This window comes from Notechis scutatus, chromosome Z (genome assembly GCF_049901735.1).
Source record: "Notechis scutatus isolate UNSWTSFEM ecotype Mainland chromosome Z, rNotScu1.2, whole genome shotgun sequence".
NCBI classification, from domain to species: Eukaryota; Metazoa; Chordata; class Lepidosauria; order Squamata; family Elapidae; genus Notechis; species Notechis scutatus.
In genome coordinates, this window is record NC_142025.1 from 37,838,450 (window position 1) to 37,982,628 (window position 144,179).

Here is a 144,179-nt window from a genome sequence, read left to right on the forward strand (position 1 = left end):
AACACCAACCATAAGAACCTCCGTTCTCACCCTGACCTAACCATACAACAATGTGCCCACTCCCATGTACTCCGCACTGAACTCAAAAAATGTCTAGACAATGGAGAGAAGGACCTGTACATTGACTACCATGCTGACTGTATCAAAAGTAAGTCACACAACCCGCAACTCAGCTTTAACCTTCAACCACAACCCTACCTCAACCAATCCACCATCACCCAAGACTATGCACACACACCCCAACTACCTCATTTCCAACTACTGCTGGCCTTAAATGCAAGCTACTCAATGCAAGAAGCCTTGTGAATAAAATACTTGAATTTCTCCTGTTACTAAATATGGCTAAATTCGACATCATATTTGTCTGTGAAACATGGCTCAACGCATCTCTCCCTGACTCCATTACCACAGTAAGAGACTATCATGTTTGCCAATCAGATCGTGAAATTCGTAGAGGAGGTGGTGTTGCTATCTTCTATAAAAAGTCCTTACATCTAAAAAACATCCAAGTTACCCAGGAGCTTGCTCTTCCTGAGACCATCATCTGTGAACTATCCTCAAATATTACAGTTCAATTCTTACTATGTTACAGAGCACCTGATTATGACATTGAACATGTAAACAAGCTAAATTCACTACTAACATGGGCAACATCCTGCCCACACGCTTTTATCTTTCTTGGTGACTTCAATCTACCTCATATTAACTGGACCCTTAACGAATGTACAACTGAACCCATACATGAAACCTTCTACAATGCTGTTACAAATCTGGGACTGGAACAACTAGTAACCAACAATACTAGACTTAACAACTGCCTCGATCTCATCTTCTGCAATAGTTTGAATTTAATTTATGGAATACAAATAAAAGAACCCTTTTCCAACAGTGACCACAACATGATTGACCTTTGTCTCAACATACGCCCACACAAAAATCATCACAACAACAAAATCCCCAATTATAACTTCAAAAAAGGCAACTATGATCTTATAGACAATGATCTCTCATCCCTTGATTGGCACTCTTTATTCACTGGATGCAATACTGTTGAAGACCATTACAACATAATTTTACTTGAAGTCAAAAGAGTCATCAAACTATATGTACCAATAACAACTCCCAAAACCAGGAAAAACAGATTACCCATAACAGTAAGGAAACTTCAATCCAAAAAGAGATAACTCTGGCGGAAAAACAAATCTGGTCAGGTTGCCAACTTCAAAAGCCGATACAAAAATTTATGCCACCAGATAAAGACTGAATGCACCAATTATCACATTAAACAAGAGGAGAACCTTCTACGCACCAATTCCACCTGCGCTTTTTACAATTTTGTAAACAACAAACTAAAAGACTCAAGGTCCATCCCATGCCTGATAGGACCTAATGGTAAAGACTGCAGTGACGACACCATTAAAGCCAACATCTTTAACACATTCTTTGGCTCAGTATTTGTAAACAGGAATGGATCATGCCCAGTATTTCCTAGCCAAACCACAGAAAACTACAATGTTCTAATACATATAGATTTTACAGAAGACAATGTTGAAAAAGCACTACGCAATCTAAAACCATCTCTATCTATTGGACCAGACAGAATATGTGCCTACTTCTTAAAAAAGCTATCCACTGCCATAGCAGAACCTCTAAGCATAATCTTTGAAAAATCTTTCAGGACCAGCTCCTTGCCTAACCTATGCTCACAAGCCATGGTCATCCCCATCTTCAAAAAGGGAGACCCCAGCCTAGTTGAAAATTACAGATTAATCTCCTTATGCTGCGTATGTATGTAAAGTCATGGAATCAATTATTCACCAATCCATTATCCTCCACTTAGAGACAAACAGCCTACTCTCTAATAAAGAATTTGGTTTCAGAAAAAAACTATACTGAAATCTGCAACTCTTACACTGCAAAAACATATGGACTACACAATTCGATCAGGGCAAAACAATAGACGCAATCTGCATAGACTTCTGTAAAGCCTTTGATTCAGTGGTACACGACAAACTACTCCTAAAACTAAAACTGCATAACTGGATAGAAGCATTCCTGTCAAACAGACAACAAATGTTCAAAATTGGGAGTGTCCTATCAAATTCTGTACCTGTCAATAGTGGTGTCCAAGGCAGTGTTCTATGTCCAATTCTTTTCATACTGTACATAAATGACCTCTGTGATCATATTAAGAGCAACTGCATTCTCTTCGCTGATGATGTAAAGCTGTTCAATACCACAGACAATACTGCTACCCTTCAAAAAGATCTTGACTATGTATCAGAATGGTCAAACAAATGGCAACTTCAAATCTCAACAAATAAATGCTCTGTCTTACATATTGGCAAAAAAAAATCAGAAAATAAAATACAAGCTGAATAGTCAAGACCTTGTTGATGATCCAAATTCTGTCAAGGATCTTGGAGTACTCATCTCTAATGATCTAAGTGCTAGAGCCCACTGTAACTACATAGCCAAAAAGGCATTAAGAGTTGTTAACCTAATCCTACGTAGCTTTTCTCTGGTAATATCACACTACTAACTAGAGCATACAAAACATTTGCTAGACCAATACTCGAATACAGCTCATCAGTCTGGAACCCACATTGCGCATCTGATATTAGCACAGTTGAGAAAGTCCAGAAATATTTCACAAGAAGAGTTCTCCACTCCTCTACTCATTGTAGAATACCTTATGCCACCAGACTTGAAATTCTAGACCTAGAAAACCTTGAATTATGCTGTCTTCGATCTGATCTAAGTATGGTATATAAAATCATACATTGCAATGACTTACTTGTCAATGAATACTTCAGCTTCAACCATAACAACACAAGAGCACACAATAGATACAAACTCAAGGTTAATCGCACCAAACTTGATTGCAGGAAATACAACTTCAGCAACAGAGTGGTCAATGTCTGGAATTCTCTACCTGACTCTGTGGTTTCTTCCCCAAACCCCAAAAACTTTAACCTTAGACTATTGACCTCACCCCTTTCCTAAGAGATCTATAGGGGGCATCCATAAGCGCACCAACCTGCCTACCATCCCTGTCCTATTGTTTCTTTTATTTTTCTTATATGTACCCATTTCATGTATTCATAACTATTATCTTGTAAGCGATTGACAAATCAAAATAAATAAAATAAATAAAATAAATATTAAAATCCACTAGAAATATCATCCTAATAAGATAAAAAAAACATTGACTAGGAATATAATTATATGACAGGTCAGCTTTTATTATAAGAAAGCATTTTTGGGGGAGAGTTTAAGAAACTTTCTTTAGAAAAGAAATGGCAATGAAACATGACTTATGATAAAATAATATATTTTGATTTTGGTGATCCTAACCTCACGTCTAGGGAGGAGTTGGAATCAGAAGGGCATTTTTGCCACTGGTTTACATATCTACAATTAAAAGAAAGTTTTAATTAGACAAAAAAAGTTATGGATTTGACTTTGTTAAAAATGAATTGGAAAGGTTATTGTGTGGTAGTAATGAACATATTATTGCTAAGGTCTATAAAATGTTATTGAATTTAAATTTGGAAAATGAACATGTAAAGCATTGTATAATTCAATGGGCATGGAGCTTTGGATATAATGTAATGTCTAAACAATGGGAGAACATATGAAAGAAAGGTTTAAAATGTATGTTAAATTACAATTTAAAAGAAAATTTCTATAAGATGATGTATCATTGGTATTTAAATTCAGGCAAGTTATCAAGAATGTATAAAGGTATTTCAAAATGAATGCTGGAAATATAAATGTAAAGAAGGAACTTTTTTATCATTTATGATGGACATGTGATAAAGCAAAGAAATATTGCAGTAGGATTCATATTCTAATGCAGAAAATTCTTTAAATGAATATAAAGACAAAACCAGAAACTTTTAGACTGGACCTAATGGAAAAGGACTTGGAATATTTTTGGGGACCTTTGATGCTTAACATGTTGATGGCAGCAAGATTATGCTCAAAAATACAAGGACACAATTCCACCCAGACAATGGGCGAACGGCTTTAAAAGTTGATGGAGTTAGCAGAAATGGATAAATTGACTGCTTTGATCAAGGAAAAAAACACAAATAATTTTGTTTCTACCTGGAATCTGCTTGTGTACTTTGTGCCTGAGGTAGAAAAAATATGAAACTTTGATTTTGGGCTTTCCAGATTAGATAGATATGATGTTACAGAAATGGCTAGTTTAAACTATAATGTGAAAATAAAAAGCTGTGGTTTGAAGTTACAACCCTATTATATTGTACCAAAGGGAGTTGGAAATCAATGCTTTTCCTTTCTTCCACCCTCCCTTCTTTTCCAACTTTTCCCTTTCCCTTCCCTATTTCTTCCTTTAGCTTTTGTATTTTTTTGTATTTTATATCATAAATTAATAAAATAGTTATAAATAAAAAAAACATCTTTTTTATAAAGTCTAATGTATTCCCTTTTGAGGATTGCAGCGTTTGTTGCAAACATCTTTCTGTGTCAGCTGGTGCTCCATTCAAAATCCAAGAAAGAAATACTTAGACTCTTTTAATAAGAGAAAAGATATCTTTTAGTGGAAGTCAAGTGGTAGCAACAAAAGAATTCTGAATCTGAGAAAATGGGCGCGTATATCACATATACAAAGTATGGCAATGTTCCCACCCCCAATAGTTCAAATGGTTCTTCCAATTAAAAGTTGTGAATATCATCATGTGGACATCTCCAGGTGGTGATGAGGCTTCTGTCCGTTGACCTTGGCATATTTTGATAAAGGTTTGCAGCTGCGCATAGCATAGAAGAGAAAGCAAGGAATAGAAACCTAAGCAAGAATGTATCCCCCGCACCCAGTTTATACAATTCAGTTTGTAACACCTCCAGCTCACTTCCCATAACCATCCCCCCTCCTCCCCCCGTTATTTATGACAGCCGAAAGATGCAAAGCAAAGGGAGAAAATCTTGAAGGCTGACATTCTGGATATTTTCATATGCATAATGTTATTTTGTCCAGTTCTACCTATGTGGGGTAGGTTGGGGTTGAGATTTCCATCTCTCTATCTCTTACTTTCTCTTTATCTCTTTGAGAGAACAACTTTTTTTTTAATGTTTTCCTTTTATTTTTTGCTGACTAGAATTAGAGAATGTGCTCAGTCATAGAAGTTTTTGGGGCACAGTTGACAGTTTCTTTTCCAAGAGGGGATCCTTCACATTTATTTATGCCTTCTTAGGGACTTCGTTATACAAACTCTTTTGACATATTCTTCAGAATGCAGGAAGACTGATCCTGAAACTGAATTCTTGATTTTGGGAAGTTATGTGCTTGGAAGGACTCTATTGTTAACCAATCTCTCGCCTTCAGAAGCACCACAAATTTCTGCCCACCCATCTGATGTCTTGCATAAATCTATGGCATTCAGTCAAGGGGCTTCCTGCAACAGCATGGAACATCTGGGAAGCAGCAGTTACACTATCCCAGCCCCCTGCACACACACAAAAAGCAGTGGATGACATTATTCTGCAGCTTGCCAGGGGAAACAACATGTTTGTTGTCTCCCCCACCAAACTTTCCATTTTCCAGTTCAGGAAGCAGAGCCGAAAATGACTAATGGGAAACAGAGCCAGGAAGCATGGCTATTTCAGTAGTGGAATTCAAAATTTTTTACTACCAGTTCTGTGGGCGTGGCTTGATGGGTGCGGCAGGGGAAGGATATTGTAAAATCTCCAATCAGAGGTGGTATTTATCGGTTCTCCAAACTTCTCAAAATTTCCACTACCAGTTCTCCAGAACTGGTCAGAACTTGCTGAATACCACTTATGGGGTACTTGTCCCACACCGTGGATTGGTCAAGAACAAGTATCCTTGGCAAATTGCTCTGAAGACATGCCAGCCACTGGTAGAAAGGATTGCTGGTAAAGGCCCAGCTGAAGATAAATGTTTGTGATGGGTCAGCTGCTGTGGACCCCTCACAATGAAGTGGACACAACCATGTGTCCATGATTAATTGTCCTAAACTTTGTTAGAGTATCATAGTCCAGGAAAGTTCACAGGAGGTGTATCCATACAAGCTGGTAGATGCAATCCCACCTACAGCTTCTACCTAATGTATAAATCCAAGACAATTCTCAAGTCATAAATCACATCTTCTTTGGGTGGAGGCAAAAATGTCTGCAGTAGCTTTGGGAAATGGTGTTTCTAGAATGTCCAAGTGTCTACTCACATACAATTAGTCTCACTAGAATTTAATCTGAATTTTTGGGGGGGAAGTACATTAAAGTACGAATTTGCTATCAAGATGCAGCTTTTTATTGTGCATGAAATTCATTCAGAAAGGTTTCTGGTTTCTTTGAGAGTGGATGCTAGAGCAGAACAGAAAACTGAGTGGGTAGAAAATAAGTCACTTTAATGCTTAAGAGATCATTCCCATTTTGTATAATTTAATATTTTGTGCAAGAATAAAAGTAAGGTTGTCTTTGTATTATTGCTAGTTATATAAATTACTTCCTTTTTATGACTTTTTATGACTTGTGCATGACCAGTTTCTTTATTCTTAATGGATAGTAGTGTATTTCAACAGAATGATAAAAAAAGATGTTAGGTGCTCTGATGATCATTGTTGTAATTGCTATTATCATCATTAAAATTGTTGGGTCTTTCATAAATACTATTTTTAGTACCAAAATTATAAATACTTTTCTTTGTTCTTTGTATCTTCCTGATTTTGAGTGGACAAAAAAAGCTTCTTGAGGAAACCTGGAAGGCAAGTGAAGAACAAACTGTGTAACTAGAAAAACCAGGACAAAGGAAAACAATAGAACAGATACACTTTTCTCCTGCCTTTCTCTTCAGGAAATTGTTTTTCGTTCATGGTTTAAAATCTTTCTTTGATTTAAGGATGGCAAAGTTTGGAGATCTCCAATAGCATGCTCTGATTCTTGCTAAAGTTCTTACGTTCCAGGAGTTAGAGTTTCACACCTACCGAATATTATTTTTCTTTAGGCCTTTAACTTTTAAAGAAACAAAGGAAATTAAATGACAAAAACAAACTAAAATAACTCTGAGATTTCTACTGTGAAATTTTCTTCCTTTCACCTAAATAATGTAATCCATATGGTATTTCACTCAACCTAGCGCCAGAATCTCAGCTTTTTTCAATGTCTGGCAATAGCCCCAGATTTGAATTTCCTTATGATATGCATTTGGATTCATTATACTGTCACTTAAAATGCACCTTTGAGTTATGCACAGATAATGAGAATAGGGCTTCCTAGTAAATTATCTTGCATTGAGAGATTCCAAAAATAGAAGCATAGAAAGAATATCTCTACTGCTGATTCTTCATGCTGTCTGTCAGCAGCTCTCCAGGAATTCACAAATACATCTTTTTTGGGTTCTACCTGAAAAACAGAGATGGAACATATATTCTTTTTTGGGTTCTACCTGAAAAACAGAGATGGAGCATATATTCTATTCTTTAACTACAGCCTTTCTCTTAGGGCATTTATTTCAGAGATGTAGAATGAATTTTCAATAGTATAGTACTACCATTGTACTGATTTTTATTTAAGTTGATAGCACCTGAAAATGAAGTGATAAATAATTGAGTAAAACTGAGATGTTTCAGAACAAAGAAAGTTTATCAGAGTTTTCTATCAGACTGGTCATACCATCACTGTATAGAAATATTATTCTGAATTTTTTTTTTTTAGAAAAAGAAAAATCTAATTCAGTTGAATGGAAAACAAATTACATTGGTTTTGTTTAGCAAAGTATAGGGGAAAAATGATGAATAAACATGGTTAGCATAATAACAAAACAGTTGAGGGATGTGTAAGTAAATGCGCAATAGATTTTTCATTTGTTGGTAGCTTAATTGGTTTCAAAACTTGAAGTTAAACATACTTGTTTAACATAGTTGTTCCTATTTTAGATCAGGAAATGGAGCAATCCAATACACTACAGAGGGGTGAAGCAATCTTTGATCAAAAAAGACAAATAAAGCCTGCGCCTCCATTGTAATTATATATTAAGCACAAAAACATTACCAAACAAAATTATAAAGAAATTATAAAGTGCACTGGGGAAGAACTGTAGAGAAATTGGAATGAAAATTTCAGCTCACTAACTTAATCCATATGCTAGTGCACTCTTAAAATATCTTGCCAATGAGACATTCAACACAATTTAACTCTCTAGCTGAAGTTAGTAGATAGAATAACAAAACTGACCTTCCTCCTTGCTTTGATTTAGAACAATGCTGATTTCCTGAATTATCCACATGACTATCAAAGAAGCAAAGGAATGCATTGGTGATCCTTCGTCCTAATAGGGCCTGTCCTCATATTCACAGCTCATCCACAGAGTCATAATGTTCATGTTCATACATTGCATACAGATTATATGTAATTCCCATATTCTTTTCACCCTAGTATGCAAAGAGTCTTGCCTATTCCTTGTTCAGATATCTAGCATTAACTCTTAATGAATAGAAATGTTGACCCAGAGCCATTAAAATTTTTCATATAGATCATTTTTTTATGGTAAGGCTTTATGAATGGGGCTTTGGAGATAATTGCTCTGGAGGTAAATCAAAATTGATATCTCTTCATTATCTAAGTCCACATTGAAAATGTTCTCATTTTCTGCTTCACTGATTAAAAAAGAGAAAATATAAATGGCAAGGTTCAGGCTTTCACATTTAGAGTAATATAGCTTTAGAATGTGTTCTTCATATATTTCCATATGGTTTATTTCTGCACAAATATACAAGCAGCATAGGCATACTTACACTTTAAAATAACTTTATAGTATTAAAAATATGGTTTCCACATGGATGAAGAAAAAAGTTGTATCATCTAAACAGCTTGCATGCCACATTTGACATAGAAGAAAATGAACTGGGAAGAGAAGTTTTGGGTGATTCAGCACCTGCTTTACATCTTTTACAAAGTCAGCAACTTTACATTTTTATTATAGAAATTCATGCCAAGAGATAATCAATATCTCCAGGACCACACATGAATTCATGAGCGCAATATTTGACATGATGTAAATATTTTACTTGTTTTCTTTTCATCAGGAAAAACCTACAAATTAAGACAATGACTTTACAAGTATCAAATAAAAAGAGAAAGGGTGGAAGTATTAAATGAATTCTTTAAAAAAAATGACAGTTCCATATAGTATGGGGCTAATAATCTAAAAACTATTTTGGAAAGTAGCTGCTGTTTGAATAGTGCATTAAAATCCTTATTTTACTAATATTCAGATATGCAGAAATATGTTTCTTTAAAAGTTTTCAGGGCTACTTATAAAAAATGTTCCTTTAATCATAACGAAATGTTGCAACTCCTTACCTTATTGCCTTGGAATTATGCCCTGCTACCATAGTATAACATTAATTTCCTGTTCTTAGCTAAGCTTTTGATATACATGTGATTACAGTAGCCACCTATAAGGAAAGAGGAAATAGCCTTGTGGAACTGGACGAAATGCTGCTACCAATGTAATAGTCAAATAAAAGAGTCTAGAGCAAGAATGTAGTGTTGAATAAATGTTTCAGTCTCCACCATGGTTCTCATGAATGTAAAGAGAACAAGATAGGAAACTGTAATGGAATTGAGAACGGCCTTGGGAAACAGAAGGTAGAGCTGCAGCCTAGCAAATGGTCTGGTAAATGAAATCTGACTCCAATTGAGGAATGGGAATAAAGAAAATATTTTAAAAGAGACCTGCCCTGGTTTTCTGGAGAGTAAAAACAGGGGAAGCGAGACGCACTTTCAAGTTTGGTCTGGACTACCTCAAAGAGCTGAAATCAATCTCTCAAGACAAAGTCTATTATCCCTTCCAGACTTCCAAAGCTCACATCTAAATCCTAGTGGATCAGAGTTATTTTCCAGCAAATTTCTTACAGTGAAAATTACACCCATACTTGCTTAACATGATCTGGATTATGTTCAAAAGAGACTCTGGATGGTAAACTGTGAATGCAGCATAAAAATACTGACTTTTTGCCACTTTTATGACTATATGTATATGTGTGTGTGTGTGTATATATATCTATCTATCTATCTATATATATCTATCTATATCTATCTATCTATCTATCTATCTATCTATCTATCTATCTATCTATCTATCTATCTATCTATCTATCTATATATATATAAATCTTGTTCAGTCTGATTTATTCTAGCTGTGCTTTAAATATATATAGTGATTCACTTTAATATATGAAGTGAACAGAACAATTCAGTGTACATAAAGCCTATCTCCCTATTTTGAGGAATCAGGAATTAGGCCATTCAGGCAGAGTTTTGTTTAAGTTGATGTTGTTCTACCTGCCCCTCCCTACACTGTCCCTAGCTGGCAATTAAAGCCTTAACAGAATTTTCCACCATAACCTCATACATTTCTCTATTATGATTATTATATTAGATTTTTCATTGTTCTGATATATCAGTTCCTTAGTTCTCTTGCAAATAAAACCCTTTCAACATACAGCCTATTCAGATACTTTCAAAATGCTGTATTGTGCCTGGAATTTCATCCTTATAGTCTTTTGTTCCAAACCATTGGTGTTTGTCTAATGATCGTCATTTTTATGTTCATCTTGCTTTGACATGGTGCTAACACAATATCCTGAAGATGGACAAAAATATCAAAGAGTGTCCAGAAATCTTTTGTTGTTTAAGTATTTGGAGCCCAATCTAAACTCATCTGATAACTGAACTCTTTCTTTTTTTGTGATTTTTGGAGCAGATAGCCTTTTTATCCAAACTATTTATCCTAATCAGCAGCTGGAAAAGAAGAATGTTAAATAAACTATTTGATTCAGATTTTTTTTTCCCCTGGATGTTTACCCAGCTGTTGACAAAAGCCAGAGTATAGTTAATGACTTGCTGGAGTTATTTGAGACGGAAGTGGGGAATCTTTCTGATATGTTTCATTTGCTGATGTTAACCGATGGAGGAAAACCAAAAAGATGACAGGTTTCCTCTTGATACTTAGTTTGATTAGCAAAATATATCATGTACCTTGTTAAAAGTTCAAATCTCCCATATTCAAATGTGTAAATATTTGTAGGAAAGCCAGATAAGAAATTTCTCTCTAGAATGCACTGGATTCTATGCCTGTACAAAGAGGGTGGGGGAATCCAACCTTAAAAGTGGAATAGTTGGCAAACCTGATGCGCTTTAACTTTTTTTTTTTTTTTTGCATTTCCAGAATCCTCTATCATCATATTTTTCTTTGCCTGTATTTGGTGAGGGGAATTATATAAACTATTCATGCATAAAGTGTAAAATATATTTAACACATTTTAACCCCACCAATAACCCTTAAAAACCCAGAAGCAAAAAATCCTGTTCTTGTCCCTGTTCTATTATATCTCTCCCATTTTACTTCTTCACCTAACTCATATTGCATATCCCAGACTGATAAACTCAACCATCTAGCATTCAAGAGTTTGTATTTCCTGTCCTAAATTTACCAATGTAAGCAGGTAGAGCATGCCCAAGACCAGTCACTTAGACTGATAATTGTTTTTCCCCAGGGAAAATTTTGGTTCCAAAATTTCAATGGCAGCCCTTCCCACCCTCTGTGATTATGTGACCACAAGATAGATGTTTGGTAATCATCTCAGATTTATAGCCATTTGCAGTGTCTCGCTGTCATGTAATCATGCTTTATAATATTTTTGCCCCAAATCATCATTTACTTTCAGTTTTTGGAAAACTGGGCCATAGAAAACAATTGGTTTGATGAACAACTGGTATTTGTATAAAGAGCACAGCATTTGCATAGTGATCATGGCATTTGTTTAATAACCACATCAAAAAATCAGTTGGGCCACCTGGGCAATCTGCTTTAGGACTGTCGAGACTTACAACCTTAGTGGGCAAGTTCTATAACAGTCGTAAGTCAAAAACCTCTAATGACAGGTAAGGATTATAATACAAGGCATAGACAAAAAGAGATGGTCAAAGGACATGAGGCATATGCAGAAGAAGATGGAGAGACAACATCAAACACAGAACAACAACATCAATTAACACTGGTTGAGGCCATCAGAAAAACAAGTGCCAAAACTTTGTCTCTCCTTCAATGTCCAAAGTGGTAAAAGCAGTAAAAGAGGAAGAAGGACTGAAGACAGATATTGGGTAAAGTAAACCTAATACATTCAAACTCTGGAATCTTCAAGGAATCTTGAACCATACTGTGTCCTCCTTCCTCTCCGAGATGCTAATAAAAACAAAACGAAATGAAATGAAACAATACTTCCGGTCAACTGTATTCTAGCGACAAAGGTAGAAAACATTACAAAAAAGAAAGTTGATCCTATGAAAAATATAAAGATATATATATATATATATATGTTTTCTTAAGTTTTCGCGGGTACTCACATGTATGGTGTTCGGCTTGGTTCGGGTATTTTCCCACGTCATTGTAGTTCTTTTAAAGTTGTAGCAACGTTTCAGCAGAATCTCATCTACCATCATCAGGCTTCTGTATTGTGTCCGTCTGTGAGTCAGACTTTTACAGTGGTTTCAGATTTAAATTTGGGGCAGCCTATTGCTGTGCCAGAATGGTTTTTTCTTCATCCTGATTGGTTGGGAGTCTTGGTCTGTGTTTATTGGTCTCGGAGTTTGCTGTGTTCTGCTTGATGGGGGTGTCTGATATCTTCTGTCTGTTTTTTGGCTCTTTTTGTATCTTGATTGGCTGGCAGCATTGTGTTACTTTAATGGATATATATAATATATATATATATATATATATTTAAGATCAATAACTTATAAAATTTATCATTTTGAGGCAGACTTTGAAAAATGGGAGGATTAAGCTTTGGAAGGTTGAAAACATTTGGAGCTTTGGAGGTCCAATATGGACTGTGCTTTTTTAGAGGTGTAATATGGATTTGCATGACTTCACTTTTATTCAGTAAGTAGATTTATAAGAACCTAAATACTGCAAAAGCTATCATTAGTCTCCAGAGAGATCTCTTTCCAGGACAAAAAAAGAAAGAAATCAAACTAAGCACTTATCCAAGGATATTTCAGCACGCTGGAAATAGGAAAAACATTACAATATTTTTATGCTTTTGCTCCTTCATCATGGCAGCATCTAGCTAAATTTGAGAATATAAGTTGAATTAAACCTGGCTAATACTTGGATGGACCTCAGCAGGAAATCCCCTAGTTATAGACTATACTGAAAATAAATTTTTAAAAATGTCCTAGAAGAAACTTCTTTCACATGTTGCCAATGCAACTTGAATATGCCCCAAAAAGCTATAGGAGATGACCTCGATTGGAAAGTTTACCTTTATTTAATAACCAAATAATATTTAAATTATATGATTTGTATTATTTATTAGATTATTTTAATGCATATGTAAACTTGTGAACGTGCACAAAACACATGGTAATATTAGAAATGCTACAAAAATCATACTGTTGTGGAGCTCATAATAGGTTATTCTTTGAACATATTCCAGCAAAACCAAGATAGAAGAACTTCCTAGCCATGGGCTGGTGTGGTTAAATAGCGGTGGAAAAATTAACACAAGCAAAATATTTTTCAGCATATAAACAGTTCTGAACATCATCCAATCCTTAGCTGTGTTCATTGGATGAGCTTACATTCATTTTTATATCTTTCTTTTAAGCAATGAAGCCTGAGATATCTGTCCATAATGACTTGAGACAAAGACAGCTTGAGACAGAGTCAGGATGCCTGCTGGACTTGTAAAAATGTTAGAAATTTATGTGTTCACATAATAATTATACAAAGTACTGTAAAGATTAAAGTTCAGCTGAAACCAAAGATTTTCTTCCTAGAATTAGTATATTGAATTAGTCAAGAACCATAAAAGATTATTTTATTATTACTACTATGTGGCTATTAGATGTGTGAAAATGAAAGGATTCACAATGGAGGAATGAATGGTGAAGATGATGAAAATAGAAAAAAAATCATAAAATTAACCTACTTTATTAGTGATTGGAAACCCCTTATGGATTTGTTGCTTTAAAAAAAGATAGAAAAATGAAATTGTGACTTATGGGATTATGGGAAGATTAGAAAAGGTAGACTATGGCATGTCTATAAAGAATAATTTTTATTCTTTAATAAGAGAGAGGGAGGGAGAGGAGAGGAGAGAGAGTGTGTCAGTCAGTCAGTCTCAGGAGAACATCATTCTTATAAATTGACAAAAGAACTGATAGACATAAAGAGGACTTTATAAAGTTCACATGTCTTGTGAGGCTTAATGCTATGCCAGCAAAAAGATGATCTAAATGAAAGGTTTCTATTAAAATCAATGTGGTCTCGTGAGAACAAAAGGATTGGGAATCAATTTCTCCAATGCTTTCAGAACTATTCTGCAGCTGCAACTGTTGCATTGAAGCCATTGCTGACTTTTGTTCTTACTCTGGTTGTGATACTTGTCTGATACTGCTAATTTCTATATAACTAATTCTTACTTAGATTGAACACCTGCCTCTTGATTGCAAAGAATAAGTTGGAATTTTCATACATTCCTTTTATGGAAATTGATGGACTGAATGCAGCTTAGTGGATGCTTTTGGGATTTAGTTCCCTGTTTAGCTAGTTTGCTGACTTCTTTACCATCCAAGTCAACAACAACATTGTATACCAAAAGTCACCCTTTTCCTCAAAGAGTTCGATCATCTCAAAAATTTGGAAACATAATCCTCTTGTTTTGTGCTTTCCTATTGAGGTAGAGGGGTCCCATGGTGCTTTCTTTATTAAATTTCCTATTACCTTGAGCAAGTGATTCCATCTTTATTGCTTGCATAAAGAAGAAAAGTCTGTCTGTCTGTCTGTCTCTGTCTCTGTCTCTGTCTCTGTCTCTGTCTCTCTCTCTCTCTCTCTCTCTCACACACACACACACACACAGTCTGCATAATTAATCTGTCCAATTTACTTAATTTGTGTTTGCAACATTAACTTTTTCAGACATGGAACCTATAGTGTTTGAACTTTTCTCATGAGCCCCATACTGACTCATACATCACTATGGGCCTTTGGGTTATGTATCTAGGCAATCTTCAATTAACTGGCTTATTGATATGGAATGGAACACTTTTGAATTTGCCTTTCTGGGTTTTGTCAGGGTTTTACTGTTTCTGTGTTCTGCTATTGTGTTTATGCTGTCAGACAGTTTGCATTATGGGAAAATGGTGGTGTTTGGGACTGGTGCTTTCTATGCTTGGGTAATGTTGATTGTGCTTGCTATGTAACAAGAAATTTACCTATAGTGAGTAAGTTGCTAGGGGTGCTGCACAAATATTTATTTGGTTTGCTGCATTGTTTCTGCAGCAGTTTTCATTGTTTCTTAACAATGTATAGAATGATACTATATTACACTTGCAACAATCCTAATAATATGACCATCCATATGAGCCTTGCCTGCCCAAGGAAGAAATGGAGACATTATCAATAAATAAGCAAAAGCAAGTTAAACAAATAAAGGGAACATATGGAAGACTAAATTGCTGGGCTTTTTAAGCACGCACTCTTTAAATTCATACAAAGGAATAAAGGGATAATTAAGGCAGCCCTGTCTTAATACAGCCTGAGAATGTATAAATGTTTAGTTTTGACATTTTTGCTAACCAAAGGCTTTGCTATTTCATAATCAACCATTAAGCATATTGGAGTAGGGATATTGGAGATACCCCTAAAATCTCACAGCTTTGCCTTTGCCAGGATGATTTGGAGTTATTATTTTATTTTATTTTTAAAATCCCCATTGCTTTTCTAGAAAATGAAATCTATTTTAATTGAAGCAGTATGCATGTGTGTGGTCTGGATTTGAACTTGCTAGAACAATGGCTTTAATAATTGTGCCAAACTCTTAAGTTTTTTGGTGGTCTGATAATATGGATTGTTTCTATTTTGTTGTTTCATAACAACTGTTTTTCTTTAGCATCTCAAACCTGGCAGTTATTACTATTTATAATTGAACTGCCCAAGAATTGAGACTGATCAACACATTTGGCACACATGATTAACCAGAATGAATTAATATTGTTAATAATGTGAGTGGAATTTATGTATTAAGGAAAAAAAAAACCTCTGTCTGACAACTATTCAATGGTCCCTAAAATTGCATGTATTTCTCAGTCATCACCACAAGCCTCAAAGTCAGCTCTGTGTCAGCCGGTTTCCCTTAAATGCTACGTTAAGCTTAATTTCATATGTCTTTCATAGATTGCCCCATTTGTGCTATGGAGCCAATTGCATTACAAAGAGCTCTTCTGAAGAAATTAATAAGATAAAGTGGCTGAGGGTAATGAAGCAAAAGGCAATACTTCTCTGCTTCCACATAATGGCTCATTTTCTAGATGTTTACCTACCCTGAATTCAAAGAAAGCAAAATGTTCCATTGGCTAACTTTCTCTTCATTTTTTTTCATTAGCTTTATAAAAAGTAAACAAAAAGAAGAATCCCTCTTTTTTCCCCAAAAACATTCCATACAGATGATACTGCATAACCAAATCTGCATCATGTGATCTGACACTGCATGATGTTTCATAAATATATTGTCATGTCAGCAAGTGGCATGGAGTAATGTTGACATTCAAAGTTGGCCTTTGATCATAAGTAAAATAGAATCAATGCTGGCATTCTGTGTATAAGGATTGCTAGTGGTGAATTAGATAGAATACATAATTTCAGGCAAATTCTGCCCATGGCCTAGGAATTCAGTCCTGACAGGCTCAAAGTTGACTCAGCCTTCCATCCTTCTGAGGTCCGTAAAATGAGAACCCAGATTGTTGGGAGGCAATATGCAGATAATGCTAACAATTGTAAACCACCATAGAGTGCTGTAAAGTGCTAAGTACATAAACCTAAATGCTATTGTTTGTAACTTCTTACACAGAATTCTCTCACACCACCATCACTCTCTACCACCAACAATATGCCAAACTGTTAATGGAGCTCAATCCAGGTTTTGCCCACTATTTAAAGTGTTCTGATTTTTTAAAAAAACTGTTTCTTCATACAGGTGTATATTAAAATATCTGCTCATCCTGTTAAATTTAAATTTTCCCCAAGATCAGTATTTTTTTTCTAAACATAGGCACAGATCAGCCTTGATGGAAATAAAACCAGTCTTTTTACTTGCCTAAGTTTATAATTTAAGGTGATACAAGAAAAATGACAAAATGTACAGAAGGCATTGTATGCCCCTGCTTTCTCATGTAAAATTTTATACAGGTAGGAGAAAACTGTTTCACCCCCCCTCCCCAAACCAGTTGCCACATTTTACTCTCTTAAATACATTAGTAGGTGCTGTCCTTAATATGAGGTCTGATGCCAGGCAAATAATATAACTGGAGTTAGGAATGCAGATCCCAGAGATATAATTTTATTGAAAGCACTAATGAAGCTGTTACAAAAGACCTCCAAAACCTGCTGTGTTCCAAATACAGGCCCCATTTACAGTGGAATTGAGGTTCATCTCTGTTTATGTTTTATTCCATCTGCTTGATGCCACAAACCTAAATCTTTTTTTTCTTTTGGTCTTACAGGAATCATTTCCAGCTGGGTTTTTTAAAACTGAATTAATCTAATTTTAGGCTGTTTACCTCTGATTTGTAATATCTAGTTCTCATGTCTGAAATGCAGCACATCTGAATTGAAGCAATTCTTTATATATTAGATCCATCTAACATCCATCTCATCCATCTTAAAAGATTGTCCTCAACACATTCCACATTCTTTAATCAATCCTATAATGAAAATAAAAATATGTACGGCAAGCACCTCTTAAGAAATGTTCTTTTCAAAATTATACAGCAATTTGTCCTATTCCAAAACTTAACTTTGCAAACTGTCAAGAATCATCTTTTATTTCAGTTTTCAGAAGAACTTTTAAAGGACTTCTTATTTGTATGTAGAAAATAGCAAGGATGTAGAGTTTTTCCCATCTATAATATTACAAGGAGGAATTTCAGAAGAACCTGCTTAAAATACGAAAGGTCCACTAATGTAATAAATATTTTTCCTCAGTTATATCTCAAAGAGATTTATGATAAAATATTAGAGGCAATCATATAAAACAATTTTTAAGAATAAAAATTGTATTTATTTTTTATATAAGTTAAACATATAATTTAAATTAAAATTACAAAAATGTATTCATTTAAAAGGTAAAGGAAAGGGAGAATGAAAGATAAATAGAAAGAAGTCATTCAGAACTTATACAGGGTAGGGCCTTATGAAATCATTGCTGATGAATAATTTACATCAGCATAGGGACCAAATTTCAGGGAAAACACTTGATGAACCACAAGTAATTGCAGAATGATACTCTGCAAATCTCAGTGCACAAAGCATAATTTCTGATGGTCTTAGCTACTTATTAAATATGTGTGGTATCCTGGTTACAAGTAAATTAAAATGTCATTTAAGACATTAGTCATTTAATCAAGACAAAAATAATTTAGAAAATTATATATGGAAAATATAATCTCGAATCTGGCTCACTAGCTAATTGTCAACCAATGAATTACATATCCATGGCCAGGTGTTGTATTCAGAAGTGTGTGTGTGTGTTATACCACTTTGCTGGTAGTTCTGGTGCAACAGTTGGCACGCCACTTACTGTAAAACAAACATTTGAAGTATGACAAAGTTGCTTTAATGTTTGGAAAGAGCTATTTACTTGCTCTTTTTTATGATTTGCATAGCTTTAGTACTAGCAAAACAATGAAGAGGGCAATTTCTACATAGACATTTCACCCCACAAAGCAGGAAAAAATAAATACATGTGTAAGCATTAATTAATCACACTACAACTTTAAAAGTTAATTTTTGAAGCATATAAAAAACAGAACTGAACAAAAGAGCAATATGTCTGATCTGAGGTAGAGAAAACCCTTATTTCAATTAATTGTTCTGTAGGTTTAGAAAGTCATGTTTTGCTAATTATTTTGTTTCATTTGAAGCAATAGGCACCCATAGGACAAAATGGAACTGTTGCAACAACTGTTGCAACTTTCCAGCTGTACATGCAAGATCATGATGTACATACAAGATCAGAGTTCACACAGGACCACTGCTGACCTGCAGGAAAAGGTTTCTCCAAAGTGATATACTGCACTTATTTAGGAAGACAATAAATCTGATGTAAGCAAGCCAATGCAGGTGGTGTTTGGAATGGAGAAGTGATTTTTAAAACTTAATTTGTAACACATGCATTCACACATACATATCATGGCACTTCTGTTTAAAGAGAGAAAAACAGTTCTGTTCTGTCTTCTAACATTTTGTAATTTAGTATTTCACAGGTATTTTCCAGAATTGAATTTCCAACTCAACTCCCTAGTTTGTATGAAGGAGAAAATGGAATTCCAATTTCTTGCACCCAATAGGTGCCAATTTATAAAAGAACTAATGAAGATCACAATTAATTGGTTTGCTGTCTGGTAATCAACAGTTAAAGACTGTTGAAATAGGAGTATTTTCTATTCTTATTCTGTTTAGTTCAATTGGAAAGTGATTCTGGCATGCTAAGTAAGTCCTAGTAATCTGGCAATGAATCTGGATTCTCCTTACTTCCTCTAATAAGAATGGTCAGCCAGGAAAATATGATCCATTTTCTTTAGAGATTCCTTTCTCTTTTCCAACAGTCATTCAGATATTGCATTTGTGTGCATTTTTAAAAATGATCTGTACTTCTTAGCTTCCTGCATAAGGGGTCCATCACCTCCTCCTCACTTTTTTTTTTTTTTTTTGACCAGAAGGTCATGAAGAGTTTGTGGACTAACACATTTGCTTCCAGTAATCTTCATACTTTCCATCTGAGGCCATTTAAACTCACATTAGATTTCTTGGAGATTAAGCACTAGTTTTTTTTTTTTATGACTTGTATATTGCCTTTTGTTCTGCATTGTTCTCCTAACAGGCACAAACTCCACATATTTTCTTTGAAACAGAAAAATTACAATATACAATGCAGTATCCTTGAAACTAAGTTAATATGGTAATGAGCTACAGGAACCTGGGTTCATATTCCTATACCACTACAACAACAAATAGTGGCTGCCAAGATGGTTGCATTATATGGCGGGGGTCCCCAACCCTCAGTCCAAGGACTAGTACCTGTCCACGGCATGCCAGAAACTGGGCTGCACAAACAAGCGAAGCCCCATCCACAGGATACAGGCAGCACATAAAACCACGCCCCCTTCGGTCTGCAGAAAAAGCTTTCTCCATGGAGCCAGTCCCTTGTGCCCCAAAGGTTGGGGACTGCCGTTGTGTAGCATGTGAGTTTTGGTACATTATCCCAATAATCTCCCATGTTCTTATTTATATTTTGTTAATTGCTTAATTGTTATTTTAAATTTATATTAATTGTTTAGATAGGTATATGGTAGATAGATAGAGAGATAGATAGAGAGATAGAGATAGATAGATAGATAGATAGATAGATAGATAGATAGATAGATAGATAGATAGATAGATAGATAGATAGAGAGAGAGAGAGAGAGAGAGAGAGAGAGAGAGAGAGAGAGAGAGAGAATAGATAGACAGATCAGTTGATTCTGGCCTTAGCCAGATTAAGGACAGAAGTATAATTAGGTAAATATTGTTTTTCCAAAGGTTTGTTCCTTTCAAAAGAGAGTCATGCCTGCAATCCATTACATGTTTTACCCATTATTTAGAATTCTGGTCAATTGTCCTACCTGAGGTGTTCTTTAATACTTAGACTGCAAAAAATGAATAGGTTATACGACAGAAAAGAAATATAAAAATCCCTCTTGCTAATGCTGTGTATTATTACAACCCATATAGTCACATTCTTCCTTTGAGATTTAATAATGCCTGGGAAACCACTGGAGATGATTATAAAAAGGGGTGGGATACTAACATACATCTCACATTCACTGTGAGTACATTAGCTCTGCACCAGATGCATGAGAATTTATCAAGTTTTTTTTTCCTTAAGACATTTTTCCTTTAAACTGAATGATATTGTTCTTTTAAAAAATTCAGCCCTTTTTTGGCAAGCTCTAAAGCACAAATGTCAAGGATGGACATTTTAGTGCCATCCTCATATGTGCAAATGCCATTCTTGATTTATGGTGAGGAAAAAGAGAAATTACAGAAATGTAGCCTCTCAGATGGCAGCATTAAATAATGTTCTTTAGAGTTTGGATTGCAAACATGAAACTGAAACAATGAAAACTGTTGTTGGCTAGTAACTGTATGAGATTATTGACATTGGATAGAGGAGACATAGAGACAGACACAGAGATGTATTGAGTCATATAAACTGAAGTGATGAGGTGTTAGGGCTTACATGGAACACATGAATGACATTTTTCTCTGGAGTTCCGTTTTGCACCTTGTGATCTCATTTCTTTGCTTTTCATTGCCTTCTGGAGAAGGTTATTGTTGGCAGGCTGCAAAGAAGTAGCTACTGTGGGGGCCCTAGATTTGGATTTCCGAAAGACCTGTGACAGAACAGAGGGGGAAAAAAGTTCTCTTCTGGCTATTACACCCATCACTGACTTCTTCAATGGGAATCAAAACTTGTACAGTTTCAACAGGTATGCTATCAATAATACTTCCAAATAATCACACGCGTTGTGTATTTCAATGAATTTATCAGATCTTGTCATATTGATCCTGTCCTTTACCTAGTAGGTAATATCAAAAGGCCACAGCTTCTGAAAGTAATAAGAATCTCATATTCCAGTTATTTTTTAAAGAAGAGAACACTCTGCAAATGCTCATGTATTATCCAAGGCACATGGCGAAATGACTTGCCATACTGCAGGGATGGTCAAAAATCAAATCAATTCTAAATCATTCTTCCACAGAATAAAAAATGGAAGAGCCATAGAAGCAGGGGTGGGATTCTACTGGTTCTAACTGATTCTATAGAACCCCTTGTTCACTTTCTAAGCAGTTCAGAGAACTGGTAGTTAGAAGAAATCTCCTTTTGTTTTTTTCCACCTTTATTACATTCTTGGTAGACAGCCTAGACTGACTGTCTCTGAAGGAGGTTTTTTTTTCTTTAAAGGGGAAGGGTTGTTTTAAGCTTTTTACACTGCTGTTGGGAGGAAATACTCCCCTGGAAATATTTCTTCTTGGCTAGCTAGAAAGATTGACATTCAAACGTGAGTTTACATACCCTTTCTGAGTTTTGGTCTAAAACTAGTTTTTGGTGAAGTTTAATTCTGTGCTTGGTGATGTTCAATTATGTGTTTATTGATGGGATAATTTTCCCTATTCAGCTTTGTTGGAAGGAAAAAGATTAATCTCTGTTCCTGAAAATAAACTGGTTTGAGAAATCTGCTAGTTTCTGTGTCTATTTGTTCTGATAATTGGTTTAACAAGCAACAGCTACTGTTGTGGTTTAATTATTTGTATTGTGTTTGAATTTTTTCCTGCTTCATGGTTTCTTTTTCTATCTGGGGAGGAGGTCTTCCTTCTCTGCTTTAGTGGTATCTGGCACTGTCCTTTGAGGTGTACTTCCAAGAGGCAGGATGCAAGCTGGGCACTGAATTTTTTACTGCCTTTCTGGAGTGCATGTGACCTTTCCTTAAATCTGGATGATTTCCTTAGGATATCTTGTGAGGTGAGTGAGACCAAATGGTATCTTTAAGTGGTGCAAATGGATCTAAGGATTGCTTCTCCTGGGTGTGCTCTTTCTGGAGAGCTTAAATGACCTCTCTGCTAAAGGGTTTCACTTTATGAGCAAGAGTTGGCTGCTGATAGTTATTGCATTTTAACTATTTTAATTCCTCAAGATGCTCTAGCACCCTGCCTGATTTGTTACTTTGGCTTGAAGGTATTTTTAATCTAATGATTGGTATTAAGGGCAGCTTTTTGCAAGCAAAGAAGCTTTTCGTATTTTTGTACAGGTAATCCTTGACCTACAACAGTTCATTTAGTGACCATTCAAAGTTACAATGGCACTGAAAAAAGTTACTTATGACCATTTTTCACACTTACGACCATTGCAGCATCCCCACTGTCATGAGACGCCAGGCGAGGAAAGCGTCCCTTGATGTAAGTGATGTCAAGTTGGCCATGCCCACCCAGTCACATGACCACCAAGCCACACCCACCAACTAAGCCAACCGGTTGTTAAAAAAATTGAATCCCACCCCTGCATAGAAGGTTTGTTCCACTATTAGTACAGTGAAGTAAAAGTATGGGCCACTGACCTACTGTCATCTACTAACATCAGTTTGCTGCTGCAGCTGCTATGGTAATTTATACAATCTTTCTCTGAAATGGACAGCTAATGCAAATGACAGCGTTTAGAGATATCTACAGAGAGAGGTAAAAAAATGTCAATTAGTAGTTATGATCAAATAATCAAATCCCTACTCTTGTTCATATGTGTTACATGCACAATGCATGTATAAATTTTAAAAAAGACAAGGCTGTAATTATGGCATTGTGGTCATCATTTTTCCTTTTTGAAACTCTCTTCCCATGATACTTCAGCAACACTGTTGTTATTAGAGAGGAAAAATATGCAAGGAAGTATACTTCCAATTTTACATAACAAATCTTCTTGGTCTATCCTTGCCTGCAGATTATGGTAAAACTCCCCCAACTGGACGTTTACAACCTTTGAATTTGCTGATTGATTTGAGGAGGGGTGGGGGTATATCCTTTTGACTGATGATAGGGTCCTCATATGTATTTCCTTCTTCTGATTCAGGTCCTTATAAGGACCAAACTGGAAAAATGTGGAAAAAAATGTCGGCTAACTTGTAGGTCAGTTCTGGGCCTCTAATATTTCTTTACCTATATATTCCAGAACCTTGAGGACTGTGTAACTTTCCTATGGGCTGAATAACCTTATGGAATAGCATAGAAGGGAGGGGAGCTGCAGGAAATTGGCAAAATTGAGGAACCCCTTTCCTCTTGGGTCAGTGGAAGAAAAGGGGACCTTTGGATCTGAGCCATTGACTTTTTGCACGGAAGCTATTTTTCTTTCTAAACTGAGATTGCAATGTAAACACTCCCCATTGAAATGCTACATTCTTGTCGGCTGGCTGCAGTAGTGATGCTTGTGGTCATCAGATGTGTTATCCTAACAGGCTTTAATTCCCAAGCTTAGCTTCTGGAAGCTGCTGCCTGAGATTTATGATGCCCTTTCCCCTGATTTCAGCAAAGATAATTGGAAAGGCACATGTACCAACTTCCACTGTGTTCTCAAAATCCCCCGAGCACCTTCAATTAGAAAACAACTTTTTGACTTAATATCCTTCAATTGTTAAAAATCTGCGTCACTGAGAGTTTGCAGTGAAACGTGGTGCTTCCAACACATTGGCATTTGATTGTGAAGGGATGTGATTGTTCCACATTTAGACTGGAAAGGGTTAGGAACTTTGCTTCCCAATGTGCTTAATGAATAAAAAGAAAATTGGACCCTTGAGCCAGAGTCAATGATCTAGTTGAGTGAAAAATGTTTGCAGGTTAACAAGGGCAACTGTTCCTTGCTATAATTCCCACTGGGGATGAATGACAAAAAAGGCTAATAAACCTCAGGCATAGTATTATTTATTAACCTGTTTTCTTCCGAGAAAATAGATGTTACACTAGATCTTGGAAGGCATAAATTTTTCAAAATGAGCTTTTTTGGCAAAGAAATGGTCATTAGAAAATAAATTTGTCCTGTTTGTGAAGCTGCCAAAATTAACACTTTGCTAGAACCAGTAGGAATATTTCAAAATAAGGGTAGTTGAAGATTTCAGCATTACTCCTTGGTTTAATTGGTATATAAATATCACTAGCAAGCAGATGAGCAAATGTCAGAGCACACAGTCCCTGAAACAAGGAAATGTACCAAAGCATAGAATGTGGGGAACACCAGAAAGCCCTCTTCTCTACAATTGGAATTAGATGAAAATAAGTATCTCCAGTGTATATTTTTGTACTACTTTTCTGTAATGTCTTGTTTCTACTCTGTACTTCATTGCTATTTTAGAATCAGGGTTTAGTGTAATTGATGCTTTAATTAAATATATTAAGAAAAAAAAACATCTAAACAGGTACAAAATACACAGCGGAAAGAATCTGAAAAATAAAACACAATACAGGTAGTCCTTGAGTTACAAATATAATGAATGCCCATTCCATTCATAACCCAAGGATTTGTGGGAGTGAATCTTGTACCTTCAATGGGATCAATACCTACTTTCATCCAGACATTCGCTAATCGCATGCGATGCTTGTTAAGTCACATGAGGTATTTCAGGGTGGAGAAGGTCATTGTGGGCCTAGTGATGGAACAGGCCACCTGCCTAAGACTACCCTCCCCAACCCACGGAATACCTCATGCCTCCCACAATTGCTTACCCCCCCCAACCTGCCATGCTCGGTCACTTACCTTGTGGAGATCTATCAAGCAGCCTCCTCTCCAGCTTCTCAGCCGCATGCGCCCCTCCAATCCTCCATTTGGGCCTCCGTGGACTTCCCCTGGCCTGTTGCAGGCCAGAATGGAGCTTCTGAATTTTGACCAAGTGATCATAGGAATGCTGCAATGGTTGAAGGTATAAAAAAATGCTCATGTCACTTTTTTCAGTGCTGTTGTAACTTTGAACAGTCACTAAATGAATTGTTGTCAGGTGAGACAACCTATAATAAAATACATGAAAAATAACAAAATAAAGCCAAATCAACTATAGTTTATGAGGCTGTTTAAAAACATGCCAACCAACTCAAATAGGACTATCAGCTGAACATTAACAAATAAAAGGATGAACAAGAAACTGAAGATAGATTTCAAGTAAATACAGATTGAAAGAAGCAAGAGGACGTCTTTATTTTAAAGTCTGATTTGCTTGTTTGTTATTTAGAGCTGGTCTAAAGCTAATATAATCGTCAATGTACTGTCAGTATCCAAAAAGCTTTCAGAACGTTTTTATTAGGTTCCAAAAATGTCCTGAGAGTGGGTGCCATCCTCACTTTGGAAGGCAAGCTGTTCAACAGGAAGGATGCTGTCATAGAATATACTCATTGTTGGGTAATGAGCCCTTCCTGCCAGCCTTCTGGTAAATGGGAATTCTCTGCTCTGTGACTCAGGAACACAGAAATTGATCTGGTAAAGATGGTATCCTCAACCTCAACAATTTTAACTTGTGTGGATTTCAAGTCGTAGAATAATAGCTGAGAGATTCTGGAAGTTGAAGTCAATAAAACTTAAAGTAGATGAAGTTGAGGAACACTGTCCTAGATACCCATGCTCTGAGCCAAAGAAGACTTTAAAGGTATCAACCAGCACCTTGAATTGCGCCTTGGAATAACCAATGCATTTTCATGCAACTGTAATGTAACATGCTATATCATGACTGACCAGGAAGCATTGTAAACTGGACTGGCTAAAATTTATAGTTCTATGGTTCAGAAGCATTGATTTCAGTGCAGGGTCAATTCATTGCAATATAATTACTTTGCTTCATTATAAATTAATAGAAGTTTGAAGAAGATAGAATTCAAGCATAGAACCTGCTACATTATTTTTATATCTTTACAGAATCAGTCTACCATGTATCAGGACTTATTCCTTCTGTAAAGTGGGAATAATATAGGAACCATAATCAATCTGCACGATTTCTCAGTAAAACAGATATGATTCTCACAAGTGATTCTTTGTCCTGAATGTCTCTTTGATGTCTATTTTTTACACAGAGAAAGTTTAAATATTGAACTGTAACATAAAGCATATTTCTTAACTAATTCTAGCTTTCTTTATAAATCAGTGCCAGAATTCCTATTATTGTGGGTTCTCATCTTGTATCATAAATTAAAGGAAGGGCTGGACCATGTCAAATTTTGGGTAGAACTCCAAGGAAAATACAGATGCTTCACAAATTAAGCAAAAAGGCCACCTACTGAGTCAGTACTGATTTGTGCTGCTGAGGTAAGATATAATAGAATAAGTGCCAGGGATATTTTTTGATTTTAAAATCAGCATTTAAATCACAGTTATTAGTAGTGATTATTATTATAGATTGTTGCATAAGTCAGCCAGATATTTCCCAAGGACTTGGGATAATCAGATATTGTTTGATTGTGTTGAAGGTATTATTACAGAATGTAAGTTATTCAAAAGAAAGCTGACTTTTGCAGTTGACTGATGGTATTTTAGCCGATGCTAAAGGTGAGCAAAAGGTGCTCCAGAGTTTTGGAATTTGTACTAAGGCATCTATCACTATTGGTATTATCTTTGCTTTTCTTAGCCACAATCATTCTACTTCAATTTAGAGGTCTTTGTGCTTTGTGATTTTCTCTATTTCTTTTTCTTCCATTCTGCTGTCAAAATCTAAAGCCAAAATATTGTGAAAAATATGCAAGCATAATTTTACATCAGTCTATTCAATGGAATTTTTCTTTGGAAAGTACATAAGGATGTCAGCATTCAAATTCAATAATCTGCCATTGTTTATTAGAGAAAATGACCATTAATCCCACCCAACATATCAGATCTGTAGTTTTAATAGGGTTGAAGTAGGATTGCAAATACCTAGTTTCAAAAGTCTACTGCTCCATAAGGTTCACTAGAAGACTTTGTGACAATCATTTGCTCAGCTCAAATAGACCCCAGGATCAGGAGACAGAACTATGAAAACTCCTATGTATGCTCATTAAAATATGTGGAATATAAATAAATAAACTTTTTCAGACTGTTGAATTAGATTAATAATGGTTCTTTTTTTCTTTTTTAAAAAATTGAGGTCTGCTAATCTTATCTTACTTTTGGTCCCTTGTTCATCTACCTACCTACCTACCTACCTACCTATCTATCTATCTGCGGCTGAGGAATGATATCTGAATTCTCTTGTGTGAAAAAAAAAATCCTCTCTTTTGAAAGAGGTGTTTTAAATTAGCCAAATAACAGGCAAACTAATTTGTTAATTTTACACTTGTGTAAAAAGGGTTCAGATATGCAATTAAGATAAGTCAGGCATTCTGAAGGATAATTTCCTTGATGGCTTGTAGGATTATTGTATTTGAATATTTTTTCTGTATTATTCCAATGAGACATTAGTATTTCAAATAATCCTAAAACATTGATCCTAGGGGTCTGCTGTATTTAAAATCAGATATTTTCCAAAAGAATATTTTCATTTTTGAAAAAATGGAATAATTAATATTGCTGTAAAATATTTTTGTTTATTACTTTTAAATAAACAGAGATGTATACTACAGATAAGAGAGTCTCTGTTCATTCTCATTGAGCTTTGCTTCTGGTGGTTTCATGGACATATTAATGCCATTTTCTTCACAACAACATGGAATTGGCTTACTGCTACCTTCTGGTTTGTTTGTTTTTTCTCTATGTAGTCTATAGCCTTGGGATTTTCTAATATCCAAGAACTAACCAAGGCAGAATCTGCCAAGCTTTCTGATATTTGTTAAGATTAGCTTGGCTACCACCTAGCCAGACATTTTAGTGTCACGTGCATTATATGTTATGTATATTATTAGATTTATACAACTATTAAACAAAAGTAGTCAGTGGAACAGGAAACCTTAAACACAAACTAAAACATTAACAATAGTGCAGAAAAATCACTGCAAAGAATAAATGTATGCATTTTATTATAGGAGGGCGAATAAAGATATCATGATTCTGCCATTACCATGGCAGATGGATTTTGTTGAATATCAGAGATGAAAAAAGGACACCATAAATTATTTATTAGGTTTTGACTGGCATAGTTCTTTTCTCTGACTGTTTGAATCTTTATACAGCATTGTAATGCTAGATCATATACAGTATTTTAATAGCAGACCACCAAAAACACTGTAATGATTTGGCATTCAGCCTTTTGGAATAAAAGCTATAGTTAATCAAGTAAATCATTCCTCATCATGATTGCACTGGAATTGTGACTGCACTGCAAATTTCAGATAAATCTGTTCTATTGTGAAAAGCAAACTACAGAAAGAAAGAAAAGGGGAACAGAAAGATAGCAATGGATGCAAAAGCAGTGGCAACATTATGAAATAATGATATTTGGGGGATTACAGCATTTCCAGGTTTAAACTACAGAATAATACATTTCTCATTGCTTACATTGAAGGTTATCTCCATGGCCTGTTTATTACACCAAACAAATTTTTTTAAAGGCATGTGGAACCTGTAGCTCACTTCTCTAATCAAGAAACAGATGGTGATGTAATATCTCTTCTCCAGTAAAAACCTCCCAAGCGTTGGATTACACCTGAGGATGTTCATATTCACTTTCATCTATTGAAGCTCATCAAGGAGTCAATCTTTCTTGCCCCAATCCACCTTATGATGTTGCAACAAAATGGAAAAGGTATATTATTACGCACATCTTCTTGTGTGTCTAGAAAAAATGGGATAGAAGTCTGGATGATGATGATGATGAGATGATGATGATGATGATGATGTCACTAACAAATAATGTTCTTTCTGCATCAATTCAGAAAGCTCAGATTGTTCAAGGATCTTCTAATACAGTTCTACAGAGGAATTACTGAATCTGTCATTTGTACCTCTGTAACTGTCTGGTTTGGCACCCAAACAGGACAGGTACATACTTCAATGGATAGTTAGTGCTGCAGAAAAACAATTGCAACCAACCTGCCTTCCATTCAGACTTGTATATTTCATGAACCAGAAAGAGTGCTGATAAAATATTTACAGACCTCTCACATCTGGACATAAACTGTTTCAACTTTTGCCTTCAAGATGCTGTTATAGAGCATTGCATGCCAAAACAACTTGACACAAAGATAGTTTCTTTCCCTATCATCACTCTGCTAAACATCTTATGCTTAAAGTTATTTATCCAAGTTGTACTGTTATTATCCTTGTCACCTTCTTATCCATCTTATCTTCTCATCTTTCTCACCGCTCATCTTTCCTATTATCTTCTCGTATTGATATATTATGATTTATCAATTATGGTATCTTATGATTTATGATTACATTTTATGATTTATGATCGATGACTTACCACTTCGTTGTTTATATGCACAACAGACAAATTCTTTATGTGTCCAATCACATTTGGCCAATAAAGAATTCAATTCTATTCTAATTGTCAATTAGAAATGTTCATGCAATACTAAAAAGTTTGGCTCAATCTTAAACTCATACATATTGGAGTGAACAATGCTAATTTTTCAACACCATACATTTTATGGTAACAACACCATAATTCTTAAATCCTTAGCTAGGTCCCAAATAACTGAAATCAAAACTACTTGATAAGGCTGTGATAATCCTTTGGACAAAAAGAAATAACTTGTTTGAATAGTATATAGATGCTTTTTATGTCTATGTGCCTGTTGGTAGCTGATTTTCCAGAGTTCCAGGCTTCCAGGAATTCTCTTGCAGTCTTGGATTTGGGCTTGCTCCATGATAGTCACAGTTTTCCCCACTGAAATCCACAGGCCAACAACCAAGAAACAAACAATATCTCAATGAAGGGACTTAAAGCAAACTAACAATTAACAAGTCTAACCAAAGAGCCACCAAGACAACTCTCCCCAAGATTGACAAAACAAGGATCCTTCATTTCAACCCTGAGTTCTCTTCCAATGATTTAACCAAATCTAATAAGAAGAGGTTATTTGAATTAGCTTTTGAACAGCTTACATCCTGAGACAATACCCGCAATATTATTAAATAACATCTGCCTACCCTAGATTCTCAGGAAGGATTAGATAGCTGAAGAAAAATGTCAAATCCAGTCTAAACATCTGGCTGACAACCATAATAGCAGTAGTGATAGTAATGGCATACAGAAGACTGCAAAGAAAATAGGATTTAAAGCTTCTCCAATATTTTTTCAGACCATGAAATAGCATTTATTTATGCTCCTTGGTCTTGCTAACAGACCATACAGTATTGTAGGTAGAGATTCATGTGCTTTGAAAAGAATGCCAAGGAAGTAAGTTAAATAGCAGGTCCTAAATTGTAATCACATATATTCTGCAGAATTATGTGTTCAGAAGATGAAAATAAACTGTGCGATGTACATAGGCCATGGGGCAGAAATACCCCACCACAATCGATAGAAGTTGAAGGCCTTTCAAGAGTTAGGAATACAGACACTTTAAATCCCAAGGATATGTGTAGAAGTCCCCTTGCTGCCATCTTGTGGTTGTTTAAATTTTTGCAGCCCAGATCAGGTAGCCAGAATGTAAAGAACAGGTTTCTTACGAAAAGACTCATGAAGATGAATTTGTTTTGGTAGGCTAAATTGACAGACATTATAGCATAGATACAAACTTGCACAATAACAAGGATACCAAGAAGAAAGTTATATTTAGTATAAGTTGGATTAGAAAAATGCTTATATTCTAAAAATATTTTGAAAAATGAGTATTTAGCAGGTAGATCTGTGATGGTGAACCTATGGCATGCGTGCTGGAAGTGGCATGCAGAGCCCCTTCTGCCAGCATGCAAGAGGTCACCCAGAAGAGCCCCACTACACATGCGCACACGCTGCCTGCCCACCAGCTGATTGTCTGGTATCTGGCACGCATGCGTGGGGACAGGGGGTGCAGGAGACGCATGGCAGACATGGGGGGATGAGCTATTGGTTTAGCTCATGAGATGCTGATACTACCAAATGAACCGATAATAGTTAGCTTTTATCTAAATACTATCTCACTTTACAGAAAACTTGATATTTTCTTTATGGAAAAGTAATATATGAATGGAAGATGGGGGAATCCTGAATAAATATGCGCACCAAAGATGTCAATGAATTAGTGTGGAAGTTTATTGTATCATATGTATGTATTTATGTATGTATTATGTTTTTAGCATGACTATGCAGACCTTTCTGGAAAAGAAATAAATGGTGAGGCACAGGTTCCATCTCTTATCCAAGTTCACCCTATAATAACTAGGAATCAAAGGTTCCTTGTTCTAATAATGGACTGTATATTTTGACCTCTCTGTTACATATTTGTAAAATCCTATTAGGACAGTTTTTAAGTTCTAAGAAAATAATCCATTCTATCCAATAATACCAAAGAAATGCTTCAAATATCTGATGCTGTTAATAGACCAATAGTTTTACCATACTATAGGAACTAAGAGACTTCTAACCCTTTAAAGATTAACAGAATTATTCCAACACATTTCTATACCAGATACATGATTTTTTGAAAATGTTCATCAAAAGAGTTTCCATTAAAATTAATATCATAATATGCAAAAGTTTTTTTAAAAAAACAAATACAGAATTATGTCTGGTTTGCCTATTTGTAACCTTCAATTTAGTGCATTGTGTAGCAACAATTTTTGACTTAAGGCATCTCTAACAGGCAAATGTAAGGAATGTGTCCAAATCTGGGATCCATTATTTCTGTGGGATTGAATTTGAGGGATCTTAGACCAGTTTTATTGGCAAAGTTATGGCTGTTGCAATGTAGCTGAATCATCCTGCAATAATGCAACACTGCTGCAGTCAGCTGCAGTGATGTGGTCATAATTTCAAGTGCTTCTTTCATGTTCAGTTTTTTCTGAGCAGTATTCAAAGGAACTAGAATTGTTGTAAATTAAAGTAAGTGAAAACAAAGTGATTTTCTGCAAAAAGAGTACAATTACATGCATGCATTGGTATTTTGATTTTAGAAAGAAACCTTTTTAAAAAAAATAACAGAAAGCTTATAAGTATTTTTACATGAGCTATGAAATTCATCCGTATTACTTATTATGTAGTGTTTCCTTTAATACAAACAGTTCCTGTTTAAAATTATTTCCTAATATTTATTTACTTATTTATTCCTTAACTTTATATGGCTACCCATGGAAAAGGAGTCTGAGCAGCATACAGCAATCTTATAAAGCAGTACAAATACAAAGCAGTCATTATCCAAAACCATTATATAATAATTATTTTAAAAAAGCATTAAAAACTATAAAAGCAGAACTAAAACAGAAAGTTTCCAATATATTATTAAAACTGGTAATACCTGTTTCTATGTATAAAAAAATGAATGGTTTGAAAATGTGAATTATCTAAAAAAAAATTATCTCATAACTTACTATGATCATTAGTGAAAGGCACAAGATGTTTATGCAGTTTCAAGGTTTATATGTAGCCCTTTCAACCAGTTAGTCCTTTCTGTTGTATCAGTGTATAGCTGAAAAGCCCTTTAGAGATTTGAATATTCCAATAATGAGTCTCCATGTAACTGTTAAAGTTGCTTGTTGCCATATTCTGTGAACTATAAATCAGTAGGTGGCAAAAATATTGTGGAATTTAAAAATTGAACTATCCTGCTTTTTTCTGTGCTAACAATGAAAAAAAAAGTGATGTACAATTTGTAAGGAATATGTATATTCCTCAATAGTTCAACTGTATATTATTCAACTAATAAAGTTTATTGGATAAAGTAGTACACTTATTATAGATACTTAATAAATATGCATTAATTCAGTAGTCATTTTATATAATAACTACAGAATAAAATTGTTTTCATGATTCTTAAATGTTCAAATGGTGGTTGGCTATTAAAATGTAATGGGTTATTAATTATTAAAATGTCTCTTAATTTAGTCAGCATATAACTTTTCTAAGTTATATATATTCCTTGAATTGGAATTATTGTTTTATTGAGATGTTTCATAGTTTAAGTGTGCATAGAATCACTGAAAGCCATGATCTGCAGTGATTAAATTGTAATTATACTCTGTAAGATTACATGTATCAAAATTATTCTTCATGTAACCATGTGCATATAGAGTAATATAAATGAATAGACTAACATCTATCCTAGCATACAGACTCAAAAAGTTCTTATAACTAAAACCTTTTTAATTTTTCCAGGCCTTCATCTTATTATGGGAGTAACTTCTGGTGAATCGGATGCACAGAACTATCTTCTGGGTAATTTCTTAATCAGAAAAAGCTACTAGAGATCTATTTTTGTAATAATCAATGTATATATTGTTTCCTAGTTTTTAATTTTTAAAGAAGAACAATGTTTCAAGATCTTTTACATTGGGCTAAAGATACAGTGGATTACCCAAAAAAGGACTGAGCCAATATTCAATCTGTTTATGTAAATTCTTTAATGATTCCCCCCCAAAATAGTTACAATTTTGATGAAATTATATCAGAACACATAAAACTACATGAACATTTATAGCTGATATACGGCAACTGAAACCTCCATCTACTGATTGAGTAATAGACTATGTAATATGTCTATGACCATAATAAATTAATGAACTGTTAAGAATTTTCCCCAAATTCAGAATTTTAAACCAACATTCAGTTAATATATGAATAGGAAATTGCTCAAAATTTATAAAAAAAATCCCCCCAAAAGGCACCAATAAACTGTATTACCACAAAGAAAATTGCATTGATGAACTTATCACAACTTAAGCTCCTTATAGGATACCTTACCTTTCAGTGTCTATGGAAGTCATTGTGAAGTGTATCTTACTTGGGAAACTCAGTCCCAGTCCAGGGATGTGAAGGACCTTTATTACTAAATAAACTCCTTTTTCCAAAGTTTTATTGTACATTTTTCATTGATGTTCATTTTGGTGTTTGGCTTCTTAGGGGAAGTGTGTACATTAAGATTACAGCATAAGGAGATAGCAAAATATTATGAACTGTTGCTTGTAAGTCAAGACACTGTGAACATGCTTGTCTCTGTAAAGCTAGTAAAATGACCATATATACTGTTATTCTGAATATATCTTTATTTTTTAAAGCAATGGTACACAAAGCCAACTGCAATTATATTTTTCAGTGCCATTTAAGTCAGCAGCTGGTGAAAATCAGATATTCTTATATTGTGTGGAACCAAAATTGTGAATAATTTAATCCTTTCCTCATCCTTCATGATTCTTCAATTTCTCAAATGTGTATTTTTAATTGGAATGAAAGAAAGAATATTACAAATGATGGCAATATCTGTATTATCAATTATAAGATTAAAATTAAATAATTGAAATAGAAAAGATTACTGAAATATTGTGTATAAGAGATGAAATATAGATTATGGATTTCCTGTCTGGCCGCTCACAGAGGATCAGATTAGGTAACCATACCTCTTCAGCCCTTATTCTTAACACTGGTACGCCACAGGGTTGTATGTTGAGTCCCTTACTCGACACTCTTTATGTGCATGACTGCATTCCCATTCACGCTAGTAATACTATTACTAAATTTGCAGATGATACAACAGTGGTGGGACTCATATCCGGGGGGAGATGAGTCTGCCTACCGAAATGGACTGGTTGCTTTCATGGTGTGGAGACAATAAGATCATCTCAACACCAATAAGACCAAGGAACTTATAGTGGACTATAGAAGGAACAGATCAGACATCCAGCCCTTGCTTAGCAATGAAAACCGAATGGAACAAGTGGCCAGTTTTAAGTTTCTGGGTATTATCATAAAAGAGGACCTGACTTGGGGTGCTCACATTGCAGCATTGGTCAAAAGAGCCCAGCAGAGATTATACTATCTGAGACTTCTCAGAAAACAACAAATGAATGAAAAACCGCTGCACCATAGAGAGTATTATCTTATTGCATCCCTGTATGGTTTGCCAATTGCACAGTAGCAAATAGGACAGCACTCCAGAGGATTAACGTCAATGCCCAGAAAATTATTGGTTGCCCTCTCCCACCTTTGGAAGAGCTTTATAGCTCCTGCTGTCTTAAGAAAGTTCAAAACATTCTCAAAGATCCATCTCATCCTGGGCACCCTTTTTTTGAACTATTACCATCTGGCAGACGGTACAGAATAATAAAAAGGACAAAAAGACTGAAAAACAGCTTCTATCTCAGAGCAGTAGCCTTGTTAAATTCTATTGTATAGTGCAGTGTTGGTGCAGTGTCAGGGGTTTTCAATTCAGTGTATATAATGTGAAGGATGTATGTTTGTGTTTATTTTCATGGTCATGATGTGCACTGAAAATGGTGTTTGATTTCGTCGTACGAGGTGCAATGAAAATAAACTAAACTAAACTAAACTAAACTAAATAGTTCATTTAAAGGAAATAGCAGGACATCAAGCATGAGTGGTTAATCCATCTTTATGGATCTTCTCAAGTTTAAATCAAAATAGCAGCCAAAGTGGCTTTTGAAAAAATGGATTGAAAGAACAGATTTTTCACAGTCTGACATCTCAAAGTTTACAGCAGTCCTTGGACATCTTATGATTAAATTAAGACATAATTATACAAGCTCTTGAGGAGACCTCATCACAAGGATCTTGTCTTATTTAAGATATCTACAGATTGCAATGTCTGCTTTTAGTCTGCTTTATTTAGGGGTATGCAAAAATGATATATTTGATTATTTAAATTACTATTCAGTTTTTCTTTACACAAAGAAATCAGAAAAGATCTTTTTAGCAATTCTTAAAGCAAAACAGATAAAGAATATGAAATTGTTCCTAAATTACTTTGAAAAGCAAAGTTTGTCTTATATGCACATTATTTGACTTATTTTTGAGACAACCCAAATATTGGTTATTTGATTTATTTATTTTTTGGTCAATTGCACTGTTTTTTCATCCTGTCATATTGGCCAATGATAACTCCAAACCACAGGAAATAACAGATATATTCTATATATACTTTCAATGTTCTTAGTAAGCCAAATAGTAGGGTGCCAATTTATAAAACCACATGTAGCATTGGGGAAAACATACCACAAGAGCAGTAACCAAATCAGTAAGCTACATTTTCTAGTGTCTGGCAGTGCAGAAAATAAAGACAGAAGCCTTTATTCTTTCTTTTCTCATTAGCATAGTGATAGAATAATACTGTAGTTGAGCCAATGTGTGGTAAGTAGAGTTGATAGAAGGAAACAGAGTTGTGAGGCTGTCAGGATTTTTAAAGTGTAACATGGCAGTAAGAAGAAAGACATTTAAGTAAATAGGAAAAGGTTGGAAGAGGAAATATCTGACTTGACTTACATTTCAAAAATCAATGAAAAATTAATAACTGGGTGTTCTCATTTCATATGTTAGGCAAACATAAAAACTTCACTTGAAATGTGAAGTTCAGAGTCAGAATTTGGTAGTATCAGATTGTTACTATCAATTAAAACAAGACTACAACATTTGTATTTGCTGCTCAAAATGAAGGCAATAGATATATATGCTCTTATTTCTTATGGAACGGCTATACAACTTGCTTGTTTTCAAGCAGAAACAGGATAATCCAGACATAGAAAATAGGAACCTGTGCTAGGCTATAAAATCACCCTAATATATGTTTGAACCAGGAAGGATCTTCTCAGAAATCTTTGAAATTACAACTCAGGGGAAGCTTATTTATTTCCTGTTCCTATATAGGTAGTCCTTGATTTACAACCACATTTGAGCCCAAAGTTTCCATTTCTAATCAAGAAAATCAGTGAGATTTGCCCTGTTTTACAGGTTTTCTTGCCACAGTTATTAAGTTAATGACTACAATTGTTGAATTAGTAACAGGGTTACATGCTTGATAAGTGCATCTGGCTTTTCCATTGACTTTGTTGACAGAATGTTCCGAAGTATGATCACATGACCTTTGGACACTGCATTTGTCATGAATACCTACCAGTTCCCAAGCATCCAAATTTTGGTCATATGACAATGGGGATGTTGCAATGGTTTCAAGGGTCATAAGTCCCTTTTAAAAATGTCATTATACTTTCAGACAATAAATAATTGTAGGTCAAACAATTACATGATAAAACTAAGGCTATCTGCAGGTTTAGTCTAAGACTAAAGAATTAATTCAGAATAAAATTTTATTTGTCCAGGTGTAATAACCAGGCCTGAGCTTCCTTCATTCTATTTGTGATGTGCTTCCTCAATATACAGCATATGCTGTGAATGGCAATGCTTCAGAATTCACACCAAAAATAAAATTAAAATGAGAAATTTATGTAAAATGGTCATGTGGGACAGAAAGAAGAAGTCCTTTGTACTTAATGATTAGTAGAACAATCCTGTTGATGGACATGTACAACATGCAATGAAAGCTTTTAAGTAAGAGTAAAGTATCATACTGAATGACAAGCATTATCTTGCTGCTTGATTTCCTTCAGCATGGAGCCTAAAAATTGAAAGACGGAATTGTAAGAGGCCTTTAAATACTTATTCTCTTCAGCAAAAGCTTACTGTCAAAAATCTCTTTGGCTGCAAAGGAAAATCCTATTTGTGTCTAAGGATTGTAGAGAAATTTCTCTCTCCCATTTCTACATTTATGTCAATATTAATGATTATCATTAATAGAAATGATGTATTTTTCTCCATAGCTATGGAATAAAATAACATGAGACCAAACCAAGAAGAAACACAATGGGGGATTTAAATCAGATCTTTTTTCTCATCTTCTTTATTCTCACTCACTTGGTGAAACTCCCCTCCCCCTGATTCTTGACCTTTTAGCTTCCCTTCCTGATGGTCTATGAAAGGATTTTGTTTCTTTCTCCTTAGGGAGAATGAAGAAGAGAGTAGGAGGCAGAAAGCTGGGAAATGATCTATTTGTAAAATTCACTGTCCTGCCTACTGCACACTATCCATACCAAGACTTTAAAATTATTGTAGAGAAAACCAAACAGCTAAGATACACGACCCAAATGAAATTCTTCTTGCAGACTAAAGCTAGACACATTCAAGCCAAATCAATGCATCCAAGATAGACCAGTAATTTGCTACTGCTTCATGGCTCTTGGTAGGCATGTCACCACCATGGATGATTGCATAATATGAATAGTTTCTACTTTCTCATAATTTCCCTAGAAAATTTGGTTAACAGATATTATTTGGATTTTTGCCTTTAGAATGACACACACACACACACACACACACACACACACACACACACACACACCCTGAGAAATGCAAATGGAATGCTAAGTGAGTTCTACAACTGAGATTAAGATCGTCATAGAAAAGTTCTTTTTTGCCCTATTTTTCTTTATGAAGTACTGTATCCCAGAATTTAAAGTAATATATGCTAAGGCTAATATCCACTGCCATTGCATTACAGTGTATCATTTCTAGATGACGGGTCCATTAAAGAGCAGCATTTTAGTAATGACAAAGAAAACCTTCTCTTTGTTTTTAGTAATATAATCGGTCAGCAAATTCTTGGGTTATCATTAGAGGGAAGCACAGAGGTACAGAAAAGTACACACTTCTACTGCCACGTTTGGTGGAAGTCTAAAGTTCTTTAGCTCATGTTTGTTATGGTTAGATTTGATCCTGTTCATTTTTAAAGAAAGAATCTAATGGACTGAGCTATTAAACAGAAGGAGCTATAAGGTTGCATAATTCTATATACAAACTATCCCAAACCAGGTAACATTTTTAAGATAAAATGTTTTAAAGCATATCTCTATTTTTTTTAATGATCCTTGGCAGAAGTTCAGGCACTTTTTTATTGTATGGAATTTGGGGGGGAAACTTTTGAAAAGCTGGAGAAACTTTAAAATATTACAGTGCAATTCAAGCAAGCCTTCAGCATGATTAGACTTTGTCTATTTATCAAGGATAGATGTTGAATATGGAACATTAACAAGTTAGGTAACCATGTAGGGCATCATTTGAGAACTTTACCTTTTTCTTCCTTCCCTTACTATCCATGACCTCAGAACAATATATTCTCTACAAAGTTTATCTGGTATAATAGTCTTATGACTCTGTCATTTCTATCTTTCTATGAGTCTATTCTGTTACTAATGTCATTGAAATACAAACATCATGCTGGACTGAGTGATGGAAGTAAAATTATTTACGATAGGCAAAGTGGATCTGAGTAGGCTCAGTTTCTTTTAAGAAGGATAGGTTTTCAAGACATGTGGTACAAAAAAGAGGTTGGAAGCATTTTCTATTCCAATCCTCCCTATTCCGGATGAGAGAGATCAAGCTAACACCCTTGTGTATTGTGGTACATGCATATAGCCGGAAGTAATGCTACATTGGAATTTATGGATGCTCAAGATTAGTTGCTAGGAGCCGTTTCCTAGTTATATACAATAAATGCCTGAAAGCATATTCCTACATCAGATGCAATATAGTTTTGTTTTGGTTTCTTTGGAATGAAGTGTTGCAAATATCAGTAAAAAACAACTATTTTTAGTATACTGTAAAACAAACAAACTATGTTTGCTTTATTTAATGAGATCTAGTTGGAAATGTTTAGCTAACTACAAACATTTTTCCCACTTCTCTGGATCGATGCCATTTCTGACATATCAGCAGTGAAATGCATCTCCTATTTTTAGACCCAAATATTCTCATCCTCAAGTCAAGGTATATTTTAAACAAAGAATCTAGTTACCACAGCTACAGAGTGATATATGATTAAAAAGGCTGATTATATATTTAGAAAGACTGCACAATGCTTGAAGTATATAAGGATGTGTGCTTTCGTTTGTGTTGTGTTTGTGGTGCGCGCCTGTGTGTATATGAAATTTGTATCTGTATAGATTCATTGAACAGTAAAGGAACAAGCAGTAAAAAAAATACAGCAGCTATAACCTATGATATTCCATGGAAGAAGAAGCAGGCTAGGAAGGGTATTGATGCTTCTGAACTTTGGTGTCAGAGAAGACTCCTGAGAATAGAAACAACCAAAAAAACAAATGAATCATCAACAAATCAAATCCAGAGTTCTCACAAGAATAATATTATCAGGATAATATTATCCTGTTTTGGAGGCTTTATGTCAAGACTAGCAATTTAGAGAAGGTCTAATGCTGAGAAATGTAGCATGAAAGACAGGGCAACTGGCATTAAGGTAGATGGACTAAGAATGACAATGGATGGTGTTATTATAAGACTTGAAAGACCTATAGTTTGTTAATCTATCTATGTGATCTCTAAGAATTAACTCTGATCTGATGACACATAATCAACAGAATTATGTGAAAGGCAATATAGGAATGAATACTGACCCAGATGTTATGGCTGAAACAGACATTTCTGAAATGCTTCTTTTTAATACCATTTGTTGAAATAAATTATTTGACCTACCTGAACAATAATCTATTCTTTTCCTAATTTTAATAAAACATTGAGACATTTTAAATCAAAATTAACAGTAATTATAATTCATCCCTTCTAACAGAGTCTTTCTGTTTAGTTCTTGTAAATGTGCTTGAAATAAATAATATGCAGGAGGCAAATGTACTTGTTATTAATTTGATTATATATATTTATTTATATTTAGATTGTAAAATTTTAGGCATATCTTTTAAAGGTTTTTTTCATGAACTAGATTGTTTGTCAAGAAATATTAAATGAATATTCTAGTTAAGGAACTATTTTACTGTTTTTGTAAAAATATTTTGAATCTATTCCAACTTCCATTAAAATCAAAAGAAAAAAATTCCAAGTAACATTGCCAAAATGAGTCTTCATTCAAAATCCATCTGGGGATTTGCTTCAGCAGGCCCCAAAGCAGACATTTGAAAATATTTAAGGTCATTTGCTTTCTGTTTAAAAGCAGTACAATAGTACTAGGAAGGAATTAGTATATTATTTTCCACATCTCTCCAAATTCACATGTCTGTAAAAATGATATTGGAGTCCAGTCATTGATGGAATTTTGATACTTGCTTTACTGTATTAATCAAAAATATATACTCTTCATTTTAAAATGAATTTAAGTTCAGAAATAGATGCCACCTTTCAGAACCCTAATAGAATTATTTTCCATCACAATAATCCAAAGAATGTATTTCAGATGCTATTTTATCCCAATCCCCATATTTAGTGTTCAAGGATAGCTCTGAAGTAGGACAATTTTTAGGCAGGGCAAGCCACCACTACCACCACCACCAACACATACACACACACATACACACACACTGTAATGTAGGACCTTGGAAGACCTTTGAAAAAGGATGAAGGGATGCTGCATAAGGAATGGTTAGATAAGAAACAGCAGAATGCAGTTGGATAGTGAGTAGGGCAAGAGGCTCAGAAAAGACCATTCCTATTTTCTTGGTCTGTAGAAGGTAAGTAAATTGTATTTTTAGATTTGCAACATTTTGTTAATGTAATTTTAGAAGGAGAATTAGTGGTCATTCCTGATAAAGGTCTATCTCGCTATTATAGACATTGTTAGAGTTATGTCAGCCACTAGCATGACTTGGCTACAAGAGTCAACCAAGTAACTATCACTCTCCCCCCTCATTTTAGACTGCTTCCAGTCTTTCATTCTCTAATTCCTTATAGTGAGCAATGAATGGAAATAAGCTTTCCTGCCTAAATTCTGAAAACATTAACATGCTTTCCACATGCTTCCCATTGCAAATAAATAAGTCCCAAGCAATGCAATTTGGGAATAGTACTTGAATATCTATCATAGATGATCAGAAAAAGAACCTGTATCTGCAACTCTGTTCTCCTTGTTGTTACAAGAAATAGTTTCTTTGCATTGCATTTCTTCCTTATTAACAGAGTTGCTGCTTCTTTTCCTCCTCCTCCTCCTCCTCCTCCTCCTCCTCCTCCTCCTCCTCCTCCTCCTCCTCCTCCTCCTCCTCCTCCTGTTCAGAGTTGGAAGGGATGTTGGAGGTCTTCTAGTCCAACACCTACTTGTCATCCAGTCCCTTCTTAAAAGCCTACAGTGTTGGAGCACAGTTCTGAAGGTGTTGTTTGACTGGTTGAGTGTTCTTGCTAATAGGAAATTTCTCCTTAGTTCTAGGTTGTTTCTCTCTTTGTTCAATTTCCATTTGTTGCTTCTTGCTTATTTTTTATTTATTTATTTATTTGATTTGTCAATCCCTTACAAGATAACAGGTATAAGTATAAACATAGTTTTGAGTACAAGAGATGGATACGTATAAGAAAAATAAAAAGAAACAATAGGACAGGGACAGCTTATGCACGCCCCCAACAGACCTCTTAGGAAAGGGGTGAGGTCAATAATAGACAGTCTAAGATTAAAGTTTTTGGGGTTTGGGGAAGAAATCACAGAGTCAGGTAGAGTATTCCAGACATTGACCACTCTGGTGCTGAAGTTGTATTTTCTGCAATCAAGTTTGGTGCGGTTTACCTTGAGTTTGTATCTATTGTATGCTCTTGTATTGTTATGGTTGAAGCTGAAGTATTCATTTGCAGGTAGGACATTGCAATGTATGATTTTATATACTATATTTAGATTGGACTGAAGGCGGCATAGTTCTAGGTTTTCTAGGTCTAGAGTTTCAAATCTGGTGGCATAAGGTATTCTGCAATGAGTAGAGGAGCGGAGAATTCTTCTTGTGAAATATTTCTGGACTTTCTTTACTGTGCTAATACGTAATGTGGGTTCCAGACTGGTGAGCTGTATTCGAGTATTGGTCTAGCAAATGTTTTGTATGCTCTAGTTAGTAGTATAATATTACCAGAGAAAAAGCTATGTAAGATTAGGCTAACAAGTCTTAATGCCTTTTTGGCTGTGTAGTTACAGTGGGCTCTAGCACTTAGATCATTAGAGATGAGTATTCCAAGATCCTTGACAGAGTTTGGATCATCAACAATGTCTTGACTATTCAGCCTGTATTTTATTTTCTGATTTTTTTTTTGCCAATATGTAAGACAGAGCATTTATGTGTTGAGATTTGAAGTTGCCATTTGTTTGACCATTCTGATACATAGTCAAGATCTTTTTGAAGGGTAGCCACATTGTCTGTGGTATTGAACAGCTTTACATCATCAGCAAAAAGAACGCAGTTGCTCTTAATATGATCACAGAGGTCATTTATGTAGAGTATGAAGAGAGTTGGTCCTAGAACACTGCCTTGGGGGACACCACTATTGACAGGTACAGAATTTGATAGGACGCTCCCAATTTTGACCATTTGTTGTCTGTTTGACAGAAATGCTTCTATCCAGTTATGCAGTTGTCCAGAGATACCATAAGATTTTATTTTTAGGAGTAGTTTGTCGTGTACCACTGAATCAAAGGCTTTACAGAAGTCTATGTAGATTGTGTCTATTGTTTTGCCCTGATCGAGTTGTGTAGTCCATATGTTTTTGCAGTGTAAGAGTTGCAGATTACAGGATAGTTTTTTCCTGAAACCAGATTGTTTATTAAAGAGTAGGTTTCTAAGTGGAGGATGATGGATTGGTTAATAATTGATTCCATGACTTTACAGGTGACGCAGCATAAGGAGATTGGTCTGTAATTTTCAACTAGGCTGGGGTCTCCCTTTTTGAAGATGGGGATGATTGTGGCTTGTGACCAGTTTTGGCAAGGAGCTGGTCCTGAAAGATTTTTCAAAGATTATGCTTAGAGGTTCGGCTATGGCAGTGGATAGCTTTTTAAAGAAGTAGGCACATATTCTGTCTGGTCCAATAGATAGAGATGGTTTTAGATTGTGCAGTGCTTTTTCAACAATGTCTTCTGTAAAATCGATATGTATTAGATCATTGTAGTTGTCTGTGGTTCGACTAGGAAGTACTGGGCTTGATCCATTGCTGTTTACAAATACTGAGCCAAAGAATGTGTTAAAGAGGTTGGCTTTGATGGTGTCATTGTTGCAGTCTTTGCCATTAGGTCCTTTCAGGGGTGGGATGGACCTTGAGTCTTTTAGTTTGTTGTTTATAAAATTGTAGAAAGTGTGGGTGGAATTGGTGCATAGAAGGTTTTCTTCTTGTTTAATGTGATAATTGGTGCATTCAGTTTTTATCTGGTGGCATAAATTTTTGTATTGCCTTTTGAAGTTGGTGACCAGATTTTTTTTTATTTTTTATTTGTCTTGCCTTCTGGTGCTTTGGAAAATAGATCAAACCCTTCTTCTTTGTGGCAACCCTTGAAATATTGGAACATTGCTTCTTCTTTTCAAAGAAAGTGAACATTTTTCTTCTTTGAGCCATTTTGAATCAGAAACTGTTTGGCTAGTTTGGGCAGCATATGAGGGACAGAAGATTCCATCAGCTGGCAATTCTTGATATTGTATGAGGAGGTTTAAGGGATTTGTTCCTTGAAAAGGAAAACAAAAACTACAGTGAAAATATAAGGAGTTGTGTTAATCACTTCTTAAAAGCATAGGTGACTTTCCTTTTCCCATTTTTCCCCCCCTTTATATGGCCTACAAGGGACAAAGTTGTTTATATTATGAAACTCCTATAAAAGAACTCATACTCTCTACTCCAGAGAATTTTTGTCCATGGATTTTGAGGAATTTGGGGTTTCTTTGGTTTATAGTGGTGTCAGTACAAACAGTTACTTATACTATTTAGTTTGTGGTGCTGAATGATAGAAATGACTGTTTAATTTCTCTTCTTCACAGATTCCATACACAATTGTGTTCCAATGTAGTACAAAACCCCAGTTTGTGGGGGGGAATAGGAGTTAGCAATTTTGTTATCAGAATAAACTTAATAATTAATTTTGGACACAAAGGATTATAGTTTAACAAAACCCTTATATGAAATAAAACTACAATCTTTCATTCTTAATGGTTTAAATATAACATGTTTATTTTAAATTAATTTGAATGATATTTTAAATAATGTCCGAAGTACTGGTTCTATTCAGCTTATTGCAGATGAAATAGATGACTTTGATATCCAACCATTGTCTCTTGTGCTGCACAATGAGAATCTGTCTTGATTGTAATTTTACAGACATGTAGCAGAAAAGAAAAATCTTGAAGCCAAAATATGAAATGAACTGCTTGGAAGTACTGCCAAATGGCACTGCTCTTGGGTGTTAGTTCTGATATTTTAATTGCAGTTGTGTTTGAACATCTGTGAATTTCTGTACCACATAACTTAGATAGTGAAATGCTTCCATATGAGCAACTAAAATAAAACAAGCAAAAGAACTTTCAATTCTCTATTGAAAATGGAATTAACATGCAACTGAACTAGTCTTGATCAAGCAAAAGAGTGTGTATCAAGCCCTAAAGCAAACTGGTAGCAAATGGCACTCACTATCTAACAAAAGGGAGTGTTTGTGACATACAAATGTTTTAGCTTCTTAAATCACCAAATGCTAACAACGTGGACAAAAGGTAAAATTGTATAATAAAATCATTTTGTTTTAATGGAAAATATTTGAACCTTCACTTTGTTTACAAATAATAGGAAATGCGTACCCCATTGTACTACTCTACAAATTAAAAAAAACCCATTCAACAAAAAATCTGGACAAAAAACATTTTATTAAAATAGATTTACATTCCATTACATAATAATTTATTTTAAAAGAATAGCATTGTAATCTGAAATTTGATGTCACTAGATATGTTATATATAATTTTAAAAGTTAAAAAACATATTCATATTTTTGGAAATATGTATACATAGCTTAGGAATTCCTTTTTAGGGTAACTTCCACAGTCAATAGAAGTTATATCATTCCATTTCATTAATAAACCACCAAGAATCAGAGACATAACTACCAACTAATTTTCAACAATAAAAAAGAATACACATACTATTTTTATGATTATACCACAAATACCACCTTATACCACAAATTTTACAATGCCCTCTACAAACATTTCCCCAAAAATATACAGATATGCACCTCCATTGCTATCTTTTTTTTTTTTTTTTGAAAAAAGGTGAAGTTTCCTAACCTGATTTAAACTGACAGAAAATAATTTATTAAATATTATAGAATATTATATTATAGAATAATATAATAGCTTTGTATGAAGATATAAAATAAAATTCATTTTAAGAAATAAATACTTTATATTTTTTAAAGTTAATTCAAAACTAAAATATATTTGACTGAACCAATATCAATATTAAAAAGTCAATCACATTATAGATTACATATTAGGAAAAGTGTACTAGTAGTAACCACATATGTTTTATACTGATAAATCCTAACTATAATGTTCATCTTCAAAGAACAAATTCTATAGTACATCATCAGAAGATATACACTATGATTATAATTTTTCCTATATAAATACCATCCATATATAGTAATTTTTTTAAACAAAACATCTTACTTATTTAAAGGGTATATAGGTTGCTTTAGACCAGTGATCCCCAACCTTTTTGACGCCGCGGTCCGGTACCAGCATCAGCTGGGCGCAGCCAGTCCCGGTACCCGGCATCAGCTGGGCGCCATCTTTTTGATGAAAACGCGATGCTTCCGGTGAGCTTTCTACCCGGAAAAGCTCACTGGAAGCACTTTTTCATGAAAAAAAGATGGCGGTGCCCAGCAAGCCAGCGGCCCGGTAGGAGTTGTTCCGCGGACCGGTGGTTGGGGACCCCTGCTTTAGACAACAACTCTGAATACTATTATACACTTTCTGTTATACATTTTCTCAGGTTCATATAAATGAAGCTGAGTATTCCATAAACGGAATGAAAAATACCCACCAATGAACAACACTTCCAATACTTGGACAGACCTTCTGAGAGAGAGGGAAGCACCAGAATATCAGGTGATATTATTCCAATTCTGTTCATTCTTCAGTGCTAGATTTGTAAGAGGATTATATCTGTTGTATAAAGGAAAAAACTAAGTCTTACACAAAATAATATCTTATGCAAGTATTGCTGAAATAAATGGCACTGTGCAAGTCATTAATAGGATGGACGTTATTTGCAAATATTTCAGGGTAATAAAAACATGTATTTTATATCTTCCAAATTTTCACTACTACACATACACTGTATGTGTATGCCAAATAACAGGCACTTATAATATAGCAGGCTCCAAATGCTGAGGGTTTCTTCATAAAGTAGGGTTATACAGTATGCCGATACTAAGATTTGGTAAGTAAAATAGTTTGGTATAATGTAGCAATAACAGCAATTACTCATATACCCTGCTTTTGTTATTTAGGGCTATCTAGATTATGAAAGTTAGCTGGGATTAAAAGCTTATTCTCTTCAAACTTTGAGTGCATTGAAATATCTGTAGATATGTCAGAGCAACTGTATGGAAAAGACATTAAATTGTTAATTTATCTGTAGATAAAAGGCTGAATGTGATGAACAGTACACCTTCTAGCAAAAAAATTCTTATAATATAATAACATAAATAATGAAACAGGAGTACAAGTGTCTGAAAGATTCTGACTGTTTATTTGAGAACAAAACTTACAATATGAACTTTTTTTTTGCCTTATTACCTGGACATCATTTAATGAGTTAAAACCTCCCTGAGTTTAATGGAACTTTTAAATAACATTTAAAAAAACATTGCAATAAGCAGTCAATTATGCTCTTCAAATTATAATTTTCAGTTTTTACTCTAATAAGGCGTAGTTATATAATTTCTAAAGAGATACATGGAATAATAAAATGAAACTGCAATCCTATATGTGCCTATTCAGAGAAAAATTCTATAGACTCCAATGAAGATTACTCCGTTATAAGGAAATACAGAGATGTAGCATGTTTACTATTAAATAGCTGATTTATTAATTTCAAAAATGACCTGTGATATTTTAAAAAGTGAAAATGCAGGACATATTTCATATAAGGTGGCTTTATTGTACAAAAATAAACAATAAAACTGATGAATTCATAGCAAGAAAACATTTTAAAAAATAAAATAATTCAGATTCATATTAGAAATTTCTTCTTGGTATTAAGAAAACTAAAAATGTAGACTCCTTAAAAACTCATAGAACAATCTTCCATCTTTCAAAGCTAAAATTTATTCTGAATCCAGATGTGAATTTGGGGTCCCCTCTGGGTAGTTTACAATACAGATATATAAGGCTATTGCTTTTGCTGATTCCATCTGGCCTTTTTCTCTTTTAATTCTTACTGCTTATGTTGCATTATAGTCATTCCATTTTTCAGAATATCTTTTCAATAATATAAGTAGCTGCCTGTAGCTGGAAATGCAGATGGAACTAGTGAACATTAGAAGACCCATTTCTCTGTACTTACCCAAGTCAAGTTCTATGGATGAGATTACAGAGCCATCAAAAGTGTTAAGCAAACAATGAAATAAACTTGCACATGCTTTTAATTAAATTTTACATATTTTTATTTATAATGCTTATTCTTTTTAATAATGTATGTTCTAAAAGTCTTTATAAATCATACCCTTTAATAAATCTATAGTTAGGAAGATGCAGAGGCATCTGTCAAGATCAGGTCTTCGGATTCAAAGAACTTTCAAGAATACAAAATTACGTGGATAATTTATACAATTAAACTTAATGAATAGTATGTTCAAAGAAAAAGTAACATGATTACATCTGTTATTTCTGTAATATTCTTTTCAATCCATATAAAAGTTCACTGAATACTAGTAAAGCTAGTATACAAATTCTGACAGGAATGTGTGATTATTTGGAATTTGGCCATGTATGGATATTTTAATTTATGGATTAAAAATAATATAGAATGGAATACAAAGGCACTACAAAAAATAGTGTAATTTTGATTGACATACCCAAACAATAAATAAAATCTCATTTATTCTAAACATATTGACATTTAGCAAAGGAAAAATAATGAAGAATAATACATATAATTAGTTAATGTGTTGTCATTTTGTATGTTGTATTGTTTTTTATTTGATTTTATCTATTTTATTGTAAGCCTCTCAAATTCATATATGTGAAATGGATAGCTATATAAATCAAGTAAGTAAGTAAATACGATTATATCAGTCAATTTCTTTTAAAGAGTTGTAATTTGTTAATGAAATAAAATTTTATTATTCTTTGGTTTGGAAGACTCACATGGAATTTTATGATAGTTTTACATACACAACAGTTTCTAGTACCTCTTAATGGGATTTTCTTGGTTAACTTTGAATGATGAGGTTTTAAATATATGTTTATGGACGTGAGACAAGACATGGGAAATAGAGTTTTGTAGATGACAAGGTGTTGTGTAACATGCAGGAAAGAATTATAAAATTGAATTATTTATTTAAAATGTGTATGTGTGTGTATATGTGCATGTCTCCCTGTGTGTATATGTATGTGTATACATGTGTGTGGGTGTGGTATGAATATTTGTCTAGTTTTAAAGGATATCTGCTGATTAAGATTGAAAGATGAGGTATTTATTATTTGCCAAAAATAAAAGGTGAGACATGAGATGAACAGAAAATTGGTTGAAATATTAGAGAATGTGTTAAACTATTGAAAAAAATTATACTTGTCTTGGTGAAGAGGGAAATGCCCATTATTTATTTCTATATTTTTTGTTTAATTTTTCATTTTATATATTTACCTTTTTTCCACCTAATTCTCTCTTTTTCCATTTTGCACTTTCTTATTTTTTCTTGTTTATATTATTTTATATCAGTGTTTTATCTTTGTAATTTTAAACAAATAAATATCATTGTATAAAATATCACACATGCACACACACTCACATACATACATGCATGCATGCATATACATACATGTATATACATACATACACACACACACACACACACACACACACACACACACACACACACACACACATTACAACATACTGTATATATTTCAGGTTTGAAAAACACAATAGTATATGAAAATGTATTTGTTAAATAGTTTGCAGATTTATAATTAGATACTTGGACTAACTCACTTGATTTGTCTATTCCTTCATAAATATCACCCAATTTTTTTTATAAATAATAAATAAATAAAAATGCATTCCAGACCGTGGTATTTTATTCTGATTAGCACTGACGTTTAACAATATTCTAAAATCTGAATACATGAATACTTTATAAATCTAGTAATTCACCTATATAATTGGACAAACTCTATGAAAGACAATATAACCAATTTTATATATTATTTTGTTTAACAAAAAATACTTTGATAATGATTTTTTGTAGTTGTACAACTTTTTTAATGGATTCACAATAAATAACCCCATCTAATTAAAATATATTTGACCCCCCTTAAAACACAGAACATTCCTTATGACAGATACGCTTATGAAAGACCTAAATGCACACAACACATTAAAAAACTATTGTTTTCATTAATTTCTTTTACTTTTGTGTATCTTTCACTGTCCATTACACAAGTACTAAAAGCTTAGTTCATTCCCATTTATTATTTTTCTTATGCATAATTCCTTTTAACTATGACAGCATCCTTTCCATCTGTAGTGCTAAAGTGCATATTTCATTTATCTTTGATCTGGAACATTAACTATTTTAAGTAACCCCTTCACTTAGTGGCTTGAAGCATTTTTATGGCTCAAACTGAATGGTCAACTTTGTTGCTTTTTTTTTTATTCCCCCCCCCCCTTCAAAGCTCCTTGTCCCACATCAAGGATGAATGATTGACAGGAACAGGTTGGGAAGAAATTTCAAGGCACATTAACCATAGAAAATAAGGGAAGAGAATTTAGCCCAAATCATGGGCACATTCCATTTAATCAGAGATTAAAGCCAATCCTATTTTTAGTTCACCTGAAACATTAGAGCGATATTTGTGTTTGAGATTTCCAGTTATTTCTCCAATCCATCTCAATGAAAGTTAAAGTAATTGTGGTAAAACTTTGTATTTTACCAAATGGCAGCGGGGGAGGGGAGAGTTGTCTCAAATTGCCAGTGCATCTTTACTCTCATCAGTTCAAAAATAAGCCTCACTTTGATGGAAGTTTGATGGAAATTTAATTGTTTATACATTTACAAGCAAATACAGCTTTAGGAGCATACCACAGCAGTATAGTAGAGGCATCTCTAAAGCTGCTACCTATTAATAGATATGAGATGGGAAAGGAGGAAAGAAGGAAGGAAGGGAGGAAGGAAGGAAGGAAGGAAGGGAGGAAGGAAGGAAGGAAGGGAGGAAGGAAGGAAGGAAGGAAGGAAGGAAGGAAGGAAGGAAGGAAGGAAGGAAGGAAGGAAGGAAGGAAGGGGTTTCCTCAGAAAGATCAGCAATACGGGAGGCTGCATTTCATTTCATCCACGTATACTGGAACTTCCAACTGAAATGATAAAACATAAGGCATAGAAAATTCAATCACAGTTGTTACATTCTTTTGGGGGGGAAAGGGGGACAGAAAACTCTGGATTTCTCAGTAGCTATAGCCATCGGTAACTTTTTCAGAAAGAAATACTAGAAAGAATAGTCACAAACAGTGATTTCAGACGATTATAAACATCATAAGAAATAGGGTCCAAAAGTGGAGAAAACTCTTACCAGCCCCAGATGATCACAATGCAGCCGGGCAACCTGAAGAGCATCTGTTTAACAAGACTTTTCTGTGTTTTTTTTCTCAGAGAAAGTCTGCAAAACTAATTTCCCACAAAATCAGACTCAATTTCCGTTTAAGCCACTGCCTCTTGCAATTCTCATAACGCGTTCCCCCCACCCTCCAATAGTAGATGAAAAGGACGCGCGGGTGCCTGTTTTCATGCAAACCACTGGAAATCTCACGGATTGGGAATAAATATCTGGAACAACAAAGAATCAAAACAAGACTTTTGGAGGTGCGTAAAGGGAGGAAAAATAACCCCGATGTCTTTAAAAGATCCTTCGTTGATCAACAGTTACTTTGTTAAACCAATATGAACTAAAGCTGCTGTGCTGCCGTTGGCTCTTTCGAAGCGCCCTCGAATTTTTCCAGAGACCTGGAACAATGCAAACGCGGCCACCAAAGGAGACAAAATAAATTTTTCGCTAAATGGGACGGTGTCGCATATAGCGAAAGCGGAGAACGTTAGGGCGGGAAACGAGGTTTTTAGGATGCCTTGCGCTTGCTTCCCCCGGGCCAAATGCAGTTTTTCAATGAGGCACGTGTTCTTGCGACGAGAGTTTTGTGGGTAAATGGAAACAGAGAGAGACGCGAGACAATTTGTATTCCTGGATGTTGCTTTCGAATCAGTCTTTGAGAGACTCCAGCGCAACTGCGGGCGCTGCAGCATCGGCTTCACCTGATTTGTCAAGGACAGTTTGTTACATGGGTATTTTCGGGGGATTTACAATAATTTTGAAACCGCCGGTGGGCCCGAGTTTTCGATTTCTGTTAGGCGTGACAAAACAGGAGGAGTCCAATCCTGCCTTTGGAACACTCCCGGCTCTGCTCAAAGTGGATCAAACTGATCTGGCGGGAAACGGTTCTAGCGCTGTTGATCCACTTCGGGGCTTCCCATAACGACCAACATATCCAAAGGTCTGCATCTTTCCCTCGAAGCTGTATCTTTCTGGATCTTCTTGCCCGCTTTTGAATTCACGCCTCAATGGCTTAATTTCCCCCCAATCCATGTGAGCCTTTCCTAGTGTGGACTTTCTAGTTTGCCCTTCAAAACGAGGTCCAGCATAATAAAAGGCTCAAAGCTGAACTTCCTTTCTGCTTAATGATACATCACCCAAATCTTTACAAAGAAGCGGTGCCTAATGTAGAATATGATTCCCCAAATCAAAGGTGTAAACAGTTTGTAAACTGGGCTCAGAAAGAATGGAATCTATTGCATCTTTTCATTAAATTTTAGCAGATTATTAGAGATTTCCAGAGACAATATGTGTGGATCCAGACCTCCTTAACAATTATTTAGTTTATACCAGGTTTCTCAATCTTGACAACTTAAAAAGGTATGCACATCAACTCTCAGACTTTCCCAACCAGCAAGCTAGTAGTTGAATTCACACCTCTGTTAGTCACCAAAATTGAGAACCAATGGCCTACACAGTTTCATCCTGAAGGAATGAATAGAACTTGGGAAGTCTCAGGATGATTTCATAGGAAGATAATTTATCTTATATCATAAATGTTATGCCATTCTATCAGATACAAAAGCAGATTCCACCAATTTACCCAGAGTTCATAAAATAATCTGTATGGACACTGTCCTGAAAAGAATGAATTGCCTGTAAACTGATACCCTCATGATCCACTAGTTGTCTATGACTTCACCCTACAGGCTTCAGAGTCTCTTTTGGGCTAATGGGCTGGAGCTTGTCCAAATTCAGATACTTGCTGTAAAATTGTAGATTAGTTCTTCTTTCACTCAGCCCAACCATCTTATAGAGTTTTCTTAAGGGGGCAAGGAATGGAGCCAGGAATATTGAGGAAAAAGAGGCTATACATCAGCAATTAAATGATGGGGTCCAACCCGATTAAAGCATTTGTATAATTTAATAGGGTTATATAACCCTATCAGAAAACATTCAGTACTATTTTTTATCACAAAAATTAGCCCAAATTACTTATCTTCTAGTGTAAAATGACACTTTATCAGAATTAGTTTATTGGTTCATTCATTGCATTTGTATCCAGAAAACTAAATGCAGTGTAAATAGGTTATATTTTTTCTAATTTAATCATTTATAGGAAGTGGCAATTTTTATAATGAATTCCTTTGAAATCTATACAGTATGATATTTTGAAAGAAAGTGAGTGTTCCTGTTTTACAATGAAGCAGATTTAATGTAATTCCATATTTGTGGCACATTCTGAGAATTACTGTTTGAACATTATGAGAAAACCCGAGAACTGTCTTATCTCATGAGAACCTCTATATTCATAATTTATACAATCTTGACAATCAGTATTAACATAAACCTAAGTATTATTGTTCCTATATTGTAAACTGTGACAAAATAAATTTTTCTTAACATCATTTTGTACTGTCAAGCCTTTTATACATTTTGACTCACACAATTCTAGATAGAAGCCCAATCCTATGCAGTTTTATTAAGATACAACACCCAGTTATGCTTACTCTACAATGGATTCCATGGAAAGTAGCTGTGACCAAGGGAAAGAGAGAAAAAGAAAATGATGCAAGAAAATATCTACTTGCTAATGAGGCCATAATCATAATTGTGATATAATACATTTTGTGAGAAATCTCTGCCTCTGTTCCAGGTGTACCATGAAATATAGCTGCTAAATCTGAATATCTTAGGAAATACATTAGCCAGTATGACCTTTTAAGAATCTCTAACATTGGAAACTAGGACATGAAACTGTTATTCAAACTTTAAACCAATCAATGGAATTTTAAAAGCTCCTTCATTTTTATCCCATAAAGTAGAATCTCAAAAGATAAATTACAGTATTGTTTTCAAAATCATTCAATTCAGAAAAAGCTTGCCACATATATGATCAAATGGCAACCTTCTAACAAAACACACCTAGGATCTCTTTAGCATCATGATATGTTGAAAACCATGATTGATCATGTTATTACATTTCTATGAATTGCTTTTAAAATGTAGTCATTGATGATTGAAAGCTGCAGTGGTCCAAACTTTTCTTCTGCTGCTTAAACAGACTGAAATAGATGGATGCTGTCAATTTGACTTCAACTTTGGCTTGGAGATTGGTTGGAAATGAATTGAGATTTTACTTCATTCTCAGCATTGTTACTTTCTGAGTGAAGATGTTATAAGTGCAAAAGCTGGGCAGAGAAATAGCAGGCAGTTTGCAGAGTCACTTGATCCTTTCACTTATACATTCTTCCTTTTTCTGGGTGACACAATCAGAACCTTAGCTCCAACGCCCCTATTTCATACCACTGTACTACTTAAAGAACAATTGCAGGTGGATGAATGAGAATTGACAAGAAAGTGATCTGTAGGTTAGTAAGAAGACATGGATTATACCAAGAAATATAAGCAAAAACAGACACTGTTTCTTGCTCACATCTGGAATAAGCCAAACTCTCTCCTTCATGCTTCTCAGAACACTTTAAGCAGTGTTCATCACAAAACTCTCTAAAAAATATGGTAGCTAAACGTTGCCCTTCCAGACTTTCCTGGTTGCACTTTCTGGAATATCCTTACTTCTAGTACATCCATCACTACCCTAAACGAGGTAATAAAGGAGGAGAAGGAAGCTTCAGATGTGACAGGTGTGCTTTTCTTACCTGCACTCTCTTTCTGCGCCACACATAAAGGCAAGATCCGAGCCTTCATGGCCCGCGCCTTATGAGGGGCGTGTTGGGCGGAGCTCGGCGCTGGAAGGGCCACGGGTGAGGGCAGGCTGGGACCCCTAAAGGTTTCTAGCCCAGAACTTATTAAGGCCCTGCAACTACATGCTTCTTGGGACTGACCCGACCCCTCGCAAGCAAGAGCGAGGCTGAACTGGGATCGGGGGCGAGGGCAGCTGCAGGTCGTTGTTGGGGTGGCTGTTGGGCTGGCGTTCGTATGTGGTCAGCGCCGCGCCGCTAAGCCAGCCCCCGGCTCACGTTACACACTCCTGTATTTATAACTTCGGCGAGGCGCTTCCCCCTCCGAGCATTAGCGCGGACCACCTCTGTTCCGCCGCCTGCGAGCCCCGAGCGGCCGCTTCTTGAAACACCCGAGCGAAGCCAAGGCCGGGATTGGTAGCCAAGCGCAGGAGATCTGGATTACACCCGAGCGACGCGGCGCGCAGCCACCGGCCTTAGAGGTGGCTGGGAGGAGAGGGGAGGACCGAGTCGCTCCTTATCCTCCGGCGGGCGTTCGCTGGCAGTGGGGTGGCCGTTCGGAGCCCTGCCGCATGCCATGGATCACACGCTTTTCGGCTGCCTGCGCAGTCCTCACCATCCCCCTGGCCAGGGCTTGCACCCATTCTCACAGTCTGCGCTTGCCCTGCACGGCCGCTCCGATCACATGTCCTACCCGGAGCTCTCCGCGTCCTCCTCCTCTTGCATCATAGCGGGATACCCCAACGAGGAGGGCATGTTCGGCAGCCAGCATCACAGGGGCCACCACCACCACCACCACCACCATCACCATCACCAGCAGCAGCAGCAGCAGCACCAGCAATCGCTACAGACAAACTGGCACATCCCGCAGATGGCTTCCCCGCCACCGCCTCCACCGCCTCCCCAGTCTGCCTCATCCAGACACAGCCTGTGCCTTCAGCCCGACTCGGCTGGACCCCCGGAGCTAGCCAGTAGTCCCCCAGGACTGTGCTCGAATTCATCAAGTTTGGGGACCGGCACCCCGACAGGAGCAGCGTGCGCTCCGGGAGATTACGGCAGGCAAGCGCTGTCCCCGGTGGAGACAGAGAAAAGAATGGGCAAGCGGAAAAGCGACAGCTCAGGTAAAGCCACCTCCCTTGCGTTTCTTCTGTCCGGGAAAGCCCCCAACGACTCTCTCTCTCTCTCCCTCTCTGAGAAAGAGAGAGGGGGAGAGAGAGAGGGGGAGAGAGAAAAGAAAAAGAAGAAGAAAATAAAACCTGGGATGGGTAATCGGGCAGCTCTGAAAAAACTGAAGTCGGTATTGGATTTTTTCTGGAAGCCTTCGGCGCATGAGCCTTGATACCTCGCGTAGTGACAGGACCCCAGTTGTAGCACGCCAGGGCTTAACCACTGGCCTACCACTACACTAACTAAAAGATTATACTTGCTACTAGATGCCTCATGATAGAGTTAGGTCACAAGTCTTAAGGACATGGATTAGGACACTTTGGAGCTAGGATCCTTGAATTCCTGCTCTAAGAGGTTGCAGAATCTGTGAAATCACAGCCTGTCTAAAGAATGCAGTTTGGAGGCATCCGATATTCAGGTCTATCCTTAAGTCAACTATATCTTTCTTTCTTATCAAGATTTTACCTAAGGAAAAAGCTGTATTCATGGTCACAAAATGTACCATTTCCCCAGTCAAGGAGTAAATTCCATTTCTTTTTAGGACTTCCCATCTAGAGAATTTCTGGGATACTGATAGAATTAAGATACAATCTACTACTGTAATTTTATTTTGGTTAGGCTTATAAAATGAAGACAGATTGCAAAAATATGGAAACTATTCTATTTTTTAAATGAAATTGTAGAAATGGATGCCTAGGCCTCAAAAAGTACATAAAAGTAATCAAATGAAAGTGTTTGTGTACAAATATGAGTATTTGTATATTCCTTCTCTAAGTATAATTATTTCATGTAACTTAAGTTAGCATACTGGCACAGTAATTTAACTATATTTATTTTATCATCCTTAGTTGGATACTTTTGGTTTATATTTGTACTATTAAATGCATGTTTAGATTTGTTTTTATATATGTGTGCATCTGTGTATACATGTGTGTATGTCTGTGTATATATGTCTGTGTTTATGCACCCATGTGTGCACATATATTACAGTATATATATTTATTTAGAAAATAATTCCACATTTTGATCAAATAAAAGTCATGGTCTACTTTGAAATTTAAAAGTGAAAAACTATCCATAGTTGTATCTGAATTTTTAGGACTGTTATATAGAAATGTACTTCCTTGACAGTTTAATGCAAAATATTTTGAGTTTTACTCATTTTGAAACTTGTTGTACTCTGTCTTGTAGTTTAGGAAGACAAACTGAAAAGCTGATTTGAATTGCATTTAAAAAACTATGTTACAAAATATACTTTTCTATAAAAATGGTTAAATGGGTAAGAAAACTTCAGGCAGTCCTGGATGAAGGATGTTTCATTATAACACTGCTAAAGGTAAGAAATAGATTTGTATACATGCACACACATCTTCACACACACACAATAGGATGGTATAAAGCTGAGTTTAGACAGAAATCTGAAGGATTTCTACTTATGAGTAAAAATAAGAAGGAAGGTAAATCTTTAATTGAAAATTCTTTTCTTTAAAAAAAAATAGGTGGCTTTTTGAATTTGTTCAATTTAGAATAGAATTCAACTATTTTCTGTGTTAATTAGATGTAGAAAACTAGAATTATACCAACTTTTTAAATTTCAGTATAATTGTTGCCTAGTAATTGACAAAATAAAGCCGCAGGCTAAAGATTTGAAAGACATATAAATTAGAATTTATTTGAATTATAATAATTATGAATCAAATAAAAGTAATAATATTCTAGAGGCATAATGTTGGTTGACTTCTAAGGATAATAATGTTATATAATGCAGTATGTAAGAAAAGTGCTATATAATAATAAAAGGAAATCTTCATAAATATTATCTAGGTATCTAAAAAGATTGTATATCTAAATAATTAAAAGTTTATTAGATTAGTTTTCTGTATGATATATTAAATTAAATATAAGAACACAATTCTATAAAACTTTGATTGATAACTAGTCGTAATTATAGTTTTATGTTCATGTTTTACAAAGAAAAATTCAGTGTGATTAACTTTCCGATATAAGTTTATAATATCAGTTGGTATTAATAGGTATATCTATCTATCTTTAATCTTTCTTATACAGGATAAAATACACTCACTGTGTACTTTAGAAAAGTATTTTCAATATATGTAACTATGGATTGAAAATATCAAATTTAAGATAATCAGACCCATATATTTTCATAGGCCAAATATTTAGATTATATTTATTTACATATTTGAATATTTTTATGGAGATGTATAATGTTTACCATATTTGTATATTATCATTTCTTATATTTACATACTATATTTAAAATAAAAGATGAAAAGCCATCAGAGATACATAAGAGTGCATTAATTAAAAAAAAACTTTTATAACATAAATCAAGAAAGAGTTTCACAAGATACTTAATAATTATTTATTTACAGTTGTTGAGAGGAAACAATAGGGAAAACATTCTTTAGTTATTTCTGCACTATAATAATCTCTGGTGTTGAATTATTTATGGAATACATACAATATAAATGGCAATGTGTTTGTGCTTTGCTAAAACAACTGGTAGGTCTGGCAACCTCACTGTTGCTTTTAGGTGCAGGATCTTAAAAAAAAATCTTATTTATTCTCCTGTAGGGTCAACATGATCCCATTCAGAAATCTAGGTAGTTGCACAGGGTGACATTGTGGTTGTGGGTGGAGCAAAAATGGAAAGAGGCTTCAGGTAAGTAATGGCAGATAGCCTCAGTATATACAGATAGTTCTCAACTTACAACAGTTAGTTTAGGGACTGTTTGAAGTTACAACGGAACTGAAAAATTGACTTAAGACTATTTTTTGCACTTATGATTGTTGCAGCATCTCCATGGTCATGTGATTTACATTCAGATGCTTGATAACTGGTTCATATTTATGACGTTGCAGTGTTCTGGGGGTCCCCTTTTGAGACTTTCTGAGAAGCAAAGTCAATGGGGAAGTCAGATTCACTTAACAACTATGTTACTAACTTATCAACTGCAATAATTCATTTCACAAATGTGGCAAGAAAAGTCGTAAAATGGGGCAAAACTGACCTAACAAATTTCTCACTTAGCAACATAAATTTTGGGCTCAGTTGTGCTCATAAGTCAAGGACTACCTGACCAAGAGTGGAGACTAGGTACCAGGAGATAATACCAAAGAGAAACAGACAATTCTCTTTGCTTTTATTTACTTGAGATTTTGGTAGCTCAGATGTGATAGCTTCAGTCTGGAGATGCCTTGAGCTGCTTCTGATGGTGTTTATTCTTTCAAGCAAGCCTTTCCCCTACGTATAGTCCTGGGCTGATGACTGATATTGAAAGCGAACATCCAAAGGTGTTACCTTAGAAGCCAGGGACCTCTAATTATACTTCTGCATCAGAAAAAAATTCACAGAAAGCTGAACAAATATAATTTTTACTCTGTCTTATACTGATGTTCCATGGACAATAATATAATAAAACATAATAGAAACCCAGTAAAGCAGAGTATGATATCACAGTAGATAATATAGTAATCAAAAGTAACAGGCCATTCCTTGTATTTTGTTGCCAAAAGCTTATTCCGACAAAATATACCCACTTTCTCTAAAATAATGCAAAATAAGCAAAAATAAACAAAAACAAAAACCCACCATCATTCATTTTAAGTGACGCATATTGCCTACAATTTCAATTTTTTATTCCAGGAAATATTGTGTAATATTTATAATAAAATCTTAAATATTACAAATGAATTTAATTCTAGTAAAACTGACAAGGGAGATGTATGGTTAAGAAATAGGAAATTAGATGAGAGAGAGAGAGAGAGAGAGAGAGAGAGAGAGAGAGAGAGAGATGTTCTCCTCTTTATTTTTCTACCATTGACTCTGTAATTAGAATTCCAAAATATTATGTAGTATATGTTCATCTTCATTATTTTCTTGGGCTGATACGTTCTTATCTTCTTTTCATGTGATGCTACAGTTTATATTAAGCCACAAAGGCAATTAAAAAGCTCTGATCCTGCAGCCCCAATTTTAATGAAAGTTTATAAGGCCAATTAAATTCAGGAGGCAAATACGTCGGTTTAACAAAATGATGATTGAAAGGTAAAAAGATTTTAGCATTTATTTTGGATTACTTGTTAAAATATTTAATGATCTGTCCATAGATCACAAAATTAAAAAGAACTAGATATATTTTTAGATATATGTTTTAATTTTTTTCAAAAAATTGATTAAATAAAGTTTCTCTAAAATTCTGAATTCTATTGTAGTATGCGTTTCTGTCCCATATTTAAACATCAGAGACAGAGTTTATGTGCTTTAACACTTTAGATAAATGGGTTATAATTTTGTAATTCTGTGTAAGTACAATTGATGTATAGTTTTTTATATTGAAGTAGCCCTAATATAGTAGTCCTATGTTACCCCAATGCATAGAGAGATTGTCCAGGAGTAATGTTTGATGGATTATTTTGTAAATATTTAGTGTACGTTCTAAGAAATGCCTTTGAAAAAATCATGTACATTCAATGATATCCATGTTGGAGAACAGGATTTGATAAATGTGTGTTAACAATATGAATTCATTGCTTTTAGTAACTTCTAATTACTCTCCAAAACATTTCAGTAAGAAAAATGAGCTATATATCTTTTCAAAAGGAGCACTGTAACTGATTCATCAAAGTTCTTAAACCTTTCAGCATACTGCTAAGTGTAAACAAGCAAATAGAATTCTTTGTGATTTTCTTTTGGAGAGAGTTAATTTGTTAACCGATACTAGGTTTCATTATCAGCATGTCTAATTATGCCTATTGGGATGTGGGGTTCCTATTTCTTAAAAAAGCAACACTCCATGCCGCATGGTGAATTGCTTTTGAACTTTTGTTAGGACATGGGAAATACTCCTCTATTGAAACAGGGAAAAATTTCCATAGGAAATGTTTTGGTCATTTAAGTTGAGCATTTGGTTCCTGGTTAATACTGGCAGTACAAGCCCTAATATATATATATATATATATATATATATATATATTATTCCATTTGTTTAAATGGTAGACAGCAGCACCAAATGCAAGCTGCTTCTGAAGTCCCTCCAAATTAAAATGCAGTTTTCCATGTGGTGCTGGGTGTTGCCTTATTAGAGTTCAAAGCTTCCTGTTCGTGGGGAAAGGGAGGAAGGGGGGAAGAAGGAGAGCGCGGGGGGCGGGGGCGGTATAGTATCATATTTTTGAATCATAATTGCTATGACAATAATGTGTAGTCTGCTTGGGCAAAATGTAATTTTATATTAATCAATTTAAAATAAAGATGATTTCAGATTTATTTTAAAGAATCCGAATAGATAAAAGTGAGTCCCTTCTGGCAGGCAGCTAATTTTAAGCTTAATGAAAAAGGAAACAAATGTTAATTATTTGTTTCACTTATTGAAAAGAAAGTTAGCTTCCTCCCAGGAACTTAGCTTTAAAATGGAAAGTTTTATTGTAAGAATCACTGGAATTTATCTCAAATATCATGGATTGAACCATGTGCACTTTAGTATTTATTGTTTCAGTTTATAATCAGCTACTCCCACTCATAAAAATTATAAGGCAATTAAAAACAGGTTGTAGTTTTTTATTATAATTATTAAATCCCAGTGAAAAAAATGTAAATGTATTATAAATATATTCCAAAAGACCTGGATAAAGGAAAGTTTCTTAACAACGTTGAAAAGGTCAAGGCCAAGTGTAGTTTTTCAATTGTATAGCTGAAATTGATAGAGGAATAGATTCTTTTAAAATATTGTAGCAATATATACAGTTTTTTTGGATTCTAAACAAGACACAATTACACTATCTCTTCTTTTGCCTTTTCTTTTCTTTCCTTTCCTTGTCTTGTCTCCTCTCCTCTCCTGTCTCTCCTTCCCTCCTCTCCCTCTCCCTCCCCTTCCTATCCCCTCTCCTTTCCTCTTCTTTGAGTCTTATGATCTTGTTAGTGTTTATTATCAAATATTCTTGAATTTTATTCAGTTCTGTGGCATTCAAAATATACAACTACCACCCTGCAAATGATTTTACTTTCATGGTATATATTTGTTTTTTAGAAGGCTATGTAAACTTTCTTGAAAATTATTTTATTGGAGCTAATTTCAGAGTTATCTTATTGTAAATAGTGTATTAACCTCTTTTATTATTTTTAATGGAATAAAGCAGAACGTAACTTTGACCATTAGGGAAGTAAACATTTATTAAGTAGATAACTTGGAAATCATTCTACAGAATCATTCTTCCTTACTCCTTTTGTTGACATACCTTTTAAATGAAGCTCTCTATTTTACATTGGAACTATAAAAACATGTGCCACAAAATTCAACTTAATAGAATATACACTAATTCAAGACACAGTTTGTTTTCTTTTTACACAAATAATTATGCATTAAAGTCAGTGGTAAGTTTTAATTACATAACCTGTGTGCCATGAAAAGTGTGAATGATTCTGTTTTACAAAAGTCAGCGCAGTAACCTAAAGTCTTTCCTCTTCTTTAGCACAGAGGAGAAAGTTATGTTGACAACCTTTTCCAAACATGATTTGGCAGAAAATTACGGATCTTCCAACCCTTGGCAATTTAACTTAACACCTTAGCCAGACTTGGCAGGAAGATCACAGCTTGACTAGATTAGAAATTTAATTTTAGACCAAGAATAAAGCCATATATTCTACACCAACACTCACTCACACATACAAGAGATGATTAACACTACCAGTCAGAAGACGTAAATGGCCTTTTTAGTCTTCAAGTTTCAGTGTAGGACTTCTGCTCCTGTCTTTCTGAAATAATGGATATGGTATGGTATGGTCTTGAAGCCAAGCAGATAACCACCACCTCTAACCTGGAATCCCTGGTTCTCATTTCAACTGTTAGTCTATTATATCTTAATATGTTCTTGTGTGGCTATATGTCAGGTCCAAGACCAGAGACAAAAACCACTGAGATCCAATTATGTTTGGTCCTTTATTTGCTTGCAACTAATAGATAGAATCTTGACAAATTAATACTGTAACCTATTAGATATATCCTGAAAGGTGCTAGGATCTGGTTACCATGAATCTCTTTCTCCCTTCCCTATTCAAATTGGGACTATGCAGCCTCTTAATCTTATTTTGAATAAAAATAATTAAATAATAAATATTTAAAATAATAGAGTTGATACCTATCCTGCATATTGCTGATGTCATCCTGTTATTTAAATGACATCCACTAAAGATTAATTTTCATATGTTTTATATGTAATTGTAAACATTATAAAAGTCTTCTCAGAAAGAAGGAGGAAGGTTTAAAAAGGCATTTTCTGCAACTGTCCATCATTCCAATGTAAAACAAAAAAAGTGGCTTAAAATTAATAACTGCTGAAAATGCAGTCTTATTATTTACAAAATATTAATTGTAAGTATTTACAATGGCAATAGAAGAGCTTTTTGATTACTTTAAAAACAAAATGAGAAAAGTCTTCCAAAGTCTTTCCAAAGGAAGAAATTAAAAACCTTTTACTTCCAAGTTTCACTATACTTTTGAGAATGTTGTCAAGATCAAAGTATAGACTGATTCTTTTCTTCACTCCTCTATTCCATGAAATTCTTTTTGTGAGGTTTCTGATCCATAATTCTTATTACTTCTTCTTCATTATTTATTTGCATTTATTCCATTAAAAAGATGACAATAGAAACACATGTCTATGCGGCTTTCTTGTGAATAATGTAGAACTAATTTACTTATACCTTCTATTACTGTCCTTTTAAACTCCAGTCACTTTTCCAACTCCACAAGCCAAAAGGTTTCCTTTCCAAATATGAGTTAGCTTATAGGATCCCCACAAGACTGGCTACAGAGACATTTAATAAAGCAAAATATAAGTAAACTGTTTAATTTTCTGAACAATAAAGTGGAAATTAATATAACACTTTCCTTTGTTGTGCTCCATGAAATCCTGGCTTTTGTTTTAAAGCCTTGATAGAAGTGGCTTACTTTCATGTGTGCCTCAGAATATATTGCATTGTAAACTCCAGTCAATTGGATTTAAGTAATGGAGACTTCCATGGTTTTAAGGTTTAGCTGAAATGAGCATATAAATTAAATATTGGCTGGTCTACTACTAATCCCAAAGGCATTTTCGGCCTCCTCCCATTTCAGAAATTCACCACACAATTTGGCAAAAAATAAAGACACAGTTCCAAAGACTTCTGTTTTAGGAATGAAATGAAGGAAAATAGGTGTCATGATTGAGTTGCATGTGCACAATTCCTTTGGAGATATTTTTACAGCTTTTTGTCCAAGCTAACCTGCCTCTAGCCATGTATAAATCACTTGATTTTTATGAATGCTAAATTAATCTTAGTTATAAAAAGCCAAATTTCATGGCACTTTTGTGAAATAAAATAATAATCTTATGAGTATCAGCCTAGGATAGTAAATCATGATATTATTCAAAGACAATAAAAGGATTTCACAGTTGTTTAAGATCTGCAGGAATCTTGTCCATATGAAAAGTACCAAGTAAAGAAAAAAAAAACCTTAAATATTACTCTATTCAAACCATATGTATTTACTACTTATTACTAATTACAATCTTATTTACCACCTTAACTTTATTTTTAAGCCATTGTTTGCTTTATGCACTTCCCTTTTTGTATTTCTTAAACTCAACTCTATAGATTGCACTGTTTCTTATTTGTTGCTGTCCCTTAATAGACTTTCAGTGGCCTTCCAGTTACATGTTGATTTTCAGTCTGTCCAGACTCCTATTTTCTTATCCCATCATTTGCCAAGTGAGACGGACATAGGCTGTTTATATTAGTCGGTGCACCTCTGAAATACTTATTTTGGAAGACTTGTAACTGCACCTATGTATGCATTAAATTTTCCTTTGGATATTAGGCAGGAAAGAATAAATGTCTAGCAATATCTGAAATACCATTCTACTGAAATATTGTTTTTTGTGATAGTGTTTGTATTCACTTCTTTATATTAAATTATTGAGAAAATTATTTTAAAAAACAAAGGAGAGTGGAATTTAAGTAATTACTTAAATATTTATAGTCTAATGAATGGAAAAGATCTCTGCCAAAATTACAAGTAGCAGCTTTGGCCATTTTTTTTGTCTTATCTTTAAGAAATCAGGCAAGCTGAAATAATACCATTTCAATTCAATATTTATGTCAGATACTTTTAGCCTGGCCCATTAAATTAATTCAGTACATTTGATAGCTTCTAGCTGCTATTGTGGTTGTCTACAGTCACAACAGTGAAGGGTTCCTAAGATTTTAAATTTCATGGTTGAATTTAGAGTAAATGACTATGATTGTTTATAGAACTGAACATCTACTTCTCACATTTAGTCTTCAAATAGAAAACCAGAAGCTAGCTGAATCCCAAAAAATGCTGTTAACAAAAGTCAAATGAAAATCAAGATCATAACTTTAGTTGATATTAGAAAGAGATTGAGAGAATCAGGGAAGCCTTAAAAAATGGGGAATTAGTCTGGAAACCCTATGTGGGAATAAGAGGATGAATTTCGATCTTCCCCCTTGAATACAGTTGAACCTTATCTAGACTTACCTAGCTGCAAATTGCCAGTCTGAGAAGATTCCTATCTATTATTCCTATTGAATAATAAAACAGATTGTTGAACTCTTCTTATATGGATCCGGTTGTTTGTATCTGACCAGTATATCTGTCACTTGCACATTTTTCTGTTATTTGGCTTGTCCTAATAAAGTAAAGTTTAATAAACGTTTTGAAAATATTCTGATTTCTGGCAGAGTTTTTTGGCCTAAAAAACAACCAAACTAGCACCCTTCATGTTCCAACTTAACTTTGCTGTTCAAGACACTTAGATTGTTTATTCTTATTGTTATCTGTCTTTAATGAATCACAAATGTGATCATGAAGAGTAATCTCTAAACAAAATCTGCAGTACTAAAATTGAAGCTTATGATATTCCTAGAAGTCAGAGAAAAGACTCACTGATGTTAAATACATTTCATGTATTCACAACTATGTATACACTTATACTTATTATCTTGTAAACAATTGGCAAATCAAATCAAATAAATAAATAAATAAAAATAAAAGTACCAGGCAAATCTTAGGCCTTTTTAAGACCAGGGGGAGAGTCAGTTTACTGCTTAAAGTGCTTTAATACTTAAAGCACTGAGCCAAGTAGGAAAACCAGAGTTCTAGGTCTGCCTTCAGCACACAATCAGCTAAGTAACCTTGGGTGGGTCCTAGGAAGAAGGCAAACCACTTCTGGAAACATAGCCTGAAAAACCGCAGGGACAGGCAGTCAGCAGGAGTAAATGTTGAGTTGAAGGAACAAGAAAAAAACTAGGCAGAAGTATATTTGAATGTTAAGTCTACTGGATTTCTATCTGTGCAATATGCTGATACTATTCAATTAATTCTGTCTATAGATATGAGTCAAGACTGGTTTTTTTTCTGATGAAAGTAACATATATTTTCCAAGTGACCAGTTTTACAGATGTTTGGCTGAGACGTTGGATTTTAAATCAAAATTAATCTGGATCAAAGATTATTTCCTGATTGGATTTCACTGCTTGCTGCAATCAAATCTTTCATATAATGAAACATATAATGGAAAATCAGCAGTTAGCCAAACTTGCTGATGCTGCTATGATTCCTTTGCCTTTTTCCAGTGATATGGCTATTAGGATAGTCATTATGCTTTCTGCTTACTGGCAGGCTGTGCTAGTTGTATAAACTCAGATTTTCTTCACTAAAAAAGGATTTGTGCTGTTTTATAATATAGCTTTATTTTATGTTTAAGAGCAGCAGCTCTTTTTTATTTTTGTAGTCTGTCTGATCATCCACAGTGTTTATTTATCTATGAATTTTCATATCATGATGAATAGATTGTTCTTTGTAACATTCTCCTTTACAATTCTGTAAGCAATAGGAATTACCGATAATATTTTAATAGATTATAAACTAAGCCTGCTCCTTGTAACTGTGAATTTTCAAATTATTTTGAGCATTTTAATTCCTAAAATGATCAGAGAGTTGCTTGTTGTTAGTTTTTAACTAAACCATGATAACTTAATATAACATTCACTGATATGTGAAATAGATCCAATTATAAAAGGATAACCTTAAAGTCTGATTTTCAGCATTTATTGTATTATGTTGCTGTAAAATTCTGAAAATTCTGAATGAGAATAAGAATTCTGAATTTAGTAATGCAAACCCCTCATCTTTTATTATGAATTTCTGCTTAGAATCTACCCCGTCCACCATGACTGTGTGTGTGAGAGAGATGTTCACATAACTAATAAATCTGTCATCGCTGACTGGCCTCAATTTCCTTTGAAATAAACAAATCACTATTTGTCTCTTTGAAGCAGAGAGCTTCCAGGAAACTCAGAAGCCACTTTGATTCAGCTATTGAGATAAAATAGTCAGAAAGTAGAAATGAGGTTCAGCTAAAAGAATCCTCCTATGCTCACACCTGTTGGACAGTGTGGAGGATTTCCACACAAAGGGAACTGAAAAAAAGCTCAATGCCCTTGGATGCTGAAAGCAAAGCTGATTAGTAAAAGACATTAATGGTAGGATTTTCAAAATGGATAAAATAAAGTCAGTCTGATATAAATACGTAAAATTTAAAATTGGAAAGAGATAAGAAAAGAAAATGCAGCTAGCTAGTCACATCTAATAAGACAACTGCCCCAACTGCCCCTAAGACAACAAAAAAAGCCCAAACAGCTATTTTGGAACAATGCATTATTAATCTCTGAATCATCGTCATCATCATGTGTATATGTAATGCACACTCTGTGTTATATAAAAAGGTGGAACAATTTAATTCCTTCCTTGAAAAGTTATTTTACGAAGCTGAATGTTTCCCTTGCCTTAATTTTCATTAGTTGTATCTCCACGAAAATTTTACATATAGGTTATTTGTTCTGAAGCTTTAATTTTTCGGTATTGCTGCCTATATGAAAATTAAATACGTTTTTGCATGCCTATATGAATCTTGAGAAAAGTAAACTGGATTGTGTTTTCTTGTCACTAAAAACTCAGGCATGTAATTGTGGAACAAAGGTCAAAATAGTGATTAACCAATTGTATTTCAGTCAGATTTCAGTCCTAAAAAGAAAAGGGAGGGAGAGCTAAGGTTTTAGTCTTAAAAGCCTTTAGCTAGAATTAAAAGTGTACAGGAAAGGCCTATGCAACATTTGGCTTATTAACGACATGAGGTCCACTAAGGAGCTTTGTATGGTCCCCTACATTTTTTGAAAAATAATCCATTGCCACCAAATGTTGCTTCCATAATAAAGAGTCTGTCACAGCAGCTTAGATTTCTGCCACTACTTCCACTTGCAAGGCCCCCACAACATCTCAAGCTTTTACTGATAGCTCCATTGCTGCTGCTGTGCTCTAGCTGCCAAATAGCTGATTGACAAGCCAGTTATTCCTTTGTGGGCCACAATTATTTTAAAGCTACCAGTCTATTCTCTTCCTTTCTACGGTCCTGGTTTAGGAGGTTGAAGTACCAAACACTATCAGAAAAATTGATGGTCAAATATGAATTTTGTAAATGTGTTGTAATTCTTTATTCTCCTACTTATGGCAGGTATACATTTGGTGAGTGAAACTGGACTCAAAAAAGCATATAAAATGTATTTAATTAACTTATTAAGGTTACAGCTTTCTTGTTGGCACAGAATTTTGATTATTGTAAAGAAAGGTTGTATAGTGTTTTTTTTTTTAAATCTAGAGAATATATAACTGTTTAAATTACTTCATTGATCTGGTAACAATCAATGGATAAAATAAAGTACAAAATATTACTGTCTTCACTCAGTATGGTGGAACTTTCAGTTCTTTGCAAAATTAAAATTGAAAAAATAATTGGAGGGTTGGTTTTTCCTTTTGATATATGTTATTGCACAAATGTGGAAGGTAAACAGCAGGAAAATTGAAAACTGCTTGTCTTTTTTTACCACAACACATGAAATGTAGTTCTTCAGTGAAATATGTATCCCATTACAAATAGGTGGACAACCCAGAATATCTCCACATTTTAACAGATGCCCTTCTAACACTCTGTAATATTTTTAAGATGTCAAAACTAAACTTTGTAAAATACGCCACACATATTACTCCTGAAATAAAAAGTCCCATGGTTAGCAATACAGTATAAGCTTTGTGCTTGGGTGATTAGAAGTAAATTAACAGATTAAAAAGTTAATGTTGTCTTATCTATATGTTTGTAAGTTTTGTCATCTTCCGTGAGATTTACTTATATTTATTTTTATGTAAAATTCTAGTCTAAGCGGTTGAGAGTTGTATGGGATAAAATGGGTGTCATCACACTGAAAAAAAATCTACTATTATTATTCATATTTTTCCCCCATTATATTAATGTCCTTGCATTTTAAAAGGAATTTGTTTTTCTATTACTTCTTAAACACAGAGTCTGAAGTTTTCTAATGTTTCATTTAATTTTTGTGTTTAGAACTTTGGGTCAAGATAGCTCCTTTAGTCTCCACTTTAAATTGCATAAACTTAAACACAATTTCCTGCCTTTCAAAATACAGGTAGTCCTCAGCTTATGACCACTATTGAGCCCAAAATTTCTGGTGTTAAGTGAGTTTTACTACATATTGATATTATTAGTAGGAAATAAATTCACATGAATTTCATATATATAAGAATATAATTAAATAATGCATCTTGCCAGGTGAATAGCAGTTTAAAATATTTATATAATTAAAGGTATTTGATATTTTAAAAAAGCATTTAATTAGAATAATATTTCAGCTGAAGTTATTAGGTGGAGAAGTCTGAAAATGCTTACTGTATAACATTGCTGAATGGTTTAGCATATGATTTCATTTCTTTGGCATTTGCTCAGGATGTTAGTGTATCTATTTTAAGTGTCTTTGTTCTTTTATATTTATTTTTATTTCTGTCAAGCATTGCTAATCTTGCTATGGGCATTTACAAATATGAATAATCATTTAGATTAATATTTTCATACCTCTTTAAACTGATTTGAAAATAAATGTAGAAACGGAAACAAAGAAATCTAAACAAGGACAGGTGTACCTCTCAGGAAGTATAAAAAAGATCTTTTAGAAGTTTTGAAGCGTGTTCTTGGCAGATTTATTTATGTAACAACTAAATCACCTTTTGCAGGAAGGAAGAAAAAAATTAAAGCCTACTTAAACACTTAGCATTATACTGTATAAACTGCATGAGAATTGGCCACTTAACTACAATAATGGAGCAGTCAGTTTTAGTTTTGTGTAAACGCAAATGTGTTCATTTTCTGTTTAGAGTTTCTTAGCAAACACTAACACTTCTATAATTTTGGATAGGATAACTGTGAAAAAATCTTGAATTGTTTAACCAAAAGTTTTCTTACCCAGGATCCTAGTGAAAGTAGTTATGGATTCCTAGAAAAATTAATATCTTAGTCTTCTTCTTCTATATTTCCAAAACTAATACTTTAGTTTTATGCTATTTGGTGTGGAAATGGAATAATTCTATAGATCTTACACTTGAATCATCTGTAATAATCAGAATAATACTAAGAACATTAGAATATTATTTTTTAAATAAAAGGCAGGGCATTTGGCATTCCATTCAACTTCATTTTAAGGGAAAATTCACATTTCCTTTTTAAAATGGAAGTTTAAGATGTATTTGCTTTATTTGATTTTTATCAATTTTGCTGTCAATTACAATCCATTAATTATGATGAACTGCACATTACTTTTGCTTTATACTTCTTTTCCATTTGTCATACTGTAACTTTAAATTCAGCGGATCATCTATTTCACTCACAAAATTATTTTTAAAAAGCATAATAAGCATTGCATATAGAGAGTTCCATGCATGCAAACATTTGGGAATTGATTCTTTGGTTGTAGTGATACAATTGCTTGTCCTTTACACATTTTATATCCTTTGGGCTACTGTAATATTTTCCTTTCAGATGCCAGTTTCTTTGTGGAGAAGAATGAGAGTGCATAGAATAATTGTAGCATAATTAGATCATCTATGGGTCATAATTTTTGAACAACATATATATAAATAATGAAAAAATATTTGAAACAAGCACTTGGAGGACATTTCTTAAGACAATTTCACCTTTAATTCCAGATACATAAAAGTTAGTTTTATTGTTTTTAATTAACTTGTTCACATTTATTTTGTTTCTATTTATGTACAACAAATTTATTCAATTTAAATAACTATTTGTGGATGTTTTAAATTTTATTTTGCTTGTTTTTAGTCTTAAATGTTTTTTCTCCTGAGCCAGTCAGGATTAAACTGCTGGCAGTTGGCAGAGTTAGCCTGCAATACTGCATTCTAACCACCACACTACTATGGAATCTATGTAAATATGTGTAAGGAGTTAATGTAGTGTTACAGGTGAATTGGATAAAGATAAGAAGATATGTATGCTTTTCTCAACCAGCAATTCAGTGATGTTAGTTGACAGTGGTTCTTGATTGTGTGATACAGTAAGAGTATGGATCAAAAAATTAATGCCTTAAAGATCAGTGTAGCTGTGATTGACAGGATAAAAGAGTGATTAATTACCAGTTATATATTATTGTAGCAAAATAGAGAAAATGGATGAATGTATGAATTTGGTACTGTTGAATTTTAATACAGATGGTAAAATAGATGGGAAGATTTTAAGAAGTGCAAATATTGATAGGAAGGTGGTGGTGAGCAGTATATAGTTTCCTGCGGGTTGAATATTTTTCAAAAGAAGTCACAATGGCTGTGTATAAGTTCTAAGAAAATATGTGTTTGATCTAAGGAGGTATTAAGGAGGCGGAAATAGATTGCAACTAGAGTGTCGAACACATATTTTTTCAGCACTGTGCAATTATCCTGTGTATTTAAGAAATGATGCAGATTGTTTAAGGAGGTCCTGACAGGTTGAGTAGGTCTGCCAGTAACTCCCCCAACACAATTTCTTCTTGGACTGAGTTGTGTCTATGTTCCTTGTATCATCTTGTATCTTTTTAAGAGCAATTTATTTTGGGGCAATCAATAAATTTTAGAAATAAGCTGTTGTTGGTGTAATAACTTCAAATGATCCTAGGTTAAGTTGTAAAGCCCTGGCTTAGCACTCCAGCACTGAAAGATGAACTGAATGAAAAACTAGGGGAAAAAACTCTAAGCAGACCTCAGACATGGTGGTGTTGCCAGGAAGACCTATGTTGTTCTTTTTATCAGCAGGAACTTTTTCAGCATCTGTGGCTTTATTTCCAGATGTGTGTTTAAAAATGAAGCCAACCTATACTAAATCTTAATTACAGATCCTGGGCACATATCCAGAGGCATGGCATGCAGTAACTTAGAAAAATTAAACATCTTTCATGCCATGTCTGGCAAATAACCTAGAGTTACCATAGAACTTTAAAATGTTTCAAGAGTTGTGTTTTGCATCAGGAATTCCACATCAAGAGGCCATTCTTTTCTCCTATTTTTACTCTTGTTTATTCTTTATCATCCCAGTGTCTGTCATCTGACAAATATGAGAATAGGGAGAGTTGTTTATTCCTTACAAAAATTAAGATCCAAAGCATCCCTACTACATCAGTATGCATATAATTCCAAGAAATTTTGATTCAACTAGCTAAAACTTTCTGTTGAGACTAGAAAAAAATTTCCAATATTTCTTCTTGTCTGAATAATGAGCTCACTGTGCCTTTCTTTTAAAGAAGCCTATTAGAGTTGCAAAGTTTCTTTTTTCATTTCTAAGATTTCTTATCATATTTGGATTAAGCATCTAAATGCCTTTATTTATCAATCAATGATATACTTTTATGTATATATCCTTCATTGCAGTGACACCAATGCTGACTCAGAAGTCATGTTTGCACCTGAAAATTCTTGTTTCAGGATGCAGTCCTTAAAATTCTTTTTTTATAGATCTTGTAATCCTTGAACTGATTGCAGCTAATGGCAGAAAGCACACAAAAATATAATGCAGGAGCTAAGCAGGCAAAAATTCTAGCTTTTCCCCAACATTGAAGAAAAATATGGGAATTAGTTAAGAAACCAAAATAGGACAAACAATTAACCAAATTGGTTAGACTTCATTAAATTTGCTTGGAATTAATTTTCTCCTTCTCCCAGCTTTTTCCAACAAGAAATTTGGTTCTTTTAAAAAGCAAATGTTAATTAATGTTCTCTTTATGTACAATAATGCCTTGTTGCAGTTTCAAGACAGATTTTGGGCTAGTCATCTCTTTCAGCCAACTCCACCTTACAGTTTTGTTGTGATGAAAAAAAGGAATATTAAGAATGTTTGTTACCTTCTATTCTATTCCACAGGTGGAATAAAAAATATCAATGAAACCAACAAATAGTCCATTAAGGTCCTTACTCCTGAGTTTTTAAAATAATATTCCTAGAGCTGGGTTGAAGAGAGACAAAACAAAACAAAACTAATGCTTTAGAGGGTTCTTGTAGCAGCCTTTATTAATTATTTTTAATCAGAGAATCCTTGAAAAGAAAATGCCACTGAATTTAAATTATTTTTCTTCCTATAAAATAAGTAAGGCATTTTTTTTTAAAGTTAACCTAATAGGTTCCTCCGCCACCCCCACCCACCCCCGTGCATTTGGGGATGTAATCTTACATTCTCTGATGAGCAAAAACTGTTCAAAGGAAAGAAATGTTGAAAATATATTAATGGGTAGGAATAGGATGTATAGGTGGCTGCAGACATCACTGCTCAAAAGAAAAGAGAGGTGTTTCTAAGGATCATCATCTCTTGGGAGTGGGGAGTGGAAGGCTCTGCCTTTTGTCTTTCTCCAAGCACTTTTATTCCTGCCTTTCCTTTTTCCCCATCGCCATCCCATTCACCTGTGAGAATAGTTTGTCTGTGTCCAAGATATAACATTTGATATATTCAGATAGAGATTAATTTATTTATAAGTGAGACTATTTATACGAAGTTAATTTTAATATATAGATTAAATTCAACCCATATTAATTATGTTTCTTCTGACCATGGTTTTTTGTGAGAATGTAGTTTCTGGCAGAAATTTATAAATATACATACATATCAAAGTCATACACTGTACACACACACACACAAAACTTTACTTTGAGAAATGGTAGTTGAAAAAAAGATAACAGACTAACTATTCAAAGTTTATTCAAATATATTTACCTTTCTCAATTGTTAATAAATTTCTGATTTAGCATTTTTTGAAGAATTTTTTCATTTAACATGAGAAGATAGGAACTGGGACCAATTATTGGTGATTACTATTAAAAACTATTTACTGTTTAATTACTGCTAAAAACATTAAAATTTCAATTGAGTCACAATTTAGTTGAAATCATTAACTGTTTGAGCATAACATAATTGGATTGAAAATAAAAAATATTGTTCTTTTCTGTATAATTTATTTCTCTATAAAAACATTGATTGATGGCTATTGTAAAAGAATTACTCTGAATTAAGATAATATATGATTATATTATTTCAATATAGAAAGATATGTTAAATTAGAAATGTAAATGAAATTAAGGCTTGGATTGGAACTGATACCCTAGATTTTTTTTTTAAAAAAAAATGAAATACATGTCATATTTCTGGATTATTTTGCACCTGATACAGCTTTAGGTTTTGTTTATTTTTAAAAAGTGGCAATTGCTAGTTAAATGAAAGGCATGCATGTTTATATTCATACATTACTTAAGACTAAAAATATTCATGTGATAGGAAAAACATATTTTTTTTTCTATCCAAGTATGATTTACTTGATGCTTTTGTATTTATTTAGTATGGCTATCTATATACTTTTATACATCTTTAATATAGTTACCTATATGTTTTCATATATATAAACAATATTGGATTAAAATATTGTTTATTGTGAGTTTTATGATTATTTGAAATTTTGCTAGTTACTTTGAAAGCTGGAGGACAGCAAAGTAAATACATATATAATTCTGATGTCTAAAATACAACTTCGATCCAGTTTGTTTAATATTTTCTTCCATAAGGAAATTGTTTCATTGATGTAGGTAGATTTATGCCAAAGAAAACACACTCCTCTTAGGTTCCAACAAATAACCCCTCCACAATTTAGAGGAAATATGGGCAAAAGCTGGTTGAAGGATTTAGTTAGAACAGTAGTGCTATTGTACCAGTGATCAGGATCTTCAGATATAAAATGATTCGTCTATTATAGAAGCCATAAGTATACCTTCTGAAAGCACCACATGCATAAATGTATCACCAGTAGTGTTTCAGCCAGAACAGAGGACAAAAATTCTTGATATATATCAGGGCATGTATTTGTTTTATTCAATGCAAAGAGAAATGTCTAGACCCTAGTTGTGTAGATCTTAAATTATATTTTTTTTCAGCAGTATTGAAGAACTTATTTCTATCAGAGATAGTTCTTGTGTAGTCTCTGCATAACATATGTTACAAGGCCTGGGCTTCTATCAACTTGTCTTGATAGCTCTATTGTTTTTTTTTATAGAGTTTTATTTGGGTTTTCACAAAACATACAAATACAAATAAAATATCTTTTTTTGAGAACAGCATGCTCTCGGGTTATCACTTCTCCATACAGACATAAACTCAATTTCATATTCATCTTATGTATTCTAATCCATATCTTATAACTATTTTCGCAGTTTTCTCAATAGTTTTTCCCTTTCCTTGCTTTCTGTAACCTTATTTTTAATTATCCCATTCCTTTCCAAGTTCAATTACATATCTTTTTCTAATTTTCAGTATCTTTCTAATCAATACTTTTATACTTTTGTCTGTCCTGTTGACAATTTCATATTTTCTTTTCTCACAAAACAAATTTTCCCCTGTAATTACTAGACTGGAGAGTAACACCTTTGTATCTATTAATTATTATCCATTCAAATCTTGTTCAAAGTTTATATTATGCCTTTACAGTTATACCATTCATTTTCTGACCTCTATTTTATAACACATAACTATTATCAACTACATTCCCTTAAGGGTACATTCCCTTAAAAATACACACTAAGTTTTTGAAAGTATATATATATATATATATATATATATATATATATATATATATATATATATATATATATATATATATATATATATATGGATCTTTGGTTATTCGGGTTTTCTCCCGCGTAAGATTGGAAGTATCTAGGCAACGTTTCGATAAAGTCTCATTCATCATCTTCAGGCTTCTGTCTTCAGAGTGAGAAGCACAGAGCTGAAGACAGAAGCCTGAAGATGATGAATGAGACTTCATCAAACGTTGCCTAGATCTCTCAATCTTACTGTGAGGCAAGTAACCAAAGATCCACATATAAATACCCGCGAGAACCTCAGAAAATATATATATATATATATATTTGTTTTCTTAAGTTTTCGCGGGTACTTACATGTATGGCCTTCAGCTTTGTTCGGGTATTTTCCCATGTCATAGTAGTGGTGCTTTTAAAGTTGTAGCAACGTTTCAGCAGAATCTCATCTGCCATCATCAGGCTTTTGTATAGCTGAAGGCCATACATACATACATACATACATACATACATACGTGTGTGTGTGTGTGTGTGTGTGTATAACAATAGCATATTGAACAATATTGATAGCAATCTTTTACATTTCTATTTAAAATATTTCCATCTTTTAACAAACATTACCTAATAATATCAGTTGTCATTCACTTTAATCACCTATATTTCATACTGTCTTTAAACAAAAAACAAAACAATAGTTATTAACAGTAGTCAATAAAATTATTATTATTATTCAAATTCATCTGTCAAGTGATATTAATTTCATTAAAAATCTTTCATGTTTCATGTTTCTTTTCAATTATATACTTTTTTGAAATCATTGAGAGCCTTATTCTCTTATCCTCTTTGTTTCATTTAATTACTAACAAATCTTCCATTACATATCAATGCCAATTTTATCTGTCACTTTAATCACCTATCATATTTTCTAACTCTTTTCTATTTCTAGTATAACAATGCTATCTCATGTACCCTTGCAGAATCCTCTCTTTAAGTTAAATTTTTCACCATTGTCTCTGTGTCTTTTAAATAGGCTTATACCTTTAATTCTTGTACATTTTTCCTGTTTCTCTATATCTTGTTTCTGTCCTTTATAGCTTCTTTTCCTTTCCATCTTCCCCCTCTTCTTCTCCCTCCCCTTTTTGTTCCCTTTTCTATCTGATTCTCCCTTCTGTGATCCTCCCTTCTGCTTCTTCCTAATGTTATAGTTACTTTTCAAATTACTCTTTTTTTTTTGGTTGTTGCTTCAAGTCTTAAGTTTTTAACTCCCTTTCCCCCCCTTTCCCTTTTTTACCCTGCTTAAAATTGCTTGGTCATTGAAGATGGCTTCTTCTTTGTCCTGCCCTTCTTGTTCTGCCAGCATTTCTTGTTGTTTTTCATAGTTCAAAATCTCCATTTCTAAAAATTGAAATACGAAGCCAAAAGATCCTCTTCCTTCTTATGCTTCTTTTTGTTCTTTAACTCTCATTTTTAGCTCTTCAAGGAGTGATGCCATTTTAAAGATTTTTAAACAACCCCCAATTGATTTTATTTTGTTTCATTAGGATCCACCATCCAAAATTCCAGGAATCATCCAATAATCCAAAGCTGTTTCTTGCTTCTTTTCTCACTTTCTCTTTCCCAGGGGCTTTGTTATCTTGTAACAAACTTTCAGCTACAATGTGTCCTTTACAAGTCTTGTTGAGATTCCACTATCAATTATTTTTACTTTCAGGTGGTGTCCTCCATTTTTCCAGATTCCACCCTCTTTTTTCTTCCTCCGCTTTCTTTCTTTTTGAAATTTTTAAATTATCCAAGAGTCTTTATCCCTTTGACACTTTATTTTCAGCTAAGAATAGCCTGTTAATATCAAAGTGGATTAACATCAATTTCTTGTTTAGATCTCTTCTTCTTAACATTCAAAGTTAATTAAATCTGTCAATGTGAAAGGAAAAAAAGCCAATTCTTTTCCCTTTCCCTTTCTCTTTCGCCGCTTTAAAAATCTTTTTTAGGAATAGCATTAGTCTTTGTAATTCAAGTTCAGGTACCTTAAATAGATGTTTTCTCCATTCAACACGGTCAGTCAAACTTTCTCCTTTAAACTTCCTCTTGCCCAATCTTGTCCGGTCGGGTTCTTCTTTGAGGTGGCCATTTCTGACCACTGCTGCAACTGCCTTTGGGAAAGGGAGTAATGGCCAGCCGAGGAGGAGAGATGTGGCTCTCCTCAACCCTGCTGGCGGTCTCTCCCTTCTTCACCACCTCTACGGGGTGGCTTCAGCCCTGAATCCAGGTGGCTCGGGGCACTCCAGCGGCAAGCATGGATCAAAACCATGCACAGTTGTGGATTTCGGTCTATCGCCGAAGAAGCCCAAACCAGAAGATAGCTCTATTGTTGAAGGACACATTTTGATTCTCTCTCCACTTATTGATGCTCCATTTATGGTTGCGTTTATTGATTTGTTTTGATTTTTGTGTTTTATGCACATATTCACTTTTTTGGTAGTTTTTGAGTTATCTATTTGTGTGTCATTCAGAATAATCTTTTGTGAGCTGGATGGATTTAGCAATTTGATAAGTAAATAAATAAAATAAACATATTACACAAATTTTCAGGTTTGGTCTGTGAGAAGGTTATGTAGAATAAGGTCTTAAATTAACTTTGGAGAAATAATTAGCTCACTGCTCTTGATCATATTTCTTTCATTTCTTCATCATTTTTTATCCCAGTTTATTAGATGAAGTATTTTCTATTGAGGTAAATTGTTACAATATTGTTTAATCTGCAATACTAACTGTCAGGGTTTTCAATTTGGATCGATTTGCCTAATAATTTTTTTTCTAAGCCCAAAACTTTTATGATTCTTCAAATTATATTTCCTATTTTTTACCCTTTTTCTGGGGAAGTAACAGACTTTCCAACAATGTTGGAGTACTTAACCATTTTTTAAAACAGCTTCTGAGAATGTACTTATCCAAGCTGACAGTTGATTTATTGCTAGAGGAATCATACACAAATTTTATCCAGCATGTGCACCTATTATTGTGGAGTTTAACTGCTGGTTACAAATGTGTGTTTTTTAGGTTGCTTTTAACATTTCAGACCCAAAATGATAGGTTTTTTTTCCTGTTGGCTCTCAGCTTGTTTCTTTCCTTTTAATTTTTGAGGGTTTTTTTCCCTGAAGTTTTGAATAGATTAATATTTATTTTTTTATCAGATATGTGGGGATCTGGGCAATGTAATGCCATTTTAAAAAGTGGAACACTAAAGTTTTGGTTTGCTTTAATATTTGTTCATAAATGATAAAGAAATGATTAACTGGACAGCTATGTTTACTTCTGCAGAAAAGGTTGCTATATATTTTAATTATTCTTGAGTGCTCTAAGTCTTATGCAAAACTTTCTAATGGTAGAAAACAAGCCACTAATATCAGCTGGCAAAACCCAGCTTCATAGATGTAATATTAAAAATCCAAGCAGAACTGTAACAAAACTTTAGAATTAAATGGAAGTAGAGTGGACAAAAAAAGGAAAAAAGAAAAAGAAATCTCAATAGGACTAACTGATATACACATACATCCAGTGAATTTATTTTAAAAATAATAACTTTTCAAAGTGAAATATATTCATAGCAGTTTACTTTTGTCTTCAAATAATTGTCTGCACTTATATTCATGTCTGACTTAAAGGATTGAAAAGAACACTTCTTTAGGGATTGTCATCCACACAACACATTGTAGTATGGCCATCCAGAAAAAAAGCTAGTAGTATAATTGGATAAGTTTAATAACTGTATAAATTTCTATGGAAATCATTTTTTATCTTTTCATGCAAAAAGTCCATGAGGGGTTTCAGTCAGCCATAAATATACTGTTATTTCTCTAATCAGAAGTGAATTCACCAACTATACATCCATTGTGCGTATTGTTGATCCTTTCCACTTTTGAGTATAGTAATCTTTCTTCATTGTCATTCATAAAAATAAAGTTCCTTGACATTTTTCCATTAGTCCCAAAAGTAAAGTCTCTCATTTCAATTGTACATTAACCTTTAAAATTTACTGAATTAACCTATATACTTGTATCCACATTTTAAAATCTATATGTCCACCATGCATGATAAAATGTCCCTTTATGTATTTCACATTTCCAGCAAAGATTCAAAGTATTTTTATACATTCTAGACAATTTCTCTGGTGAAAAATACCAACAATATATCATTTAAATATAATTTCTTTGTACACATTTAATATTGATGGATATCAGGAATGGTCACCATTTTAGTTAAGGGTATTTATTTAAATTTTTAAAAAGTTGGAATGCATGAAATTAATTTGTCTCTTTTACTATTTTTTTTCAATTTAAATTTTTAAAAAGAGCACTGTATTATTTATTGAAAAGAAATCAGACCAGTTGGAGAATATTCAGTGCTTATGCTTCTAATGATGGGGAATCTTAAACTCTTTCTGAACCCTATTCACTCAATGTATGTAATGTCTTATATTACAGGTATTGTTGATTAAGCATGTCTGTGAGTTAGTATTGCTGCAAGATTTGCTTGAGCTACCTGTGTATGTTATAATTCTTACAGACTCTATAGAGTTTGCAAAAAAAACAGCATCAGGAAATCCTACTGTTAACTCAAGTGCCTTTTGTTCAAGTAAAGGCACTTTACTTGTTGAAAAGTGATGCAACAATGTACATGTTATGGCTCCCTTGTTGAGTATTTCATATATCTGAGAATTGAGCCATATCATGCTTAGTTCTATCCTTGTTGTCATATAAGACTGATGTTAAGTACTGGTGAATTGTTAATACAAACAGTCATTGCCCTTTGTACAAGCTGCCTGTACAGTTGACTTTCCAAATACATGAGGTTTTTTATTTTCCAGCAAAGCAATACAAAATTCTGAAAATATTCAACCAGTCAATGCTTCAGTTTATAGCTAAATTTAGGAAACTTAAAGTATGGTTAAAATTGAGCCAAAATAAGAGTGAGCAACCTTATATTCCAATCACTTTGTGGCACCATTGAATTTTTAATTATCTTGGATTTTTCTGTGAACAAAAGTATTCGATGTCTTTTGTTGCCTGGGTACTGCACAAATAAAGAGTAAATGGGTCATTTCTTATACAAAAGGGGGCAGATGGGAATTGAGAATGGAATTTTAAAAAAAATAAGAAAACTGGGTGTTGGAGAAAGAAAAGAGAGAGGTAGGTAGATCCTATATGTAAAAAATAAGGAAAGAGAAACAATTATAGATCTTGTGACAATTGCTTTATACACCAGAGTTTGTATGATTTACCTCTGAATGTTAACAAGTTATAACCACAAGATCTTGCTAATTTGATCAAATGATGAAAGCAATGTGATCTCATCTGAAGCGCTGCTCCTTTGGGGTATGCATGAGACTTCACATCATACACATATTCCCAGCATTTTTCAGAAAATGAATCACTTATTTTAGGAATCAAAACAGAATGATGTATGGTGGTAAAATATCTTACATCTGTTTTCTCTGAGTATAATATTTGAAGAAAATATTTTTCCATTGAAAACCCCACTTTACTTCCACATAACTCAGATTTTCCATTTAATTATACAATAGTGCATTTCCTTGGCTTATGAGTCATACTTAACCAGTAAACTATAGATTGTGTCTAATTGTTCAGTATTATGTATTGTAAAAGTTTCAAAATCAGTGAAACTTTTCAGTATTTGCTTTAATACTGAGGTGGGTGATATATAAATTTAATAAACATTAATATTTCCTATTGTACATATAATTTTTTGTGTGCTAATTAATGAAAAATACTGGAACCAAGTGAATGTAAGGAAAGCACAATGTAGTAAGAGGTGCAAAGTATCTCATCTTCTGTTGACAAGAGCTTGTTGTAGTCTAAGTTGATGTCTACCTTGAAATTTTTTTAGTATCTTCGTCATCATAAATTTGCATTAAAAATGAGCAAGAGGAAAGAAATCTGGATTTATCTTTTTATTATATATGTCCCAAATATTTAATAAGGTGCTTAATATTGCATAGCCTCTTGCAAATTGTTTATTATTAATTGTTTATAAATATAGGCCAAGATATATCTATGCAGACTCTCTGATAGATCTCCCTTTCCCTTTAAGAAAAAAATTATAAAAAATAAAATAAAAAATGAAATCCATGTTGCTCACTGATAACAGAATTTTGGAATTGCTAGTCATTTTGGATTTTTTTTTTTAATCTTGCAATTTCTTGTATTTGAACCTTTGTCAATCATAAATAATTCATTACCTGTAGTCATTCATTAAATACTTTATTCTCTATAAAAGCTAGAATTATTTAAAAGATAAAAGTTAGTTTCTGTAGAATGTTTTATCTTTTAATTCTTTATTACCAACTGGTCCTTTGAGTAAATGGCCTTACCAGATACATTCTTAAGATATTACCTGGCGGGGGGGACTGCTAAGAGGGGATATACTGTCGGTATAAGAATTGACATTTAACATTTTGTGATTGAAATTGTAAGATTTTGAACTATGTTTGCTTTTTTCCAAATTACACTTAGAAAAATCATGCTACTTTTGAGTAAATGAATTGTGTTTTAATACATTACACCTTGGAGTTGAAGATTTTTTAGAGGCTTACCTGAAGGTGGCAGAGTTTGAGCTATTCTGCATATAAATATTTGCTGTCATTTTTTCTCATAACCATTCTGCTTTTCTAAGAGCAAACAAATTAACATAAAAATGGATTCAGAGCTGGGTTTTTTGCATGCAAAATAATAATCTGTGAGAATTATTGTTCATAAATAAGGTTGTAAATGCTTATGAGAAAGCTTACAAAAGTAAAATGAATGCTGCACAAATTTGAACTCAATTGTGGTCATAAGTCAAGAACTACCTGTACTAACTGCTACAATTAACACTTCCCTGTGTGTGTAGGGTTGCTTAACAAAACTGTATATTATATATATTGTAAAGAAAATTGAGCAAGAAATCAACAATTCAGTCCAGAACTACATATATTCTTTAATATTGAAAGAAAATTAAAGTGTGAAAAAATGAGAGTAAAGAACTTGAAGTAAAGAATATGTTAGAGAATGCTTAGCAATATGTAGAAATATATAAAGTAGTAGCAGATGGCACACAGACCCCTCTTTGTGGGCACGCATGCTGTCATCCCAGCTTGGCTCTGCTGCACATGCGTGTGCACCTCCCGCTGGCCACTTGGTCTTCAGATCTCTGCCATGCATGCACAGAGGGTGGGGCGCGTGCATGGGGGGCAGCTGCATTGCATTTTGGGTATGTGGGTGCATGCACCTATGTGCGCTTTGGGTACTCGGTGACAAAAAAGTTCACCATCACTGGCCTAGTGGTTAAGGCAGTAGACTAGAAAGTGGAATATCCTCCCATCTTAGCCATGAAAACCAACCAAGGTGGTTGTTGTGGGGAAAATAGGAAAAGAAAGGTATTTTGGATAGATAGATAGATAGATAGATAGATAGATAGATAGATAGATAGATAGATAGATAGATAGATATAGATATAGATATAGATATAGATATAGATATAGATATAGATATAGATATAAAACAGATTTAACAGATAATTAGAGTTGAAAGGGACCTTGTAGGTCATCTAGTCCAACCCCCACCCTACACCATTTCTGATAAATGGCAGTCCAATCTCTTCTTGAAAGTCTCAAGTGATGGCGCTCCCACAACTTCTGAGGGCAAGCTGTTCCATTGGTTGATTGTTCTCACTGTTGGAAAGTTTCTCCTTATTTCCAGGTTAAATCTTTCCTTGTTCAGTTTCCATCCATTATTCCTTGTCTGGCCTACAGGCGCTTTAGAAAATAGCTTGAACCCTTCCTCTCTGTGGCAGCCCCTCAAATATTGGAAGACTGCTATCATGTCTCCCCTGGTCCTTCTCTTCACTAGACTAGCCATGTCCAGTTCCTGTAACCATTCTTCATTTGTTTTAGTCTCCAGTTCCCTAATCATCCTGGTTGCTCTTCTCTGTACTTTTTCTAGAGTCTCAACATTTTTTTTATAATGTGGTGAACAAAACTGGATGCAGTACTCTAGGTGTGGTCTTACTAAGGCTTTATAGAGTGGTATTAGTACTTCCCTTGATCTTGACTGTATTCCTCTGTTAATACAATTTAGGATTGCATTAGCTTTTTTGGCTGCTGCTGCACACAGCTGGCTCATATTTAGCTGGTTGTACACTAAGACTCCAAGATCCCTCTCACAGTTACTGCTATTGAGCCTGTTTTCACCCAGTCTGTATGTGTATTTTTGGTTTTTCTTGCCTAAGTGTAGGACTTTACTTTTCTCTACATTGAATTTCATTTTGTTAGATATGGCCCAGTGTTCTAGTCTGTCAAGATCCATCTGGATCTTGAGCCTATCTTCTTGGGTTTTAGCTATTCCTGCCAGCTTAGTATCATCCGCAAATTTGGTAAGTTCCCCTTCTATTCCCTCATCTAAGTCGTTAATGAAGATATTGAAGAGTACTGGGCCTAAGACAGAACCTTGTGGCACCCCACTGCTTATTTCCCTCCATATAGACTTAGACCCATTAAGGACTACTCATTGAGTACGGTTTGCTAGCCAGTTGCGAGTCCATCTAGTCGTGGTGCTATCTATTCCACATTTTTCTAGCTTACTAAGAAGTAGGTTGTGGTCTACTTTGTCGAATGTTGATAATACATAGTATAAATATTCAGTGAAAGTTGTGATTTTTAGACCAGTACAGTCAATAGCAGACTCTCTCTCTCTCTGTGTGTGTGTGTGTATGCGCGCATTGTGACTTTGATACCAATACGATCAATGACCGACTGTGTACGTGTGTGTGAGAGAGAGGGAGGGGAGGCAGAGAGAGAGAGAGAGAGAAAGAGAGAGACTCTGAAGCTAATCTGAATCTAATTATCTGGTTTAATTCTCTCAGCTAGCATAATTATAACCATTTGTCTTACAGTTTCTCTCTGTGCCCGTTTGTCATATGTGGAAAAAAAGAGGACAGTTGAACATTTGGCTAGGTATTGAAAGGTTCAGCCCCATACTAAAAGCAGCCTTCTGTCCCTTAGCAAAAGCTTGTAGTCTCTTCTCTTGCCATAGCAGTTAAATTTAAGATCCCCCCTGAGCATTCTAGAGCCTAAAGAGGAAACAATTCTTGGAAGCAAGCTGGTATGTTTCCTGATATTTGTTGTCTGATTGAGTTAGCTTAATCACAGAGAACAAAAGTTTTGCAGAACAAAGGCTACCAACTGAACAATCACCCTGAGATTTATTTACATTTTATAAAAATATATGCAAGTTGGAACAAGGGCAGAGATACAATATATCCTTTGCATAATGTCTTCCTTTAACCTCAGGTGTTATATACCATATGTTAATACTTAAAGTGTTATATGGGGAGAGGCAGCAGATTACATGGCCCTTCCAGACTTTTCCTCTTCCATTGCTGCTGCTACACCTACCATTTGGTGTATGCTGGAGGTAGAAGAGGAAAACTGAAGGGTTTTGCTTCAATGCACCAGCTGCAAAACATATGGGAAGCTGACATGAATCTTGCCAGAACTCTCTTCTAGGTTTTTTTCAGCTATTTTCCACCAAAGGAAAAAACATTCAGGTGATACTCAATATAAATTCTGAACTCAAAAAGGAATGAAATCTTTCAATACCTGCTGCCTAGAAATGCCTAAGGATTTAAAGGGCAAATTAACATTGACCTATTTTAAAAAGTAAAACAATGAGTAGAGAGGAACACATGGAAGGATTATCCCAAGTAGTTTGCTTTTAACTGAAATTAAACATGGTACAAAATAAAAGACAAGGGAAACAAAAGTAGAGTCCTAAAATTAAGTATCACATTAAGCCTATTCTTCCAGAATTTATAAACTAAAGGGTATTTTTTACTGTTAGTTTCTCAAATCTATTGCTCCACTGGCATCTCTGAATTACATTATAATAATGTACCATGTGAGTGATTATATCAGAGTGAATTCTTAGGAATAGCTTAGGCAGTTCCTGAAGGTATAATGATTAGATCAGAAGCCTACATTATATCACAAAGATAGTGTTTTGTTTTTTAAGCAGATGAACTCCTGAAATTGTAAAATGACAATCTGTATTTCAGGGAGGTTTAATAATTTCATGTTATCATTTGAGCAGCAGCTGAAATAATCACCAGATGATACGTCTAAAGTGAGCAAATTTGTAAAAAAGGTTTACCGAAAATGAGAAAAAATTTTTTTGGGTCTAGCTGTTCCAACTATATTGGATATGATAATTTCATAATTTTGGTAATAACATTCAGGGCCATCCTATTAACTAGTATAAAAGGAAAAAAACAGGTATCTGTTGAAAGTATATCTAGAATTTAAAAGGGAGAACTAAGGATAATAGAAAAGAATATGCCCAAATCAAAATGAAAGAATGAAAAGAAAATGAAGAATGGATAAGAATAATTCTAAAAATTTTTTATCTGAAAGGAAGATTTATGGAAAGAGTATACTGTTTATTCTGCTTAATGTAGGTATTAGGATTCCCAACTCTCTGTCCCTTTTGGCATCTGTTCCATTGCAGTTTTTCCAGTATGCCTATTCTTATTGGGTTTCTGGCTCACCTGACAGAAATCACAGAATTAATAGAATCGTAAGATCTAAACACTATGATGCCAATGGGACTGTAATGGTCCCTGAATGATTTCAAGTGGTTCCTGGCTAAGGAAGATGCAGTAAAGAATGCCAATACCATGTAATATAAGCAAAAAAGAAAAATCAAGCTAGAGCTACTTGTAGAAAAGAACTTGGAGATATTATGAGGAAGGAATAGATATTTGGTGCTTTGGGCTTTTCTCTTTTAAAATACTTTTATGTTTTTTAAGTTACTTAAGATGACTTAGAGTTTTGGAATTCCAAGTAAAGCAACATTTCACAAATTTCATTTAATTAACATTCTGTCATATTTATATATGTAAATATGTCATTTAATTAAATATTATATATATTGTAACTTTTAAATTCATTTTATATCTCAAATACTTCAGTAAAGGCAAAATTCATCATGTTCAGTATATTAGAAATGGCATTCTGCATGTGGCATTATAAGCAACATTTTTGGTAAAGATTTCATGGTAATATTATAGAAACTATACAAATCAGCAAACAGATTTTCCACTTTAATTGTAAGTCAGATTTATAAAGTTCTGGCAGATCACTTTTTGTCATCCTAAGTTTCCAGTTTATATGAGATTTATACACTGCTCAAAAAAATAGAGGGAACACAAAAATAAGACATAGTAGATCTGAATGAATGAAATATTCTTCTTAAATACTCTGTTCATTACATAGTTGAATGTACTGACAACAAAATCACACAAAAATTATCAGTGGAAATCAAATTTAGCAACCCATGGTGGCCTGGATTTGGAGTTACACTCAAAATTAAAGTGGAAAAAAACACAACAGGTTGATCCAACTTTGATGTAATGTCCTGAAAACAAGTCAAAATGAGGCTCAGTAGTGTGTGTGGCCTCCACGTGCCTGTATGACCTCCCTACAATGCCTGGGCATGCTCCTGATGAGGTGGCGGATGGTCTCCTGAGGGATCTCCTCCCACACCTGGACTAAAGCATCCCCCAACTCCTGGACAGTCTGTGGTGCAACGTAGCATTGGTGGATGGAGCGAGACATGATGTCCCAGATGTGCTCAATTGGATTCAGGTCTGGGGAACGGGCGGGCCAGTCCATAGCATTGATGTAGGAACTGTTGACACACTCCAGCCACATGAGGTCTAGCATTGTCTTGCATTAGGAGGAACCCAGGGCCAACCGCACCAGCATATGGTCTCACAAAGGGTCTGAGGATCTCATCTCAGTACCTAGTGGCAGTCAGGCTACCTCTGGCGAGCACATGGAGGGCTGTGCGGCCCCCTAAAGAAATGCCACCCCACACCATTACTGACCCACTGCCAAACCGGTCATGCTGGAGGATGTTGCAGGCAGCAGAACATTCTCCACAGCGTCTCCAAACCCTGTCACGTCTGTCACATGTGCTCAGTGTGAACCTGCTTTCATCTGTGAAGAGCACAGAGTGCCAGTGGCGAATGTGCCAATCTTGGTGTTCTCTGGCAAATGCCAAACGTCCTGCACGGTGTTGGGCTGTAAGCACAACCCCCACCTGTGGACGTCGGGCCCTCATACCACCCTCATGGAGTCTGTTTCTGACCGTTTGAGCAGCCACATGCACATTTGTGGCCCACTGGAGGTCATTTTGCAGGGCTCTGGCAGTGTTCCTCCTGTCTCTCCTTGCACAAAGGCAGAGGTAGCGGTCCTGATGCTGGGTTGTTGCCCTCCTACGGCCTCCTCCACGTCTCCTAATGTACTGACCTGTTTCCTAGTAGCACCTCCATGCTCTGGACACTACGCTGACAGACACAGCAAACCTTCTTGCCACAGCTCGCATTGATGTGCCATCCTGGATGAGCTGCACTACCTGAGCCACTTGTGTGGGTTGTAGACTCCGTCTCATGCTACCACTAGAGTGAAAGCACCGCCAGCATTCAAAAGTGACCAAACCATCAGCCAGAAAGCATAGAAACTGAGAAGTGGTCTATGGTCACCACCTGCAGAATGACTCCTTTATTGGGGATGTCTTGCTAACTGCCTATGCTTTCAACCTGTTGTCTATTCCATTTGCATAACAGCATGTGAAATTGATTGTCTATCAGTGTTGCTACGTAAGTGGACAGTTTGATTTCACAGAAGTATGATTGACTTGAAGTTACATTGTGTTGTTTAAGTGTTCCCTTTATTTTTTTGAGCAGTGTATATAGAAGAATCCCTCTAGAAGTTGTTTAAGGTAAGCAGAAGTTATAGTTCAATATATCTGGAATAAATTGGAATGAAAAAGAGTATCATATCAGTTGGACTATCATATAGTTTTCTTTTTAAAAAGTGTATCATTATTTTCTAATTACAATTTCTTTTCCATTTACTTAATTAAAACAAATTATGAGAAAATAATATAAATTCCTTTATGTTGTATGGCTATAAGTGGATAGCTTTAAAAATATACTCATAGCTATTTTCACTTGATGATTATTAACTGTTCATAATGATTAAATAGTAAACAATCTTGTATACTCTTTACCACTATTCTTAATTATGATTAATTATGTATGAAATATATATTTAAATATATTTGTAAAGATTTGAATTAATGACATAAAATAAATGACTGAGAATAAAACAATCATGCAGAGATGAAAACTCTAAGATGAACAGTCATGACATTAAGACCTTGCCAAGCATTCAAGTCTATGAATATTCAAATGATACACAATGAAACTTCCAATGAAAAATTGCTACTTAGTAAAGGCAAGTAGATCTAATGAGTTAGTCTTCTCATGTTTTAGCTTCAAACAGAATCTTTCTGAATTGATATAGTGTGACCTGTTGTGCATTCATACCTAATAATTTAGTTTACAACACAAATAATTCTTTTTATTGTTGTTGTTGTTGTTGCTATTGCTATGACTCATATGGAGAAATACACCATGGCTTATTACTGGCTGATATTTAAAATGTGAAACTTTTACCATTGCTTGCCACTGGTAAAAGTACACTTCATGAATAAGTATAAAACTGTAAAACAAGTGTAAAATGTCTTTCCAGTTTGGCAATTGCTTTGTTTGGCAAGCTACTTAAGTACGGAAAAATAATCTACATCAGAAACATCTATAATTAACGCAGTTCAATATGGTGGATCCAGCTGCAGATTGAAGTCCTTCCCCTTTCTATTTGTGATGCTGTTGTATGCTCAAATGGTGAGGCTTTGATTCACAGTTGTGCCTGTCATTTTGTTCCTTTGCAGGCATGCCTGACTTACATGTTGGTTATGTAATACAAGTATAGCTAGGGTAGCTGATGAAACAGATAAAGTAGCTAAATCATGAGACAAGTTATTCAGGCTAGAAAAATAGGCCAGATTTTTATGATACAACACAAAAGCTTGAGAAGTTTCATGAGTCTGACATCCCAAGAGCATTTCCCTGAAAAGTTCAGAAATGGATCATAATGGCATTAGTCCACTCTTACTGTCTATCAGCAACTTTTTTCCTGAAAGATAAACTGTCTCTGAGCCACAAGATTCAATAAAACTTTAAACAAGTAATCACTAAAAAAATATCCTCGTGAATTTTCTTGAAAGCTATCCAGGGTTAGCTGTGGATGCTATGAATTTAATGCATGTGGCCTAAAATAGTGCTTTCCTTGGCAGCTCTGGTTTTATTAGTTTTGTGTAATGACTTGACATTCTAAATTTAAAAAGAAAAAAATCCTTTTCTGACATCATTAATTATATACTACCTCTAATTTTATCAACTTTTTTTTTAAAAAATCAATCAATTATTTTTATTTTTTACTATTATTATTGTTTTAATGCCTTTATTTGCTGGTCTGTGATTGCAATAAAGTTTGATTGATTGATTGGTTACCAACTTTGATCACATTCCCTCTTACTCACATCTTTTTTGAAGCCAAATATTATATCCTCTTCTAATCCCATGTATTTCTAATAATACAGGGAGGGGAAGTTTTCTTTGGGATGCTTGTATTGCTTTCATTATGTGAGTGTCCAAATACTGTCTATACAAATACTGTCTATAAAAGTTTAATTTGTATATATTTAATGTAGTACTTTATTATTTATTGGAGTTTATATGATTCATGCAGAAGAGAACATCTGTATCTATACAGAAGCCCAGTCAGAAATTAGAAGTTAAAACAATGGTGGCATCCATTCTACCCTTCTTGCTTGACACATAATTAGCCACAATTAACCATGGCTCCCACTGAACACTTTTATTTGTTGTTGATCTTTTAAAGTTAGCCCGTGCATTTTCTCTTCTATTGAAATTATTTAGTTTTTCCTTCCTTACTTTTTTTCATTCAACCCTTTTTCAAAATAGCTTGGAATTGCTTTTCAGTATACCTTTCTTCCTTTCCCAGGCATCAAGATTTTTTCCTACATGAGAATACTTTCATACATGAGAGGCAAACACCCTTATCTAATTTGTATGGCAATGAATTATGTAATTTTGTGTGGGTAAAAAACACTTATAAACATTGGTACACATTTACTAAATGATAAATTACAACATTTTTCTTATTTGCAATATTTCCAAGTGCTTAATTTGCATTCAGAAGGCATATTCAAATATTAGCATATTTTCTTGAACTTGAGGTTTAGCTAATCACTTGTTACTGCAGTTCTTTGAATAGTCATATGAAAATTCATATACTCTCCTTCCTATTCCACTTGATCTCAGGTGACCTTCTGATTTTTTGGAACTCTGTGCTATCAAATTGAAAGGCTATGGCAAGAACCTAGTAACATGGTACACATAGGGAATGGGATTATAGAAGATTCCTAATGGGCTTTATATAGGTACATAAGTCATGGGTGTGAATTCAGATAACCACTTTAAACTACAGTTACAGGTAAGTACACAGTTCTTTTTTAAATGTATGCTTTTAAATAAATAAATAAATGGACCTGTGGGTTTTCCATAAAATATTTTCTCAATGGCTAGTACCAATGATGATTAGATTATCACAAAAATATCTTTTGAAACTATTATTTTTTTACATTATTTCTCTAAGGAATGTTGTTTAACATGGATCCAAGTCTTTTACAGCTTAAAAGAAGTTGCGATCGTTAAACATTTTGTGGCAGAACAAGATAATCTGCAGAATGCCGATGTTGTATCCTTCACTGTCATAAAGATTCTCCTTATGAGACTGTCTTTTTTGGAAGCTGAAGCAGTTTCTATTTAAATCATCAGCCGGTGTGAATTTATCTGTGACATTTTTAAGATGGTTGATGAAGCCAAAAGTTGACCAGTGATTCTCTTGTGGAACACTAGCTAATTTTGGATTTACAGCAGATAGCATAGCCAAGATTAGAAACAAATAGCTATAAAATTAGGGGTAGGGAGGAAAGATATCTGATTACTGAATCATAGTTTGATTTAAGAACATGTCCCATCGGATGATTTCCTATATTGATCTAACTTCTATAAATTAACAATATGCACAGTCCTAAAGGGACTGTGCTTATCTTTTTCATAGAAGCAGTATCTATCAAGTAAAAAAATACAAAAAAAATATCAAAGAACAGAAGTAGGGATCAACTAATAAAAGGCACTCTTGAATTGATATGGAAAATGGATCTTATATAAAATACAATTTTACATAATAATTGAGTCAGGATGAATATTTGTTTAGTATAGAACTGTAATTACTATTTTACCATGAGATTAGCAAATTAATATAATAGATAAAAAATAACAAGTGCATTGCTCAAGGACTGTATGAAAAAAATTAATAACATTATACTTTAATTATTAAAAGCATTAAAAAGTTTTTTTCTTAAATGAACTTTCCATAAAAGCATGATAAAAAATTAATTATATTCCCTTTTGAAACTGATAACATAAACAATTATAATGAGAGGATGGCAGTTTGGTATAAATTATGAAGGTATCATTAGGTCTATATATTACTAGTTTGTGGCTTTGCTTAGATTGTTTTTTGAAGTTCTTACTACTGCATAGAAAACATTTTGTACTGAACAAATAAGTTACATCTAGATTTAATTATGTTAATAAACGGGCAATGAAATCAGTGGAGCATACTATACTGATTTTAATTGGCATGCACCAATCACTAATCCAGCCTAGGATTGCTACACTCTTAACTTTGACAATTCCATGAATTGCTGAGAAAATATCAGTTCATTCTCTGTTGCTCAAGGTTGCTGATGACCAACTTTACAAAAAATTTCAAACTGGTATTAAACTGATATCAAACTGGTATTCTGCCATTAAGAATAATAGCAGAATGTGGCCAGATGATCTTATAGTTTACATATGATTCTCTCCTTAATATTTTGACATGGAATGTGTTGTAGATTCATTTCATTTTTTTTTTATTTAAGCAACGCTCTGTGTCTCACATTTTTAATCAAACCAATAAATAAAATAATAATTAAATACCAAGACAGCGAAACAATAACTAATGTAATTTTTAGTATTGACATCAGTAATGCATTGCTAGAGTTGGTATTGTATGATAATCCAGTCCAACTTTAATAACTTTAAATAGAAACATGTTTATTACATCTATTTTATAACAAAATATTTATTATAATGTTTTAATCTATAACAATATTTTCAACATTCATATTTTCTTGCCAATAAATTGTAAAATTGTCCTGACTCCAGACCTGATTTTGTCTTTATTTTAGATTCTCAAGACGGAAATTATAAATCTGAGGTCAATAGCAAACCAAGAAAAGAAAGAACAGCTTTCACCAAAGAGCAAATCAGAGAGTTAGAAGCAGAGTTTGCCCATCATAACTACCTCACCAGGCTGCGAAGATATGAAATAGCTGTGAACCTGGATCTCACTGAAAGACAGGTATGGCTAGAGAACAAACTAAAGGTGTTCCAAGCAGGGTTGTAAGTTAACTCATGCTAGATCAAACCAAGTTAGAAATAGATATAAATATGTGCAGAATAAAATACAATTATAATGCAACATTTGTATTATGTATGTCTCTACTGGATAACAATAATTGGATAACAATAATTTTAAAAAGATACTTCCAGAATTAGTTAGCATACTTATAAAAGCATGGAGCATTAATTGTCTTAGTCTTTGCCTGACAGAGACACTGTCCACTTATTCACCCTGCCTGTTTTCTCTCAATGACAGCATGATTCCTCTTATTTCCTTTATCAAATCTTTCTATTGCAATCCTCATTCATCTATACTCACTCTTTACTTTATTCTGGCATTTAAAATAATTATGAAGAGAATTAGTGTTGAAGTTACTAATAAAAACTGAGCTAGATACTTGCTAAGTATATAAACCTTTGTTACATACATGAAGCTTACTTTCACATACTCAGGAATAAGATCTTCTGAGACAGAGCTAATTGGAGGAAGGATTAGGCTATGTTCTGTCATTTTGTTTTAATTAATGATTGATCGCTGTGATGCTACTTTAGTTTAAATAAACAGATACAGCATAAACAGAAATAGTATAAATAAACAGAAACTGTTAATCTCATACCAGGTATATAAGTTGTCTGATTTTTTTTTCTTTTTTGTACTCCTATTCTCCTGTACTCCTTTTGTACTCCTATACTCCTATAAGCTATTCATTCTTTGTTAGGAATGAATTGTATATAAGCACACTTTTCATGCAATAGTCATTAACTAAAAGCTACAGAACAATAGTATAATCATTTCTCTAAGTATCTTTCAAAAGTTCTTATTCCTGAGAATGTGAATGTTTTAAAAATCAGTTTCTAAAAGACCCACATAAGAGATTGTATGGAACTGATATTCATCAACATAAGACAGTACTGAGCTAAATGGCCCAATGTTTCACTTCAAGATTTGTTTCCAATAAATTAAAATTGCATTTAGGATTTCTGGGCTTAGGTGGAGTGTCTTGAATTAAGTTAGACTCTTGGTGATTATGGATGTATTTATATTCCTTTCTTGATTACAGTACTGAAATGATTTACCATTGTCTTCCGGAATCTTTATTTTTATATTCCATCCCACTCTAATCCATAGCCCTGACATTTTATAATTTTGTCTCACTTAGTTTCTTCAAAATTAGCCAAGGTCAGCCACCTGCTGGTAGCTTATTCAAATCACAAATCAGCCATGAAATGACGATGAAGCCATTGACCTGGAATTAATATTGTCAAGTATAAATATACTATCTAAATCTAAATCTAAATCTATGATCTCAGATAATATTGGAGCAATTCAAAAAGTGATTTTAATGGAAACTCATTTATTTATGTTAACAATAAAAATGAAGGTAACGTCTAAAACAGAAAAAAAACACCACATTAATTCTCTAAAGCAAAAAAAAAAAAAAAAAGCACCAAGGGATCTTAGAGAGAGAAAAAAATCTGCATTCAGCATAAAGAATAACATATGTATTATAGCATATCATTGATCATAGATATAACAGTTAGTCAACAAATTGAGTTTAATCCAAAATATTATTAAATCAACAAGAGAACAATGATAGAAAGGACACTGAAAGATATAATTAATACAGGTAATCCTTGCTTAACAACCTTAATTGGGAATGGAATCTTCATTATTAAGAAATGCACTGAGTAGGTGAAATATTATATGACTATACTGCTTAGTGATGGCAGTTTTGGCAGTCATTACAGCAGATCCTTCTTCTACCCCGTCTACACTTGTCTTTACTTCCCCTCATCTGTCTGTCTTCGCCCAGATCTATTCCCTACTGGCCATCCTGCATGCTGCTGCCCTGAATGTGCTGCTGCTCTGCACTGTTCCCTTCCTGCCCTGCTCGCCACCACTGTCATGGACTTTTCTGTCCAGCTTCTTCTGCCACCCCACTTTTGCCATTTGCTTCTTCCTGCTGCTGACAAGTCAGGTCTTGATTGGCCTTTTATGAGGAAACTGATAGCAATACAAGGTCTTCCAGAGGCCACATGCAGCCTTTCCAATGCCCCGGGAAGACCTCAGGTTACCTCATGAATGGGAAGGCCAGGCTTGCCATATCAGCAATGGAGGAGAAAAATGATAAAAGTCAGCTGGGGCAGTTGGGAATGGCAGGGGTTGGAGTGGAGTGGCTGGGGTAACAGCATGCAGGGAAGTCAAAGGAGCACAAATGGGAGGGAAATAGGTATGTGGAAGGAGTTGAACTCCGAATTGTTCATATGGATGGGCTCCAAAGGACCTGAATTTTGGTCCCATGAATATGTGGGTGCTGTAAGAATCATAACATCAAGGATAGGCTATAATTTATCCTCAGGCTTTTAATAGGAAAGTTATGGTCACAAACACCCAGCCACCCATTCACTCACAGAGAAAGAGATAGAGACAGGCAGGCAGGCAGGCAGAGGAGGAACAGGACAGAGGGAAAGAGGAGAGGAAGAAATAAAGCAACAAATGTATTTATTTATTTTGTCAAGCATGTATGAGAAAACAAGTATAAGTATGAACATAACATATGAACATAAAAAAGGAAGCAGCAGTGAAATGATTGTGGTGTTCCCTAAGCAATCATTTGATTTTTTTGTGTGTAATTTATAGAGAAATAATTGATTATGTTGCTGCTGCAGCATCAAAAGCATTATTTGAGATATATCAAAACTGTACAAGCTCTCTCAAGGAGTTTGTAAAAGTTGTAGCAACATTTTGGCAGAATCTCATCTGCCATCATCAGGCTTCTGTATTGAGTTCGTCTGTGAGTCAGACTTTTACAGTTGTTTTACAGTGTGACTCACAGACGAATTCAATACAGAAGCCTGATGATGGCAGATGAGTTCTGCTGTTGCTACAACTTTAAAAGCACAACTATAATGACGTGGGAAAATACCCGAACAAAGCTGAATACCATACATGTAAGCACCTGCGAAAACTTAAAAAAGCAAATATATATATATATATCTCAGAATTCTCAGATTGGAAAGTAAGGTGCAAATTATTTTTTCCTTTATCTTTTGAGGAAATAGAAGCTATTGTATCAAATTAACTGCAATTATTGATCAATACAGGTAGCCTTCAACTTACAGCCACAATGGAGCCCAAAATTGTTGTTAAGTTTGCTCCATTTTATGATCTTTCTTGCCACTTTCATGTTACGTGAATCACTGCAGTTGAGATGTTAGTAATATGGTTGTTAAGTTAATCTGGCTTCCCCATTGACTTTGCTTATCAGAATTTCTGGTCACAAAAGTTGATCACATGATTCTGTGCTCAAGCATATGAATTTTGATCATGTGACCATGGGGATGCTGCAATGGTCATAAGTATGAAAAATGGTTATGTCACATTTTTCAGTGCCATTGTAACTTTGAACCATTACTAAATGAACCGTTCTAAGTTGAGGACTACCTGTAGCTACATTTTTAGGTTTTGAATAATTTGTATTCAAATGTTACTAGATTCAGTTCCTGCCTTCTATACAAAGCAAAATGATTGCCATCTCTCTTTGTTTGAGCATCACCTATATGCATAGGAATTATCTTCCAGAATTATGAGTTCTGATGTGCTATCCTAGAAATGTTTGGATCAAATATCTGAAGAATGCAGAAGGATGGGACCTGTGAAAAAGAAATTTTGGACATTTTTCTTTTGGTTAGAGAATTTCTTTCAGTTAAATATGATAAATAAGTAATGAAGCAATGAAACCTTTGCTTTATAACATCAAATTTAAATGAGCTTTAAATAGCTTCATCCTGAAGGCATCCTATGACTCTGCATTCACAGAATTATTTGTTTTTGTTGCATTCGATAATGGAAATAATGGGATAAAATTATGTGTACATACATTATCTGCTGACACTGATCTATCTTCAGGCACTTCTCTTGGTTGGAACCCATGTAACTTTGCTATAGAAAGCTGGTATACTTTGCAAAAGAAAGCACTCCAATTGTCTTCATTTGAAAGACTACACATGGGACCCATTTTGTCAAGGTTCATTATTATTGATTTATTTTCCCCAGATCAGAAATGCAAATAATGTAAATAAACAACTGACATTCAAAACTGTGTGGAAAAATAAAGGCCACATTATCATGTCACAGAGGGGTCCATGGGAAGAGAAGCTGTAGGCTTATAATCAGCCTAAATGGCTTACTACTATTTGTAATAATTATGATTCTTGAATTACAAATATTGAGTCCCAGCTATACAGACTCTCTGGCAAGTTGTACTTGCCTTGGGGGAGTCTAACATAGCCATAATTGTTCCTAGAAGAATAAAATAAAGCAAAACAAATTAATGCCTGCAGCCCAATGTTTTCTTTGGAAGTGTGCCAGTTGCCTAGAAAAGGTTTTTTAAAAAAAGATAAGATGAGATGGTGGCCAATCCCCTAAGGAATAAAGTAACTGAATAACATCCTCAACATAGCTTCTGATAAATGGGAGTTTAGAGAATTGCAAATTTCAGAATGGGCCATTTGAAATTTTAAGCATGCCTATGAAATCCCTTCATATGTCAACCAGTAGAAATATGTTGATTGTCCTGGTTGAAGAGAAAAGTTAGATCAGTGTGAGACTTTCTGTTTCTTAGATTTCTTTTGAAATATTTTCAAGTAAATGAGATCCATTGATAACCCTGGCATAATGTTTATAATAGACTGCATAGAAGCAAGTATAATATAATATCTGGGCATGGTAAATCAGAAAATAATTTAAAAAGTGATTATACAATATAAAGGGACTCTCCAAATTTCAAAAGCCTATGATCTATGCTACAGGTAGTCAAATTACAACTGCAATTGAGCCCAAAATTTCTGTTGCTAAGAAGATAGTTGTTAATTGAGCTTTGCCCCATTTTATGATTGTTATTGACACATTTGTTAAGTGAATCACTACAATTCTTAAGTTAGTAAATGAATCTGGCTCCCCCATTGACCTTGCTTGTCAGAAGTTTGCAAAAAGTGATCACATGATCCAGGGACACTGCAGCTATCATAAATATGAATCAGTTACCAAGCACCTGAATTTTGATGTGACCATGGGGATGCTGCAGTGGTAATAAGTATGAAAAATGGTCATAGGTCACTTTTTCAGTGCTGTTGTAACTTTGAAAGGCCATTAAACAAATGATTGTAAGAGGACTGCCTATGTACCTGTCCAAGGGAAATAACAATATAAATTGAAATGAAAAAGGCTTGTTAGAATATATTTCACTACTTACAATGAACAATGAGCAAGGGATAGACCATTTCAGAATTCTGCAGCATTAAGAATCTAGAGGCAACCTTTCTAGATTAAACACATGCGATTCTAAATATATTAGAACAGATTTTCTGGATTGGGAAAAGTTGTAAAATACTAGGAAACTAAAATAGGATTTCATTACATCAATGAACTTTAAAAGTATGAATAATATCTTTGGCTGAAATATTCAGACAATAAAAAGATTGGAAAAACTCTATAATGAAGAATAGTTATATTACTGTTTATTAGCTGTATTAAAAATGTTCCTAATGGTTTATCAGAAAACCGAGGGACCTTCTATCTCTAAGAGTTTATAGGTTTATACCGATTGCACCATATCCACAAATTAGGTGCACTCTACATCCCTTCTCCCTTAAATTCTCTTAAATATTATAATTTTGTGGGACCAAAGAAGCTTTCTTTATGTGTTTCAACACTAGCCATATAGAACACCTTGTTCCAAGATATTCTGATGCTCTTACATTCCCAAAGTTGGTTAAAATAACCTTCTCTCCCCTTGATATATCCGATAGATATGCACATTTGATGGAAATTTCTTTTTGCTGCCTTGATTATTTGCTTGTGTTTTTATATAATCTTTAATCTACTTTGTTCACTTTCCAGAATTACATGTTTAAGATGAACAGCTATATAATTTTTATAATAATAATATAATGTAATATAATATAATATAATGTAATATAATATAATATAATGTAATATAATATAATATAATAATATAATATAATATAATATAATATAATATAATATAATATAATATAATATAATATAATATAATATAATATAATATAATATAATATAATATAATTAATATAATATAATATAATATAATATAATATAATATAATATAATATAATATAATATAATATAATATAATATAATATAATAATTAATATAATATAATATAATATAATATAATATAATATAATATAATATATAATATAATATAATATAATATAATATAATATAATAATATAATATAATATAATATAATATAATATAATATAATATAATATAATATAATAATATAATTCAATTCCATTTCAATAGTATTTGTCTTTAATGATTGCTTTTCAACATCAAATTCTTTATTATAGATCAATAATCCAGACTACATCATACTCACTACATAAAACTTACAACATGCAAAATAAAATAAGGAATATTATTGCTTTGGGAATTTATACTTTATTTAATATAAATATTAAAAATATATATGACTTAATTTATTGTACAGTAATAGCAACACCTCAAAATGAAAATAGTTTACTTTTTCATTAGGTTTTAACTAAGGAATATCTTTCTGTCTTTTTTTTTTTAATTGCTGGAGAATTTATTCCCAGAAGTTTTGTTTTGCATTTGTTTAACTCAGAATATTCTTACTGATTTTTTTAAAAGATGACCAAAGGCATTAATCCATTTAATAAATTTCTCTAGTTAATTATTCATTCTTACAGAAAACTCAGCTTGAAGTGTGAGCTACTTCCTGCTAGGAATAATCTACTGTATTCTTTTTTGTTTTTCAGTTTTAGTTAGGCTGAAACTGCAATAAAATTGTAAATCTTCAGAAATTAATATTGTAATGAATAACAATAGCATCCCCTCTTCCCAAACTGATAACTTTATAAGTATACAGATTTTAAGATTCTTTCCTTTCAAAAGATTGGCTACTTCACTGACTTTTTCTGTATAGAATGTTTTTATAACATGTTCAGGATCAAGTTTAAGAAGAAAATAATGAAAATTGTGGATAATCTTTTTTTAATCTTTTATTTGTGAAATCTGGTTCCTCTAGAAACATTATAGTTCTTCAGACATAATCCTTTACATTTCCAGATACTGTAGACTGTACATCCATGACATTAAAAATACTCAAATAAAGAACTGTGAAAAATTAATTTCAGGCTGATTTCACTCTTACTTTAAGAACAAAATCTCACTAAACAAATATATTTTTATAGGATTGTGGTTTCAGGTTTGTTTGTTTTGTCAGATTCACAAGCTATTTGTATAAAAATAGTTGCATTTAGAATGACTTACGCTATTAAGCTGGTTTATTCAGAAGTAGATTCCTGCCGTTGTCAATTGTGGTTATTCTCAAGTAATATCACAAATGTGTAATTTCATTTACAGTTCTAAATTACATTGGCAGAATCCAAAACAATGTTAAGTCAAAAGTTAATGCTGTTCTGTGAAAAAATAAGGCTCTTGTTTTAAAATTAACCTTTTAAATTTTAAAATTTAACCTTAGACGTTCTACTATTGACCTCACCCCTCACCCCTTTCCTAAGAGATCTGTAGGGCAGTGGTCCCCAACCTTTTTTGTACCAGGGACCGGTTTCAAGCAGAAAATTTTTGCAAGGACCGGGGAGAAGAGGAGGCTTCGGCGCTCTCGCTGCTCCACCAGCCGGAGGCTTTTCCTGTCGCCGCCAGCTATTCCAGCGCCTGCCGTTTCACCCCCACCCCCACCCGCCCGCCCCGCGCGCTTCAATCCACAGTGTCCCGTTCTGCCTGCCTGCCTGCCTGCCTTAGTTTCTGGTTGTTTGGGAGCAGCTTCCGGCTGAGAATAACTATTCGCCCACTCTTTTACTCAGCCGAAGCTGTTCGATTCAACCATTAACGAAGAGCAGGCAGGCAGGCAGAGGCAACGGAGCACTGGTAAACCCAGCGGCGCGGGGTGGGTGGGCGGACGGGGAGTGGGGGTGGGGGAGAAATGGGTGCCCGGAGCGCTGCGGCGACAGGAAAAGCCCTCCGCTTCTTTGAAGCAGTTTCTTCCTGTGCTGGTGGAGGAGCGAGAGGAGCGACTGAAGAGAGCTGACCCAGAGAGAAGGACAGGCTTGGTTGCTTCCTCCCTCCCCTTCTTTCATTTGTGTCCTTGATCCCGATCCCAGCAGCATTCACCGAAGGTGAAGAAAGCCGCCATTTTTTTAAAAAAAAAATTCTTTGCGGCCCGGTAGAGAGTGCTCCACGGCCCGGTACCGGTCCGCGGCCCGGTGGTTGGGGACCCCTGCTGTAGGGGACGTGCATAAGTGCACCAACGTGCCTACCGTCCCTGTCCTATTTTTTCTTTTATTTTTCTTATATGTATTCATTTCATGTATTCGTAACTATGTTTATCCTTATACTTATTATCTTGTAAGCGATTGACAAATCAAATAAATAAATAAAATAAATAAATAAAATAAATAAAAACACTGTTCTTTTGTCTGGACATGTTGCAAACAGATTCCAAATTCTAAATACAAATTAATTGTAGTAAAAGAGCATCTAAAACATACTGGATTTTAATTCTTTCACATGCTTCACATAATCAAATTGGCTTTGGAGAATTAAAAAATATTTTGGACTAGATTTGGGAAGCATGGGATATATAAAAAGGAGAGAAAAGTGAAAAAGGTTTATAAGCATACGTTCATCCTCATAAAGTTGACTATAACTTAAAATATTTTCCATATTGTAATTACAAATAGCTACATAACTGTCTTGATCCATAAAGCTATAAAAAATGCATAGTTGGGTTACTAGGACCAATAAAAATGGCAAAAATGTGGGTAAACATTCAGTTTCTCTATAAGTTTTCATCAGATGCATAATAAGAAAAACCTTAGGATGATATCCCAAAATCTAAACCATGTTGTCTGTACTTCTTGTTAGTTTTAAGATGGAATTTTTAGGGAAACATCTTGTTTAATGGTAAAAATGTAACCTAAACATACATATGGATATTTTAACATGATTTTAATTATTTTGTGAATTGCTTTAAAATTTTAGAAACAGAGGTTTATAAATTGTATTTAACTAATATAATTGTATATTATAAATACACAAAATTGTATTCAGTATGGTGGCCAGAATTTTATGTTGATATACTTTTGTATATTGCCCCAACTACATGATTCATGTTTTAGTTCCACTAAAATACAGATAGTCCTTGACTTACAACAGACCATTCAAAGTTACAACGGCACTGAAAATAGTGTCTCCTGGCCATCAAAATTCAGATGCTTGGCAACAGATTCATATTTATGATAACTGCAATGTTCTGTGATCATGCAGTCATCTTTTATAACCTTATCACATGCCAAGTCAATGGGGAAGTCAGATTCACTTAACAACCATTTTACTAACTTAACCACTGCAGTAATTCACTTCACAACTATGGCAAGAAAGGTCGTAAAATGGGGCTCAACACTTAACTCATTTAGCAATAGAAATTATGGGCTCAATTTTAGTCGTAAGTTGAGGACTATCTGAATATGGAATATACAGTAATTGACACTGATTTGTGCAGAATAAAGTTTGACTAATTAAAGAGAACAAAATATTTCAAAAGCAAAACAAACTTACCCATTTATTTTTCTAAAAATAAAGGAAAATGCATTTCTTTCTTAAACTCAGTTAATTCTTGTTTATACTGTATAGATCCTGATTTTCAATGAAGCCATTCAATAATTTCAAGTATACGGGATCTACAGGAATTTAAGATAATTCATTCTCAGAATTCATACATCCTTCCTATTTCTGACATGTTACTGGATCATATATCCATTCCATTATTGACTCATCATGAAATCCAGTGGAAGTGCAGATGTAATCTCTCTGAATTTGATCTCTGGAAGAAATAGTATATGAAACATCCAGGATGTTATATTTAGTACAAGTGATAAATGGAGTTCAAACCTATTTATTTCCCAAGGAGATTTATGTAATTTGTTCTCTAATAAGTAAGATGTAAGAATTTGGCAGTCTAACTACCTAACATCTACTTGGAAGTAGATTCTACTGACATGATAAGACTTAATAGTGTTAAATAATTATATGCAGTATTGCAGACTTACAAAATATTTGAAAGCCTATATTTTAAATGACTAGCTCAAGTCACTAATTATAAATTCAGTTTAAAACCAATAATTAGCATGTGACAGCCAATTTGGTATAGTACTTAAAGCACCAGACTAGAAACTGAGAGACCATGATCTTTAATCCCATAATAAAGCCCAAAGCCAGCTGGGCCTCTCACTCACTCACTCACTCACTCAGGCCTAGAAAGCAGGAAGTACCAACCCATTCCAAAAGTTTACCAAGAACACTGCAGTCACAGAATATTTTAAGAGGTTAAGCTGAATTATCTCAATTTTACAGAAATCTAGATTCTTTATGATGTCAATTAAAATAATTGTTATAAGTTTTAAGAAATAATCTATGGAAAGGTAGCAGTATTAGAGCAGAATGGGTTGAAACCTATGAAAATATTTCTGCTAAGAGAATGCCAGACTCTTAGTTGGCTTAAATATCAATTTTGGTTGGTGTGTTTTTGATTGAGCTCCAAATGGAGAAGATTGGGAAAATACCATTACTTTACACCATTATTGCTGGAATTAGCACATATTACAGAATGTAAACCACAATCACTATTTAATTCATTCTGTGTTGCTACATCTGACAACTTAATAGATTTTTAAAATATAAAATTATTAAATCACGTTTAAAAACATACCTAATATGATAGCATTAAAAAGATCTGTTTGAAAGATCAGTCTGAATTCATTTTCTAACAAAGAAGAGAGAAATAAAATTTTTGAGAAAGTTCTTCCATAGTGCGGGAATTATCTTCAGCATGTTGAATAAATTGGTTTCTGAAAGCAATTCCATCTTTAAGAGAACGCTGCAATTCTTAATACCTGGATATTCCTTAGTTTGATTTGATAAATGTGGACTTTGCAATTACTCTAATGGGCCAGTTTGGTGTAGTGGTTAAGATATCAAACTAGAAACTAGGAAACTCTGTGATCTTATCCAGCTAACTGACTTTGGGCATGTCACTTTTTGTCAGACCTAAGAAGAAAGTAATGGCAGACCACTTTCAATATCTTGTCAAGAAAATTACAAAGAGTAGTCACTAGGAATCAACACTGACCTAAGGCACATATACAGAATTGTTCTAATAATTAAGAGTCTACTGGAAGTGGCTTTTCAGTTTTTTATTAGAATGTAGAAAGGCTTTATTGATCTGTATGAAAGAAGTATTCATTTTAAATTCCCTTTATCATGCGTTTTATTATTAATATTTAAGGCTCCCATGAAGAGGATGTGGCAGCTCAGACTAAAGATAACTATACCAATAAAACATGACAGGAGTTCTATAGGATACTACCTGCAGGCCTGTGAATAGAGTCAGGAAAAAGACCTTAAAGCTCTTCCAAAACTCCAGGAAACTGGATGTCATAGGTGACTGGGATGAGGATGTTCCAGAAGGCAGGAACTGCTGACGAGAAGGCACCTTTCCTTGGTCCAATAGCAGTAGTGGGATCTTACCTGTTCCACTACTGGTTTGGTGATTGTGTGTGTGCACATGCGACCATCTAACAAGCGCATGCAGCTTTCCACACACCAGCTGAGGCCTTTAGCTGACAGGATAAAGAAAAGTGCAGGGCGGGTGGGAGGCTTTTTTTCTTCCTCTCAACGGATTGTCAGAGGCTTTTTTTATTACCATGTCGGCTGAACTGCTAGCAATTTTTGCTACTGGTTTGGCACAACCGACTGAACCAGTAGCATACCACCACTGTCCAATAGGATGAAAATCTCAGATGAACCTTAGAAGTTATTGAAATAGGCAATCTGTCAGCTATCGATTTTCTATGCCATGGTTCAGTTGTCAGACTGATTTTTATTCCACTCTTTGTCCTTGACCTAGTTACAAGGCTTTAAAGTCTTTCTGAACATGGACATTTGAGATTGTGTAGTTCAACCCTACAACCTTAGGCATGCAAAGTTTATGTTCAACGACTGAGCTATGGTCTTTCCACTTGTCTACTTTGGCTCAGTGTATACTTCATAGTAGGATTTATTAAATCAGAATTGCCGAGTAAGCCAATGACTAAATACTTGTGTGATGATCAGTCACAAATAAATAATACATTGCTTTTGTGTAATGTGTGAATCTAACCTCTGTGTCAGCCTTGAAATCCAATGCATAGGTTGGCCAATTCAGTTTCTAAATTAGAGCACTTACCTTTAAATTCCCTTCATTAAATGGAAAGTATTGAGACTCAGGCCAAGGGAATAATAAATTAATTGACATTATTTACAGCCTGGTCTAATGGAAGTAAAAGTGAATAAAAGGAGTTAGGAAGAAAGGGATTGTCTTGTTTTACACAGACCACTTCTTGATTTTGCCAAAAGACATCTAAATTTAGAGAGAGCTCAGATGGTTTAACTTATGCTTTCTTCCAGGCGTTGCTTGTATGTGCTGGCCAATCTAGTTTCCCTTAGATTGACTTAGACTCCCTTAAGCTTACTCACTTCCTTAGACTAACCAACGCTTGCCAATTTACACCTCTTTTTACAATGACCTTTGCAGTTTGGCCTATTGTATTTCAAGCAATTTTATCCGTTTTTCCATTCGTTTTGCGATTCTTCTACAAAAGCCAATGACTGAGATATATACTCTTACAAGCAAAAAGAAAACTGAAGTCTGATTAAAACTGACCAGCCCAATTTTTCATCCTCTAGAGAACATTGCCATAAAATATTATTATTAAAAATTTGGCTGGATCTGCTCTCCCACTTCCATTTCTTAGGTCCTCAGAGGGTCCTTGCCTTGATTCTTTTTACGTATGTGCTCTGCTAGAGTGAATTCAGCTAAGATACCTTTAGTTGCCCTGTGTTTGCCCAACACTACAAATCAGCTTGGACACATAGAACACTCCATAGTACAATTAAAACCTCAGAGTCACCCCTAAACAAGATGGGTGGCATATAAATCTAATAAGTGAATAAATACATAAAAGTTAATAGTATTGCTATTTTACATGCATGATTATATTTGACATTAGTTTCCTCATGTTCACGCTCTATTTCAGGCTCTTTTTCTTCTCTATTTGAATTTCTCAGATATACAGAATGTTATTTTTCCTTTCCCATTAACCCATACTTCCTTAAAAGTTGCAAAACTGTACACACCTGCTCTTTCATCTATCTTAGTAATATGCTATGATTATTTACTTTTGAACATAATTAAGGCTGAAGGTTACCAACTGATTAATCTGAGAGCTATTTAGTTTGACCAGGCATCTGTCCTTTTGTATTATTTCTAACTTCATTGTTCAAAATACAAATTGATTTTATATTCCTTTGTGATACAATTCAGATTTTACAGAAATGTGACTTAGATTTCCTTCAGTTAAGCTTCATAAAATTTTAGAGTCTCCAGTTTAGGGGAGTATATTTTGATATAATGGAAGATTGCTGGTTTTGTATTATCAGTGTTTGTTTCCACCAGAGGTAATTCTTGATTTACAATCATAAAGGGGACCAGAATTTCTATTGCTAAGCAAGGATGTTAAATGAGTCACACATAATTTTAAAATCATTTTGTTGTTTTTGTTAAATTAATCATTGCAGTCAATTGAATCACATGGTCACTTCCCCCCACTTGTTGGAAGCCAACTGAGAAGGCCATAAATGGTAATCACATGAACTCAGCATGCTGCAACCGTTGGCAACGCATGCAGTTGCCACGTGTTGAATTTTGATCATATGACTGTGGCAATGCTGTCATGTTCATAAGCACAAGTCATAAGTTACTTTTTTCAATGCCATTGTAACTTTTATCACTAAGTAAATAGTTCTTAGTTTAGGACTACATGTGCTGAATAAGGATATCAGATTTCCATTTATCATAGTGAGAGTAGAATTGTTAAATTTTTGTTCTTGATTTGCTTATTTCTCTTGAGCTAAACATGATAATTTTTTGCTACATTAGAATATTGTATATATTGTATTAATTGTATTCTGAGAAAATAGGCAGTTTGGTCTAGGGTTAAGGCACCAGGCTAGAAACCAAGAAATTAAGTTCCAATCCTGACTTTGGCATAAAAGCCAGTTGAATGACTTTGTTTCTGAGTCATTGTTTCTGAGTTCCTGACATGATGCTCAGACAACACACTGCTTGGTGAATTCCTGTGACAATCTATGGATTAATATTTGGTTGATCCCAATAAAAAAAAAGTGGATCTTGCACTTGCAAGGAAATGAAAAATAAAACATACAGCCTAAAAAGTGTGAATAAAACACATATGGGACATGCATATGCATATCATTTTGGACAAAAAATTATACATATATATATTCATACATACATACATACATACATACATACATACATACATACATACATACATACTTACGTACTCATAGGGAAACTGTGAATATAACTTGATCATCATTCCAAAAGAATGGTACACCCAATTCAGTAAAAATGGTTCAGAAAATCCACTTTTTCCATCTTATCAATTTAGAGCTGACATTCTAAGTGAAATCCTTCCTTTGTTCGATAAAGATTTGCCTGTGAATAATTTGTACAGATTGTCAATAACTAATAATCATTTGTTTAATGATTGCTTGAAGATGCAGTAGTGCTGAATAAATGAGTTCAACTTAAGACTGACATGATCAAAACCCACATACTTGACAACCACTTTATGATTATTGTAGCAAGGGATGGGCTTCAAATAATTTAACAACTGGTTTTCTGCCTGGTTGCTGGGTGAATGTGGCCATGATAGGCATGGCCTAGTCAGCCTCCTGCACTACCCTGCGAGCGAAAATGGGCTGCAGGGGATCATGCTGCATCCCCTGCTCTCCATTTTCAATCTAGTAGACCTCCTGCAGGACCCTGGGAATGAAAATAGGTTGCAGGGGCACTGTTTTCACCTGGCCTGGGCTTCAGAGGCTCTCGGGAACTTCCAGGAGGCCCATTTTCACCCTCCCTGGGCTCAGGAGCCTTTCCTCAAGGCTCTGGGAGGTCATTCTGCCATTCCCAGACTCCGGAGACACTCTGGAGGCTGGAAACAAGCTTGTTTCTGGCCTTCCGGAAACCCCAGGAAACTTGGTTTTTGCCCTTCCTGGTTTTTGCCCTCCCTGGGCACTGGAGGCCTAGTTTTTGCCCTGCCCAGGCACTGGAGGATCTCTGGAGGTCAGAAATAGGCCCATTTCCAGCCATCCAGGGCCTCTGGGACTCCCGTTTTTCACCCTCCCTGAGCCTCTGCATGGCCCCTGCACTTACCTGTGAACCAAAATGAGCCACATGGGGACTCTTGGGAGGGGCGAGGTTGGATGGGCGGGGCCAGCCAGGTGTTGGAACTACCAGTTTGCCAAACCAGATGTAAAATTAACATCTAGTTCAGCTGAACTGGCGCAAACCGGCTGAAAGCCACCCCTGATTGTTGCATCCTAGAATCATTTACTGTTATTAACAAGAAAAGTCAATGAGGGGGGCCATATTCACTTAACAACTGTGTGATTCATTTAATGACCATGGTGATATGCTTAATGATCCCAGCAAAGAAATTGTAAAATTGGAGCGTTAACAACTGCTTCACTTGGCAATGGAAGTCCCAGACCCAATTAAGGTTGTAAGTGGAGATCTACCTGTATATGTGTATGTATATTTGATGTAATATATGTGGCTGAGAGTACCTGTCAGGTGCCACACTTCAAAAATGGACAGTCAAAACTATCCTATCCTATCTTAATATCTCCTATCATCTCCTATCCCCTTCTCTCTCTCTCCCCCTCCTTCTCTTTCTCCTCTCCTCTCTGCTCTCCTCTCTCCTCTCCTTCTCCTATCATCTCCTTCTTCTCTCCTTTCTGCTCCTTTCTGCTCTCCTCTCCTCTGTGCTCTCCTCCTCTCTCCTCCCCTTCTCTCCTTCTTTTGTCCATCTATACTTATTGCCTATATCTTATCATTTCTATCATCTCCTATTCCTTATCACTATCCTATCCCCTAACCCCTATGCTATTCTATCCTGTCCTGTGATTGCCCTGTCATGTCCCATCCTGTCCCATCCTACCCCATCTCACCCACCCCACATCACCCCATCCAATTTCATCCCATCTCATCCCATCCTTCCTTTTAATTCACAGCCTAATTATATGTGGAGGATGAAATAATGTCTTCCTATCAGATAAATACAACATGTAGAGATAGACAATGACAAAAGAATATCTCCCCCACTTCTCCAATATGTTTGTTCATTTGTTAATGTATGCATAAAGTAATGAAAAAAGGATTTGATAAAATACCAATAGTTAACCCATAGTTTACTAAATTCACTAATTTTACATCAACGTAATTATTCCAAGCATTATAGTTAATGCAAGCTGATATTAGCCAACATATCAACATTTTACTAAGAAGAAATTCATTATGAAAATGACACAAATAATTTACCCAAAGAAGTACATGAAGACAACAAGCATTATGAATCATTTGACAGTTTCTATGAAAGCTTTTGACAGATGGTGTAACAGTATTTCTTCATATTAGAACAGCTAGCAATTAAATACATTCCCCATTTGACCAGATTTGTTTTACTAGCCTGCTCCTTTTGGCTCTGGCATGTTGTATAGAAGAAATGATGTGCTCAGCATGGTGGATAAGTTTTTTTTTTTTGCCAATCTGAAATCAATATGTCCAATTTCTAGATTCTTAAGGTAGTCTAGTTACAATAGCAGCCTGAACATAAATAAGTGAATTATACAATCTTGCATTATAAATCTCAACTTTAAAATTAAAGTTAAAAACAACATCATTTTAATAGAATTTAAAAGAATTTCCAAAATTATTCCTGATCTATACATTCCATGAATATAAAACATGACTTTAGAATATAGAAATATTGTGGTTCTTTAGCTCAATGCATCATGCTCTAAAAGTCCTTGAGGTTGCTTTTTTAAAGCTCAGAAACATGTATAATTAGCTATAACCAGGGATATGGCAATTTTCCGCTTTCCACAAGTTTCCACTGTGCAGAATTTTCTATCCAGGCTTTTCTCCCTGAAACATGACATATTCCGGGATATTCCAGGACCACAGTATAAATAATATGTATTTAAGAATAATAAGGCTGTCTGCTTTTAGGGGTGCAAATGAATGTCTGTGCTCCAACACTTTATAACAGTGGTGAGCTAATCTGTCACCTACTGAACAGTGGTGAAACTAATATTAATAATGGCATGTTAGTTCACTTTGGCAGAAAACCCAATAGGATCTTGGAACACTTTTCAATCCTCAGATGACTCAAATGTATTTTATAAATTCTTGCTAATAAATACAATGCTTGCAACACAAGACTACCACTTGGAAACTATAAATATACAAATGGAAGCCCACAAAAATAGTTAAATAAAAATATATATTCCGATTATTATTTTAAATTCAGTTTTCTGTTACCAATCTAAGGTTTTAAGCAACATACCCTTGGCAAGGCCAATATGAAATAGGCATGCAATTTTATAAATATTTCCTAATAGATACAATAGTTGCAATACCATAAAACCACTTGAAAACTATAAACACATAAGTACAAGAACCTTTATATAATAAGCATTTATTCACAATGACTTTATCCTAAATAGTTTCTTCCAGTGCATTTTTATAGGATACCATATGCTGAGCCTGGTTGAAGAAAAGTACCTCTTATTGCTTTGACACCAAGTTCTGACAATTCGGTCTAGTGATTAAGTTGCTGGCCTACGAACCAGGAGATCATGAGTTCCAGTCCTTCCCTAAGGATGAAAAACCAGCTAGGTGGCTTTGGATCAGTCAATCTTTTTCATTCCAACCCACCTCACAAGATTGTTGTGGGGGAAATAGGAAGACGGAGTATTAGGTATGTTCATTGCCTTGCATTATTTATAAACAATAGTAAAGATGAGATAAAAATCAAGTAAAGGTTTCTTTTCTCTTTTCAACAGGACATAAGGAGCAACTGATAGCTCTTACCAGAGATCTGAGTGGATCTTCTGAGTGATCCCAGAAATTAATCATAGGCCCATCAAGCCCTAGGGCCAATAGGTTGCTTATTGCCTATTTTAAGCAATTTAAAACATAAGGAGCGAGCACCTGCTGTTTGCTTTTTCCCCTGATAAGAGATGTGTGGCCATTTACTGATGGTGTTCTTGTTTGTTTGCATGTTCTGATTAAAGGTAAAAGTTTGGTTCCAGAACAGACGGATGAAATGGAAACGGGTAAAAGGAGGGCAACAGGGAGCTGCAGCCCGAGAGAAAGAATTGGTAAACGTGAAAAAAGGCACTCTGCTCCCTTCAGAACTTTCTGGCATTGGTGCTGCCAGTCTCCAACATACAGGGGACTCCCTGGCAAATGACGACAGCCACGACAGTGACCATAGCTCTGAGCATGCTCACTTATGATAAGGCAGGAAGGATTCCTAGCTCTGTTCTCAGGAAAGCCATGTTTAACACAGCGAGCTTATGTGGACATTGATGTATGCAAGTGACTGACTTTCTGACAATCAAAATGAAAGTAACTTAGGATTTACTATTTCTGCTACTCTTGAACTATTATTATTATTTGTGCTTAGATTCAGTAAGTGCCATGCCTCCCATGTGCCTTGTGAGTAGAAGCAGGAGATACATTTGCTTTTCAACATTCCAGATTCACTTGTCTTTTCAGTGACAATGGAGCAGATATTGTTGCTTTAGCTTGCATCAAACGACATTGCTTTCCACACAGTGTCAACAGAAACACTGTTTCAAGAGGATAAGAATTGTATTTTAACTCTGTATATATCTACTTCTCAGCATTTTTACTTTTCAATCATTAGCAGTGCATTCATATTAGCTGGCCGCAATAGTCACCCATGAGAATAAATGGCTTTTTTAAACCTATTTTTTTTGTTTTGTGTTTCAGAGTTATAGAATACATGCAGACATTTGCATTCACATAACAAGTAGTATAAATGAGTCTACTAGTTGAAACTCTTATACCACAGACAAAACAAATTTTATGTTGCATTTACTATCAACTGCTGCTAATAGGAAATTATTAAACCTTGTTCCTCAAATCTTACTTTCTAACAGCAAAGGTATTTTTTTGAAACAAGAATCATGCCTGTTAGGAAAAGAATCTGAATCATGATTTATAATTAGAATTTATTACGACAATAATATAACAGGCATATGATTCTTATACCTGGATATAATTCAGAGTAGTACCAGCTACATCTAATAAAGCTGCTTCAAAATGAATTGTGAACAGTATTTTCTTACAAATGGGAAAGTTGTTACCTTCCATTATTTTGTGTTAATAATCAGGTATTAATTTTCCAATATTAAGTATTCAAATTAATAAGGCAAAGTTCTCTGTATAATGATCAAGTTTTATTAAATATGTTTGTGCATACAACACAAAAATAAGGATATTTTCTCCCCTCTTTTAAGCTTTTGTGTATATACAATGAAATAGGAACAATCCACAATTTTAAACAAAACATTGATTGTACTTTGTAAAGGAAATGTTTAATAAATGTTCCTTTTGAATAAGACTTGTTCTTCTTTAGATTTTTATGGACAACTCAAAATATTAGAACCATAATATTCTCTATGGTACTTGTGTTTGCATTGTACTAATGGGGCACTTCATATTGGATAAAGCTTTTACCTTGATACAGTGGGGAAATTCTTTCCTCTAATAGGAAAAAGCAATCCAAAGGAAGCCTTTCGCCAAGAACAACATGGACTATGCTAAACTATTTTCGCAGGTTTCAGACAACTAAGAAATGGATATTTTTCTTTCACTTGCTTCTGGAAATGGAAGGAGGGAAATGGCAACTTTAAAATGTAGTGTAAATTAACTAATCATATATTATGATCACAAATATTTGAAAAGACATAAGCCACCCAGCATTTTTAAAGAAAATAAATTTTAATACATAAATATTAAATGCAATTTAACACTAATAATAATGTAATATGTCATCTCATCATAAAACTTTTCAGAAAAATAATTTGGGATTCCAACTTGACCTGGGGTTGCACAATAAATAAAAATGAGATCCAGACAGTTGTGAAGAAGAAACATTTATTCCTAAAAGCAAAGAGTTTGCTTTTAGGGACAGTTGCAGAGAAATGGGGTACACTAACACAATTCTTATAGGGGAGCCTGTCCTGGGTGTGATAATGTCAACATGCTAATTTTATGGTGAACACTTGAGGCGTGTGTGTGTGTGTGTGTGTGTGTGTGTAAGTATGTCTCTGATGTTTCTTCTTTCTTCTTCTTCAGAACATGCAGTTGTGCTGGGAGACCTAATTTAATTACTCAATTTGTGTTTACAAATCTTATCTTTTGATACGTGGTTTAGGACAGGGTAACTTATTTGGAGGTTTGTGGAAGTTTGAGTAAAAGATTTTGCCCCTTTTGCTATTTTTACTTGTTTAACTTAGTTTCATCTTGACTGTTAATTAATGGAGATGGTGATTCTAAGTCCACTGTGGATTCTGTTAAGGTTTTAAAGAAAGATGGAAACAGTATAAAAAATAAAATATAGTTTGATATAAAACTTCTCACAATTGTGTGTGAGAAGTATACACACACACACACACACACACACACACTGTGTGTGTGTGTGGACAGTATACACACACACACATACACACACTATTAATGGGCATAATTTATAACCATACCCTTTGTCTGTTTGTATGCTGCTCTGTAAACTGCTTAGAGAGTGCTATAAAATACTATGAAGCGGTATATAAGTCTAAGTGTTATTGCTAATATCATAAGAGAAACATCTTTAGAAAGACTGGTTCATTAGTTAACATTGTTAAGGGGAAAAAACAACAGCTCTGCATTTCTATGTTCTATGAACCGAGAAATTATTCCAATAATTACAAGCATACAAATGAATATCAAATTTTATCCCACTATACCTTTTTCTTCCATGAGTCCCAGTATAAATCCAATAAACTCTATTGATGACAATCTGGTAGGTTGGTCTTGGCATCTGAGCTGATCAGCAGGAAGAATAAGGGGCCAATTTGGTTGGTGAAAACTAATCAAATCCAATGCTGTTTAATTTTCAGTAGCTTGGATAACTTTTCCTGAACTGACTGTCGTTTTTCCTTTAAGAGTCTATTGATTGTTACAATTGTTAGCATTATTGTGAGTGGGACAGGGTTCCATTTAACCCTCACCATACATCTATAATCCAGTAGAGCCATGCCTGTTATTAAGTGTCCATTCATATTCCACATTGGTGATATTAGGCATTACCACATATAGGTTGTGCAAACCTTCTCTCTTGGGAAAAGATTCCCTTGCTATATGGGTGAGGTTCAACGAATTGAGGTTCAAGTTGGCTTAATTTCAAAGTAGCTTCCACTTCCATGGTCAGAGGGCATAGATTAGCAAAATAATATTTTAAAAATGATCAGTACTATAACTAATTTGGGCTTTTTGCAACCTCAGAATCTGGTAAGTCTTCTGTCTTGGGCCTTAGCCCTATTGCCACCCATACTATGATAAGACTATTTGTATTCTGCTATAGTTTAAACAAGACTTGAACTTTCTTTTACTTGAAGTGTAAAGGTATCTAATGCTTTCCCATTTATTAATAATTACCCAGCATAAGATCTGGCAAAGCTGAGTACAAGAGAATATATTTGTTTCTTGCGTTGCTTCCACAAGAAATCCAAAAATTGGAAGCATTTTTTCTCCCATGTTTCAGAAGGACTATTGTTTAATCAAATACTGTTTAATAAAATAGCTCCTCCCTTTTCATCCTTGTCAGATGCCATATTAAGGGACAAAGATGAAACCCAATAAATGTGCTCTCATGACCCATTAAGGATTTTTTTAAAGGTAAAACACAGATAAAAGGTAAAAAGAGTCACACACCTTTAAATTTTTTTTCTTACTGGCCCACATGGGGTCAACAATGCTGAAATGTTCCCGTGTAAGACAGTTGATGGGTTTACTGATAGAGGCGGAATACACATGTATTTTGGAGACAACACAACACATTAGGCATTTTAGACTACAATATGCAGATTAGGCAACAACAGTTGGGAAAGCAAAAATGTGCCTTTTCCCCATGGCTGAGAGAAAATGACTTGCCCAAAGTCATCAAGCTGACTTTTATGGCTGAGGTAAGACTTAAGCTCACATTATTCTACTTTGTATCTTTGTGCTTTAGACGTGGGGTCCCCAAACCCTGGCCTGTGTCCCACTACTGGGCCACAGCCTATTCAGAATTGAACCACGCAAATGGTGGGTGAGCGCTTGTGCAAACAGCACACATTTGTGCTCATGCGTAAAGCTTCACTCACGTAAGTGTCCGGTACTTGCACTCACACACAAAGCTTTATTCGCACAGAACCATTGCCTCTTCCCTTCTCTCCCTGTTGCTTTTAGATTAAACTGACTCTTATTACAAATTTACCTTTTTTTCCTTGGTTTTAAGACGAGGAAAACAAGTTTATCACACATTTAGCAACAACTAGACTCCTCTTTTTATAGTTTCATGTGCATTATTAAATATACATCCAGATTAAAATACGACAATCACTTGATTTTGCTACACATCATATGCTAGTTACAGATCTTCTGAATCTCACATCTTAAACTTTTGTATTACTGACCATATACAGTATAAGCTTTTCTCCTGCTTCTTTTCTTCATCCTATCTACACTTCTAAAACATGGCATTCCATTCTCAAACTCCTCTTTCTACATATAGTTACAAATCATTAACTTTCTTACAAGCAAAGCATATACATTTATGAAAATCAAAGCTATAAATATGGCAGCTATACATATATATACATTCCACTCATTTCTTGTAATACAGTTTACAAATACAAGTAGCGTTGGGCTAGCATTACTTTTAATATACTCCATATATATGGAGTTTGGGAAATAAACTTTGTTGTGCTGTGGGTTTGCAGTTTCTTCCTCTTAATTAGTACATGTGGTAAGTAAAACAGTAAGTTAACCAGAATTGATTGAAGAAACCAGCTGACTAAAGTTAGGATTGCTTAAATTATCTACTTGCAGCATTGATAAACAAAATTACAGACAGGAAAATGTATTTGACCAAGACGCTCACACAAGATTTTCAAAACATTTCTTCGTGGAAAGGAATAAGAAAAGGAAGTGTTATGAACTAATAAAAACTATTTAATAAAACTTGTCAACCTCATGATAAGCAGGCTTGTAATCCTGCACCTTTGATTGGTCCATGGATAGCGAACAGGGATTGGTCCTTACGGAGCAGCCTGATTGGCTATTAGTTGAACATCTCTCATTGGGCAAAAGTTAAGCATTTGGACACAATTCATTGGTTAACGGGTCAGCAGCCAGCTCTATAAAAGAGCTGTTGCTGCCCAGGGTTTTCACGCTCTGTTCCTAATCCTTAATAAAGAGTTGAAGTTCACTAGTTCTCTGACTCGTCTCCGTTCCTTGCACCCATGCTCAGAATATAACACTGGCGACGAGGATGGGATGCGGAGACGATAGAGCTGACTGAACACTAAAGAGCGCCAAACAGAGCACGTGGCTGAACGCGCACCAACAACGGCAATATGGCCAGCGGTGCTATACCACCCGCTCCATTTGACCTGGCAAACGAAGACTGGGACTCGTATATGGATCGGTTCCAGATGTTTCTGGAGACCAATAATTTAAAGGACGCTACAACCGGCAAAAAACGAGCAATATTCCTGACCCATTGCGGGCCGGCCGTATTTAAGATGGCGAAATCACTTGCAAAACTGGCTGAGGTGAAATCGATGGACTGGGACACCCTCGTGCCCCTCCTACGGGCCCACTATGCACCCGCAGTGCCAACACTTGTCCGAAGGCACGAATTTTACCAGAGGGACCAACGAAAAAGCGAAAGTCTTGCAGACTACATCGCTGACCTCCGAAACTTGGGAGGCCTCTGTGGGTTTTCCAACCTCGAAGAAGCTTTGCGAGACCGCATAGTTCTGGGATAAGATGACCAGACGGTGCAGAGCAAGATCATGGCCAAAGGGGACATCGATCTTGCCGATGCCATCGCAGACGCTACTGCAGCAGAAGCAACCAGGAAGTCGGCCGCTCGAATGCGCCGCACCAATGCACCACTCCGTCAACTCGCGAATGACACCTTGCCTCGCCCCGACAGACACTCAACAACAGCGCACCATGAAGACCTGGAATCCCCATCAGAAAGTGATGAGGAAGAGGTCAACCGACTCCGGTCCGAACGAGACCAACAAAACCAACGATTCCCGTGACAATGCGCGGGTTGTGGGGCAAACCACTCATGATCTGATTGCAAATTCCTCGACGCACTCTGCTGTTCCTGTGGGAAAAGAGGCCACATAGCAAAGGTATGCAGAAGCAAGCGAGGATCCAGTCCAAAGCGCAGGGAGAATAACTGCAGTCAGTCTTTGGGATTCGCTCCTGCGAATCGAAACCACCAGAACCACCAATGGAACAACCACTCCTACAGAAATAAAACACCTGCCACTTCAACGAGACGAGAAGAGGCACACCAAACCATTACCATCGGCCACGCTACATCCTTAGATGCAAGAAAGATCCGAGTGAAGGTCGCCATCAAGAACCAACCATGCGTGATGGAAGTCGACTGGGGTCGCCTGTCTCGATGGTTTCCTGGAAGACCTTCAAACAACTAATCCCGCCATCCGTCATCAGGACCTCAGCCCCCAAAGGATCATACTCAAGGATTACCAGGGCAACAGAATCCCGGTCGTTGGTTCCAGCCAAGTTCAAGTCTCCTTCAAGAATCGTATCGCATCACTACCGCTGACCATCGTCGACCGTGACCGGCCTAGCTTATTAGGCCTACAATGGTTCACCCCGCTCGGGATCGAGGTAGCCGGCGTCCACCGAGCTGAGAGCAACGACTGGGAGGAGTCTCTCGTCCAAGAATTCCAGGACGTTTTTTCAGATGAGCTAGGCAAGTACAAGGGGACCCCAATATCGTTTAACCTCAATCCTGAAGTAGCTCCCATCCGCCTTAAGCCTTGTCGGGTGCCTTTTGCACTAAAACCAAAGATCGACGAGCAACTCGATAAATTGATAGCCCAGGGCATTTTAGAACCAACCGACCATGCCCGTTGGGAAACCCCAATTGTAACACCCATTAAACCAGATGGATCGTTAAGAATTTGTGGGGATTATCGGGCCACTTTGAACCACGCACTTCAGCAGAGTGCTTACCCGGTGCCGGTGGTTCAACACCTTCTCCACTCCCTGGGTGGTGGGAAGATATTCGCTAAATTGAATTTAGCACAAGCGTACCAACAGTTGCCCGTAGATGCGGAAACTGCGGAAGCACAAACTATCGTTACGCATAGAGGTGCTTTTAAGTGCAATAGACTCCAATTCGGAGTGAGCGTAGCTCCGGGAATTTTTCAAAGTTTAATGGAGAGACTCTTACAAGGCATAAAAGGGCTCGTGCCATATTTTGATGATGTTTTAATCGCCGCCCCTAATAGAGACATCTTAGAAAAGCGTCTCAGAATGGTTCTAAGGAAATTTAAAGACGCCGGCCTGAAGGTTAAAAAAATAAGTGTCAACTGTGTACTGAGAGGGTGGAGTTCCTGGGATACCTTCTCGATAGTCAAGGAATCCATCCCACTGATAACAAGCTAAAAGCGATTAAAAACGCCCCAACGCCTAAAAATAGAACAGACCTCCAAGCCTTTCTGGGGCTCATTAACTTCTACAACATTTTCTTGCCCCAGAAGGCGACTGTAGCGGAGCCCTTACACAGACTTCTTGATAAAAAAGCAACCTGGGTCTGGGGACATCGAGAGGAACGTGCCTTCCAACAAATGAAAGACTTACTAACCTCCGACGCTATTTTGATGCAGTACAACGAGACTTTACCCTTAACTATTACTTGCGACGCTTCACCGTTTGGAGTGGGAGCAATCTTAATCCATGTACTACCAAATGGAAATGAAGCACCTATTGCGTTTTTCTCATGAACATTATCAAAGGCCGAAAGGAACTATAGCCAACTCGATAAAGAGGCCCTTGCTGTTGTGTCTGCTGTGAAGCGCTTTCACGAATACGTGTACGGACGAGCATTTATGATAGTCACAGATCACAAACCATTGCTTGGTATTATAGCGGGAGACAAGCCAACCCCCTATATATTATCGCCAAGAATGACTCGTTGGTCTGAGTTCCTAGCTGCCTATTATCTGTTGCAACATCGCCCGGGGAAAGCCATTCCCCACGCTGATGCGTTAAGCCGTTCCCCACTTCCGGAAACCATCAACGACCCAGCTCCAACCCTCACGACGCTCCAAATCGAAACGCTGCACTCACCGCCACTAACAGCGAGAGACATCGCCATTGAGACGAAATGGGATCCTGTCCTGGCACGAGTTCTCAGCTGGGTCGAACGAGGATGGCCAGCCGACCAACTCCACGACGATTTCGCACCATTCAAGAATCGGCAGACAGAGCTTTTCTCCCAGAGAGGCTGCGTTCTCTGGGGGGATAGAGTAGTCGTCCCAGAGAGGCTACAACAGACTGTTTTAAAAGTATTACACGAGGGACATCTGGGCATCGTGCGCATGAAGGCGCTCGCACGAAGCTACGCGCGTGGTGGCCGGGCATCGATAAGCAGATCGCAGCCTGGGTAACCACGTGCCAGAAGTGCCAAGACGTTAACGCCCACCTAAAGCGACGCCAACCGAGTGGGAAACCCTCAGGGTCCGTGGTCCCGTATCCACGTTGATTTTGCGGGACCCACCAAAGGACATACGTTTTTATTAACAGTTGACGCCTATTCAAACTGGCTAGAAATCCAGAAGATGAAGATAACCACAACAGAGTCAGTCATTAATAAACTGAATAAATTATTCGCAACGCATGGGTTACCAGACGTTTTAGTTTCTGATAACGGGCCCCAGTTCACTGCCCTAGCTTTTGAACAGTACCTAGCGGACCGGGGCATCCGCCACGCGCTCACCTCGCCAGTGCACCCTGCGGCTAACGGAAGGGCGGAGCGAATGGTACAATTCGTCAAAAAAAACCTACATAAAATGGACTATGGGGACATCGACGACAAGCTCAACCGAATACTCCTGCTCCAACACATCACCCCACACAGCACCACGAATAAGACACCTGCCAAACTGCTAATGGGGCGGAAACTTCGCTCTCATCTCGACCATCTCCATCCTTCTTATTCACCAGAAAAACCTTTCGGATCTAGCGGAAATTGCTGCGAATTCAAGGTAGGCGACTTGGTGTTTGCTAAAAACTTTTCTGGCGACCCATTATGGGTCCCTGCAACTATTACCCAACCCACTGGCCCCAGATCCTATCGCCTACAGACTAATGACGGGAGAGCATGGAAATGCCATATAGATCAGCTTCGATCCAGATTGGCCCCCACCTCCCGTGACTTCCCTAATTCACAAACTAAGGGGGGAGGGAATATCGAGGAGGCCGAAAATGAAATAGATGACGATGTAATCACGGGGACCCAACAACCTAACCGAAGAAACGCACAACCTGAAGAAGAATCAGGGAGCGGGGTGGCATCACCGCCCAAAAATAGCACGAGGGAGGCAAGCCCACGGGACCCGGAAGTAAGCCTAGGAGACTGGGATAACAATGAGAGCCGCGCCGAGTCCTCCCGCACAGAAACGGAACTAGCCGTAGCAGAAAACCTTGGAAGCGTTCCACCGGAATCAGACTGCAGACAAAAACCGGTGGAACTGCGAAAATCAAACAGGCAGGTGAAATGACCTGCATATCTACGCGAGTATGTTACCGCACCCCTCAAACGGAACCTAGGGGGGAGGGGTGTTATGAACTAATAAAAACTATTTAATAAAACTTGTCAACCTCATGATAAGCAGGCTTGTAATCCTGCACCTTTGATTGGCCCATGGATAGCGAACAGGGATTGGTCCTTAATAGCCTGATTGGCTATTAGTTGAACATCTCTCATTGGGCAAAAGTTAAGCATTTGGACACAATTCATTGGTTAACGGGTCAGCAGCCAGCTCTATAAAAGAGCTGTTGCTGCCCAGGGTTTTCACGCTCTGTTCCTAATCCTTAATAAAGAGTTGAAGTTCACTAGTTCTCTGACTCGTCTCCGTTCCTTGCACCCATGCTCAGAATATAACAGGAAGGAAAAGGAGAAAAGAGATTTCTCTCCAGATTGCTTTGTTGACCACCAGGCAACTCATGGTGGAAAGATTATTCATCACAGTTTAGTTTTCTTAAAGAGATTTAGAGGGAAGAAAGGTTTAGCAATTCAAAAGTTCAGAATAGGCTGCAAAATGGAGAGTGATTAAAAAGCTACCCCCTTTTTTTCTCAGCTTCCAGCTTTTATTTGAAGGTTGGTAAACACTGGTAAGGTGAAGAAACTGAAGGAAATATGTTGCTTTCTATAGGTTATTTTTACAGATAAGCAAAAACAACATAATTAAATCATATTTTTTTAAACTTTTCTTAATGTAAAACAGTGACAGTAAAAGAATCCAATTTTCAATTTAAACTTGTATAAACATTATTATACTCAATAACAACTTTTTCAGAAAATAGTTCAAGGTTTTTTTATTACCATTGAAAGTACCACTGTTTTGCCAAATTAAATTATTAGTCTTATCCTATAAATTAATCCATTTTAAAAAAATAAATTCTATGCTATTCTCTTTTTTTTTCTTGCCTAAACCCAGACATCCAGCAACTTTCCTATTGGAGAATTTGGGAAAACATGTGAAGCATGTTTCCTTTTTCCTGCCTGACGTGTACTCTATCAGTATCTCCAGTGAGAGGTGGTATTCAGCAGGTTCTGATCAGTTCTGGAGAACCAGTAGTGGAAATTTTGAGTAGTTCGGAGAACCGGCAAATACCACCTCTGACTGGGGATTTTACAGCATCCTTCCCCTGTCACGCCCACCAAGCCAGGCCCACAGAACCCGTAGTAAAAAAAAATTGAATCCTACTACTGTTTGGGGTATACATATACCCAAGGAGACTTCCTAAGTGTGGTATGTAGTCCCATTTCTTTACCCACCAATCAGTTTTCAAGCCTTTCTCTTGGAAAGATGGCTGTATTTGAAGCAGTACGGGAAACTCCTTCCTGCCTATCACTTTGTGAGTGGAACTCATTCAAGAGGACTTTTTATTAAAAAGTATGGGCACCTCCATACTTACATAAACATGCACATATACATATGGCTTTGTTATGGAAGGACACTGGCAATCACCCAGATCACGTTCACTCTACTTTTCTACATGCAATCTACTGTGATTCACAGCCCTTTGATGTGCCAATTGCCCTTGCTTCAAAATCTCTTGGTCACAGCCAGGTGAAACTCACAAGAGTTTGGCAGTAGTTACGAAAGGCACAGAGCAAACGCAGAGTAGTGGAAAAGAAAGAAAGGAAAAATTCTCCCCCAAGCACACACAATTCACTCACTCAAAACCTGAAATTTGGAGGTACTTATAAGATTCTTCTTTTCAAGCAGCTGAGGCAGAATGGGGAAGCAGCACCCATAGGCAAACAGGTCTGCTGCTAGCTGTGTGAACTTACCCAGCTGTGTGAACTTACCCAGCTGTGTGAACTTACCTTGGCCAGTTTAGTTTTGAGTCCCCATCTGGGATGCCATTTTATCAGAAGAAAAATTTAGATTTCCAACTTATCTATAGGGTTGCACAAAAATAAATAAAAATGAGATCCTGACAGCCATGAAGAAAGAAGAAATATTTGTTCCTAAAAGCAAAGAGTTGCCTTTAAGGGAAGCTGCAAAGAAATAAGGCACAGAAACACAATTTTTATTGGGGAGCTTGTCCTGGGTGTGGAAATGTTAATGTTTTAAAAGAAGATAGAAACAGTATAAAAATAAAATATATTTTGATATAAAACTTTTCACAAAGTCAAAGCAAGTTTAAACTTAAGTTTTATTGCAATTTGACAATTACCTGAACACTAAAAGAGAGTGCAAATAATAACCAATACTGAAATTAAAAGTAATTTATCTCAGTGTGACCCATTGATCTGAGATTTCTATTCTTTTGCTGTATTTCTGAATATTGTATATAACAGCTTACAATGTAGGTTCTTCTCATTAACTTTCAAATTTGAGGCCATCTTTTTGTTGTATGACTCCCTAACATACAGCATCCAGAATTGCCCTGCAAAAGCTGAATCACTAAATGTAATAAAGAGATATACAAAACTCTATCTGCTGCCATCTACTTGTCCAGATTTTAGCAACTCAGATTTGGTAGCCTTACATAACTCTACTTAGTAGTTAGGCAACATTTGTACAAATAATTGACTTACAACAATTCATTTAGTAACAGTTCAAAATAATGGTGCTGAAAAAGTGACTTATGATTTATTTTCACACTTACAACCATTGCAGCATCCCTGGTCATATAATCAAAATTTAGACTCTTGGCAACTGACATTTATTTATAATTGTTGCAATTTTTCAGCTCATGTGATCATCTTTTGTGACCTTCTAAGAAGCAAAGTCAATGGGGAAGCCAGATTCACTTAACCATCTTGTTATTAACTTAACAGCTGAAATTATTCACTTAACAACTGTGGCAAGGAAGATTATAAAATGGGGCAAAATTCTGTTACCAATTGTAGCAATGAAAATTTTGGGTTCAATTGTAGTCATAATCTGAGGACACCTATACAAGTTTATTTAGAGAACTACAGTGAACCACACTATCCGGTTCATTGTCTGCCATTTTAAAAATGGCAGAGCTGTATCATGTTAATGAGCTTTCTTGATTGATCAGTCAAATAGTGTGTATAGTAGGTGCTATGCCTTAATAGTTTTATATTGAAATATTCTACCTTTTCCATTTCTTTATTATTATATCTTACACTATCTTCTTTTTTATATGGCCTAGACTTACCAGGCAGTGCAGGACCATTATACCACAAGCAGCTGAGTTTTTGGATGTGTGTATCATGATCTGCTTGGCTTAAATAATTTTAGATATTTTGGACGTGGTGCCTTTCTTGACCCTGAACCAAACAGATTCATGAGCTTATGAATTAGATATAGTAATATCCAAGTTTATTTTAATTAACAGAATGTAGAACTTTATTATATCCCATAATAATATACCATTGTAGGAGAATGGTATATTGCTTAGGGTTTGGGACATAGACTAAGACCAGGAAGAGACAAGCTGAAACCCAACTTTAGCTATGAAAGCTCATGGTATGACTTTGGCCAGACTTTCTCATTCTAACACAGCTCTCACATATGTTGAAGTAGAAATAACATTGGAGGACAATTTGAGTTTATGGAAGAAAGATAATATATAAATGTGATCTCTAAAGAACGGGAAAATACATTTATGTAATTCATGCCACTTCTGTTCTTTAGAGTAACTTTCTTGTCTTCACTGAATTAATGTGGGAATTCTCTATGATCTCCAATCAGTTGTTTCAAAGTCTTGCCTCTTATGGCAGAATTGAACTTACAATAGTCCCATGTCTCCATCCCGAATAACAGAGAAAACCTTTTTCAAGCCTCCTCTACAAAATACCTGTATTTTGTACCAAATACCAAATATTTGGAAGAAGAAAACCTAGATGTAACTAATATTTTGTCTCTACAAATCAGATGTTTAAACTGTCATATACATTTATTTGACATAATCAGATGGCAATTTTATGCATTTGAATTCATTGCACATATTTCAGTCACAACATCATGGCCCTATGAGTTTTATGCAATTAAATTTTGGCCAAGCACCTGCAAGAGTCCTCCATTAGTACTAATTCCTGAACTTAATTAGGCAGATGAATGCACCATGCCACCTATGCCAGCTATGTAACTCTATATGCTTTGGATTCTATTTTGTTAAATGATGAAACTTCAATTCTTTAAAAATTAAATCTTGAACTTAATCTTCTCTTCCTTTCTTGACAAAGAAAAACAGAACAAGTTAAGACCAAAATATTAGTCCAAGACTTTGTGCTGAATTTTCTGAATTTTTTCCAGTTGAGTCTCTTGGATCAATATATATTTTGGATCTATACAAACAACCCATATATACAATGTGGGATCAGCTTGAGATCTGAAGCAATATTTAATAGTTGCTATGCTGTAACTGAATGTACTATTTATAGGTTTTTCCCGCAGAAAATTTGTGTATATAATTGGTAGTGACCTTAAATAACAACAACAAAAGGCTTTGTTGAGAACAAGAGAACAAAGTTCCTAAGTTCTGGCAGCTATGTTTCTGATAGAGTCAAAACAGAGAGAGTGGGAAGGAGGGGATAGAGAGGTACAATTTGAGACATACAAAGGCTCAAGGCTTCCATCTGGATGAACTTTCCCCTTTGTTTTTCCTTTAATTGCCTTGCACATCTCAGGGAAATCTACAAAGTTTATAGGCAAACTCATGTGCTCCATGGCAATCTCTGGAACAACCACAAAAAAAGAAAGAAAGAAAGAAAGAAAGAAAGAAAGAAAGAAAGAAAGAAAGAAAGAAAGAAAGAAAGAAAGAAAGAAAGAAAGAAAGAAATTTATCCCCAATGATATCTTCTTACTTAAGGACATTTTCCAAGACAGAATTACTGTCCCAGAGGTATCTGCAAAAGTGCCTTGCTGCTTTTTTCCCTTTTAATATAAATATTAAAGCCTGGTTAGCTTGTAATTGCATAGCCATTTAATAATGTTTGCTTTTGGTAGATATATTTTCATTCATTAAGTTTAAATTAATAGTCACTTTGGAGTTATAGAATTGGGAGTGAAATAATTTTTATTCTCATTTTAATCTACCTTGGAATTATTGTATATTACAGAATTCAAAGTTGAAAGCGTCCTTGGACTCTTCTTGTCCAATCCCTGCCCAAGCAGGAGATCTTATACCATTCCAGATAAATGGCTGTCCAATCTCTTCTTATAAACCTCCAGTGATGGAGTACCCCAACTTCTGGAGACAAACTGTTCTACTTATGAATTGTTCTCACTATCAGGAAATTTCTCCTTAGTTCTAGGTTGGATCGCTCTTTGATAAATTTCCATCAGTTACTTCTTGTCTTGCTATCTGTTGCTTTGGAGAATAAACTGTCTCTCAAATATTGAAACACTGCTATCATGTCATCTCTACTCCTTCTTTTTGTTAGACTAGACATAACCAGTTCCTGCAACTGTTCATCATGTTCTCCATAACCCCAATCATCTTTGTTGCTCTTTTTTCCAATGTTTCTAGAATCATGATTTCTTTTTTTATGCTGTTTGACCAGAATTGAATGCAGTATTCCAAGTGTGGTCTTGTCAAGGCAATATATAGTGGTACTAATACTTCAAGTGCTCTTAATGCTATTCCTTTATTGATGCAGTTTAAGACCACATTGGCTTTTTTGTTAGCTACAACACATTGATGGCTCATATTTTAGTTATTCCCTAGGACTCCTAGGTCCCTCTCACTGCTGTTGAGCCAAGTACTACCTATTCTTTTTTTATTAGAAAAATACTTTATTAAACATATTTTCACAAATACAATAATGCCAAACAGTCCGCTTATTGCAATGTGAGCAAGACAATGTTCACTCAATGTGACATCTCTCAAATTATGTAGAATAATCATTCATACTTATTACATTAATATATAACACAAAGTTTCATCTAGTTATATGTTACAAATGTATATCTGATTGCATGTGATGTTGCTAATTTCCGTCATACCTTCTTACTTGACTTTCTTTTGTTCATTTCATGTCTACATTCCAACCAACTGTATCATAAATTCCAAATCTCGTAGTACTCTGACTCCTCTTTTTTTTTTAGTTCCATTGCCAACCTGTCCATTTCTGCACATTCCAAAGTTTTCTTTATAATCATAAAGTCAGGGGGAGTATTTTAGCATCTCCAATTTTGGGCAAAGGCAAGCCTTGCTGCTGTTAATATGTGGAGTATAATAAAATTCCTAATAAAAATATCTCTGGATTCAGTTCAATTTTAACTTTTGTAATTTCTTCTAGCCAATTTCTAATTTTATACCAATATATTTTTGCTTTTGGGCAGGTCCACCACATATGATAATAAGTTCCCTACTCATAGCAACATTTCCAGCAGTTTGTCAAGTTATGGGGGAACATTTTTGCAAGTCTCGCTGGCGGTGAGTGCCAGCGATTAAACATTTTATATAAATTCTCCTTATAAGTTGTTGATAGAGTTAATTTATAATTTATTTACCATAGCTTTTCCCAATCTTCCAAATTAATGCTATATCCAAAGTTCTGGGCCCAGGTTATCATTGTTTCCTTCACAGTTTTTTCTTCCAGTTTTATGTCTTAACAAATATTTATACATTTTGGTAATCATTTTTCTCTGGCCCCTGTAAAATTTTATCCAATTCTTGTTGGTCCAAAATATATCCCATACTGTTCTATGTCTTTGTTATATCTAGTTTGGATCTGTAGATTCCATTGAGAATTATAAATACACTGTAGGTTATATTCAAATCCATTTGAGTGTATATATGTATTTAAAATTAGATGTAACACACCCTCTTAGTAACTTCCAGGAGTATGTTCCCCCCAAATTCTTCTGAGTTTTCAAAGAAATCTATGAAAAGATCTGAGATATATTCTGAGTAAGTACTATGGGAAAGCGAAAATAAAATAAAATTAAAAAACATGCAGGGGCACAGTATTACAAATCTTTCTGACTATATGAAAGGGGGCTGGGTGTAAATGTTCATTTGCATTATGTTCTATTACCATAATTATTTTATCAAAGTTTTCCAAGAATGTTTTTTGACTCTGCTATAGAAATGATAGACACAGACTAGAATTGAAGAGAAGGCTCTCTCCCATATGGCCCATAAGGGGTCCTTTAAACCAAATGTTTCTGTTATGAAATTCTTGATTTTGTAGCATTTTTCCTTAGATTCCTGGAAACTGTTCAACAGGTTGCAATTCACATTTTCATTTTCCTGAACCAACAAATCTCCAGTTCTTTAAATTGTGAGCATGATGTATAACTAGAATTATAAATGAACAGTAAACCTGATGTTCCAAACAGACCAAATTACTCCCTTTTTATTTTTATTTTTCATTTTAGTAATTAAAGCAAACCATATGACTCTAACATTACCTTCATTTCAAGAACACTTCTAGTTCTCACATACATTTCCTTAAAAATAGTAGTTGTTTGCAATCAAATAATTTGTTTAGAAGTGTGTCTACCTAGTTGCAAATGAAAAATGTTGTATTGATAGAAACATTTTTTGGAAGGAGAAGGAGACAGGAAACATAGATATTTCCAGTTTGCCCTTGATAAATGGATGATATCTGCTCCATGTTAGCTATTATATAAGAGGCCCAAATTCCAAATGTGCCTACTGGTGTAAGAGTATGGAGAACAGGCAAGGTAATTTTTAAGGCACTGCATTTCAACTTGGTGACTTTATTAATATTTTTAATATTTCTTAAAACCACACACATTGGAAGAAGGAATCAACAAGGCTTCCATGAGAATGTTCTATCCTGATGTTTCAACTTGAATGGCTCTAAATACATTGATCAGAATATACAATAAAGTCATTTTGAATGACGTTTATATAAAGGATAGCAATAGCAATAGCATTTGGACAAAAATATGAATTATAAAAATCTTACATGTGCAAAAATAGAAGGTCATTTTAATTCCCAAAATAGAAGAATGGATGGAATAAGTTATGGAGTTGGAATCATGATAAAGCTGTTTTAATTAAAGAGAAGAATTTATCCAGTTTCTCTCCACATGGAAATCAGTTCTGACTTTATCCTTCAACAGAAAAAAATGACAATTTGATGCTTAAATTAACTTCATTATTATAGAAATGGTTTGTCTATCAGAAATGCATAGCAAAAGTTAAGACTAAAATTGTATTTTATATTTACTGCACCAAAAGAATTGGACATTACTGATTTTTTTAATTTTAATTTTCTTTAATCTTATACTTTTTTCACCTCTCTTTCTGATCTTTAATTCAATTGGCATGTTTTATTGCAATAACTTGTAATATATGTATGTGATATATTCATCTTAATGAACTAGAAAGTTTATCTGCCCTCTGGAGGCCAATTCTCAACATTTCATATTAGTGCTACACTCCAGTAACTCTATATTGAAATTTTATATTAAAATTGTCTATATATACCTATATATAGTACAAATTTATAAATATATAAATTTATATTTCGCATAGTACTACTAACATATAATTGTAAAAAACTTGAACAGTAGAGCATTTCTTATTTGCCATTATTTGTGGATTTGTTTTCCTTTTCTGATTTAGGAAGTGCCTTTAAACATTTGCAACTACAGTTGCACATGTCCAGCTGATAAAACATTGAAAGATGTGGTTTCAAATAGTCTCTATAAAAGACTTGCACAGAATAGACACTCCGGCAACAACATGAATATGATCCACCAGGAACAGTGCATGACATTTATTGTAACTCTTATGAACACTTACACATATGCAATTTAAAGAGGAAAAGTCTATGTGACCTTTTAATTCATAAAGCATTCCAACTGGAAGTCAAAATAATGTTACTACTTTAGATTAACAAAATACCCGTTTGATTGTATCATGCATGCAAGACTCCCTAAAGTAATTCTTGTAAGACTTGCTGTTTCAAAAAATTAACTCTAACCTACTTTGAGATCAACACAAACAGGATACATGAGTTCCTACTAATTTTGCCATGTCTGAAAATGTCTTCGGCAGGCAGAAGCATCAACTTGCACACCTCCCTATATTCTAACATTTTCTATTCTGTGTCATAGAGGGTTAGGAGTAGAAGAGTAAAATTCAATAGTTTTCTCTGTACAGCTATGCAGAGAAAGCCTTTTTACAACATTATGTATCCATGAAAACATATAGCCAGTAGATTAGATGCTATTGATCAGTACCATTTTAAAGAACCTTAGAATTTTCTCAGATCACCAGACAGTGCATAAGACTCTATTTTGAAAAGTCAATTCATTTTGCTTTGGGCATTTAGGGAGAGCTAAGTGACAAGAGAGCCAGACATCAACTAGAAACAGCGAGGTTCTAGTCTGTTTTAAGCTCAAAGACAGTTGGGTGAATTTAGGGAATTCACTCTTCATCAGCCGTAGGAAGAATCCAATGGCAAGCCATTTGTGAAAATGCTCTCAAAAACTGCAGGGGTTTATCTAGGGAAGGAATCCATGTTGATTCAAAAGCACAATTATATACATATGACAAAATGAATATTTTAATGTATTTATATATACATGTCCAAGGAGGAGAAAGTGGAGATGGAGGAGGTGGAGATGGAGGAGGAGGAGACGACCTGCAATGTTTCGATCAGGAAACAGGGGACAAGATGAGCATTAATGGTATCCTCTATAACAGGGGTGTCAAACTCAATTTCATTAAGGGCCACATCAGGATTGTATTTGACCTCAGGAGGTTGGAGTGGGTGTGGCCAAGGTGGGCATGGCCAGCTTGATGTCATTCGTGTTGGGGGTGCCTGTGGTGACCTGAGTGCTCTCCAGAGAAAACGGTCTCCTGAGCTCTGTTTTCAGCTGCAACAGCCTCCTGCAACCTTCTATCAGTGAAAATGGAGCTTGGGAGGAGCCATTTGTGGCCCTCCCAAGCTTTGTTTTTTCTGGCAGCCAGTCCTTCACTGTTTCCAGGGTGGCCCCGTGGGCAAGGTCTAAGCACCCTATGAGTGGAATCCACAGCCTTGAGTTTGACACCCCTGCTCTATAACAAAGGGAACAAAAACTTCAGTTTAATTAGAGACATAGTAAAAATAACAACAAAAAAGAGGAAGAAAATTAAAAATGATGCCATCTACATGTTGCATAAAGTATTTTTTTAACTTTTTGACTCATTGAAGAGACATGACTTTGGGCTGACTTTCTTTTTTTTTTTTTTAGCAAACAAAGATTCTTTGTAACTTGTTTTCTTGGGGATGGCAAAAGTTGAATTAATGTTATGGCCAAATATTGTATTAAAACTGAAACTTAACTTAATGATTTAAGAATGATAGAAAACTTTATAAATTTATGGAGCTTCGATCAACCAACATAAAATCATGTAGAAACAATCTGAATGTCAGAATTCTCGGAAACCAAGATAAACATGGTGCTTAACAAATGTGCAAGGCTGGCTAAAGGGATGAAAGGAAAGAAGTTAAGCTCCTTCCATTCAAACGTCTGTCTTGAATTTCTCACAGTTTTTCCAGACACTTTGGCTTGTTTCCAGCGTGCATCATTGGATGTCTGGTATGAAAAAAAGCCATCTGTAATTACAATTCCTGTTATTAAAAAAGAAAAAAGGTGGACTAATTATTCTCTCGGCAGGTGTTATTAGAATACAATCATGTGTGAAGCATCGTATTATTTTAGAATGGCCTAAAATTGTCATATTGTACCAGTCAACTACAGCAAAGGATAATATAAATTGGAATTAACAGGAAGAAAAAATAGGGAGTTTGGTGTAATACAGAATAGAGAAGGACTACATTTAAAAACATTAACAGACTTTGAGCTTGGTGTCCATGTAAGCTTCTTAATATGAAGGAAACTGCTCATTTATTTTTATACTTTTAAATTCAGTTTCCTTATATTCTAGCTGAAACATTGAATTGCCTGATTTTTAAAATCAATTATTTTTTTTCACTCTTGCCAATTTTATAGGATAGTTAGGGATTTAATTTTTTTATAATATAAAATAATTGTATAATAATTTGAGCTCTTCTGAACCCAGATAACACAAATTCTAATACTGAAATAGCCATCCATTCATTCCTAGTTTAGGAAAAATCTACGAAAACAAATATTGTACCTCTACGGGGAGGAAACCTTCTGGCTAACCAGGACCTACGAGAAACTCGAAGTCTGAAGAGCCACCATCTCGTGTGATCTCACATTCCTACACAATTGCAGAGACAAAAATGTGATCCCCACATGCTTCCAACTCAAATTCCATTCCAAAACTTCAGCCACTGAAAGGATCCTGAAAAGAATGGAATTAGCCCTAATCAGAAACGAACTCCACAAGAAAAGATTCCTACTAGACCAAACCAACAGAGACCTACTCACACTCCATCTCAAACTCAGCAACAAAATCCACCCAGCACTCTGGGACAAAGGCAAACAACTAGCCTTCTGGAGAGCCGAAACAGAAACCTCCCACAAGACAGACACACACACCAGGAAACTCCACAGACTACAGAAACACCAGAAACCCAACCCTTCCCCACAACAACACATGAAACAAACAGTACACAACATATCAGACAGAACCCTCACCACAGCAGAAACCAATGTCCTTTCCAAAGGATTCAACTTTGCAGTCGCCCCCAAACGCTGAAAACATTATATGCGGAGTTGAAGCTAGCCTAACCAAAATCAACCCAGATGCAGCCAACAAAATCAGATTTGAAGTCACCAACGTCCTCTGCTCTAGCAACCCACCCAGAAGCAACCTACACAGAGAAGAACAAAAAGCACTCACCAACCTGAGGAAAGACAGCAACATAGTAATTCTCCCAGCAGACAAAGGCAACACCACAGTCATAATGAACACATCGGACTACCACTCCAAACTATCCAATCTACTCCAAGATCCCGCTTACAAACCTCTGAATACTGACCCCACCACCTACCTAGAAAAAACCAACAAATCCAAAATAAAAGCGTCTCCCATCAGTGAAGAGATCCAGCAGAGAATCATCCCCAGAGAAAAATCATCCAGATGCCCTAAGCTCTATGGCCTCCCCAAGATACACAAAGAAGGAATACCACTCAGACCCATAGTCAGCTCCATAGGCTCACCTCTACAGAATCTTGCCAAATTTCTCGCCAAACAACTCCAGCCCTACACAGAATCCATCACCTCACACATACAAAACTCCTTCCACTTCATAGAAACAATAAAGAAACAAAACCTACAACCCAGCAACCTACTCGTGAGCTTCGATGTCATATTCCTCTTCACCCAAGTACCCATCAAAGAAGCCTTGACAGCCATCCAAAACAAATACAACCCCCCCAAACACACCCTAGATCTGACCAACCACTGCCTAACCAACACATACTTCATCCACAATGGACAAAGATACAAACAGATAGAAGGAGCACCCATGGGATTACCCCTCTCACCCGTCATCACTAACCTATACATGGAACACTTTGAAACCAACGCTCTAGACAAATCCAAACACAAACCCAAACTCTGGCTCAGATATGTAGATGACACTTTCGTAATTTGGCCACACAGGAAAGAAAAACTGGACAACTTCCTCACACATCTTAACAACCTACACCCCAAAATACAATTCACCATGGAAACAGAAACCAACAACCAACTTCCCTTCCTGGACGTCCTAATTTACAAAAAACCCAATGGCTCCCTATGACACACCATCTACCGGAAAAAAAACACACATCAACCGCTACCTAAATGCACAATCCCATCACCACCCTGCACAGATCAACTCCGTAGCCAAGACCCTCATCTCCAGAACCAAACACCTAGCTGACAAAGACCACCTGAGAACAGAACTACACACCCTCGCTAACGTATTAATTTCCAACGGATTCCAAAGAAACACTATCACCAATCTAATCCAAAAACCAAGACACAGAACAAGACAACGGTATCACACTCCTCCCCTACATCAAAGGCACCACAGACAAAATCAGCAAAATTCTCCACAAACACAATATCAGGACAGCCTTCGACACTGACCAAAAAATAGCCAACATCCTAAGAAACCCCAAAGACAAGATCCAGCTAGAAAATCAAGGAGTTTATGAAACACCATGCAACAATTGCCCAGCCACATACATTGGACAAACCAACAGGAGAATAAATGCACGCATCGCAGAACACAAAAATGCAGTCAGAAGAGAAGAAAATACTTCCTCCCTCTTCCAGCACCTTAAAGCCACAGGACATGAAATTAATTTCAAAGGAACCAAATTAATATCCAACACTGAACACTCCAGCAAGAGAATAATCAGGGAAGCCATCGAGATAGAGAAACACCCCCATAACATGAATAGACGGGACGATACCTCCCGCCTACCAGACATCTGGAAGCTAGCCCTCACCAACAAACGAGTCCCAGCCACGAAAACCAACACCAGACCCAAAACAACATGGGACACCACCACCAATTCACCTCATCAGACCCAGGCCCAAGCCCATCCTATAAACGAAGGACAACCACCATCCAGAAAACAGACTACAGCTGCCTCGCCAGCTGTCACACCCCCGACCCCAAAACCAAACAAGCTGACACATGCCAAGAACACAGACCCAGACCCCAAACTTGAAGCCAGACTAAAACCCAGAATGCTACATCACAGCCACCCGCTCAGGATATCACCTCAGAAAACTCAGGAAATTACACCACAAGAACTCAAGAAGTTGCAACACAGCAAATGACCCAGTATATCACAGCACAAGACCAAGCATACCACAGCAATAAGTCTCACAAGGTCATCACACAACCCATCGCCCAAGCCATTACTACACAGGAGGCTAATGAAAAATAGATCAAAACACAAACTACCCAGGAGATTACAACACAGGATCCAGGATACCACAACAAAAAAACTCTCAAGCCCATCACACAACCCATTACCCAAGCCATTAAAACATGAGAGCCTAATGGAAAAAAGATCACTACAAAACAAACGACCCAGGAGATTACAGCACAAGATCCAGGATATTTCCACAACAAAACTCACAAAGCCATCACACAGCCCATTATACCAACATCAACTCCATCAACCAATCAAGAGGCAGCAGCAGCCAACCAGCCCAGCACACCAGCCCCCCACCACCAGTATTTATAGAGAGACGGCAGCTCCAATCACACACTGCTTGCACTGGCACGAAGCCAAAGCACCAGCCTGAGGATGGCAGTGGGACCTGCCGAAACATCGCCAACATACTCTTAATCTTACACGGGAAAAGATCCAAGCACACCTAGACCTACATACCTGTACCCGTGAAAATCTACGAAAACAAATATATGTATGTATGTATGTATGTATGTATGTATGTATGTATGTATGGTATTCAGCTTTGTTCCCGCGAAAACTTAAGAAAACATATATATATATGTTTTCTTAAGTTTTCACGGATATTTATATGTATGGTATTCAGCTTTGTTTGGGTATTTTCCCACATCATTATAGTTGTGCTTTTAAAGTTGTAGCAACGTTTCGGCAGAATCTCATTTGCCATCATCGGGCTTCTGTATTGTGTTCGTCTGTAAGTCAGACTTTCACAGCCGTTTCTGTTTTAAATTTGGTGCTAGCCTACTGCTGTGCCAGAATGTTTTTTTCTTCATCCTGATTGGTTGGGAGTCTTGGTCTGTGTTTATTGGTCTTGGGGTTTGCTGTGTTCTGCTTGATTGGTGTTTCTAATATCTTCTGTCTGTTTTGTAGCTTTTTTTTTTTTTGTCTTGATTGGCTGGCAACATTGTGTTCCTATATTGGAGGCTTTTAGTGTGGCTTGGCTCTGAGTAAACGGACGGCTATCATTTATTAGGAAGCTGGGTTTCATCTGGGTGCCTGGTTGGGGTGTGTTTGAGCTGGAGGTATTGGGGGATCTGTTTGTGCCCAGGTGTTTGCCTGGCTTGTGGTGTGGAGATTTTTTTTGTTTGTGACTGCAGGCTTCCAAATAATTGACAGTCTGGTGGAGACATCTCTTCTATTCATGCTTTCAGGTCTTTTTTCAATCTCTATGGCTTCTCTGATAATTCTGTAGCTGGGATTTTCTATAGTGGCTAGGGTTTTGGTGCCATTGAAGTCGATGCTATGACCTGTGGCTTTCATGTGTTGGACTAGTGAGGAAGTATGTTCCAGCTTTTTTACTGCATTTTTGTGTTCATCCAGGCAGGTACTTATTCTTCTATTGGTCTGTCCAATGTATGTGGCAGGGCATGATGCACAGGAGACTTCATATATGCCTTGGTTTTCCAGGTCAATTTTATCTTTGGAGTTGCTTAGGATGGCTGCTATTTTTCTGTCTGTTTTGAAGGCAGTCTTGATGTGATGCCTGTGTAGTATTTTACTGATTTTGTCTGTAGTACCTCTTATGTAGGGCAGGACAGCTGTTCCATAGATCTGTTCATCTTCTAGTCTCCATTATGTCTCAGTGTGTTTTTGTGGATCAGGCCAGTGATTTTGCTTTTGTGGAAGCCATTGGCTGTCAGTACTTTAGTCAGGGTGCATAGTTCAGTCTTTATGTGTGTCTTGTCTGCCAGGCGTTTGGTTCTGGCGATTAGTGTTTTGGCCACAAAGTTTATCTGTGCTGGGTGGTGGTGGGATTGGGCATTGAGGTAGCGGTTGGTGTGTATTTTCTTCTGGTATATGGTGTGTCCTAGTGTGCCATCTCTTTTTTTGTAGATTAGTACATCTAGGAATGGTAGTTGTTTGTTTGTTTCCATTTCCATGGTGAATTTGATTTTGGGTTGTGTACTGTTTAGGTGTATTAGGAAATTGTTTCTATTTTCTTTTCCATGGGGCCAAATCACAAATGTGTCATCGATGTATCTTACCATAGTTTGGGTTTATGGGTGGCATTGGCTAGGGCTCTGGATTCGAATTCTTCCATGAACAGGTTTGCAATGACGGGTGACAGTGGTTATCCCATAGGGGCTCCTTCAATTTGCTTGTATCTTTGTCCTTTGTATATGAAATATGTGTTGGTTAAGCAGTGTTCTGCTAGTTCCATGAGGTGTTTGGTATTTATTTTTGATGATTTCTAGCATTTCTTTTATTGGGACTTGAGTGAATAGTGAAACCACGTCGAAACTTACAAGCAGATCTTTTTGTTCCATGTGTAGATCTTTGATCATTTCCAAGAGGTGGTATGAGTTTTGTACATGTGAAGCTGCTGCTTCAGCATGGGGCTGTAGCTGCTTTGGTAGGTATAAACACGGACCCAACCACATATCTGGAAAAAATAACCAAGAAGAAAATTATAATCAGCCACATGAGCAAAGAGATCCAACAGACGATCATCCCAAGGGAAAAATCTTCCAGATGCCACAAACTATACGGCCTCCCAAAAATACACAAAGAAGGCATACCTCTCAGACCCATAGTCAGCTCCAGAGAAGCACCACTACAAAACCTAGCCAAATACCTAACAAAGCAGCTGCAGCCCCATGCTGAAGCAGCAGCTTCACATGTACAAAACTCATTCTGGCACAGCAGTAGGCTAGCACCAAATTTAAAACAGAAATGGCTGTGAAAGTCTGACTCACAGACGAACATAATACAGAAGCCTGATGATGGCAGATGAGATTCTGCCGAAACGTTGCTACAACTTTAAAAGCACAACTATAATGACGTGGGAAAATACCCAAACAAAGCTGAATACCATACATATAAATCCCTGTGAAAACTTAAGAATATGTATGTATGTATATACATGTATGTATGTATATGGTATTTAGGTTTTTTCTTCAGGTATTTTCCTTACATCTGATATTTGTGCTTTATTAGAGCGATGTTTTGGCAGATCTATCTGCCATCTCAGGCTTGTGTATGCTGTTTCTTTAATCTTGTGTATCAGACTTAGCAGCCATTTTTTGATTGACAAAAATTGCTAAAAAACGGCTGCTAAGCCTGACACACAAGATTAAAAAGAACCCAATACACAAGCCTGAGGATGGCAGATAAGATTCTGCCAAAATGTCACTATAATAAAAGCACAAATATTAAGACGTGGGAAAATACCCAAAGAAACCTAAATACTATACATATAAATACCCGCAAAAACATAAGAAAACATGTGTGTGTGTGTGTGTGTGTGTGTGTGTGTGTGTGTGTATAGATTTAAAGAAATTACACAAAGCTAGCTTAAATCTATTCTTTCAATGCAATATTTTTCCTCAAATAAGCATTTGCACAGACCACATATCTTGATTAAGCAGGCAAGTAAAATGTGCGCAAGTAAATCATGGTTTACTGTGGCCATAAACTGCTGCCTTTTAGCCACATAATCCTGAGCATGTTTACTTACATGAAGGCATCCCAGAATTCAGTTCAGACTAAAATGTGCTGTATAGGATTTCAGTCTAATTCCTTACGATGATTTGTGATGTTGGGCATGTTTCCCTTAATATTAGATGTTGCTTTCCAATGTATAACTCCACAAAGTATAGATGCAGATGGGATGCCCAAGAGAAATTTTTCCCTTCTGAAAGAACTCTGAACAGCAAGCAGATAATTCGGCCATGTCATAAATTGCTTTTGGCATTGTCTTCGAAGAATGGACTTTATTTTGGTTTTTTTCTAGTTATAGTCTATATACATCTGGATAATATCATGGGTTACTCTCTATTGAAAAGCTACCCCCTCCCTTCCTTGACATACAAAAAGTATGTTACAGGATTGCTCCTAATATTCTTAAATCACACAAAGCATCCTCAGCACTTTAACATTGGAAAGATACATTGATGACCCCAATCTTCTTAGCAAATTGAAGATCTGATGTTCTTGTAGTTAATAAACATGTTACTTACAGCTTTTATTTTTCTTTTATACAATTGTGTCTGATTCTGGATGACTACCTGGGCAAGTCTTTGCTGTTCTGTAGGCAAGGTTTTCAGAAATGGTTTGCCATTGCCTCTATTCTAGGACTGAGAGAAAGTGCATACGTATTGAAAATTACACATACACATATAAATTTTATATTGTATCATTTTAACATTTTTCTTCCTTTTCTTTTTCTATTATTGTTGTTTTTTCCTCTTTGTTCTGTTTAATCTGATAAATGCAAAAAGAGAGAGCGAGGCATGAATTTGAAAGCCACTTTGCTTTCTTGGTTAAGACTAGAAACCAGACTATGAGTAGTAGTACTGCCTTAGCCATGAAAACCTGATGGATGACTTTTATCCAGTCATTCTCAGTCAGCCCAGCCCACCTGATAGGATTGTCATTGTGGGGAAAGTAGTAGTAGGAATTTTTAAATGTATGTTGAGCTACTTATAAAGAAATATAATGAAATAATAAAACATATATGATGAAATTTACCTAGATAAAATAGGGGAGAACATCCTACTAAAATGAAAAAATATAATCCTAAAATAAAATTATTACTTGTAAATTATGTTGGGTATAAGAAAAAGGTATCTCCCAACCATAAACATTTTCCCAATGCAATCCATATAAGAGGGAAGTCCAAATTTTAGCTCTTTATGGTCAATTTTCTGAGACTTCTGCTTATTCTTATACTGCTGCTTATATTAATGTGATAATTTTTGTGTATAACTGTTGAAAGGAAAACACGAAGACAAATGCTGAGAAAGTAAGATGGCTGTTTCCATTACATAGGTACATTCACAAATCAGTTCTATCAGAAAAATTGTGATGGGTTAGAAATGTTTGCAAGTTAAAACCAGGGGTGGGATTCTACCAGTTCGCACCTATTCGCTAGAACCGGTTGTTAACATTCTAAGCAGTTTGGAGAACCGGTTGTTAGAAGAAATTACTGGCCTAATCCTGTAAGGATGGCAAGAAGGAAACATTCTGGTGTTGCTTACAGAAACTGCCTCTCCGTTAACCCTTATTACATTCTTGGCAGGACTAGACTTCCTGTATCAGGAACTTCTCTGGAGTTTTTCCTCTCCTTTGCTGGTACTTTGCTTGTGTGGATTGAGCATTCAAAGTTAACATGGCACTGAAAAAAGTGACTTATGACCATTTTTCACACTTGTGCCTCGATGTGAGTGATATTGAGTGGGCCACACCCAGCCAATAACATGACCACCAAGCCACACCCACCAACTAAGCCACGCCCACAGAACCAATTGCTACAAAATTTGAATCCCACCCCTGGTTAAAACATAATATATCTTAATCACAAATTGGGCAACTTTAAGTCTTGGCTTTAATTGTAACTCTCACCAAGTCACTTAAATAATTATTTATTGCCTGAACAATGTATTCTTTTGTTGGAATCAAACGAGATGAATCTGTTTTAAAACTACTTTGACTGAATCTACAATAAAACCTAAATATTAATATGAAAAGCATGTGCCTACCTCGTATAAGTCACAGTCTTAAGAGTAGATAGACCCTAGTATTTATGCATTCTGAAGTTTATGTGCTGTCATTTATATTAACATATAATTAAGGTAATAAGCACAATATCAAAATAAATCAACTGGCAAATTCAGAAATTGGAGTGGATTATTGTGTTTATACAGGATATTTGGTCATAGATTTCTGCCATTCTTAATGCCTTCACAGATAGAAAGGCTTTGGGGGAAAAAACCAGAAGGCTATGTTCTGCTTGTTATATTAAGTCAGGATGGGGTTTTTTTGGAAACCACTGCAATTAAGGCTTTTGGATTCATAAATGAAATTGGTCACAGATGTAAACAGCTTAAGGAACTCAATCAACAGAACAAGGATGATAGGAAACCAAGCTGAACATTGGGCAAGACATTTGCAACTTTGCCAAATAATTTTCTGTGAAGAGGCTTCTATTCTTTTCTGCAAGATCAGGAACAAAACAAGTTTGTAGCATTTTCTTACTTATTTATTTTTAAAGAAAAAATATTACTAGAGTCCTGTCACAATATCACAGAATTATTATAGGTTAAGGACATTGTATAATTTGCAAACAGATTCCACAAATAGTCAACACAATTATTGCTTTAGCAGAATACACCGAAAACTGTCTGTAAAAAAAATACTATGCTACAGCATTTGATAATGGTGATCCCCACTTTTAAAAAAAGGTAGGAAAATTTTTATTCCCCACTAAAACCTTTAAAAGCCTTAGTTTTTTACTCATTCTTCTGCCTCTTTCTTTCACTGCATCTCCAACAGAGATGTTCTCCTTGTCCAGGATATTAGATCAATATTGACTCAAGGAGTAAAGTGTCAGCTTTAGAATCTTCTAATCAACATGTAATGATGCTACCTTATTTCTGATGTTATTTGTGGAAAAGGTAATACATGTAATACACCACACAATAAATATGTACTGTACACAATAAATGTGCAAATCTTTTTTAATAATATTTTTGGTTATATATTTACATATTTACAAAATAAAACATCCATAAGATCTAATCATTTGATTTCTGGAAAAACCTATTATGACATCTATATCACCTTTATTCTGAAGAAATTATATGGCAGGGCAACACTTATTCTTCTTCTAAGGTGTTGGACCATATTTATGAACCTTATATGAGAAATAGCCTCATAATCTTCATTGATATTTATGAAGACAGACTTTGCAAGAAAAAAAAATGTGTCAAAGACTGTATTGATTTCCTACAATTCTAAACCAGCCTTGCTAAAATCAGCAGTATTGTTATTACAAATGATGGGGTTTGGGCAAACTTTGAGAAACCATGTCATTCCGCACCTGAACATATTCATCTTTTGGCAAAAGTCCCTTTGATGAGTGAAGGGAGGGAAAAGAAATCTGGCTTTCTTTTCAAAGCTGACAACAGGCTCTTAGCAACTTACATACCCTTGGAGTACCTGGAAAATGATTTATGACAGCTGGGGTACATGGTCCCACAATGGGCCTCAATTATTAGACCTCAAACTTAGTATAAAATCTTATGTTATACAGAGCAACAAGTCTGTTTCTTGCATTTACTGCAGTTTATAATGTAACTGTAGATAAGATTCGCCTCTAGTTTGTAGGAAGTTATATTGAGAAGGTAGATCTTCATGTAGCAGGCAGCAAAGACTGTATTTCAGAACTAGCAATTTGAAACTGGTTTTTTAATGAGAAAACAAAATGGTGGTTTGCAGAAGAGGCTAAGCCATCCTGAGATAGTTTCTGTAAAAGTCTCCCTCACCAAATGTCTGTGAAGATTCTTAGTCATCCAGGTCCTAGTTGTTTCAAAAGTTCTTTAAAAAAAAAGCAACTGGATTATTTTTTCCTTGAAAAGAAGAACACAACATTTTGTAAGTGGGTTAAAAGTATATTGTTTCTGGCTATAGTATGCTGCAATTTGGGTGCATTTGGTGAGGGTGAATAAACATTTGGTGAAGAAGAACAAAATGTTTTGTTTAGGTTTTCTACACCAAATGTTTGCTCACCCTCACCAAATGGACCCAAATTCCAGCATACTATAGCCAGAAACAATATTGATTTTAACCCAGTAATCCCAGCACTTACTGGTCAGCAAGCATGACAAAATGCATTGGTGATAATAAAAGAAAGTCTGTGGTGGGTGATCAGCATTTATAGCCTACAGATAAAAATATAAAATTATCTTGAACTGAACTGGAGTCTGATTTTATTTATTTATTTATTTCGTTTATTTATTTCATTTGTCAATTGCTTACAAGATAATAGGTATAAGAATAAACATGGGTATGAATACAGGAAATAGGTATGAATAAATGGGGACAATGGAACAGGGACAGTAGGCACAATTGTGCACTTATGCACGCCCTTTAAAGACCTCTTAGGAATGGGGTGAGGTCAATAGTAGATAGCTTAAGGGTAAAGGAGTGGGGGTTTAAGGATGTAACAACAGTGTCAGGTAATGCATTCCAGGCATTGACCATTCTGCTGCTGAAGTTGTACTTTCTGAAATCAAGTTTG

At 35.3% G+C, this 144,179-nt stretch overlaps 1 protein-coding gene and 1 long non-coding RNA gene across 3 annotated transcripts; one reads left to right on the plus strand and one right to left on the minus strand.

The window, feature by feature from the left end:
* Positions 1-6,335: 6,335 nt before the first annotated feature.
* LOC148128826 (uncharacterized) lies at positions 6,336-94,940 on the minus strand. Of its 2 annotated transcripts, XR_015745942.1 has the most exons (6): positions 94,893-94,940; positions 25,386-25,533; positions 23,206-23,311; positions 8,221-8,274; positions 7,224-7,389; positions 6,336-6,745 (listed from the first exon to the last, which is right to left on the minus strand). It is a non-coding gene; the product is annotated as an uncharacterized LOC148128826 (long non-coding RNA). The 2 variants fall into 2 exon arrangements; XR_015745941.1 differs by lacking the exon at positions 8,221-8,274 and having other exon boundaries at positions 6,339-6,745.
* Positions 55,897-114,111, plus strand: MEOX2 (mesenchyme homeobox 2). The gene is made up of 3 exons (XM_026678034.2): positions 55,897-56,883; positions 94,251-94,423; positions 112,754-114,111. The coding sequence occupies exons 1-3, from the start codon at positions 56,340-56,342 to the stop codon at positions 112,976-112,978; spliced, it is 942 nt and encodes a 313-aa protein (XP_026533819.1). The 5' UTR covers positions 55,897-56,339; the 3' UTR covers positions 112,979-114,111.
* The last annotated feature ends 30,068 nt before the right edge of the window (positions 114,112-144,179 follow it).

Excerpts from the sequence above, each read along its gene's own strand:
- MEOX2 (XM_026678034.2), top strand. The coding sequence starts at position 56,340 with ATGGATCACACGCTTTTCGGCTGCCTGCGCAGTCCTCACCATCCCCCT. Across the intron at positions 56,884-94,250 it reads GCGGAAAAGCGACAGCTCAG|ATTCTCAAGACGGAAATTAT; the intron begins GTAAAGCCACCT and ends TCTTTATTTTAG. Across the intron at positions 94,424-112,753 it reads TGGATCTCACTGAAAGACAG|GTAAAAGTTTGGTTCCAGAA; the intron begins GTATGGCTAGAG and ends TTCTGATTAAAG.